Source organism: Protomyctophum parallelum (genome assembly GCF_964188405.1).
Source record: "Protomyctophum parallelum genome assembly, chromosome: 1".
Taxonomy (NCBI): Eukaryota; Metazoa; Chordata; class Actinopteri; order Myctophiformes; family Myctophidae; genus Protomyctophum; species Protomyctophum parallelum.
Window position 1 is genome coordinate 65,385,757 of NC_139697.1, and position 144,179 is coordinate 65,529,935.

The following is a 144,179-nucleotide window of genomic DNA, read 5'->3' on the forward strand; positions in this document are numbered from 1 at the left end:
TGAATACGTTCCATTGTACAGACAAATTTGCCATATCCAGATATAGAACATGCATTCATTCTTACTGACCCCCTTTCCCATTCTCTCTCTCACACACACACACACACACACACACACACACACACACACACACACACACACACACACACACACACACACACACACACACACACACACACACACACACACACACACACACACACACACACACACACACACACACACACACACACACACACACACACACACACACACACGATTCAAACCACCACCAATAAAGACCACAGGGATTACACAAGACTGTTTCTGTAGATAGGTGATGTACAGTAGGTCTGTCTTATGGGACTGGTTTTAACAACATTCGGAACGGTGTGCAGACTTCTTCCTTCTCTTTGGCTTATCTCTTCTGTTCGAGCACCTTTTGGATGTGTATGCACCTCGTGACCACGCTGGTCACGACCTTTGACATGAACATACATTTCAACACACACAAAAACAAAACAAAAACGTCAACAATGGTGTGGCCTCCCTTCCCAACATTTAGCTATCAATACGATAACTAGCTACTAGCTAGGTGAGCAGTTGTGCATAAAGGAAGCCACACAAATCACAATGAGTTCTGTTTGCTAACGAATTGCCACCTTCAGTGTGTTGTGGTGTGTAGGCTACTGTATGTCCGTTCTCTGCTACAGCAAGCCACACCATTCTATTAAGTTTCTGTTTTCATGATGTCGTTCACAAAGCAGTGTTACTGTAGCTGTGATTGGTCTACTTTTATTTGGGCCATATAGACATACAGACAAAACCCTGTTCTAGATGGTTCAGCCATCAGCATCAAAATGACCTCGTTGGCCAATGCTATCCACTGTATCCAGATATGAAATGTGTGTTAATGCCAGGTGTGAACAGGGCCTAATGTAGATGTAGGGGACTCAAGGGAGGGCAGGAGTCTGGAACACAGAGATGAGGAGATAAAAAAGACAAGTGGAAAGAAAGCAGATGAAATTAGAAGATTAGAAGAGCAGGAAGGCATGGAACCGATTCATTTAGTCTAACCTAGTCTGCTGAAATAGAGCACGGGTGTAACAAAGGTATTGTCAGTAATTTGTCATTAATTGACACATTTGACTTACAGTTGAGTGCCAATGATTCCGTCTGAAATCCTCTTTATACGTTTTAGGTTTTGCGAATATTGGAAAATGTAGTACTGAAATCAACCAGCAGGTGGAGCAGTTGAGTATGTTTTTTATAATTGGCCTGAACCCTGCACTGCATGTGCTAATAAAAAGTATTTATGCTCAAATTTTTAAATTATATAGTTATATATGTTATATAGCCTATAAAAGTTTAAGGGGATATGATGGACATATAGTGTGTGCCCTGATATAAAATACCACTGTGAATATGTGAATCAAATCCCTAGGAAGGTGATTAAACAAAGGGGAATCACCCTCCCCTATTAATTAACATCACATTTACCTCATTATTATTTATTCCTAACTTTAATCTGGTCGTGTTTTTAAGTGATGTGAGAAAAACTTTCCCCAAAAATCGCGATAAATCATTGAATGCTCTGAGGTTTGAACTCACGGCCAATGCGTAAAATGGACTTGCAGTCTAACGCCTAAAAGATCAAGCTATTGAAACTTGTGTAAACAACAGCTGATCTCCAGGCTCAAAGGTCTTGTACATCGCATAAAGTATGCATAGCTGGATAATGGACTCGTAGTCTAACATCTAACACAGTAAGCTAATAATCTATCTGACTGCTATTATTTACTGTGCATCGAAATGGAACAACTTCCCTTTCCCAAAACGTAGAAAAGCTTCTCTTCTCTCGCAATCTCTCTCTCTCTCTGCGCAATGTTGCTGCTCAGTTGCGGTGAGAGCGCTGAATATCTACCAAAGAAAATGTTCCTAAATCTGTGACATTTTACCGATTCCGTGTGATCATGATATAAAACAAAAAATCGTTCCTGTGTTGTGTTGTAGAAGAACACAAGAATCTGGTCGCGTTTTTAAGTGATGTGAGAAAAACAAAAATCTAAGCATTCTGTTGCAGTCACTTTGAGAAAAAGGGTCAGTGTCATTATATTTTGAAAATACTTTAAAATGAAATGGATCATGGATGTTTTGTGATAAAAAGACAAGCATTAATTTAAAAGAATTTGCATTTATTTCTGTGTAAAATTTGAAAACAAACGGAAATATAAAATACAAAATGATATACAGTAGACTTGAGCCGTGTCAAGTGTAAAAAGCATAAAAAGTATATATACAGTAGGCCGTGTCAAATGTGCCAAAAAATATAACATCTGATACAATCTGATTCAAGCATTTTGAGAGAAAAAAAATCACCCGTGTGAAGTGAGTGGCGCAGAGCTACATATCATGGTACAAATAAAGTAGCTGCAGTCCATAGCAGTCTGATTACTTCCCACTTGGTCGCCCTCCATTTTTAATAACAATCCGGCAAACACTGTGCAAGTGATTAATGTAGATATTGCATCTCTCTGTGGTCAAAACTGTGTTCCAAAACGTCTCAATCGCGTGGACAAGTTCATCTTTGGTGGTGGGTTTAGCTACGCCTTTCACAAATGCTTTGAGATCTTTCCAGACGAGTTCAATAGGGTTGAAATCTGGTGACTCCGCTGGGGTGCGCTGCCAATTAATTCCAGCGCGTTCAATGGCAAGGCGAGAGGCAGTGTGCTTGGGGTCGTTGTCTTGGAAAAAACGATGTGTTTTCAATTTCCATTCCTTCTTCATAAAGGGCTCAGCAGTGTTTTTAATCACTTCCTCTTCAAAAAACACACGATCCATAATTCCTTCAAAGATATAAAGAGGGCCAGGTCCACAGCGAGAAATGCCTCCCCAGACATGGAGCTTCAAGGGATGTTTTGGCTGGCATTTGGAAACCTCGTGATCTTTGTGGCGGTAGCATTTGTCTGCGAAGGCCTGCATCGCAACTGTAGTTTCGTCTGTAAACAGGACGTCATGCCAATTTTCACCAGAATCCAGCCAGGACTGCGCCTGCTGCACGCGCAAAATCTTATTTTTGTCACGTGTCATTGGCAAAGTTCTGTAAATAAAAGAACAGTAATTTTAGTAAATAGTAAATACATCCTCCAAACAGTGTCACATTACAGAAATGTTTCTTTTCTCTTTTTCTATAATTACCGGGTCTTTCCGTGTCTCCACTGAAGTTTTTTCAGAGCTCTTTTAAGCGTCCGCACTCCCAAGCTGATATTGTGCCTGGATGCCAGCAGTTCCTTTATTTTTGGCGTCGTCAGTTCATCATTCTCCATGAGCAGAGCATGGATAATTTGCAGGACCTCACTGCAAAGAGAAAAACAAATACTGCTTTTAATGTTTGTTTTTTGTTTTGTTTTACACATAGCCTACACACACAAACACAATGAATTTGATCAAATTAATACAGAATGTCGGCTTACCTGGTCAATTTACGTGCAAGCCTGGGTTTGTGTGCGAGTCGCGCTACTTTATATCTCAATAGCGTTCTCTTCGTCACGTCAATCCCAGAGTCTTGTAAGATCTTCTGTATGTATTTGATTTTGTAGCCTCGTTCCCATAAGCTACGGATCTGCTCACCCGTTTGACAATTGATCTTCGTCATGATGTCAGTATGTTGGCTACAGTTAAGAATTGAACCTTATTATACAGTATTTTCTGTGTTGGCCACACCCCCTGGATAGGGTGAATGACAATGAACCATGAATTTATCAATTGGTCTTGAGTGGTCTATCAGAAGCATAGTCATAGTGAGCATAACATTATAATGTTACAATGGAGTCAATGTGTCCAGCCTGGGCGTGGTGCTGATTGATTGCGTTTTGAGAATGTTTCAAATTAGCATTCTATAGAGATGCAGAGAGAGAGCGATGCATGGTCACACACACATGGCCCTGCACATTCCTCCCTCAGACACTAGCCTACAATATTGTTCATATATCACTGTTAACAACATTAAAACTTATCATATGTTGCATTAAATGCAGCGAGCATGCGCCGCTGCATTCTGTCAGAATCTCATGTGTGTGTGTGTGTGTGTGTGTGTGGGGGGGGGGGGGGGGTGTCGCACGCGTGCGTGCGTGCGAACTTCATGACAGTGGTGCAGCAATACATTGTATTTTGATTTGAAATAAATAATGATGAATAAATGTCTATACTGTTGCTTGTGTGTGTGTTTTTTTAGACAATAGACCACTTAATTAACCATAAAAATATATAGACCTACACAGCAAAAATGGGAGAGTTAAAATTCCAGGGTTAAACATTGCAGAGTTGATTTCAACTCCCAAAGTGTCATTTTAACACCTTCAGATTTAAATTGGGTTCAGTGTTGGAGTCATTTGAAAGAGTTGATCACGCCAGTGTTACCAAACTCAGCCTAGAGTTAATTCCACCCCAAAAGTGTAGTTTTAACACTATCTGGTGTAATGGTTAAGTGTTTGGAGTTGTTTTAAATAGTTGATTAAATCCAGAGTTGATTTCCACTCCCAAAGTGTAATTTCAACATTTTCTGATTTAATTTTCTTTTCTTTTTTCTTGTTGGGGGGAGGGGGGTCTCACTTGATGCAGAAGGCCTCAAATCGAAGCCTGCTCTATATTAATTTTTAATATTTGCTTTTTTAAGATCACGCACAAACCGTGCATGCCACCGGTTCGGGCCTGGTACCGACCGATTCGTACTGTTTGACATTGATTTTACAATATAAACAAATACAAAAAAAGAATTTGGGGTCCCAGAGATACAAATTGCTGGGTCCTTAAAATTTAAATGATGATCATTGATAGATCCATAAAAACACAGCTGCTGTATTGGGGCAAATGAGTTTAAAAACCTTTTGGCACGGCTGAAGTCAACTGTATAGTTTTGTTACCTTTTTACACTTTTTTTATATCTTTTTTGGCACGGCTGAAGTCAACTGTATAGTTTTGTATAGTGCAAGTGAACTTTGTATTTTATATTTCCAATATTCACAGAAATAAATGCAATGCAAATTGAATTCATTGAAATGAATGCGTGTCTTTTTTTATTACATAAGAAGCCTTCAAGAACCTTGCCTAGCCTTCAGCCTGCATGCTGTCAGCGAATTAAGCCCAGACCCCCGGCCATCTCACTGATCCCTCGATCTGTCCCCCCACCCCCCCTCTCTCTCTCTCAAGACCAACAACGACCCTTTCCATTTGCAGTGAGCTTGTAGAATGTAGATTGGCTATTCTCTCTCTCTCTCTCTCTCTCTCTCTCTCTCATACTGCAAGACGGTATCATGTCATTATAACGTGCTCAAAAACACTTGTTGCTGCTCACATCAGTTGCGGTGAGAGCGCCGAATATAAAATAGAAATCTGTGACATTTTTCCGATTCCGTCCCGTTATGTTAGAAACGGGGCTGAAACCCCTCCAATGTTTTCACAGAAATAAATGCAATGCAAATTGAATTAATTGAAATTAATGCGTGTCTTTTTTTATTACATAAGAAGCAATTAAAATAGCTTGTGTTTAAGTGTGGGGGCCAGACCTTATAATATACCATATTATATTTATTGGCTACTTCGGTATGCATTTATTTGACAAAACCCCTCCTATTTAAATAAACGGAGAGCGGCGTTTAATCTATATTAATCCATTTCACCACTAATATGACTGTAAAATCCGGGATTCGAACTGGGAGCTACAAAAAGAAGTATGCTTAAATCGAAAGCACTTACCACTAGGCTACGACGACGCCTTAACATAAAGACAGAGCGCATGGTAGATATAAAGCACAATGGTTGTAATCATGTTAAAAAAAAAAATCGTTCCTGTGTTGTAGAAGAACACAAGAACGCTGGTGGAATAAATTTATTTTTCACGTCACATCATTAACAACTATTAGTGTTATCTTACATGTTTCTACATTTGTAGAATATATTATTATTAGTTGTTAATGACGTGACGTGACGTAATAAAAAGACCAAGCACCAAGACCAAGCACCAAGAGAGAGAGAGAGAGAATGACTTTGTCATTCTCTCTCTCTCTCTCTCCGCTTTCAATTTAAAGGGCTTTAATGGCATGAGAAAACATACGTTTACGTTTCAGTGGTCTCAGATTTTTATATAGCTCTCTACTCCCCCTAGTGGACATAATATATACATTGTGAAATGCGCAGATCACGCAGTCCTCGCCAAAATGAATCAGACGGAATCATTGGCACTCAACTGTAGGTACTGTAGATGCAAAGGAGGCTTAAGAGAAAAGAGGGGTGGGGGACAGAGGGATCAGTGGGATTTTGTAAGCTGGTGCACAAGTCAAACAACCAAGGAAGAAGCTTTTAACTACTGTATAACACATATTTCTACAATAAAAGATCATCAATAGAAGGCCCCTCTACAGAGGCAACTAGAAAAAGTGCCCTTCTGGGCACAGGTCTCCACCAGGAGGATAGTGTGTGTGATGTTTGGAAAAATGTTTAGGAGAAATATAAACATGTTTTTTTTTGTTCTTGTGCGCGCGTGCGTGCGTGCGTGTGTGTGTGTGTGTGATGGGACTTGCCCTGTTGTAGCGTCACCATGAGGCTGATTTGAAAACTGTCAAGTGGCATTTCTTCCTCAGCTTAGTGGGAATATGCATGCAGTTTCACCGCAATCGGACGCTGCATTGAGGAGCTGTGGCGATTTGTACCAAACCATATGTCGGCCTCCTGGTGGCACTATTAAGAGCAGCTGTGATAAATTCCAGGCAAAGGTTTTTCCTTGGCCTCAAAGTCATACTCAAACTGAACTGGAGAACACACTATAGGCCAGTTCATTAGCTGGTTCACGTTCTGTTTTTAGTATGCCTTCCTGGAGCCCCCTCTCAGAAAGCATGCCTTCTCTCAACAACATGTGATCAACTCCACCCATCTGGCGCTCCAGGTCAAATAAAAACAACACAATCAACACTATAAGGATCAACAAAGAACTGTGAATGTACTCAGTAACACACTCTGTTCACAGTGTTCAGCCCAGGTGTGTTGTTAAATCTAGTGTGCCCTCGGGACTGAGCTACACTGTACAATTGTCAACTGTTGTGTGTGCGACACCACATCTCCAGCCACATGAGACGCCATAGATCAGCACTGAAAACACAGGGACATGGCTCAAAACAAGACAGAGCCTTCAATAGCTGCCTGTCCTCAGGAGATAGCTCAAGTTGCTTTGCGCTTTCTGTCTCAGAGAAATGGTGTCAGCCTTCATGGCAGAGACAGAGATTTCATCCCCAGAAGAGAAGGAAAACAAGTCAGCAAACAAAATGTCTCTTTGTGTGTGTGTGTGTGTGTGTGTGTGTGTGTGTGTGTGTGTGTGTGTGTGTGTGTGTGTGTGTGTGTGTGTGTGTGTGTGTGTGTGTGTGTGTGTGTGTGTGTGTGTGTGTGTGTGTGTGTGTGTGTGTGTGTGTGTGTGTGTGTGTGTGTGTGTGTGTGTGTGTGTGTGTGTGTGTGCGCGCGTGCGTGCGTGCGTTTGTGCATTTGTGTGTGCGTTGGGAATCTTTTCTTCAACCTGAGAGATAGAAAGTTTCGCAACATGAATGATTGTCTGCTCTTATGAGGCAACTTGACAAGTGAGTGAATGTACTGCACTGGAACTGCTTGGCATTCCAATCAAACGTTCCAGCAGTTGTGAGTGACAGCATGACACACTAGACCCTCAAACTTTATTACTTTATATTATTTAACGATAAAATAATATATAAATCACAATATCACCATTTTTGAGGGCCCGTATCAGTTGGGAGCCGCCAGAATCTGCCTAATGTTTGAGGGGGAAGGGAGCTTTTACAGCTTCACCCAGCTGATGGCTGCTCAAATGGCTCAGATGAGAAAGTGTTCTAAATCTTCTAAACGTCATTAACATATGTGTCCTTAAGGTATTGTTCATGCAAGACACAGTTTGAGCTCAAACTGACCCGCTGATTACCAGACAGACACACTCAGCTACGGCTGCTCCTATTGGTCATACACTGTCAAATCCTGGATGTCTGAGTGTACAATTTACAAATGTAAACAAACTGTAAACAAACTACGAGACATGAATGCAGTGTTATTGTATAAAACGAAATCAATCACTATATGTATTTATATTGGCCACATGACTTCTCGCATTGTCAATGTTTAACTGCTTCTTTAAACAAACAATTAAAGTCCATAGTCTTGGCCATGGCTCAGCGGTCCAGGCACCTTGGCTGGTAATCCAGTCTGGCAGTGTGCCACGGGTTCGACTCCCGATCCCGAAGGCCTTTACTGCATGTCACCCCCCCATCTCTCTCCCCATTTCCTGTCAGCCTACTGTCTGTCCCTCCTAAAATAAAGGCGAAAGCCACAAAAAAAAAGGCCAGTCTTGGTTGCCATTTGATTTTAGTTAACTTAAAAGTGCTCTAAATAAACATTAAAAGTCCATAGACTTGGCTGGCATATGACATAATTTAGGATTTTGAATAGCATTGCGTACTGTACTAGAGAGCCGTGAAGCCCTCCCAAAATTGAGAGAGACCAGACTTAATCTGCCTGGGGCAATATGCATCGCAAAGGCAGATGAAGGCTGGCTATGCGAGGCTAGTTTGGAGGTGCATGCTGGGGGGAGCCCACAGTGGAGGAGGATGAACAGATGTGAACCCAGAGATGCACGCTCCGCTGACCGTAACCATGTGAAGATGCTTCATGTTACCATAGTAACTTAAGCATGCCCCCATGTTGCCATAGTGATTCATACACATTTTTTCCTCACCTCCACGTGATGCAGACATGAGCCAGGAAAGTTGGACGTCTCAAAACAACGCATTCTCACACCTGTTGCGTGAAAGAGGCGATGTTGGTGGGGGGAGAGGATGTGACCACGTCACCCATTTGACACGACGGGACCACCTGCGTCAAATGTCGATGTGACACGGCTGTCTTGTTGCGTTGCATGTTGATTAGGACGAATTATTTACTATTTATCTCCAAGCCTATCGGTATGCAACTTGAATGGCACTGAGTCGGCAGAATGGACATCACACCACCTGGCATGGCCACCTGCTTGCTTGGCTAACACCTCGCTAAGATATGCCTCACAAGGCTCAAGTCCGCTTTCGACGGTGCACCTGAATTATTTTAAATATTTTTACCACACGCAATCAACCCATTACGAGTTGGGCTTGGGAGTGAGAATGACAATTCCGCATGCCATTGATCCGTCAATTCAAAAGGCAACGATCCAATGTATAGGCTAATCGATGCAAAGCAATTCAAATTGTTATTGTGAAACACACTTAGTCAACAAAACAAATTGAATAACTGATCATAACCATTAGGCCCCTGAATCAAATCGCAGCATCATTATCTTGCTGTGGCAAAATTTAAAATATCTGTAAATATTGAGCATGGTGATGATGCTTGTGATTATTACACACCTAGCAACTATGTTCTGCTGTGTTAATGTTAAACAAGAATCATTATGGTAGCCTACATCATCCATAACCAAGCTTTCTGCAGCTGGGCTGACCCCAGAAAACACAGAGACTTGCACACTGACACACATACGACACAGGGCACTTTACACTTCCCCTGATCTGTAACAGGCTACTGTTTTACGAACTTAAGGTACTTAGGATAAACAACCACATGTCAGAAGATAGGGGGGGGGGGGTGAAAAGACAATTAGCGAGGAGATATATAGACTGTGGAGATTTTGAGATCTAATTCTCCACTTTGACCAAAAACTTCCTTGATTCAGAGGATTAACTTGTCCTCATTGTAACTCTGTGGATGTGGGGTGAACTTTTTGTATTTAGGACACCTTTGTGAAATGTATATTTAGGACATCTTAACAGGTGTGTGTAGCTCATGAAGAATCTGATAGAAGCTATTTCAGTTAACCATAACAACCATATATTGTATAGCCAATCTACAAGGTCACGACACCCGTCTGTTATTTTTTGAGTTTTTATACATTTTTGAAAATGTATAGAAATCTTGGCCAGTAATGACATGGGTCACATGGTCAAAGGTTTGAAAGTTTGAAAGTGATTGGGCCTACGGCATATTTATTGTGACTGTCGTCTGTGTCGTGAAACACATTATCTCACATAAAACAGACTTCAATGCATTTTCAATATATGAATGTATGTCTGTCTGTCCCGGGCATAACTCGGGTGCTGTCTGAGACGTGGTCTGAACAAACAACCTCAAACTCAAATCATATGACCTGGTGATGTGCAGTGCTGAGTGGCAATTCGGCTGGACCAATTTTCCAAGAACCCAAAAAACATGAATATCTGCAAGTGTCTGTTCACAGCCTCGCTTCCCTGATTGGCCAATCTGGGTAGTTGGCTTCAATGATTGGCTTTCTATCACATTTGTACTGTTTTGCCACTATAAGTGCTGGCATGTGAGGAAGTGGGAGATAAGTCTTACATGTCAGACAACATGTCAGACAACATGTACGACTACATCAGTTAAAGGCAACAACGCATGTACGGGTAGGCATTTCCGACTTGCATCTTTCTGACTTGCGTGGCTCATCGGCCTACTCGGGCACCGGCCGATGCCATACCGTTCCATTACGTATACAGTATGCAATATGCCCTTAACTGGAATACATATTAAATAATCTCAATGTACACACTACACAGTAAACTCCACCGTTACCTGATTGTAACTCTGTTGGTATACAAATCATCATATCAATTTGGTTGTACACACTCTCATAGTTAAATTAGCACTCTGGATTTTACAGTATAGACTAAATGTTGTAACTGTCACAGATGAGGTGTTGTGTAAGGTGTTAGGCTTGCCTTTAAATAGACAGGTGGCCTGCTGCCTACCTATTAGCTAACAGAGAGAGTTGAGCTGGGTTAAGACATCAGGCAAGGGGTAGATGTATATACTGTAGGCGTTTCTGCTTAGAAGAAGAGCTCTCTCTGGCAGAACAGAATTTAACCACGTATGCCCTATATACTTCATATGAAAAATATGATGAAAATAGAAGTCGTTCTACAAGCTGACATGTCTATGACATGTTGTGAGCTTGTAGATAGTCTATATTACCTATATTCTTGATTTAGTTTTTAAATTGGCTATATCTTGAAGGTTTATAAACATTGAGGATTTGCTCCAATAAGGATGTGGTTAAACATTTACCCTGTGATGAATGGCCACTGAATAAAAATAACAATATCTCAACACTCACTGCCTGTAATTAAATCTAATCTTAGATTATATTCTGTTCAGCTGGTGTCAATAATCAAGACGAGGTACTATTTATCATGATGATCATGTAGTACCTAATGGAGAAATTTGGAATCTCTGGGCTACAAAATCAGTTCTATATTTGACCTATAGCTAAGCCCCTCCCCAAACTTCTATGGTCCAATCACAGCTAAGCATAACATGGGTTAGACAAACATTCTCCACCAATAGTTTTCCTAGCCTATGATAAAACATTGTTTTAAAAAACAGTGCATATGGCAGGCCTTGTTGACGGATTTGGAAGAGATTTTGAAGGTCTGGTTCCAAAAATGAACCAGTATTTATTATTTACTGTGTAAAACCCATGATATTTACATTGGAATGAATGAGCCCGGCTGGAAAGTGTCCAAGTGGGAGAGGGCGGGGCTTAGCTAAAGGTGAATTGAGAAAAGTACAAACAACATAAAATCCTGAAACAATAACAGTGGTTGGTGTCAACAATAACAGTGGTTGGTGACATGTTGTATGTGAGCGTTGATATCTGTATTTGTTGCATTAAAAAACCCTGTAGTCCTATAATAAATCAAAAACAAATTGGACAGGTAGCTGAAATATTAGAGATACTCCTCGAGTTTTGTTATACAGTTGACAAGCTACAGCCTGTCTGAGGGCCTTACAGTTCACATTTTCAAGTGTGACATGACTCAAGTTTAGAATGTTCATATGACCTCAAACTCTGGGTGATACACTCACCACATAACCACTAACTGCTTCACAGCTTAACTATTTAAGTAATTGCAATAACAGCAACAAAGATTTGTGAAATTACTTTGAAAATACATTTTAGAAAGAAGCGGTTTAGTGGAAGACTTAGAAAGAAAAACTCAACCACTGCTGTGCATCAGAATGCCCCATTCTGATGTGAACTCAATCTACACTGCTCCCCTAAAGGCAAGTTAGCAAGATACAAACAACTACCTTTATAGTTGCAAAGAGATTTTAGAAGATAGCTATAGCCTCAAGCCTTTTGTAAAACATAAAAAAAAGAAAAAATGCACCAATAAAATAACCCTAGCTCTGGTCTAACCCTATCTATTTAGCCCATTTATAATAATTATAAGAAGAATTTGCCTACTACTCTGATAACTGAGACTGAGAATCAGTTATTTTTGGTGAGCAACGCGGTCGTACGGCAAAGTACAAATCGGCTTTAAAGCTCACTTCCACAGCAGAAACTAAAGCTATATGGTGAAAATAGCAGATCTACACTGCTCAGTCTCCTCTCCAACACCATACAAAGTAGATAAAGAAACACAAACACAATAGTCCGTAGGACCGTAGGCTATGTGTTGTGTCACTTCCACGCGGGTTAAATGAAATAATAATAGCCTATGATTATGAAAGCACAAAGGGCCATAGCACCTCCTCTGACTCGTTGACAACAATTTGGCTACAGTGAGTATGTAACAAACACGGCCTGACTTGATACAATGATGCATTTTTATGCACTCTTCCGTATAATTATTTTTAATTGACTGAGGGGGCGAGCTAATGCGCGATAAATGGCTCAATCATCATCATCCACGTAAAAACGTTTTATAACAATGACAGTCAGGACAGGAGGACGCTTTATCATCATCATCATTAACAACTTACTCTGTGTGATCTTCTGTAAACCCAGTACATCCTCTGGAGTGATGGTGGTGTTGACGAGCAGCTCTTCCTCCGTGGTCGAGGGGACCTCCACCCCGGCCGAGTTGCAGCCTTTCTTCACTTTCATCTCCAACGTTTGGTTGTTGTGGTTCTTCGAACCCGTCTCGCTGCCTCCTCCGGTGGTGCTGTTGGTCGTCCTGCTGCTGCCTGCTCCGGTATCTCCGCCGCCGCCACCGCAACTGCCTGGATTAATAGCGGCGGGCTTCTTAGCGCTGGATGATGATGGGTCTCTGCTGGTACAAGAATAGCTCATTCTCCGTCCCTCCTCCCCCTCCTAAACCCCGGCCTTAGAGATACAAAATAGCCGCCTCCCTCCCTCCCTCACCGAAAGATGCACTGGCTCAGGCTGTCTATTTATTATGAAGTGTGCTTCATTCAAATCAAATCCCCCCACTCTCTCTCTACGCGCCTGGTTACCGTGTTTCTGTTTCAGGCCGTAGCCTATATTGGAGAGGCAGGGGGCTTTAATACAGTAAAAGGATGTGTGCATGTTTGGTCGGTCGGAAAATTGTATGAAAATAATGTTCTATGTTAGAGGACCGACAGTTGGGGGGGGGGGGGGGGGGGGGGGGCAGCAGATGGTCGTGCTGTTAAGGAGGGGGCGTGTTTGTGTTCACTAGAACACTGGTGCCATCTTCAGGCATGGTCCCATGTCGCCCCTCTCTTTCAATCATGGTATGGTCCGGTTTTGTGTAAGTGGTCGCTGGTTTGTTGCGACATGACTCATTGTCTCATTTGTCTATCTTTGGTTGTTGTGTCGGTTCTCGGTTGTATAGTATTATTATTATGTATTATCAACCCTTTCACACTGGTCCATTAGGCTAACCATTCGACCCGCCTATTCGAATTGAGGTCGGGAATCGATCGGTGACCGGTACGGTCGGGACCCCCTAGAACTGGTGGTCCCTAGCTGGACCGCTGAGTCCGCTGGACCCCACGTTGAGGTCGACCTGATTGATACTAATTCACGTGACTGCAGCAGGTGGTGGTTGATTGACTGGCAAACCATAGGCCTATTATATAGTGGTTCTCAAAGTGGGGTCTGGTGGTGAGTGACCCAAGGGGTCCTTGAGCTGCTTCCAGGCGGTCCCCAGCCACATTTCCAGCACTTGTCTTAATAACGCGGCTATACAATTGGCTATTTGAAAATGGCAATCTACAATTCCACATATTGACATTTACCAGTGTCACTCGTGAATATTCAATAAACACGAATATTCATAAACACGTTCACGTTCAGTATATATTTATATTGTGTTACTGTTAATAAAGTAGAGAGAGTTCAACTAAATCCTGCATGGAATACAATACTTATCAGCTGTTTCTTTTTGTGTGTTAATGTTGCACCCTAGAGGCAATCTAGAGTTACTGCAAATCCATAACAATATTGATTAAGAAGGATTTGAACTGGGCAAGGATTCAAACTGAAAGGGGGGGGGGGGGTCATTAATCGATTGCGTACATTTAATACATTCAGAGAATTGTGCAACACACAAATAGCACAAAAAAGCAATAATGAATGTTATTTTTTATGTTTGTTTGTGGCTTTTGCTTTTATTTTATATTTTTCTATAGAGGGATAGACAGTATAGGCTGCCAGGAAATGGGGAGAGAGATGGGGGGTGACATGCAGTAAAGGCCGTCAGCATCGGGAGTCTGCACACTGCCAGGATGGACTACCAGCCAGGGTGCCTGGACAGCTGAGCCACACACGGCCCAGGCCCATTAATGTTGTCTTAAAGACTGGTCTAGCCAACACCAACTCAAGACTCCTGAATCACTGCCATCCACACTACTTTAGCATCATGATCTTGAGCTCCACAGTGTTGTTAGCTAATAGCTGTCACGCCGCAGTGCATCTACATAGGTGGTGTGCTTCCTGTGACCGTCACAAAACCTTTATTGGATAATGTACAGTAAGTTGACAGGAAATGGGGGGAGAGAGATGGGGAGTGACACAGAGCAAAGGTCGTCGGGATCGGGAGTGGAACCCGCAACATGCTGTAAGATAGCCCTCCAAGCAGAACCCAATGGTACTGAAGTTTCTGACATTTTTGACGACCCAGACCATGGGGTCCTGTTCCAGCAGTACCCTGCCACCTGGTACGCGGACATAAATAAAACATAAACACTGTGGATAACGCCTGTCTGCGCTCTTTGACGACTTTTTTTCGTGTGAGGGCTTCTGAATCTGTGAAGTATAAGTACCTATACATAGCGCTGCGAATATCTCTTGTGGCGCGGAAGCCGTTAAGTATTTTTAATTTGTTTGACCGATTTGGTCGCTTTGATTCTTCTTTTCCTTCCTTGTTTATTGACACCTCATTGTACCGCCTATCTGGCTATCTAGTGGCGCTATAGCTATGACAGAGCAGATCAGAGGCAGGGACGTAGCCGGCACAAGCCAACCGCACATCGGGAGGCGGTACAATTGGATGTCAATAAACAAGAAGAATCAAAGCGACCAAATCGGTCAAACAAAAAATACTTAACGGCTTCCGCGCCACAGGAGATATTCGCAGCGATATGTACTTATAGTTCACGAATTCAGAATAACTCAAACAAAAAAAGGCCGTCAAATGCCGCAGATACGATGTTAGCGAGCATATTTATGTCCGCGTTCCAAAATTCCCATACGAAAATATAGATATGGACAGGGACCCTAGACAAAGCGACATCCAAATTTCAGAAAAGCTTTATGGAGGGTTCCGAGAGGGGCTAGCCGTAAGACTGGATTAGCAGCCTATAGGTGCCTGAACCGCTAGGCCAGCCTGGGCAAGAGGACAAACATTTCTGATATGGTCCGTCCATGTGACACTTGATGCAATTCGTAGTGTAATGGCAATCTTTCACCTTCCAATGTATATTTGCACGTTACTTCACAGGTGCTGGGAGTGATCCTACGCAGAGTACTAACAGAAACATAACAGATGAAAGCAGGTGAAATGAACATACCAGTGATGTTATTGTAGCAAAGTTTGACTGTCTCTGTTCAGCTGCTGGTAAGAAGCGGTGTGCTCACACCATGTCCTGTGTCCTATCTGATCTGATTAGTGCACCTGAGTGACCCTCTAAATACACACCCAGTGCTGTCAAATCTAAAACCCGCCACCAAGTGTTCAAAAACGAATATGCCAACCTAAACAATAATATAGCACCATCATAATGGCTCCTCCCCTAATTGTCTTAAGTGTAACGAGTCCGACACAATTACAAAATAAAAGCCAATATCAAATTCACATTTTTTCAATTAAAAAAAATAAATCAAAATAAGTGTTGGCATTCAATGTTCTTTAAACGTATTTGGAGCCTTTAGTGGTGCATTCAAAGTTCTTTAGTCTTTCAATCTTTTTGTTTTTCTATGACCAGAGGTTCCAGTGCATAGCCATTAGCCTGTGTTGTGTTTGCATGTTGTAATGTTGAAGTCCAGAGTCATCCCTGCATGGGTCTGTGTTTCCATGGTACCTCTATGTCCGAGGTGGTTTGTGTCCGAGGTGGTTTGTGAGCCTTAGCTGGCATCTTGGGTTCCTTGGATGGAGGTGGTTCAGTGTAGGCCGAGGACCTGTAGTTGTCTCTCCTTTTAACTTTCCTGTGTTTGGTTAGCTGGTCATGTTTCAGTTGTTTGTACTGTAGAGTTGGATGGGTCTGAGAATTATTGTTTTTCAGGATGGAGATTTGATTGACGTCAGTAGCAGACTCCATTCAGGGCCCTTTCCTGTTGTGCTGTGAGGGTCCATGCCTGAGCCCATGAAAAGAGAGGAGCGAACCATGTAAAGTCAAGATACTTTGTTATAAAACAGCAACATGTTTCGATCAAACACAGGTCCATATATGCAGTATGTGTGAGATGGTCTTCTCCCATGTCTGATTTGCACACTCCTCATCCCGTGCAGGACATTCCTGAAGTGCCCTTCAGGTCCTAGCTGTTCCGTTGAAGCAAACCAACCCCCAAGATATTTTAAATCCTCGATTGCATCAGTTTATTGTCACATCACAGGTTTAGAAGTGAAAAAAAGTTAACTTTTTTTTCTTTTCTTTTTTTTCAGGAGATATAACAAGGTTAAACAATAGCAGTAGCATCAAATGAAACAGGAATAATTTAGGCTAACATAACAGCTCATAACAACAGATTGCAAGTGGATAAAGGCTCCACTGTTTAACCAAATAGCCTCAATACAGTATTGCAGTATATGATGTCAGGGTCATTACACAGTGTGTGTGTGTGTGTGTGTGTGTGTGTGTGTGTGTGTGTGTTACCTTTACTACAATCAACAAGTGACAGCGACATATATTTTGTGGTGTGTGTGTGTGTGTGGTGTGTGTGTGTTCTCTGTTACGCGCATGCCGTGTGCATACGGTGTGTAGGTTATATGGTGACAGTGGGCTCTTGACATAGACCTGCTGAGTTGGCTGAGCCCTTTGTCACTTCTGAGCTGATGCTGGCATCAGCAGAACACACGCACGCACACACAAACACACACACACACACACACACACACACACACACACACACACACACACACACACACACACACATTAGCTTACCTTTAATCAATGATTGCAACTGGAAACTGGTCAACATTTGCGCAGGAGCATCCTATGTGTATTTCAGATAGTCACAGGGAATCTCTATCTCACACACACAAACACACACACACACACGCGCGCACGCACACACACACACACACACACACACACACACACACACACACACACACACACACACACACACACACACACACACAGACAGACAGACACAGAAACTTTATTTTGATTGGTTGTTTTGCTCATATGCTTTTATGTTGTAAAGCATTGCACTTTGTAAAGCACACAAACAGTCCCACTGTCTCTGTGAGTGTGTGTGTGTGTGTGTGTGTGTGTGTGTGTGTGTGTGTGTGTGTGTGTGAGAGAGAGAGAGCGTGCGTGTATGCGTGCGCGTGCGTGCGTGCGCACTGCACAGAGAGTGTCTAGTCAATGTGCTGACCTCAGTAAGCTGTCCCTACATGTCCATTGTTCATGGAGATGGAGATATGTTGGGTGGATGCTGTAGCTAGTTAGCCAGTTAGCATGCTACCACCATCGATCTGTGGTGTGGAAGAAATGACCAGCAGAGAATCATAACACTTTAAAGTTGTCCCCTCTGTCTTCCCCATACTTCAGTACATAACTAACCATGCAAAAAATAAATTCACAGTGAGTGTGTATAAATGAAACCAAATGGAACCATAAGGGTTAATTTGGTTATGGGTCCATTATATTTGTATACTCTCAGAGTTTATATATACCCTGAGGAAGACTACGTTTTTCCTCATTTTGCCTCATCCTTCTCAACTCTACTCTCGACTTACAAGTGAAAAATAACATATTCAGTGACGATTATACAGTGCAGAATACAAAACAACTGAACGACCGAGGTCGCGTGCACACATCCGCTTGGGTGACGGCAGACGGCAAGCGCTGGCACTTTGGCATGGGGGGTCAGATCAACATATGGAATGAATTCTGTACTGGCCATATAGTGTGTCTTGAGTATACATGGTTTGATGAGGTCAGATCAACATATGGAATGTCAAAACAGGTCGGCTCCATATATGGAGATCTAAGGGTGGCAGCGGGGGCAGTGTCTTGAGTGTACAGGGTTTGATGAGGTCAGATGAGATCAGATCAACATATGGAATGAATTCTGTATAGGCCACATATGGACTGACTGACAGTCTGAATGCATGACAGACAGATTTTGCAGGTTTTCATAGTAAGCTGCGAAATTAAAATACATTCAGAATAAATTACAATTACAATTATTGCCTAGAAGTCATTCACATGTCAATGTGCCGCTATACCAAACCAGTGCCAGTCTAGCAACTGCACCAATTCAACCAATCCCATTAACCTGCACTAATCATTGTTCAATCATTGATTTGTCTACTATATGTTCTAAAAATAGAACACATTTCTAAACATTGATCATACAGTTATTTTCTTTATGGGTCTGTTTCAGTGATTGCGGCCTGTATCTGCATTAATATGTCTGTCTCTGTGTCCTATAAGTCCTAACCTATAGCTTTTAGGTACACAATACAACGCAGTATGGGCGTTTACGCCCCCTGTAACGTGTGCATCTCTCTGTGTGTGTTAACCCCTCAGTGGCTCAGACAACAAAGCAATGGAGTCCAAAGCAAAGTGCTGACACGAGTCCAGGCGTGCCACCCTGCCGGGCCCCTGAACTCCCGGGGGTTGTATATATACCCCCACACACACACATTCTGCACCCTGCGATACACAGCTCACGGTTTTTGGGTAGGTGTTCAAAGTCCTATAGTAGTTAGTTAGTAGTCAATATTATATTATGGTACAGTAGCAGTCCACAGTTTCCCAAGCTGTGGACCATGATGCCGAAAGCGCCACATCGTATATAATTCAACCATTTAACAATTGAATTCAGATTGATGCCAGAATACATTTTGGACTTTCGAATTATACACGCGTATAATTTTAAAGCAATTATTACAACAATAACCAAATTTAAATCGAAGCAAGGGAAGTTTTAACAGGCTCCAGAAGGTAGACCTAGTGACTGGAGCCAAAGATTTTGAACCAAGATTTTAACAAAACCTAAAGGACCTTCAAAGTTTACCTGCCTGCTATTTGAGAGAGAAAATGGTTAGCCTAGTCGCACACAAGACCACTCCATGATATGGCATTTGGTCGGAGTTGTTTGTGGATGTTTTAGTCCATCCCTGTCCTGATTGTCGCTCTCTTTCCCAAACAGGTACTGCTGAAATTAAGATATTAACATGGCTCTGACAAACCCCATCATGCCCATGGGCCCCTGGAAGGTAAGCACAATGGAGATATGCTGCTGAACACTACAATACACATGAGCACAGGCTACACTGCAAAGCTAGGATGTGTACGCATAAAGTAACTGATGATCGTACCAAGAATCCTGGTATGTGATCCTGCACATACCTGACGGCCAATCACTGCTCACCTCTAGTGTCACGCTATAGTGTCAAAACCATTCCAATGGTTCTTTTGTATTCTTCCCAGATCACTGTGTACGATCAGGAGTGCTTCCAAGGAAGACGCATGGAGTTCACCGCCTGTTGCCAGAACATCATGGAGTGTGGAATGGAGAACATCCGCTCCCTGAAGGTCGAGTGTGGCGCGTAAGTACACAGAAAGACTGCCTTTCCAGTTTAGTTTAAGGGAGTGGATGGACCTATATGTACACTGACTCTTGTTTTCGCAATTCTTTGATCAATTTCTCTCTCTCTCTCTTCGCATCTCCATCCCCCTTTCTCTCTCTCTGTGCGTAGTTGGGTGGGCTATGAGCACTCCAGCTTCTGTGGCCAGCAGTTTGTCCTGGAGAAGGGAGACTATCCTCGTTTCGAGGCCTACAGCGGCAGCAACTCCTATCACATTGAGAGAATGATCTCCTTCAGACCTATCTGCTGTGCCGTACGTCCCAAAACACGACCTGCCCACAACACGCAACATGACACAATACAAGTCACATCTACTGTAGTACAACACCACATCACCTGACATAACCGTAGGATATAGTTTACTTGATTGGTCTTATTCTCCATATAACATGACACATAAAGTGATATTTCATGATTGCAGAGCCACAAGGAGTCCCGCATGACCATCTTCGAGAAGGAGAACATGATGGGCCGTCAGTTTGAGCTGTGTGACGACTACCCTTCCCTGCAGGCCATGGGCTGGATGGACAATGAGGTCGGATCCATGCAGGTTCAGTGTGGAGCGTAAGTTTGTCTTCTTTTTTTTATAATCTAGATTCTCTCAAACATTTGAATGTCAAGGACCCCCAAATGTTTTATTATTTCTTTATTATTACAGTATTCTTTTTCATGTTTCACAATTTCAAGATCTTTCAAAAGTAGCCAAACTATGAAATAGGGTTAAAGTGGTTAAGTTGCTTTAAAGTTGCATGAAATGTTTAGTCAATCTAAGAATCATGTAAGGGAGTCAGCAATAATTACAATATTGTACAGTTACCGCAATGTATGAGCTTCAGTCAGTGGTCTCTGGTAGACTAGTGGCTTGAGTATCAAAACAGTTAACTGTCACTACCACTTGAGGATGCCAAGTTAGGCTACATTACGCAAAGATTAAAACTATTCCAGATCAGCTTCAAATGCATTTCTGTGCCTTAATGTATGAAATGTAATGCTGTACAAATAAACTTGCCCTGGTCTAACTGGCCTGCGTTTTCCTCTATACCTGTAGCTGGGTGTGCTACCAGTTCCCCGGATATCGTGGTTACCAGTACATCATGGAGTGTGACTGTCACGCCGGCGAGTACAAGTGCTACCGCGAGTATGGATCCCACTCCCAGACTCCCCAGATCCAGTCCATCAGGAGGATTCAGCACTGAGATGGAGACATCTTCTTCGCACCTCCTCTTCTCCTCCTCCTCCTCTTCCTTCTCTCCCTCTAACTCCTATACCCTCTTCTCCTTCTATTCTATCCTTCCTCCTCTTCCCAAATCACCCCGGCTCCGCTGGCGCGGTTAGCCCAAGCAGGAGCCCCGGTCGGGTTTCAGGTGCTTTACCAGTGTCATGTGTTGTTCATGGCCTTTTTTATTTTCTAAAAAAATCAAATAAACATAAACAACAACAAGAATGAGAGAGAAACCATCTATACAATCAAAGGAAAGACGAATTGTAAGAAAGACATAACATGGGATTGACACAGAACCTAGAGAAAGAGTGAACCGGTAATGAGAGAAAGCCCTCGACTTCAGAGACTTCCTGCCTGGCCGCACAGCGGTGAAACACCTTGCGACGTTTTGCGCCTCTTCATCGATGCCATCGATGTCATGATCATTGTTTTCTTCATCAGCAGCAGCATCACCACCAGTCTCTCTGTTACTGTGGTTCTAATGATAACTTTTGTATAAGCCTGATGAATAAAGATGAATGAGCAATGAATGGGAGATTCATAACACAGTGGATGGCATGTGTCTCAATCTTGTCTCTCCTATAGTCAAACTGCCAGATCTGACATATTCCCTGCTGGCTCGCTCACTCAACTAGGCTACTCTTGGAGATGGGTTCAACAGCCAGTATAAATTCAGACATGTTAAATTACATCTTTACATTTGGAAATTATGGTATTGCATTTGGCAACTACATTTTAATTAGCATAATTAGATATTGAACCGTGAAGCAGTTGTTGAAGACATGGGCCATATCTTAGGCATGCATTACCCTTTATCCCTAAACTTCTTTGCCATATTTGACTATCTTGAAAAACATTTTAAAATCAACTACGCGATCTATGACATATTGTGAGCTAAAAAATTTTTTCAATATAGTAAAAGTTTGCAAATAAGTTTAGGGATAAGGGGTAAGGCAGGGGTGGCACAGAATATAGCACATGGTTTTCATGAAAACACAATAGGCCAAGCCTACCTACATTCCAATTTCCTTTTGATATACCCCATTAATCAGCACATTAACATATATGTATTGTACATGGTCACGGCAGTGTCTATCATGGTTTCATTTGTTTATTTGGGAGAGAGCATGTATCAATGAACAATACATTCTAGCAACAGATGGTTTTCATCCGTAGTCGGTAGTCCTCAACATAGAAACAAAACATCAATACAATCAGAAAACATAAATAATACATTACACACAATATTTGGTGAAAACATCTCTCCCTATATAGCCACCCGAGTTATTGATTGATTGATTGAAAATTGTATTCACAGTATAGAATGGGTACATTTCAAACAAACGCACAAGTCAATTAACTGACTACGAGGATAAAACCAGAAAAAGCACTATTAAGTCTAGTGGTTTGAGCATAGGCCTTTCATGCGGAAGGTTGTGGGTTCAAACCATAGTCGGAGACGGCAGCAAGGGCATGCAGTCGCGATAGGTCCCTAATGCCAAATCAAATGGGTTCAGATCTGAGCAAAGTCTCCTGCAGGAGGTGCGTCTGAAGCCTGTCCTGAAAGGGAGTTTCCAGACATAAAAACAGATGATGATTGATCTCTTCCTAATGCCTAATTTATTTTATTTCCATTTCTGTTTTTGTGTACCTGTTGTAGTGGGTCAGCTTGCAACTTGTTCCTGTTCGCAGTTGACTCAGCACTGCTGGTCTCGGACAGGAACAAACTGCAGGTTGAAAAGGCTCGGTAGAATCTGCACCTAGCTGGCTCGCTGATAACACTTAGGCCCCTTTTCCACTATGGGGTGGAACCAGAACCAGAACCAGAACTTTCCAGGACCCAGAACTACCAAGAACCATGTGTAGTTCCAGAACCAAGTTCTGCTTCCGTTTCCATATAACCAGAACCCAGAACCTGTTAAGTCTGCCCCCCCCCCCCCCCTATTCCCCCACTGCTGAGTAGCTCGGCCGGCAGGGCCCCCTCCCCCTTGGCACGGCCGGGGGGGTCCCGGAATACAGAGATATTCATGTTTAAATAATGACTGGTTATTATTCAACAGTGGTGGAAAGTAGCTGTATATAGTATTCTACTTAAATACATTTCGGCCATTTGAAAATAGACAAACTACAAGCTCAATGAGACACGTGAGCTTGTAGATTGTCTATTTTCAAATTTATTTGCTTTATTGTACTTTTTTAAACCAATAATATGAACATATTTTTATATGCCACATGTGCCACAGCTGTGGCAGCCACATGCCACAGCTGTCACATATATTTCCTATACATAATAGATATACTGTATATGCACATACTGTAGTTTATATGAACATGGATATATGCAGCATACATTATATATAGGCTATATTTGCTGATATGGATTTCCTTTCCATGTGGGGAGTGGGACAACAGTAAAACACCCGTTTTAAATGCATTAGACCAGTTGTTCTCCAACCTTTACCTGTCTACAATATTTTGCTTAAACTGCAAGAGAAAAATATATCTCATATAGGCTATAGCTCATATGATAAATGATAACCCACCTTTTGAATATAGCATGGAAACAAACCCAGAACTAAAAAAAATAGGTTCAGGTTCTGGATAGTTCTGGTTCCACCCCATAGTGGAAAAGGGGCCTTACACTTACACCTGTGAAAAACTGAATCCATTCTCTTTGGATCAAATAGTAATCTCAGCAAGGCAGATGGCTTCATAGTTAGAGTGGGTGACAATATTATAACACGAAAAGATGAAATTACCTACCTAAGTTCAGGTTCCATCCTGGAGGCAAATCTTTCCTATTCAGGATCTCCTCACGGGTCAACAAAAACACCTTGAAGCAGGGCGTGCACACAAAAGGGGCTTCAGCCCCTGCCCTTTACCCGTCTGTAAAACAACTGCCCTCTCCAGACCATGAATGCAGCATTTACTACATGGTGAAAATGCATGCTGGAAATGCCATGCTGGAAAGCAGCTTTCAGTCTCCTGAACTTGAACACAGCATTGTACACCACATCTCCAGGAGTGCATGCCTTTCATCCGACGGAGCATTGGTCCGAACGACAACCTACCTCCTCCCTCACCCTAACCCTAACCTCCCCCGGGGCAGACACCTAAACCTAACCGCAACCCTCTCCCGACCCGCAGCGCACCTCGGAGCATTGCTCCTTCGGAGCAATGCTCTGTCGGATGATAGTACGCCTCCCCATCTCCAGTAGATAAAGAGTGCAGCCAGGGTTGTGCCCCGAAAATAGCTGATCTATGCAAGCTCTCAACGCGCACTGTGGGCTTGTAGATCTGCTATTTTGGGCCAAAAGTTCCCTCTTATGGGATTTCAGCCGCTGCCTCTCTAACACGTGCCTGCCATGAAGACTCTAACAGGAGCCCTCGTACAAGGTTTCTTCGACTATGCATATATGGCAAGCCGTTTTAACATTTAATCAAACCACCCTCCTATCTGTAATAATATGTTTTAGATATCCAAAACCATGTTTCTCCTAGTCAAAACGGCATGCACCTCTTGGTACCACAGCACCTCAAAGGCCCTTAAAACAAGGCTCCAGACTTCCCAAAACAAACTGGTCAGACTACTACTTGGCCTCACTCCCCAAATCCACCTCACCACTGCTCACTTTTACAGGCTGGAATGACGACAGAGTACAGCATCTGCAATGGGTCTGGTCTACAAGATTCGCTACACCACCAAGATACCCTGCATGTACCTGTCTAAATACTTCCTTAATGTCAACGAAGTCCACACCCACAACACCACAGGGAGTTCATCTGCAGTTCATCAGAGGGTGCAGTATGGGGGACATGCTGTAGGGGGAGTCAGCAAGCAAATGTGTGTGTCTAAAAGGTACTAAACTAATTTTGGACCAAAAGTGAGGACCTTTCAGAAAATCAGTGGATAGCATCTATATCTTAGGAGGCAATTTCAGTGAACATAAAGTGAGGGCGAGCAAAATGTCTTCACTTCCCAAAAATGTCCTCACGCTGTTGTTTAAAAACTCTCTCCGGTGTAGCAACACACACTTACTTGCTTATTGCTGTCCATCGATTTCGATGATGATATTGCTCCAAGCATGGGTTATTGAGGGGGGTTGCGACGGTATCATTGCATGTGGCTGTGCAGGCCAATGCGTGAGCCGTATGGATTGCCACATGTGGGGCAGATGAAGTCCTCAGATGAGGGGAGGTCCCCTGCAGCACCCTGGTGTTGCTGTACGCGCTGCTGTTTTCTCCTCTCCGTGGTCTGCTCCTGGAGGTGTGCGATGCCCTCGTGGCTGATGGTGCCCCAGATTTGGCGATCAGCAGCCAGGTCTTCCAGTGCAGAGGGTTAGATAGCACAGTGCTTCAGGAGGGTCTTATGTGGTCCTTGTAGCGTTTCTGCTGTCCCCCGGGAGACCTACGGCCTTTCTGGAGTTGACCGTAGAGAATCTGCCAGGGGAGCCTCTGGGCGGGCATGCGGATTACATGCCCCACCCAGTGTAGATGTTTTTGTGCAAGGAACACTTGGATGCTGGGTGTTTGTGTCCGGTCATAAATGTCCACAAATATGGGATCCTGTCCTCCCAGGTCAAACCCAGGTTCCGTTGTAGGCAGCGAATGTGGAATCTCTCCAGGATTCTAGCGTGCCTTTGGTAGGGGATCCAGGCTTCCGAGCCATATAGCAGTGTGGACAAACAGACTGCTTTGTATACAGCTGCTTCTGTAGAAACTGTCAGGTTTCTATTCAAGAAGACCCTGGTTTTGAGCCTACCAAAAGGCAGAAGAGGCTAACCCAACACGGACCTGCATGTCATGGTCGATGTTACAGGTGGGGCCCCGGGACAGGACGCTTCCGAGGTAGGTGAAGTGTGGTACGATGGTGAGCTGCTGGCCATCAATGGTGAAGACAGATACTTCTGTGTTGCACAATGACCTGGGTTTTTGCAATGTGGTCTCATATGTGGATGAGACCAACCTACCTCCTCCCTCACCCTAACCCTAACCTCCCCCGGGGCAGACACCTAAACCTAACCGCAACCCTCTCCCGACCCGCAGCGCACCTCGGACGATAGTATGCCTCCCGTAGTGAATCTGGCGTGTGGGCAAGGAGAGCACAGTCGTCAGCATACTGAAGTTCTAGGATGTGTTGTTGTGAGATTTTGGTGAAGGCCTGGAGGTGCTGGATGTTAAAAAGACTGCCGTCCAGCCGGAACTGTATGTGGATGCCATCTGTGGGTTCCAGTGCTTGGTGTGAGAGGAGAGTGACTGCTGAGAGGAAGAGGTTGAATATGACTGGGTATAGGACACAGCCTGACCCCCACTTTCACATTGAAACACACACACACACACACACACACACACACACACACACACACACACACACACACACACACACACACACACACGTGGCAAACTGTGGCAGTAGACAGTGTGCACAAACTAGTACACAACATAAATACGTCATTCAGACAAGACAGAGCTCAATAATTTTAGGTCTACTCTGATGAAAACGAGTCTGTTCTGAGGGAAATATCAAAAGTAAAATACAATTTGCATTAATATTACATGAAAATAATTCATGTAATATTAATGCAAATTGTGTTTTGATATTTGAACTTAGAATTTTAATTCAAAATTCCATGTTCATGTTTTGCATCACGCTAGACGTTGTGAACGGAGCTGACTACATATCAACGTTTTATCACGTTTGTATCGCTCTTTGCGTCACACACGATACAAATTACGATTTACGACAGTTGTTTCTTCTTGACGGCTGATGACATGTCAACAACAGACAGACATGGCGGCGGCCGACAGCAACAACTACTGGGAAGGTAAATTGTCGTTGTTTAGGAAAACAGTTAGCTGCACGCATAGGCACGAACCTTTCCTTTTTTACCGGCACATTATGCAATAATTCCGTCATTTCCGTGAATTAAACGTCATAATAATATGTGTCTTAAGGAGGGTGTCCCCACCCCACTGTCCAGGCTGATGCTCCGCTTCGCTTCGCAGCCTACTTTACTTTACTTCAAGTTCATATTGTTCATCCAGTTCAATAGTTTTGCATTGGCAGATTGATCAGCAGCCGTGGTCTTGTTGTTCTGTATGGACGTCTGTGTAGAAAGTTAGCTCAGTCACCTATAGCTCGGTGTCAGCCTGGGGTTCTCTGTCTGTCTGTGTCGAAGTATTTCTCACTGATATATTGTCCTGGTGTGTCTAGTTCTACACTATTTCTGATGTATTTGTCCTTTTACGTCTCCAGATCTGCTGTTTCTGATTGAAGTATTTATTAAGAGTTTGGATTTTGGAGAATGACAGTACATTTCAAGTACAACTCAATACAAGACTGTTAACTGTGGACATAAAGCATTACACTTGTTACAATAGTGTCCACCATTTTCAATTAGTCGTAACATTTATAGACGTACAAATATATACACTTCTATATAGCCAAAAACAGGAAATCATCATAGAGGAGGTAAAAAGGGAAAAAGGACATACAGTGAGGGGGAAAAAGGGGTAGGTGGGTGATTCAGATTTTACGGGGGCCAGTTTCGAATTGCAGTCATCCAGAATGGTGGTCGCTTATTGGCCAAGGGTGGCCACGGACATACCCAACATTACCCAATTTAATGTTTTTATGTTGTTCAGACAGAATCTACACTATAGCTGTTCATAGGAGGGGCTAGCGCTCCTCAGAAATAGCATCTAGAGTTGCTTGTGGCTAGTTTCCCACCAATATACGCATTGTCCCCTTGTGTCTACAGATCTGCGTAAGCAGGCCAGACAGCTGGAGACTGAACTGGACCTGAAGCTGATCTCTTTCAGTAAGCTCTGTACTAGCAGCAGCAGCCGTGACCAGCGGCAAAGGTACTGCAGCTCTAGCTGGCTGCACATTTTTGATAATGCTGAATAATAATAATAATGCGTTTTGTTTTAAAGCACTCAATGACACCTTACAAGACACAATTAAAAACAAGCTGCAAAATATCATAGAATACGGTCAATTAATTGGTATAATTTTATACCAAGTATAAACTAATAATCAGTGCAAAGCCCAATGTGAGTGTAACCATTAGTCAGGATCACACTGAATATGCCAGTTTGAAAAGGTGTGTTTTGATAATATTGCAAAATGTCTTCTTGAGAGAGAGTTCCAGGGCAGACTCAGCAGAGAACTGAGAGTAGGCCAGTCAATCTAAGGTTTGACCATCCAAATAACATAAAAAATTGAGTATTATATAATACTCAATTTTGAATGTGTTAATTGGATGATTGAACGATTACTATTGCAATTTCTTTTGGGTCAGGCCCTTTTTTAGCTTAGATTGACTGGCCTAGAGTGGCCGAAGCCTCATTCTACTAGACCCTATGGTAGTCAGGCCGTCAGATGGTGTAGTGAATTGAATGGCAAAAGGGGGTCTGAGAGTATGGGAGGATGCTAGGTTATGAAGTACCTTAAAGGTGAAATGCAGAATTTTGAAATAAGTACGATATTTAGGAGCCAATGAAGTTGCTGAAGCGCAGGAGTGATATGATTTATGGAAGGAGATCTGGGCAGCTGAATTCTGGACCAATTGAAGTTAATGATGATACGTGAGAAGAAGACCAAAGAGGATAGCGTTGCAGTAGTCAATACCATATGTAATCAGTGTGAATGTGAATGGCAGTGCAAGCGACGGGCAAAGATGAATACTAGTCCATAGCCAAAAGTAGAACGTAACTTAACTAATTTTACTTTAACGCTGTTATAACACATACCATATTAAGTTTGTATCAAAGCACGCATTCATTCCCAGAGATGCTTTTTTGGTTCTGTGTCTAATTGTGAACAAGGGACAAAAAGATGTGTAAATCTGGAAAAGACTGCTCCCCTTCCAGATTTACACATGTTTTTGTGTCTTTGAAGGCTCATGTTCTCACACCGTTACAAACAGGTCTGGGTCTGTGGGCTCCTCTCAGGACAACATGCTTGAGGCTTTGACTGCTGAACTGGAGCAGCTGCTGGCCAGTGTGAGTTCAACGGCTCACGTGCATACACGTCGTCCTCTCTCAGTTTCAGTCAGGTTTTCTTCCGGAGACATTTTAATGTGAACATGATGCAAAGGCCAGATGAAATGAGTAAAGTTAATTCAGACTTTTGTTTTGTAAATAGAATATTTTATACATAGGATTAGGGAAACTTGGTGTGTTTCATGCAGAAAAACAGAACCCCAGAACAAGCATTAGGTCTTGGTAGTGACAGGGACTCATGTCATTGGGGAATTGGCAATAACTAAACTTATTATTGTTATTATTAGCTTCATTCAAGGCTAACTATTAAATTATTTCTGTCTTTCTCTCTATCTCAGTTAACTGTTGTGAACGACAAGATGGCAGAATACACACAGAGCCCTGGAGTGACATCACACAACTCAGCACTTATGCACACCTTACAGAGACACAGAGACATTTTACAGGTAAATGCATTAAGTTAATTTCAACCCACTTTCCCCTCAACCCTCCTATACTTAACCACGACTTTTGATTACGTTTTTGAACCGGAATATTTTCACAGTTTTGATTGAGAAATATGCGATGATATTCTGGACAAAAGTAAATTAGTAGTGCGCCTCCAATCTCTCCGTAATGCGATTTGACTTGATATTTTGTTCAGAATTGCCAGAAAACATCATTAGGCTAATACTGTCCAATACTAGGGAGGGGGGTGAAATTATGACAGGCAGTTGCTACTGCCAAAATATGTCTATTTGTGTCAAAAAACACTTTGTGTTTGAAATATACATTAGTTCTTTCTAAGATGTTATTTGGGGCCCTAAGGATGAATACAAAATTAATATCAACATCCAAATACTGTCCAGAGGTGGGTGAAATTATGACAGGGAGTTACTGCTGTCAAAATATGACCCCCACAGTCAAAAAACACTTGAAATTGACACATACAAAATTAATATCAACATCCTTAGCATTGTTGGAAATGCGTTGCAGTTCAAGCAATTTAACAAGGAAAGACAAAGGATACCAACAAACCCATATGCAAGCAAAGTAATGATGATGGCATGGCAGAACAATACTGTACTTTCCTTCAGTGAATAAATTCCCATCTGTCACAAATCACTCATTTCACTCTCCAGGGTTCCTACAGGCATGAAATTCCTGGAAGTATTTTGAAAAAAGCAAACGACCTTTTATCAGGGGTCCTGGAAAATAGTTGACTTACTTGACTATTTATTGTGTTTGGCTATTGATTTTCCAAAACTTGTATAACATTACACGGAATATGTAACATAATTTTATTTTCAGTATTTTGCCATGATGGATAATGTCTCATCTTTGTTGTGAATGAGTGTGATGTGAGGAGTTGGTATATCAGAATCCACTTTATTGTCACATCAGTTTACAAGTAAAAAAGTGTCTGAAATTCGTTTTTGTGCATAGTCCCCCATAGTCATTTTTCCAAGAAATACAAGAAAGTGGCTGTAAGGAGATCAAGGCAGGAAAGAAGAAAGTTTGAGCACTTTTGACACAGAAAGTACAAGTAAAGGGTTTCAGATCATTTAGAAGCTTGTTCACGACCAGCGCAGCTGTTGGGTTTCTCGTATCTTATTTACAGGCTGTACAGCCGTACAACAAAATAAATAGATTTACACATAGTACCTGAGATTATATTATATATATATAGCAGCCGCTGTATACTGTACAATATTCAAGGTGCAGGACATTTTTCAAGGTGAAATGTTATTCACGGTGCAACATTATTCAAGGTGCGTAACTGCGTATAGTCTGCGGTTGGTTCAAGGAAGAGCTAAAATCCAAGTCAACTAGTCCTGCCATAATCCACAGTAGGTTCAGGAAGAGCAAAAAAAGGTCTGACTAACGTCATTGTCATCGGCATTGCCTGCCGCTGAGCAGGACATGGCTTTTCATCAGGTTGCTGGGCAAGGCTCATGCCTTTCTCAGCGTCCTGTTGACAGAGTAAGGCCATGCCTCAGCAACCTGACCTGTTGGTGTTTTCTTTAATTATTAAAGAAAAAGAATAACACGCATTCTGTGGTGCTAAGCCAAACTGCAAAACAGCTGAATTCATGCAAAACCACACAGCAGCAACAGGCTTTTGCTGCTGTGAAGACAATTGGAACATTTTTAAATTGAGTTGCGAGCTCCCTTTGTTTTCTAGGAGTTAGATTATATCGTTGACCTGTTGATGTTTTCACGTCTCTTTGATCCTGCATATTTGTTCATTGTTACGGTACTTGTGTCTCCTTTAGGATTACACTCATGAGTTCCACAAAACCAAAGGCAACTTCCTCAGCCTACGAGCGAGAGAGGACTTGCTTGGATCAGTACACAGGGACATAGAGTGAGTGCTGTCATTGGGCTTGGAAACCGGCAGATATCGCCATTTATCACTTTTACTAAATACTTTATATCTTAGAGTACGATTGAAAAAGGAGTGCTCGTTTTCTTTGAGTTCACCTTCCGAGCTCCCCTGTGGCAGGGCGGGGCGGGGCCCTTTTGTCAAACTAAGAAATGGCGTCTCGGAGGTACCAAGACTCGGGAGGGAGCGACGACGACACATCCAAGACACACAGACCCTCTTATAGATGGCTGCAGAGCAGTTTATTGACATATGTTTGAGCATTTGTCTCTGCTATATTGTTCTTCAACAGCAGGAGGCAGGCACGTCCTGTTTGTTGCTTTACATCTCCACCCTATCTTTATTATTAATTATCCTTGCCTCTCCTCATCCTACAACCTCTCTCGCTCTGTCTCTCTCGGGATATTTTTCCTAAGTGCCTCCTACAGTAAATCAAACCGGAGGGAGGGGGAGGGGGAGAGAGGGGGGGAGAGAGAGGGAGAGAGAGAGAGGATAAGCACATCAAGGGTGTGGGATAGTGAAGAGAATAAGCCCATATATTTTATTTACTGTTGGACAGGGGGTGGACAGCAGAACACCCCCCCCCCCCCCTCCACAGAAAAGGACTCGATCTGACACAAGGAAGAGAAGACGCCTCCGTGCTGCATAGAGTGGCTGGAGATTGTTAGACCGTCCTAATGATTTAACAGCCTTTAATGCAGGAAGCCCCGTAATCACTGCCCAACCGCCTGCTTAAATGGAGGGAGAGCGAACAAACGATTAACAGAAAAGTGTTTGTCATGATCATGCTGTTTATGAAGGTAGAAAGTTTCATTCATTCATGCCCAGTTAACACAGAGAGCTCTGCACTTATACTGTATAGAAATACGCATAAATCCCCCCACCCATTCTTGACTGAACACACACATTAACAATTTATTTACACAAGGAAAGCATACAGGAACACAAATATTTTAGGTGCAGTAAAGGTTACATTCATAAACTCATGGATATGCCCTCATGATACAACACACATGTCACTCAGCACAGTTTTTCTTCAGCTTGTACATAATGCAGTGCTGTGCTACACAGTAAAATCCATAATGTTAACTTAACTCTGAGCATGTGTATAAATGGAACCAAATGGACGTACACACACTTGAGTTAAATTACCACAATGAACTTTACTGTGTATCCTGCAATCATGAAATTGATTGACTCTCCTTTTTTCTTGATCCATCTATAACAGACCTGGGCATTGTACGGGCCAGATACGGCCCGCTGGCTGATTCTGACCGGCCCGCGAAAGATTACTTGATAATTAGAAAATAAAACATACTTTCAATACCATATGGGTGGACTAAAACCGCATTGCTTTTATTTTGAAGCCCATGTATTCTCACACTGCACGCAATCTGCACGTCAACTGTGCACGTGAATTGCGTGTGATTGAGAACCTGTCTTCCTTCCTTCACCCCCCTTATATGCGAAAATGTCGGCTTTTTGGATTTATTGTTGACAACAGCGTCTGTGAATGCAAATAGCCATGAAGCCCAGCTAAGCATGCAGCTCCACAACACGGTATGGCAGGCGCATGATCACCAAATGCCCCGATTGTGGCATGCTTCTGAAGTTCAGAACGGTTGGGCGATGCGCCGTGAGCTTGTGGATCGTCTGTTTTCGGCACGCGAGTCGACACCGTTGTACCACGAAGTAAATCTGGCAGAACGTGCACACATCAATGCCTGCCAGGGTGCCAAGTCTCACCAATAGCATCACTGGTTGGCTTGTTATTGTGTTTTCAGAACGTTGTTGTTTAATGGTTGTGAGTGACTCAACAGTGCTCATCTCACACTGATAGTAAGCAGTGCGCCATGTGGGTTGTGAAGGTGGCACCACCAGGGTCCTCCATGGAAGAACAACTATTAAAAGAGCTACCTCTAATGTTCTCATTGTTAAAATAAAATGCTAGTATAACTTGTAACTTAAACAAAAACATAGTTTTTAACTGGGAAAGGAAACGTCTCAAGCATGCAAGTACAAAGTAAAAAGAATCACACCCATGTGAAATAAGGGGCGCTCTTATTGTACATCATCATAAATGGCCATTTACTGCTTTTTATATAGAAATAAAATTGATATTATGCATAATTAAGTTCAGCCTTTTGGCCCGGCCCTCCAAAATATTTGGAAGGCTAATTGTGTGTGTGTGTGTGTGTGTGTGTGTGTGTGTGTGTGTGTGTTTGTTTTCAGGTCCTATAAGAGTGGTTCAGCAGTAAATAACAGGAGGATGGAGCTCTTCCTGAAGGAACATGAACATCTGAGGAAGTAAGAAATCCAGTTACACATCACACATAGTGGAAATACAGTGGAAATACAACGCCTCCTGCCTGCCTGTAATTGTGTTTTAACACATAGCCATTAAGCTTCCACGTAGACTACACTGCGTGGGTATTTTGTTTTATTCCATTCCAATCTGTTCCAATCCAACCGCTTCCATTACATATTATATTATATTATTTTCTTGTCAGATGGAGTTGAGGCTCAGTCTCCACAGGGACGAGCATTGAAAATATTATCCCACATTTAACTAACTAATGATCTCATTAATGGCCAGACGTATGCAAAGAAACTGTTTGGAACTGTGACTAATGATCTCATTAATGGCCAGACGTATGCAAAGAAACTGGTTGGAACTATCAATTTTTAGAGGGGCGCTAGCTCCTCCTATGCCCAGCTTTGTGTGTCTGTGTGTACCATGGAAATTATTTCATTGGCTGAGCACAGAATGTGATGTATGATGATAAGAGCGCCCGCACGTAACTTTGGGAAAGTGTCATAGTAGCTTGTTTACAACTGAAACTGACTTCCTTTGCATAACTTCCTCTTCAAAATAAGAGCCACATGTAATGATTAGTCAACACTAGTTTTATTTCTGAGTCTACTTACAGGACATTAACATCACATTTGAGTTTCTCTACATAACTGTCTAAGCTGTTGGTGCGCAAATGCGCCTTGCATGCCTTTGATCTACACGCAGAAAACATTTTGACGACGTATGCGCACTGGCGCATTGGTTGTGTGCCCCCCTGATTATTAATAACATCTAAACATGTAACATGTAAACACAACATGAACATAGTATTCTTATTATATAGTACTCTATATTGCATTCTCGCGAGAAATATTTTTGAGTTAAAAGAAGGGAAGAAAACTAACGAATGATTCAAGCCCATTAATTAAGATTCGAGTGCCAACCCTAACGAGCGAAGACATTGGTTGGCCGACCAAGTGTCATCACTTCCTGTATCTGTTTCAATTGAAGAGCCCCCAGTTTTTCATAAAGTGTGTGTGGCTGTGTGTGTGTGTGGGGGGGGGGGGGCTCCCAAGAACACACACGGAATCCACTTACATTTATTACAGTAGGGGTGGGTGTATGTGTGTGCACGTGTGATTTAATGGACATCTCATTAATCACCTCAGCTTGTGGCTACTGGCTAGTGATGTCTGCATGATGCCTGTAACTCTGCTGCTGAACGAAAATCAAATGAAAGCACAGAGGAGAAAGGGAACCGGGTAGAGGATAAAATGAGGTGGAGAGGACAAGAAGCAGTGTGGATGATCGGGTAGGCTGGGCTCAGGGAAAGCAAAGCAGAGAGATGGTGTCATGGAGAGAGATGGTGTGATGGATGAAGGTAGTAGAGAGACCAGTATTGATTTCTGGTCTCCGGTGGAGTCTTGTCAGGAAGTAGTGCTCAGCTCCCTGGACTGAAGGCACTGTCCGTCTGTCTATCTTTTATCTCAACAGCTAATGGCAGCCACTGGAAATCTCATCCACATAATGTTTAGTGTATATGGCATGATGTCACACCGCACCCACCCTGCATTCATTGGCATTCAAGACTGAATGGGAATTGAGTTGTGCTACCGGCTTTTGCCGCTCTGTTCCTAATCAAAGCGAAATAGGTTTGCGCATAGTTTATACAAAATATGCAAATTGGCATAACAATGCTGAAGTGAAATATAGAATAATGAATGGACTTGGAAATAGTCTGCACTTGATGGAAACTATGTATGAGGTGCCTGAATGTAATTGAAATAGGAGGGGGGGGGGGGTATGGAAAATATAATATCACTATTTTTTATTTTTTATTTATATAGTATCACGATACATTTTCATATCATGTGGTTTTTAGGGTTATTGTTCACAGTACAACCATCTACAAGGTAACAAACTAAAAGAAAACTGAGTAACAGAGCATTTAGACCAAAATGGTTATTATTTTGGCTAACGAAACCGTCATTCTACAAAAGTATTAATTAAGGTATAGAAATGCACATTTACTGTATCACGATATTGTGAAGGCTCTGTGGTCATCAACAGGCGGGACAAGGTATTGCAGCACTTTCAAAACGCTTGCTTTATTCAAGAGCAGTAAATTATAAGGAGAATTACAGACAGGAGAAACCTCACATAGGTTTCTCTCGGCAATTTATATTCCAGACAGTATTATTGATTTCCTTCACAGGTATCCTCCACAACCTGGAGATGGAGTAGAACAGAATATTAGCTTCAATTCAGTTTATACAGTCTTTCATAGCTCTTCTCCTCACTGGAGGGCTTTGGTTATTAATAAATGATATACAGTCTCTGATAGCTCTTCTCCTCCCTGGAGGGCTTTGGTTGTTAATAAACGATACAGTCTCTGATAGCTCTTCTCCTCACTGGAGGGCTTTGGGTTAACAGATAAGCGATATACAGGTGACGTCGATGCCTTGCTTCGTGATGTCATCAGTATTTATCTTTAACTGTAGCGGGTTTAGCTCCAAGAGAGCGCAAGACTTCAAGCCGCTCCGGCGTATAGAATGAGCGCCTGTTTGCTAGACAGGCCTCAATGCAATGTCTCAGAATTATATAAAGAATTAATAGATTTCTTTTCCGACCTGATTATCTGTAGTTTCCTCGTCCTCGTCGCTGTGGCGGGTTAGCCTCCTTCCCGCAGCGCGGTCCGTGGAAACTGGGATTCCTGTCCTGTATGCCAGGCAGGACTCAATGTTGTAGAAAGAATTCTGGGTTTCTTCCCGACCTCACTATCTGTAGTTCTCACGTCGCCGTCGCTGGCGGGGCTGGCTTCCTCCCGGAGCCCGATACGTGAGAACTCGATCCTCTGTCCTGTATGCCTGACAGAACTCAATGTTATCTAAAGAATTAATAGGCTTCTTTCCGACCTTATTCGTTTGTTCTCACGTCGCCGTCGCTGGCGGGGCTGCCTTCGTCCAGCAGCCCGCTACGTGGAACTGTGATTCCTGTTCCTATATTTCCTTTATCCAGTCCGGTGGATTCTGCCCCTCGGACATAATCCTGGACTGTATTTCCTTCATACAGTCCCGTGGATTCTGTCCCTCTGACATAATCCTGGACGGATCCTAAAGGCCTGTGACGAGAGGAGAGTGACAGTTTAAGACATGCAGAGCCATACACATGAGTGTGTGTGTTTGGTGGAAGTGTGTGTGTCTGCTTACCCCCCGACGGCGTGCTTGTGCGTGCCTCCTTGAGCGTGTGTGTGAACCAGCCGCTGCCAGACGCAGACTGATTCTGCCTTTTATATGACGGGTGTAGCCGCTAGCTGATTTGGGTGCGGTCCGTCAATCAGCTCAATCTGGCGGAGGAGGGCGTTCCTAACGGCCCGAGGCGTCTTCTGTCTGACAGCGTGTCTGGTTGCCCTGGCAACGCACTTACCATCGCGGGGGGTCGCTCACCAGACCCCACAATATATACAATATCTGTGAAAAGGCATGTCGTGGAGACGTTTTATCACGATACGATATTTATCACCATATCGCCCCCCCCCCCCCCCCCCTAAATTGTTTGTTTTTGAAGCTCAGACACAAAAACACAAATCCAATTATCCATTACTACAGTGTGTTTTCACGTACAAACTTATCTTTGTACGCTTTCAGTGCTATTTGGCATGACCCTCTACCATACTGTACAGTTGCAAAAGCATATGACGCTACATGTATTAGGGACAAAAGATTTTTTTTCACAAACCAGCAATTTTCATTGGTTCATAAAAACTTAATTTTTTGACTTAAAATAAATGTACTACGTTTATTTGTCAGTATATGTCCAAAGTTCACGTGTAGACGTTTTTGTGCATTTTGATCAAAGATCCTGTTTTTCATATAGATAGATAGATAGATAGATAGATAGATCTTTATTTGTCATTGCAACGTGTACAACGAAATTAAAAGTGCCAACCAATCAGTGCATCATATCACAAAACATACTGTACAAGATAAAACAAAAACACATGACTTCTTGTTATTGCACAACCCCAGCAGCCCTAATGCACAAGCATGTCATTTTCAGCTGTGTAGCTTTGTACAACAAACCCTTATTGTACTTAAGATAATAAATAGTAATAGAAGGTAATAGATAATAGATAATAGAAACTAAAAAGTGTCGCAGCAACAGATCATTTTTTAGCAGCATTTAGTGCAACTACCGCTGTGGGATAGAAACTGTTACTGAATCTGTTGGTCTTGGACTTGATCACTCTATACCGTCTGCCTGATGGCAACAGTTCAAACAGTGAGTGAGCGGGGTGGGAAGTGTCTTTTATAATGTTCAGAGTTTTTTTATGACAGCGGTCTCTGTGTAGTTCTTCCAGTGTGGGGAGAGGGCAGCCAACGATCTTCTGTGCCGTATTTATGACCCCCTGGAGCTTTTTCCTCTGCGCCACTGTACAGCTGGTGTACCACACACATATGCAGTACGTTAGTATGCTCTCTATGGAGCACCGATAGAAGGACACCAGCAGTCTCTGTGTGATGTTGTTCCCCCTGAGCACCCTCAGGAAGTAGAGCCTCTGCTGGGCTTTCTTCAGCAGCTCAGAGGTGTTCGTGCTCCAGGTCAAGCCCTCCTCCATGTGGACTCCCAGAAACCGGCAAGAGGACACCCTCTCCACACAGTCCCCATTAATGAACAGGGGTGGAATGACTGTTTTCTTCCTCCTGTAGTCTATGACCAGCTCCTGGGTCTTGGATGTGTTCAAGAGCAGGTTGTTCTCTCTGCACCAGTCCGTCAGCTGCACCACCTCATCCCTGTAGGCTGACTCATCTCCCTTGGAGATGAGCCCTACTACTGTGGTGTCATCCGCGAACTTCACCATGGTGTTGCTGCGGTGGGCAGGGGTGCATTGGTGTGTGTAGAGGGTGTAGAGCAGCGGACTCAGCACACAGCCCTGTGGGGAGCCGGTACTGAGGCTGAGGGACGTAGACATGTGCTGTCCCACTCTCACCCTCTGACTGCGACCAGACAGGAAGCTTTTAATCCACATGCAGGTGTTGTGTGGAAAACCCAGTTCCCCCAGAACATCCACCAGTCTGTGGGGGAGGATGGTGTTGAAAGCAGAGCTAAAGTCCACAAAGAGCATCCGCGCGTAGCTCCCCTGCTGCTCCAGGTGGGACAGTGCAGAATGGAGGGCTGTGGCCACGGCGTCCTCTGTGGATCTATTTGCCCTGTAAGCGAACTGGTGGGGGTCAAAGCCACGGGGCAGGAGTGATGTGATGTGACCCCGGACCAGCTTCTCAAAGCACTTCATCACCACTGGTGTGAGTGCGACTGGCCGGTAGTCATTTAGACTGGAGATGTTGCGCTTCTTGGGCAGGGGGACTATGGTGGAGGATTTCAGACAGAGTGGGACAGTGGACTGGGCGAGGGACTGGTTGAAGATCTTGGTGAAGACCCCAGCCAGCTGGTCCGCGCAGTCCTTCAGTACACGTCCAGTGACGCCGTCAGGACCTGCAGCCTTCCTCGGGTTGATGGCCCGCAGCGTGCGCCTCACCTCGTGCTCCTCCACTGTGAAGGTGAAGCTGCTGTGGACCGTGGGGTGTGACGTTGCTGCCTCCGGTGGCTCTGCCTCGAAGCGGGCAAAGAAGGTGTTTAGCTCCTCTGCCAACGAGACGTCACCCTCGACAGCTCCGACGGTAGTCCTGTAGTTGGTAAGCTGCTGGACTCCCTGCCACACCTGCCTGCTGTTGTTGCTGTCCAGATGGTCCTCGATCTTCCTCCTGTAGTCAGCCTTGGCCTCTCTGATGCCTCTCCTCAGGTTCGTTCGGGCTGCGCTGTAGTTAGCCCTACCCTCAGACCTGAAGGCGGTGTTCCTCTCCTTCAGCAGCCGCTGGACCTCCCGGGTCATCCAGGGCTTCTGGTTGGGGTAGACCCGGATGCGTTTGTCCACTGTGACATTGTCTGTGCAATTTTTTATATAGCACAGAACACTGTCTGTGAACACATTCAGGTCCTGGTGTTCAAAAACCTCCCAGTTGGTCCTGTCGAAGCAGTCCTGCAGCTGCTCAGAGGCATCCTCAGGCCAAGTTTTGACAGTTTTTGTGATGGTGGGGGCAGTTTTCCTTAGGGGGGCATATGCAGGAATTAAAAGCAGGGACATATGGTCAGACTTGCCCAGGTGCGGTAGTTGTTTTGCCCTGTAGCCAAGTTTGATGTTAGAGTAGACCTTGTCCAGAGTGTTAGCTCCTCTCGTAGCACATTTAACATGCTGGTGGAATTTGGGGAGTGCTGCTTTCAAATCCGCCTGGTTAAAGTCCCCCGCTACGATGTGTACAGCGTCAGGATGTCTGCTCATCTGGCTGCTAATGCTGCCATGTAACTGTCCGATAGCCAAGCTAGCATTAGCATCCGGTGGAATGTAAACAGCCGTCGTCATGACAACGGTAAACTCTCTCGGCAAGTAAAAGGGTCTGCATTTCACAGTCACATACTCCAGGTTCGGGCAGCAGTGACTATCTACAATCACTGTATTTGTACACCAGTTGTTATTGACGTACATACAGAGCCCCCCTCCTTTGCTCTTACCCGAGTTCTCCGTCCTGTCATGACGCTGTGCGGTGTAGCCTGTCAGCTCGATATAATTATGAGTGATCTAAAGGTCAGAGGTCAAAAGTCAGAACACGAAAGTTGTTCAGAGACACATATGTGTATCAAAGTGTCATTGCTAACGGTCAAACGGTTCATGAGATATTCACGTTAAAAGTTTGCATTTTCAATTGAGTGCTATAGCAATCATCATGGGCTTCGCATAGTCACCGTTTGGCATGGACCAGATTACCGCGTTTCGCGAAAGCCGACTGCACCGTTAAGTCAGAACTGCAATTTTTGGCGGGAGGAGGAGGAGAAGGAGAAGGAGAAGACGAAGAAGAAGAAAACACAAAAACAATAAGTGACCAAAGTCACTTCTTGGTCCCTTAATAATTTCTCCCCCATGGTACACAAACCTCATTGTACTATAAAGATGAATTAGCTGCGGTGGGAGCATGGACCAATCAGAGCCCGACTTTCCCCAAAAAATGTCCATTAGCCCTCTTGAGTGCCGTGTCGCTGGAATCACAGGAAGTGCTCGTTTTATGATAAGAGCTGTGTGGTTTGAAATCCAGACTCTGCTGTTCTTCTTGTTCTTTTTTTTTATTAAAAAGAATGACATTCCCTTGAATTATCTTTGTATAGTATGAAAACCTTGTGTTTTGTTTAGAGTTTAGACTGTATGAATTTTGACATTTTCACTTTCACAAATTTTACAAAAAGTACTTAACTCGACTAAAATGGCCACATCCTCAATGAATGACTGGATTATTTTTAATATAAACGTGTCAAGCATTTTGGTAGTGAAGGAAACATTCGTATATGTGGCTCCTTAAAGGGATAACTTTTATTTTTCTTATCACAGTTCAGATCGGTTAATCGACAGTGCCATAAGGTAAGCTTTTTAATATTTAGTTGTGTTCAACTACACACACACACACACACACACACACACACACACACACCTCAACTACCTGGCAAACAGACTCAGGTCTTTGTTGACTGAGCCATCCAGGTTCTCAAGTCTGCACTCTGCACCTCAAAGGTGGTGTTGTATTTGAAAGTATGATGCAGTAATGCAGTATTGTATAATATTGTATTATCAAGTGGCTACGTAGTAATAGATGCCTGCCATTACTAATTGTAAATGGATTGACATGCCATTCTTTGGTCTGAACAGCTGAATATACATAAAGGTCCTGCTATCTTGGTGATGAATCATTTCAGTGAATTTGTCTACGCTTTCTCATTTATTTTGCCTTCAAAAAGCACTTGTGATTTCCTGCAGGGAAATACTTGACTTGATTCAGTGAGTCCAATGTTATTTTCTTAAACTAATAACAGGTGTGTTCTGTTCCGTCCACAGTATTGCCATGGCTACCAAAGAGGGCATGACATTTCAGAGAGGGATGCTGAAGTCCATTCAGACGAGAGTTACCACCCTGGCCAGTATCCTACTATTTTCAGTCTACGACACCTATTATCAGGATTTAGTCCAGTGTTGCCAGATTTTGTATAACAAGCGGCTTGTATGCTTGCTGCTTGTTATCGGTCAGTGTTGGAGTGGTGACAACAGAACCTTTCATATTGTACTGTGCCGTAAGCCGGTAGATAACTCAACATCCCTTCTCGCACATTGTCTGTCTTCCATTGTTTTCAATCAAGACTTTTCCTTCACCATGTGCCTCAGATCGTTTCCCTGCCATCAACGGTCTAATCCAGCGAATCAATTTGCGAAAGAGGCGCGACTCTCTCATACTGGGAGGTGTGATTGGAGTGTGCACCATCCTCTTGCTACTATACACTTTCCACTGATGACATGCCATGGAAATGATCACAGCTCCAGTTTCCACCAAACTTTATAACTTTTGCCAAACTTTCCATTTTGAATTCCCCTCCCCCTTTATTTTTTGCCCCTTATTATTTATTTGAATTTTCAAAGAAAGCTTTGTTTGGACCAAAAGCAATCACATTCTGGGTCCAATTACAAGTTATCTGAATTAATCTTATAGTATCTTATTAGGCAAGTTTACTGTATACCACCACCCCCCCCCTTCCCAAAAAGCTTAGCCACCCTACAAGGGTCAGGTTTAGAATATTAGTAAAATTGCCAATATACTTCTCACTAAGCAATTTTAACTTAATATACATTTCCTCATATAAAGAAAATCTGTTTTCTCTCACAAGCCTAATGTGCACTAAGCAGTTCCTAGCTTTATTTTGCTTCAAATGGTATTAAGTCAGCCATTAAGACTGTTTCTTTTTGCTATTACTGTACCCATTTTATTGCATGTCTGCAAATCAATCTCAAATTATCCACTTAAATGTCCATTTTATGCATTAGCTGTGAAGTAGGAAAAAATCCTGTCCTTCATGCAACTGGCCCCAAGTGTGTCAAGAAATCTCGTAAAATAGAAAGGATTATTTATTCAGTGAATTATAATAATACTTTAGATTTCTAGTCTGCTGCAGTGCATATTGTTCAATTGTATTTTTTTTACTCTTTCAGGATGTATGAAGAAACCATTTTAATATGTATGTTTAATGATGATATTATACTTTTATATAAGACTAAGAAAAAGATTAATAAAATAATGGTGGACTCTTGCTCAAATTCCTCATGCTAGTTCATGTTTATTTCACACATGCAAAACTATGGCACAGGAAACCAGTCATACAGTATAAATGTAGAAACAACACATGTGCCGACAACAATCGGTGCATAAAACGGACACTTCATAAATTAAATAAAGTGTAAACTAATTGTGATTGGACATCCAGGTAGTTCAGAGTATAGAACAGATCTAGTACATCTGTTCTATACATACATACTGTTGTTAACCCATTGATACCTCAGGCCGATTCTAATAACGCCTTCTGAAAACCTTCAAATTCTTATTCAAAAAAATTATAAAAATGATGTTAATACATGTATAGCAATAACTAATGAGACACAGAGGTAGCATCTGGCTTCAAAGCTATAACAACGTATAGGTTGCACCAGGTATCAACTATCAATGGGTATACAACAAATGTAGAAGTCATTTACCGCAAAAAGATAAAATGTCCAAAACAAATAAAACTGCCATGATAATTGCATACAATTTTGAAGTTACATGTAAACCTTATGTCCATTTTGACAGCCTCCCACATATAACCTACTGTAGTTCTTTAACATTATTTACCATTACTTACTAACCAGGGAAGAATGTAAACTTTTGTAGCATGAGAACTGCTGCAAATGACACAAAACAGCATGGAAGTGCATGTTAATAGCTGTATGTATTTATTTGTTCTTAGAGAAGCATTGATGATTTTTTCCCCCTTTTTTTCTTCTTTTTTTGCAGGGCATGCATGTGCGCAGACTTCATTCTGTGTGTGCATGGATACAAAATAAGGATCCTAGGTTTTTGGCCATGCGTGTTTCTGTAGACATAAATAGTCAATCTAATCAAAAGGAAGCTTGTTTTCTGTAATATGATCGTACACTGCACTGTGTCGCTGATGGCGCCCACCCAGGGACTACAGATGTAAATGAGCTCTTAGCTGTCGCTGGTGCAATACATAGGCTATTGTACATTGTCCCTTTTCAAATAAATAAATAAACATGAAGTACTTATGCTCAAATTTAGTTCTTCATCAGGCCCTGGTATCAGACCCATGCTAACAACATTGTACCACTATTTGGGACTGGGGATAATTGTCTCCAACCAACTCTCTTTGATGATCCACTCAGTCCCTAAGCAGAGCCTTTGTTTATCGTGGTCCACTTGTTCACTTGGTCCTGAGAAACCGCAAAAGCGACTTTTTCTCCTCTGTTCAGAACAGAAATGGGAAGAGTAATTTATATGCATAATTTATGTAGTCTCATGACTGTAGTCATTTTTTCATTATTGGTTTTCTCTTTGGTTTTGTGCCTTTTTTTTTTTCTTCACGTTGCGATCTTCAGACGTCTTCTGTGAACATTTGAGACCATTGAAGTTTATAGTACTAACTCACTCTTTCGTGTCCTCTGCATCCATTCACTGCATCTCTGCAAAAAGGGATAGACAAGAACAGATGCTAAACTTTGCATAGAGGAAATTGAAGAGTCTGGCGAGAGTAGCAGTACCACAATGTAAAAATAAGTAAAACAGTATTCAATATTTTACTTGAGTTAAAATACAAAAGTATTGGTAAAATTTGTCTTTGAGCAGAATGGCTCATTTCACATTATTGGATTGTAGCCTATAAAAAAATAATGCAATTGTTTATCACTTTAAGGTAGCAGGTTTGGATTTAATATGTAAATACTTAAGGTAACTATATAGCTAGACTGAAATAATTGTAGTGGAGTAGGCTAAAAAGTACTATATTAGTCTGTGAGATAGTGAGTACAAGTATCCAAAAAATATAAATACCAATACAGTAGGTGTGTGTGTGTGTGTGTGGGGGGGGGGGGGGGGGGGGCATATAGGTGCATACCTATTGTGAGCACGATGAAGACTATGACGGCCACGCCAACCATTATGGCAACACAACTCAACAGCATAGATCTACGGCCGTACTTGGTTGCTGCATGCACGTCTCCGGTGAGCAGGATTGACCTCGACTGCGCAGACACAAGAATAATAGGCCTATTTGATGGAGATGTAGAGGATGCACAGAATCCATATGCACATGATGATATAGCCTACTTCTGCATGCATTTGTAGAAATTATTATAAACATAATTTAACTGACACTTATATAAATGTATACATTAAACTTAACCATCAGATAACTATAGTAGCCTACATTTAAAAAGAAAATACATATATTTTTAAACTTTTTGCTACAAATTAATCTGTGTTTGGCCATGGAACTCACCACGTGCGCGTACCACAGCGCACATATGTTGAACGGCATGCCGCCGAGACAGAAACAAGACAGCACCGCCAGCCAAAGGTAGCTGGGAGGGGGCTCCGTCCCGGGGGGCACCGGGGAGAGCGGCGGACCCAAGCTGAGCCGCGAGCCGGACCTGGGTGTGGCCGCGAGGTGACCCACGGAGCCCGACTTGAGCGGCGACCTGTGTCCTATCTGCTCCGCGTCCAGAGAACGGACGCTGCCTCTTATGTTGAGGGTGAGGGTGTCGGAGGGATTCATGTTACTCTCCCCTCCGGTGGGCTCGGTCATGGTGGTCAATAGTTTCTCCGTATCGTGGAAGTCGCTGTGATGGGACACCTCCCGCTCCCCCAGGCCACTTTTCCCATAGGCGGTGTCGGTGTTGATCGCCATTGCTTTAGAAGATCTGATTTCTTCCTGCACTTGACTCTTCTCAAATCCGGAGAATTTCTAATGAACTAATTTCTCTCCTTGGCTCAAGGTTCTTCCTTTAGATTATCTCCATCGAGTGGGCATCAGATTAAGTCTAATAAATGTACCGAGTCTAATCCCTTTAAGGCACAACTATTTAATTAAAGCAAAGTCCTTATTGATGAGCGCGGTGTTATCGACGTCTCGGTCCCACTCTCTCCCGGGTTTCGTTGGGACTGAGCGCTCGAAAGCACGCCTTCCCCTTACACCCCCACCCTCCGTTGTGTTGTGTTATTGTGTAGTAAGCTATATTAGCGCATCATCTCTTACATCTCCACGGAATATGATATATGCCCGTTTATACGAGTCTGTGGCAATATGAGAAAGAAAAACACGACAGTTAAACCTCTTTTTGAGTCAACACGCGCCGTGCGTAAAAGCTCTCCATTTACGCGCGGAGCGCGGTTATCAGCTGGATCTGAACGGTAACAGGAAAATTATACAAACACCTGTCACAGAGTCCGAGTGTATGTGAGAGTAGTATGAGTGAGAGTGAGAGACTCAGGTAGGCTATAGTGTGTAATATGAACCATGAGTCCTGGAGCGGAGCCAGAGCCTGTATACACTGTACACACCCTGCGGATCTAATGACCATGCAGACAGAAGCATATATTTGCCAATGCATTATGGGATTACAGTAGCCCATGCATGCTGTTGCACGCATGTTTTCTGCCAAGTCATTAGGTATAGCCTATGCTACTCGAGCCAACCCACATTGCGCTTATAGCTATTCATATTAACCAATACAAATAACAATGTATTTGAGTACACTATATGCTCTCCCCATAACACCCCCTTTTCCACATTGAAATGGTGTAGCTTCCATTAAGGCCCATTGCAAAAGTAACCATGCCCATACGGGACATGCTGTCCAGTCGTCATCATCTTCTAGCGGCCAGGGTTCTCTTGCGCATTTACAATGGAGAGAAAAGCAAGATGGCCGCCAGATTCCGAGACAGAGTTGATTAAAATACCTTTTTTATTGAAAAATAAGCATGTGCGGTATTTAATATGGGTGCGCACAGATCACAAACAAGTGGGGCAACATTTAAAGCAGCTTAGATTTTGCATTTGTACAAGGTAAGAGTGATTTTGAGGCACGAACGTTCCTTTTCGACGTCAGGGGCGGGGTTAACTTTTAGACTCTCGTAGAGAGATTCGTCAGAATCGAAAAAAACCTCTACGAGAATCTAAATGTTTGGGCTATCATCCATCCATCACAGTGCAGACAATCTGTGTAAACTGTGTGAATGAACCAACAGAGAGCACCGCATTGACAATTCAGAACTTTTTGTATTGTTACGACCTTCAGTTAATTATGGAATCGTGCATTTCCCGTCAGTGTATCGCTCAAAATCCCCATACATGGGGAAAGCCCCATGGTGCCCAGCACGTTTTGTGACATCACATGACATCATCAGGGATGGAGATCCCTAATGTCATAGTAAATGCGACTTGCTGTCGCAATTAATCCCATATATGGAGATCCCTGATGTCATCAATATAAGTATATGGATATATGTCAGAACCTGTTCATTTTGACTGATCACAGAGAAGATTGTGTGCACATCTCAATGCCTATATTCAGGACTGATACCTGCATTTAAAATCTAGACGTGCCCCAAAGTTATTTGTGCAGCCGCACCTGGCAGCCGGTTCTCAACAGGCCCGAAAATTAAGGCCTGGCCCTACCTGGGCCCTCATCAAACCCTGTACAGTCAAGACACTGCCCCTCTGCCACCCTTAGATCTCCATATGGAGCTGACCTGTTCTGACATTCCATATACTGTATGTTGATCTGACCTCATCAAACCCTGTACACTCAAGACACGCTCTATATATGGCCAGTGCACTCGCCCTCAGGTGTCTTACTGGTAATATCCTAATCTGACTGATAATAGGCTCCTGCCTAGTCAAATATGGCATTAGACAGTAAATGCTTTGTGTGTTTGTTTGTGAGTGTGACTGTTTATTACTGTTTATTACTCAAATAACTGTGTAGGTACTACCTACTATAGGTAGGCAGGCAGCAGAGTAGGAACACAATGCATGACTGTCAGTTAGCGTTTTACTTTTGTACCCTAGCGTATTGTGCCATCTATTGGTGGTGTTGAGGAAATGCATGTCACTGTAGTCCATGTAATAATTCTGAATGGTATTTATCAGCATGATCTCAAGTTCATATACTGTCTGCTGTCTCATCTCAGGTGTCGTCTGGGTCATGGGTAGACAGATGTACCAACTGTGAAGTGATCAACACTTGATAAGCCCAACAACATGCATGTTCTCAGTTTATATACCTGGATCTCAACTTATGTTTCTCTGTACAGTAGGTGTTCAGTGCTAAAGAGACCAATTGCATTACCAATATGGGTTTTGCACAAACCCTCTAGTTTTTCTCTTAACTCAGCCAAGATCTGCAAGGAAGGGTGATATGATGAATGCACACAATGGAAAATAAGGATGAGAATTGTTCAATTTTATTTCATGTTTGAGAATTGTTACATTTTATGTTTGAAGATTGTATTTAAAGCATTGCTGCATTAACAAAAGTCAAAGTAGAGGAGGTCAGGTCACCAAAGAACCATGGAGTGCATTTTAAATAAAATATATCAAATACATTTTAGTCGTTGTATTGGTAATCTTTTTAAAACCCAACCCAAGCCAAATAACAGCATATATATCACATAAAGAAAAAGACGTGAATTATTTATTTTATAGTCTACTATTAGATTGTTTCCCTTTAGTCACTGATAGTGAGACAGATAAGAGTGTAGTCAGTGTGCTAAGATTCAACATATTATTAGGGATGAAACTATCATGACCTTATGAATATTTACAATTGCATAACTGATTACTCTTTTGATTAATTGAATAATTAAAGTTCTTTATATATATATATATATATATATATGAAAAAAGAGAAAAGATAATAATTCTAACTGAACCACAACCTCAATGCATTATGAGCTTGTATATCTGCTATTGTTGTGATGATAATAATATAATTGACTAGTGCAATTAACTGTTGCACCCCTAAACATTATTGCATTCCTGCAAAACACTGTGTGTGTGTGTGTGTGTGTGTGTGTGTGTGTGTGTGTGTGTGTGTGTGTGTGTGTGTGTGTGTGTGTGTGTGTGTGTGTGTGTGTGTGTGTGTGTGTGTGTGTGTGTGTGTGTGTGTGTGTGTTTGTTCAATGCACTTTCCTTCTAAGCATGCTGATCAAAACATTTGATGATAATAATAATAAATCATTCATTTAGTATCATACTTTAAGAAAAAGTGCATCGCAATATAGGACTAACAATATCATATCAAAAGAAGACAACATGTTTTCTTTTCTATTTTAATTCACAAAAAAGAAGACAACATGTTTTCTTTTCTATTCTAATTCACAAATAAAACATGCAATGACCAAAATCCAGCATAACCACAATAATAAGATACCGGTACATCTATATTGGTTTAGTGACTCTGGAATGTGATGGGGTTAACTTGGACAGAAAGAGTCAAATTGGCCAGAAAAATCCAACACACACAATTTGCCATTTTTGCTTTCCCAAACTCGATGTAGCTGTTGCTAAAGGTGCACTGCACTCATTTAATCCAAACCATAACCCCAGCAAATTAATTCATTCATTGTTCATTCATTCTTTGGTAAGAAAATAAAAGGCGTCCTATTAGCTCTGCCATAGGGGGCGCAAAAAGGCCCTGATTGCCAGTTTCTATACATTTTTTAATTTAATTTTAATTTAATTTATTTATTATTATTTTTTGCCCAACGTTATACACGTTTTAAAAAGGCGTTAATGGCGTTGTTGGCGCTGTGGGAGTTGATAAAAAAGAAGTTAATTAAGTCCTTGGCAGACATTGAGCTAATAGACTACATTTCTCAGCGTTAGAAGCAAACAACTACATCTCGGCGCCACCAGTACACAGTAAGCAACACAACGTGTTGCATTTAATTTTGTCTTTCTATTGATTTTGTCTATCTATAGGAGAGTAGCATTGTCAGTTCTCAGTTGTTTCTTCAAACAAACTAAATATTAACATGTTTTTGTTTTTGACAGAGCATGACGTGCTTCAGTGGGTACAGTGATTTCCTCTTGGGTACTGGTGGTCCTGTTGGCGTGGTTTTGATGTCAGAGTTTGGTACCGTATGTACTAAAAGTTACTCATTGTTAGTAGATCGGCTATTATCACTGAAGGTTCGCTTCAGAATAAGGACACTCGGGTTCATGTGGCTAAGTTGAATCCAGTAATAATTCCAAGCACATTCCAAACCTTTCCTTCAGTGAACATTCTCTTCATCACCTCTCCTACCAGCTACTTCTCATCTATGACAGCCAGGGCTGGCCATAGCAGTTCTTCTGCTGGCAGCTTTAGCGTGCGTACGGTAACATAAAGCTCGCCAGTGAAGAACTACCATGTGTCAGCCGTTTGGACAGACAGGGCCGGGGCGGTCTGACCGGGCAAGTCAAACCCTCAACACCATCTGAGAAGATTTGGAAAGAATGGGCAGCGTCGCTCGGATGTCCTCTGGTAGAAGTCTGGAGAAAACTGAAAAGGAGATGATGAGAAGAGAGTGAGTCAAAAAAGGTTGTTAGGTTAGCCTTAATTTACTGTATATGTTGCATGCTGAAAATAGCCGTTCTAAGCCTATGGTGCATCAAGCACTTAGATGGGGTGTTTTCAGTGCTCAACATATTCATATGACAAAGCAAATCAGGCTTAAAGAAAGAGGGCGACAGAACATTTCCCCTCTGGTAGTGTGGATATGAGAAGTACTATAGATTAGAAGTGAGACAGCGTGTGTGAGATCAGCTGTGAATAAATAGGTGAAATGCATTGGAGTGGCCACGAGCTGCATCGTGCATTTGATTACTCGGGGCGGGGGCGGGGGGGATATTGCCGGAGTAGAGGGCTATTCTCACCAAGTGTGTTTCTCTGCTCTCCTGCATATCACAGCACAGTGTGTTATAATATGCATTACAGTGCATTACATTGTTAAAGGTAGTGGCTCAGGAAATAGATTGGCCGCTTGGGAATCGGACGGTTCCTGGTTTGATCCCCGGCTCTTCCTAGCTTAGCGGCAATGTGTCTTTGAGCAAGCTAGCCCCTACCTAACCTCTCCCAATGAGCAGGTTGGTGGCACCTTGCAATGTTGCCTCTACCATCAGTGAGTGAATGTGTGTGAATGTTAAGCTAATAAGCACATTGTAAAGCGCTTTGGATAATGTTACTATATTTATCATTTACAACAACTACTATAAAACAAAACCGGTACTATTGATAATGTGTACTGCATTAAGTAGTCTGACAAGTTAAGGGGTACATACATACAACAGGTGAGCCATAACCGGAGGGGCAGGCTAATTGCCGTGAGATTTTAGACAGATGGGGTGAACATGTCCTATAGACCTATACTGTATCTCGACATGTGGGTTGTGCAACATTACTCGTTGAGTACTAATTTATTCTTGGTCAACAACGATGAAAGTGATTCATTGACATAGATATAGGATGGAACATAATCCACTCAATGAATTTTGGTGGACCATTTTGTTTTTAAAACTACTCTGTCTCAATGTCACAGCAGTGATTAAACAAAATAGAATGAGACGGCAATACTAACTAAGAGAGGAACTGACCTCTCCCAGGACAACTGTAGCCACTACTGTGCGTCTCCTTTTCCTTCCAAGAACACACACTATTATTACACCCTAATTTATACTTAGTTGCGTGCTAGTGTTGTGCACCAAACATAGCAGATTTCCAACTCACGACACTACTATTTTGGGATGCACGAAACAATGTGCAACCAAGTGTAAATCAGGCATTAATGCCAACAGCAGACTTGGACATTGCAGCACACTCATGTGGCTGACTTTGTGTATGACATTCCAATGCCATATACACACTACACGGATATAATCTTGAGTATCCCTGTGTCCTGTCATCTGCACTACAGAGTGCCAGAGAGGTCATGGCGTGTCATCATTGAATAAAATTGGTATCCCGACCTGAAAATGCATTTTCTGTATACTCAAGATCAAGAGCTGGAAGACACCATTTAACACTAAAGGAACCAAAGGAAAATCACTTACTGCACCTTAAAACTAAAATTATTTCTTCTACTTGTCTACACACAAACTTGTCTCGACACATGAAACAATTTGTCAGCAGTGGCTGAACCAGTTATTGCGACCAAGAGGCAAAATCTTGAATTGTGAATGCAATATATCAGCAATTAGGCAGAGCATTTCCTGCTTAGAGGAATGTTTGGCATTGGTACCCCCAAGAAGGTTTTAGTTGACAAGACCATATACCAAGGAGATGGTTGTGGACTATCGCAAGAGGGTTCCTCTGGTCCCTAGTGTTATTCATTGAGAGGTGATCTGTATCTTAATACTGCCGACTGAATTTCCCTTTTACAGGATCAATAAAGGTCTTCTCTTATCCAATGGAGCCAATCACCTGCGCCTTCAAGTGGCGTTGCATTCCAATCCCCTCTCAATTCAGTTAATTTACTCAAGCATGCATGTACATTTCCGTTTATCAAATGGCCAGAAATAACAGGACAATGCATAGATAAGGTACCACAGACTCATCGAGGGACAGCAGAGGCTCAAGAAGTAGAATGGCTACTTGGGAATTGAAAGGTTCCCAGTTTGTGCACCGGCTCCCCTGTATTAGTGTGAGTGTAAGCTTGCTCAAGTGTCCTTAAGCACGATACTGAACCCCTAACTACTCCTGATGAGCAAATTGCTGCCTTTCATGGTTTCCTTTGCCGTCTGTGTGTGATTGTGTGTATGAATATGTAAAGCACATTGTAAAGCACTTTGGATAGAGGCATTGTATAAATGCACCATTTACCTTTGCCTTTTCTTGTTGTGCCTAGTTGCAATGTGGACCCGATCCTGCTTACTTTGTGCAGTCAATGCCCAAAGGCCCACTTTGAGCCAGGAAAAACTTAATTTACTTTCTGAGTAATATGTACAAAATCAAATATCACAAACATTTTGACCAAATACCTTGATATCCATCCAGCTCTGTGGCCTACTGGCCTTGTGGTTAGCATTTCTGCCTGAGATACCAAAGACATTACAAATGATACCCAATGTCTCTCTACTTAGCACCAAGGGTCGGATTTGGGAAAGTCCGTGCGACATTCTAGCATCATGACTGGGGGATGTACTTGAGCGTCAAGCTGCTTCCAGCTACAGATTTTGTTTTTGTTTTTTACTTTTCTAAACTTTTCTAAAATAGCAAATATAGCAGATGCAACATGTTGTGAGCTTGTAGATCAGCAATTTTTGCCATTTTTAAAAGAACTTTAATTGGCAAAAATTGCCGATCTACAAGCTACAATTTTGTGATTAGAACCGGAAGAAACACTTATGCCATATCATGATATTACAGTAGCCCAAATCGCAGATGATATCTATAGTCTCATATGCCATGCCATCAACATTACATAATTAAAGAAAATACATATTGCCCAGTCCTACGTTCTGTAATCTGAATCTCCTCTCTCTAATAAGCAATAAAATGCAGGTAAAAACAGCAGTCATACAAACGTCATATCTCTCTCCTTAGCGCGACATGGCTGCGTGGCAAAGAGGTTAGGGCGGTGACGTCGAATGACCTCCGGGTGGAGCTGCAAGCAAGAGAATGCCATCATGTGTGTGTCAGGAAGAGCTATCTCATGGAGAACCAGCTGATGTCGCCCCGGGGCGCCTGCGTGCAGCCACACCCAGGCGCACACTATGCGCTGGCAGGCCCGCACAAGCACTCGCTCCAGGCACTACCTTCATACCTCTCTAGATTCATTCGCTCAGGGACGACGTGTGGGCCAGCGAGGCTAGAACTATTAGCTGTGACTGGTGTGACCTCCATCTGAAAGTGAATTAGTTATTTGTTCCAAAGCCGGCCGCTCCCTCCATAAACACTGACTCTGTATCGTTATCTTAACAATGACCAGCAGTGTTGAGTCCATGACTCCTTCACATTCTTTCTTTCTCTCTCTCTCTCTCTCTTCTCTTGTCTTTTATCACGTGTCTATCCTCTCTTTCTCTCTCTTTTCCTGCACATTGTCTTCACTTCTTTCACATCTTTCTGTATCTCACACACGTCTTCTCTTCTGTCTTTTCAAATCTGTCTGTATCTAACTCTATACCCTCTCTATCTATTCCATTATCTCTACTCTTTTGTCACAGAACTTTATGTCTGTCTGTCTGTCTGTCTCTCTCTCTCTCTCCCTCCCTCTCTCTCTGATCAGACTGTCCTGCATTCCTGACATTCCAGCAGCGTATGTGAGAAATTCCATCCGGCCACCGCGAGCTCTAGCAGCCTGTGTCTCTCACTCCTTCTTTTCCATCTCTCTATCCACTCTGTCCATCTCAACTTAAACTTCTGCCTCCATTGGGCTGTGCAATTTGGGAGATGAAAAGTGTGTGTGTGTGTGTGTGTGTGTGTGTGTGTGTGTGTGTGTGTGTTAACTCTATCTCTCTATCTGTCTTCCACCTTGTGTTTGACACTCATTCCTTAGCCTTGTTCCTTTTCCCCATTTCAGTCCTTCATTTTCCCCCTCTCCTGTCATTCTCACCTTCACTCTCTCTCCTTCTCCCTCTCCCTCTCTCTCCCTCTCTACCTCGTCCAAATAAGGGAATCCGACAACGTGAGGCCACAGGACAGCCAACGAAGGAAACCTTGAGACAGGCCTTGATTCATGGTTCAACAATATAAGATAAATTATATCCAACACACACACACACACACACACACACACACACACACACACACACACACACACACACACACACACACACACACACACACACACACACACACACACACACACACACACACACACACACACACACACACACACACACACACACACACACACACATTAAACTGGGACGGACGTTGTGTGCAGTTTAGCATGGCCCAGTGCATTCTCTGCTGCAGCATGGAGTAAAGGGAAAGACGCACTACAGCAAGGTGTGGGCTGGCTGGGTGTGCATGTCAGAGAGAACCGAGACAAATAGATGCAAGACACGTAGATGCAAGGGATGAAAGTGAATATATATATTTACCGTATTAAACTCAAGGGTGGGTGTATTTTAAACATTGTAGGCATTTAAGAGCTCTGCTTACTGACCGGGTCTAACAACAAGGGTGGTGGTACTAAAATGAGCTTCGATTCATGCATCAGCAACATCAAAAGTGGTTGAGATGCAAAGAAAGGGAGGGAGAAAAGAAACAGAAACACAAGTAGAAAGTAAAAAAGAGAGCTCCAATTTGCTAGGTTGCTTAACCTCTTTTAATATAGGATGTGATACCCAATGCGATGATCATAAAAAAAGACTGATGGGATTAGGTGGTAAAAATGTATCAGTCCATTTGGACTTTCAGTTTGTATAACAAGAAAAGAAACTGACAAAGAAATGTCACCAACAACAGCTCAGAATAAAATATATTTTAAACACTACATCATACAGAGGAATGGACAAGGGCAGGAGTTTACTACTAGGCAGTGTGCATCTCTTGCACATTATATATTCAGGTACAGTTCATTCCTCTGCCTTGGGTGTGGTCCGAATGGAATGCATCCACTGACCTCAGATTGTAGACTACAACGTAGAATGATCATTTTAAACAACGGCACAGACGGGCTGAGGGCGGTGGCTCTGGCAATATACAGTACAGAGAGTGTCTGCTGCCTGACTTATACTACACGTTGTGAGCTTGTAGAGCTGATATATCCGGTGCTTGACACCCGCATGCAACTAAGTATAACTCACGTTTTAGGCTTCTCATTCTCATTTGCTGTTAGTCGGGACTCGGCTATCGTACTACTTAAGCCCCAAGAACACCTTGAACACCAATAAGAGAAGAGAGAACGATGTATGACATACAAGTTAACAACAATGCACGGCACATGAAGAAGGCCTGTCCATGAGTCAGCGGGTGCCATTTTGAGTTCAACACACACTTTTAAGGACTCCACTATGAACAGGGGTTGACACAGCCCCGTCTTCCCTCGACAAGACATGCGATAGGAATGAAGGGTGTAACCCAGTTGAGCAAGATGGCTGCACTTCTGCAAATATGGGCAATACAATTGCAGGACTTTGCCAAATGTTTGGTGGATGCGGGGACAGCATAGACTAAATGTAGGATGAGGGCGGCAAGGGCCAGTCACAAAAAAGTTACACACACACACACACACACACACACACACTGTGTCAGTGTCACAAGTCCTCTGTGGACTGGGCAGCCTACATCAAATTCTGGTTGCAGTGCATGGCACAAAAGGCGCTCATGACATAGCCTATGGCGCATTCTTGATGGCTGACTGTACGCCAGATGTACAATTATGTAAGACACGATCCATCGAGGTAAATCGGCAGTATAAGCTTACACTACAGTAACCCCCCCCCCCCCCCCCACCCCACCCGTTTCTACCATCCCCCCACACAAAGCTTATGCATTATAACTTAACAGATGCTACTGATGCTTCATATCCTTGCTAGAAGATAGTAAGCGTGTGCATTGAGAGGGGTCGTGTTTGGAGGTAACCCCATAAAATAGATAGAATAGATAGGGAAGGGGACTAATGCAGTAACATGCATAATGTATTTGGTATCAAGAAAGAGATCAAGTCCTGAACTTTCATGTGTGTCGCTGTCAGATACAACCTGAAGGTCTGGCCCAGTTCTCTCTAGAAACCACCAGGTTATATGCTCATTTTGGCCACAGTAACATCCTCATGTTTTGTAATAAATAAATAAATTAATTAATAATAAAATAATAATACATAATTTAATTTAATTAACCACTTAAGCCCTATTTTATACTTCAAATATTCAGAAATGTTTGAACATTTTCCAAAATACACTAGGGTGAAAGTGTTAAATGGGATTATACTGTGTGCTGAGTCATGGACAAAGCAAATCCACATTTCAAGGATCATATTTGATTTCTGAAGCAGTAGGCATGTATTTATATCCACTTTAGGGGGCTGTTTAACCTTTATGTTTATGATTATTTATTCTACATAAACTAAACATGTATAATTAGAATTTTAAATGGCTTAACAATTGGCTTTGACAAATGATAGGTTTTGTATGTTGGTCTTGAGAGGGCCTTGTAGGCCTACATATATTGATGTAAAGTAACAAATAAAAAATTGTGTAAGCTATTGGAGACTATACAGTCTAAAATGTAAGTGACTTCTCATTATTATGTTGTGTAACTATACTATTCAGAGACAGTCCAGACAAAACCTGTCTAATGGTAGTTTTACACCAGTCATGTAACACAGAAATGTCAGATTATGTAAGCCCTTTAATGTCAAACGTATGCTAGCTATTCAGTAACTTTCCACCTCATTTTTCCAAGCGTATTCTATCATAAATGTCAAGAATAGCCTACATACAGTAGCTTGCGCAACTCATCAGCTGCCCTATTGATAGACTGTACATGAAATAAATAGCATTTTAATGCCAATAGACTTTATTGAGCATGTTTAATGGCCTACAAGGCAGTCGTCACCAGATCGCATTAACCTTTGTACCCACTGAATACTGTAGGCCTACATACCGGTAGGCTACCACATTATTTTAATTGAATCAAAGATATTTCTTGGAGGGTTTGCAGAGACGAGGGAGTAGTAGCCTATCGTATGGGTGGGATACGACTGGGACTTCCTATGGTGGTGGACTGGTGGTGACAACCCCGCCAGGCCTACACGCAAAAGCCTAGACCCTACATGGGTCTTCGCGCAAATGTATCACAATGTCCTAGCCCTGAAAAGGTTCCGATTTAAGTTATATCGCCTTGATATGCGGATTGACTTGAACCGGTTGAACCGCCCTATGGTAACGTTTCGCACTTGCCGTTTCCAGTAAAAGTGGGTCATGAAAAAGGCATAGGCCGAATAGTCAGATAGCACTGCGATAAGGAAACCATCAGCGCTAAAATATAGACATAAGACAGTAATAGACTGTAATAGAACGTTAGAAGTGGACAGCCCCACCTTGACCACCAGTCCGCTGGGTCAGTCAGTCGATCCGAACAGTCCAGCGGAGTTCTGGCTGCCTCGCCCACTCCTGTCGGAGTCGTCAACCTTCATGCTACTGTACGCCGTTGACTATTCATACACACACAGCGCATACGCACACACACACACACACACACACACACACACACACACACACACACACACACACACACACACACACACACACACACACACACACACACACACACACACACACACACACACACACACACACACACACACACACACACATATATATATCTATATTATACAACAAATAGTAACACACCCATCAACTATAATTGATACATTGTGTATTTTACAGCGAGTCTTACTTTTCTGCGCGGTCGCCTGCTAGGACTTCAGTCTCCCTTTTCAGAACTCTCGTCGAGTGCGCTCTCTCTCTCTCTCTCTCTCTCTCTCTCTCTCTCTCTCACACACACACACACACACACACACACACACACACACACACACACACACACACACACACACACACTCACACACACCCGGCTTCCCACTCCGATCAGCTGGCAGCGCAGTGACGTAGAGAACTGCGGCCGGCCAATGGGAGGCGAGTGTCAGAGAAGGAACGCATGACTCTGACGTTTGCACGTTTTTACATTAGTACAGTCATCACCACCTCCTCCATTCATTATCAGACGAGAAATGTCACTTGGATTTCCAGATAGGAGATATCTGGATTTAAATTTAAATTTCCACCTCTGCTTTATTTTAGTCTATACTCTATAGTCTATATCACTCAATGTTGGGGTCCTTGATGGGGTTCCTGGGGGTCCCCAGCAACATTTGTTGAAAGAAAGAAAGAAAGAAAGAACACCTATAAATCATCTACATTTTCAAATTTGGGCCCGGTGATCAAATTCATATCAATTTTGGCGTCCTTGACATGAAAACATTTGAGAACCACTGTTTATGAGTTATGACCCCCTAGAGCATCTCTTAATGGAACTGTGAGATAAATCAATTCCACAGTGCTCCAGATACCTTTGAAAACATGCTTTGGGAACATGGGACAATGGCAATTATGTCGCACTGAGTAAATTGGACCAAAGTAAAACAGAGAATGGTTAAGGGTTGAAAATGTTAATGGTCTTGGGGGATCAGTCATCAGTGAGATTCACACAGATTTATATATATATATATATATATATATATATATATATATAACTTTGATGTTGCAATGACCGTGTTAAACACCACCAATATCAGAATGCCACTATCTCATTATTTTCCAAGACTAAACTTCATTTGTGATAAGGAGTAGGGCAGCTAGTATTTCAAGCCAGTGAAAGCTGTATTTTTTTTAAATTCATTAACCAAAATAGGATAAGGAAGATTTTAGAGAAATGTTTCTCAACCAGTGAAAGTGGGTGATGCCAAAAAGAGCAACTTGAATATGATTTAAGTAACACTAGGTCCTGTCCTGACTTCATAGTCAATGTCAAATTCAGGTCTGAGATCCAAGAGAGTCAAAAGAAACGTACAGACCAAAGTAAAAACTAAAGGACAAAGACACTGACTTGTTGGAGTCAAAGGAAGAAACAGTCTCATTCATGATTTCATGATCATGTAACAGTTTTCCAATACTGTATGTATGTGTGAATCTGTGTGAAAAATGCCAGTCTGTGAGAGGCCCCCTGGAGACAGCAACAGGTCACGATTAACTTGTTAGTCTATACGTTCCATGAAAAAAACTGGGGTCTGATATCAATACTGGAGACTCATAGACTATAGCTTACCGATTACCAATGTTTTTATTGATAAATAAAATTTTAATCGAAAAGTGAAAAATCCTGAAATACATTTGAAAGACTGCATATTTCTTAACCATTTAACCCTGATTCAAAAAATGTCAAATGGGATACTGTATATTGGCCAAACCAATACATAGTCAGGCTCTACATGCCACTACACACACAGAGCCAGGAAATGGAGACCAGGCCGTAAAGCTAAGCCTTGACATTCTTTCTGTGTACACAGTGACTTGGGTCTTTCCGTCTTTACTCTTTACTCTTGGGTCCTTTGACAGAAGCCGCATGCAGCTGATGCACTCGTTGCACTCACCAGCAACTAGAATGCTGCGTCTTTAAGTGCTGCTGCGTCATGAGAGCTCTGCATAGTTTGCTTCCTCACTGTCACCTGACAGAGACAACACATGCAGAAAATTACCACGAGACCAGATCAGCTGTCTTCAGCTCCATGGCCAGTTATTTCCCCTTCCCTTTATTGTGTCGCAGTGGATTCCCTGAACCACCTGATCACACGCGGAACAGAACAGTATTTTGTGTATGTTTGCTGTAGCCTATACTGTGTGTGTGTGTGTGTGTGTGTGTGTGTGTGTGTGTGTGTGTGTGTGTGTGTGTGTGTGCTTGTATGCTTGTATAACTGTATGGTCCAAGGGATAGATAGTAATAGATAGATAGTAATAGTAATATAGATAGTAATGTATATTCCCAGATGGGGTTTTGTCAAATGACCTGGTAAGAATTGCCTAATATTATTTTCAAGTCAAAAGGAAACATGGTATAGTGAAAAGAACACGAACATCGTTTATGTTATGCAAGGGATTTGATATTGCATAACTCTCTCTGCCATGTTACGTGATCTGATTACGTTGTGTGGCTGCTTGTGAATGTTGAGCTTCATGTAGTGTACTGTACAGTATGTGTTGGCTGTGTGTGTTTGTAGAGGATGGAACGTGTAGCTGGCATTGAGTAGGGAGAAGTCATGAAGATTCCAAGGGCCTTTACAGAACCTCAAAGACCCATATAGATTATAGCACTTAATACACACACCGAAAATGCAAATGTGCAAATATACATTGCACATTTGCCTGAAGAAGACATAAAGGGTCAAAACGCTGCATTTTTTGGGGCCAATTTAATAAAGTAAGTCTACTGTGGAAGTCCAGCACCTGGCCTAAATGCAGGCAAAAGATGTGCACACAATCCTCTCTGTGGCCACTGGCCACTGTGACATGTTGTCATGGGGTCTACCATTCCCACTGAGTGGCTCTACTGGTGGTTGTTGTGATCCAGGATAAGTTTTGTCCATGGCCAGGGATCAATGTCCAGATTGTTTTCTTACCGTGTTACTGTTACTGTGTCTACCCTTCCTACTGTCACATCTACGTCAAGTCCATTGGTTCCAATCAGCATTTCAACCTTGGGGGCAAATTTCATGCATCATTTGTCACTCATTGTCACTCATTGCCTCCTACAGTTATCACAGTATTGTTACTGGAATGCTGAACAAGTGTGGAGGAAGTAATTAAGTACTGGGGCAGGAAGGACTTTGTTCTGGCTCTGACATTTGGCCTATTCTTAGCGCAGGTACTGTGTGTGGTAACTCAGTAATGATGATTACTGATGTGTACAAGAAAAATATGCCTTGTGTTAATATGAGCCATGAGGGTCCATTTTGTTAATTAAACATGTGATTTTCTGTGCATGAGTACAGGTGTGTGTGTGTGTGTGTGTGTGTGTGTGTGTGTGTGTGTGTGTGTGTGTGTGTGTGTGTGTGTGTGTGTGTGAGACAGACAGACAGACAGACAGACAGACAGACAGACAGACAGACAGAGAGCATGTGGTAGTAGTTCTGTGGGACAAGAATAAGACGGACACTCCCATGGAAAATGTTAGCGGAGGAGGATGTGACATATAGTACAGTACAACAGTATAACAGTATGACAATATAATGTGAATTCCTTGCAGCAGTGGATATAATCCCCCTTCCATGTAGCTACCGGAAGAGCACAACACCTTTTTATTTATTTTTATTTTTATTTATTTTAACTAATTTTATTCAAAGGGAAAACAAAGACATTATATGCAGTGATGATACAAACCCCTTGTTTTTATGTTTTCTCCCAAAATTATTTTTCCACCCCTCCCCACAGCCCTCTTGCCCAGTTGCCCACAAGGCCAGACAAACAACAGTATACGTCATGTATAAAAACAATGAGTTGGGAATATAATTTAAAGAAACAAAACACGCAGAATTATATTCAAAAGAAGAATTAAAAGGAAAACAAAAGAGAAGGGAAAAGGGCATAATAAAGAATATAAGACCTTAGTTAGCTCATTTAAGACCCTCACATGTGCAATGACTTCCTGTTATTGATTAGGCTATACATCCTGAACCAAATAGAAATCTGTAGGCTACCGCCAAAGCACACATGCACCACGTGTCTTCAATCAGGCGACAATGATTGTAATCTGCTCACATATGTTATTAACGGTTGCCAATAGTAATTTATCGGAGGATCCTCGAATTGTGAATTAGATTTTTTAGCAGTTTCAGAAAGGACATAATGTCTATCAACCATGATTTACCTGAGGGAGGGGACTCTGCTTTCCATTGTAAAAGTATCCTCCTGCGAGCAATTAGCGAGGCGAACGCAATAACATGAAGTTGTTTTTTGGTTAGCACTACATCCTCCTCAGGGATTCCAAAAATTGCGATTTGGGGACATGGCAGAATGGTTGTCTCCAACACCTCAGAAATAATATCAAAGAAGGACTTCCAAAATGGTAACAATTTCAGGCAAGACCAGAACATAATTATGTGGGACAGGTTTCCTGGTGATTGTGAACATCTATCACAGCTGTTCGCCACATCTGAATATATTTGAGATAATCTGGCTTCACTGTAGTGAGTTCTGTGGAGAACTTTGAACTGAATGAGGCTAAGCCTAGCACAGGTGGAGGAGGAATTAACCCTCTCTGTTGCCTGCTCCCACCACTGATCCGAAAATGTGATACCCAATTCGGCCTCCCAACCGGTTCTAATCTTTTCCAAACCCGGGTCTCTGTGAGGGATAGTCTCAGTCATGAAACAACACCTCTAGCTACATAAACTTGCTGCAGGCATAAAGAAAAGACCTCAACACCCGACCGAGTAGGTAACTGCTGGAATATTGGAGAATGAGTCTTCAAAAAGTGTCGAACCTGAAAATATCTGAACCGGTCAGATTGTGGTAGGTTAGGTTTCACACAAATCACCAAATTCTGCAAATTGGCCCTCACAAGTCTATAAATTAGTCCAATAAATTAAACCTTCTCTCCCCCAGAATCCATTTTAGCAGGTAAGAAAAGATGGTTATTGCAGATGGGTGCTGACATGGTGAGCAGTGACCAACCAAACTCCTTTCTAATCTGACCCCAGACCTTAAGTGTTGAGACTTGAGACAACAATCGGGTTAGTGCTGTATTTTGACGACACAAGAGGGATAGGACTGCACACCAACACTTCAAGTGAGGACGAAGTGCAGGAGCTAGCCTCAAGTCTACACCAGCAGCTCTCAGGGTCACTCAACCAGATAATTATTTTGTGAATGTTAGCAGCCCAGTAATAAATTAATAATACATGAAATTTGGAAGGCCCAATCCACCTTCAGCCCTCATTCTCTGCAGTAAAGACAGTCAGATTTTTGGAGTTTTACCTTAATTCCCAAATAAAGGATGAAACAATAGAGTCTATCCCTAAAGAATCTTGATCAGAATTAAGGAACTGTGGAATCATTTATTGTATTCACCGTTAGGTACAGTAAGGCCCTAGTAGTGCCTTGACTCTTGATATTATGTTGTTCTCCCCTGCATGGCCATATGCTGTTCTGATAATCTGAATAGTATGAATTGTTTTAAGTACAGCTCTGTCCTATGAATGATATAAACTCACCTCTAATCTTAGTGTACAGTATATGAGTATACTGTTCTGATCCCTGCTTTCTACCACCAACCTGTGTGTTTAACTACTTTCAACCAGGCGTCTATAATTCAGGCATGTCCTTATTGGCAAACATTTTCAGAAATGTTCAAAAATATTGATAAATATTTAGTTTGTCGCAAACGTGGGAGCTATAACATTGTGCAGACTATGTTTATGTGTTTTACTTTGGCCTCATCGTGATCAGGAAATTATCTTTAAATGTTTGCCAACATTAGAATGATTAGCAGCTACAGGCAGCAACAGCACATCACAGAGCTTATGTGGAGACAATAGAGACCATAATAATAGATGTGTTCCTCAAATGTTGGAAATTGGGAAACTAAATTAGAACCAAATGTGCATCATCATCAGCACACTCTATTGTTATGTGTTTCCGTATGTATGTGTACGTGTATGTGTACGTACGTGTCCGAGCACGGAAAGCTGCAACACGGTAACGTTTCGGACGTGGGAAGGCTCACCGGAAGCGCGTTCCTGGGCGTCTGGATGTTGTGGAGACCCCCACACGGTAACTCTGTCATTTTTCGAATGTGGGGTGGCTCGCCGGAACCGGGCCGGGCCCCTGGGCGTGTTCCTGGAGGTCTTTGACTCAAATCTCTGTTGTCCAAAGGGGTGCCCAAAACTACCAGTAGATCACAAAGAGTGTGCAGATAGACAAAGTTATACAATAAATAAACACAATTTTCAACAATGAGATAATAATTCTTTGGTGGGTGATTTGGTGAAAGTAGCTCTCAAGTCAAAATATGTGGGCACACCTGAAGCTGGTCTATTGGTCCCAAGTCCCAACCAGAAGTCCATTGCCAAGATTGTATCTGGGAACCAGAAATAGTTCACAGTGCAGGTCTCACGCTGCTCTCATTTCATCTGAAGATCATATGTACTTGCTGGTGTTAGCGTTTCATTTGGCTCTGACGACTGGAAGAATCCCTAGTGACGTTTATCAGCAGACGGATCAGCAGTATGGAAGTGGTGCTGACCTGCAGCTATGTGTTCATGCCGTGATCGTGAGCGTGTAAGCTGAGAGGTCATGACACAGATGACAGCATTGAGGACAGGTGATGACAGTGGAAATGTATGTGATGATGGTGTGTGTGTGTGTGTGTGTGTGTGTGTGTGTGTGTGTGTGTGTGTGTGTGTGTGCGTGCGTGTGTGTGTGTGTGCGTGTGTGTGGGCCTGTGGGGCGTGCCCTAACAGTACCTACAGGTCGGAACCGTCGGACCACAATGGAAACAAGTCGCCGGGACTTATCCTTTTAGCCCTAATGTCCAACTGTGTGCCACGTACTGTACATTTCGGACTAATAATCAATCAATCAATCAATTACTTGCAACGTCCACGTATACGTCCGTCCGTACCATAGTTATATGGACTTTAACACGGTTAAATCAGGACTTCGTGGCGCAACGGTAGCGCGTCTGACTCCAGATCAGAAGGTTGCGTGTTCAAATCACGTCGGGGTCATTCTTTATTTCGTACAGTATCCGACTTTCTGCTGATTCATCGTATTTACTGACTGTAGGTAGAAGTCGGTCATGCGGCACGGAATACCTACAAAATAACCACCAAGTGTGCACGAATGTAAACGTGTAAAGGGATAGGTAGAGATAATTAATCCAATGCTTGCTACTAGTCTCTAGATTGTAACAACTAACAACTGTCTCTGTCTGTCTCTCTAATATCTCAGTCAGTCAGATACATCGATCTTTTAAAAACACCCATTATCTAAGAAGTCGGCTGTGTGTGGGCGGAGTTCAGATCTTCCGTTGCTACGGAGACGCGTCACTTGCCATAAAACACGCCTCGGGTCCACGACCACAACATCCATCTCTAACACCATTTTTGTCCCGATTTAAACATCTGTGTATAACTGTATATTTCTTTGTTTTCTTTCAGAAGAAGAAAACTCAAATGTAGTTGTCAAATTAACCAGCTCAGTTAGTTGACTCGATATCAGAATCATCATCAAGATTAATTGCAATAAGCCTGTGCGAGAAGATATTTCCTCCATTGACAAAGATTACAAAGTAAACTACTTCTAGTGGCACGCGGAGATGAAAGAGAAGACGAAAAGAAAACTAACCGGTGTTTCCAAGAAGAGGGGACACTCTATTCATCAAGACATCGTGGATACAGGTTTGGTTTGAAATTGAACCTATAACTAAAATGTATTATCAATGTAGCTTGTAGCTTATAGCCTAAAGCCTACTACTTATGATTAACTTTACAATAGTGCATGGTGTCTCCTCATTATCTTTTGATTTATGTCAGGTGTGTCAGACTGTCAGTGACAGTGTGTGAGTGTTAGCCTATTTAGACTCGTAGAGATTTACGTCAGAACCGAAAAATACCTCTACGAGAGAGTCTAAATCTTAGTGAGTGTAGGCTCGTTAGACCGCTTGCATTTTGTTTTGCCGTTTGTTAACATTTCAGGTTTAAGTTTAATTCAGATTGACAAGACATAACGTGATTGTAATTATTGTATCACATGCTGCTGGCAGATGGCTTCCTCAGGTTTACTGGCAGGTGTGGGTTTACCTTCTGTGCCAACAGAAGTCTTCATCACATGTCAAGTTTCACAAAAGTTCACATTTAACTCCTCTTTACCTCTATGATCTATCTTTAATCATTTCCATGTATACTTTACGTTATTCTCACATAAAGCAACCCCATGCAATTAACAGTGTTTGATTGACAAGACAGCAATAACACACTGTTGTCACTTTACACAAAAGCAAGTATGCAAGAAAGATGTGCCACAAAACATCAACAACACTGTAGGCTACTATACAATACTTTACATTGTAACTTTGTAAGCCCTTAGGGCTTTTAGAGTTGTCCTTTTAGCATCATAATAATCATACTGTCACTGTACTATTTGCAAGCCATTAAAGTATTACTATTAAATCAGGATAGTGCAGGGTTCTCTCATAAGTTGCCTACTGTTGTGTTTCCGGAAACCAAATGATTAGGCCTTGGAGTGCCAAGGCCTAATCATTGTGAAGACTAATGTTGGGATCGATGTGTTTGCTCTGTGAGTGCATGGGAGTGCAAAATCTGTAAATTGTACATTTGTTAGACATTTTCCCTAAATTGTCTTATATAGTCAATAGTATGATAGAATAGAAATGAATAGAAATGATAAAAGGTAAAAATTGAATATGATTGTAATATGTTGATTATTTACCTTTTTGATACATTATTTCCATATGGTCTTGTTAACTCACACCTGATGCCAATCAAATGGACCTACAGGTTTTAAACGCATTCCGCAGATAAACCGGACAGGTGGGGCAGCAGGGTAAGACCTTAGATTTTGCATTTGTACATCATGTTCAGAGTAGCTACGGAGGCAGGGGATTTCGGGCTCCTGACCATGGGGCATGAGACCTTAGAGGCTTAGAATCGATAAATACATCTACAAGAGTCTAAATCTTAGGCTAGCTCAGGGGTAGAGTGACCGGATTTTCCCAGTTTGAACCTGGGCTCCCCCAGAGTTAGTGTCGAAGTGTTCTTGAGCAAGACTCTGAAGTGAACCCGTAATTGCTCCCGATGTGCAGGTTGGTGCCTTGCATGGTTTCCTCCGGCATCGGTGTGTGAATGTAATGCACAATCTATGTAAAGTGCCTTGGATAAAGGCGCTATATAAATGAACCATTTACCATTTACTATCTTGATTAAACTAAAAAGTCAACCTGAACACTGTGGATTGGAATACTTTGATCTTAATATATAATGCAGGTCAAACAAGAGGCCTTTCCTCATTGGTGAGCTTAATAACACAAATGTAAGGCATATACTGTATGAGCTGGTGACAGCATTGCATATGGGGCTTAACCATAGAGTATTAAAAGGATAGAGACTGAACTGGCGCGAAGCTCCGCCCCCTCCGCTATTCATGTCAGTGGAAGTTGCTCAGTGGCGTTTTGAAGCCGCCGGAGGGACCGTCTATTTCCGCCTTTTTGGGCGCATTTCCGCATTTGACCTCCAAAATTTGGAGGTCAAATGCGGAAGTGCAACCGAGCGCTCAATGTTAAAGCTCAGCTGCACGGGGTTTCCTCGTCATTAATCCACGGGTCCGCCTGCAGTCCTTCCTCTTACCACTAGGGCCCAGCGCTTCAACATTGGAGTGCCTAGCTGGCCCCTTGGGCTTAACAGGTCACCTGAGAAGTGTTGGTTCACCTTACTGATCTGTTACAGCTCATTAGTTACTGTAAACTAAGCCATTACACAAACTATTTTATGACATGAACTGTAGGGAGTCGTTAGTAATATATACCCTGTGTGTGTGTGTGTGTGTGTGTGTGTGTGTGTGTGTGTGTGTGTGTGTGTGTGTGTGTGTGTGTGTGTGTGTGTGTGTGTGTGTGTGTGTGTGTGTGTGTGTGTGTGTGTGTGTGTGTGTGTGTGTGTGTGTGTGCGTGCGTGCGTGCGTGTTGATAGAGAGAGGGGAGAAGCGTGAATTGAATTGATCAGAATGGATTTGAACGTGTTTGTGTTCTCTTATCGTCCATACAGAGAAACCTCAAACAGGTGCTTTTCCCCCCGACACCTCTCCTGCACTCCCGCAGCCTTCCCCCCACCGCAGTTTACCTAAAACGCAGCTGCCCAAGGTCAAAGCCTGCAGCGGGGCAGATGGACAGAGGGCCAGCGCTGGTGGCAGGAAGAGCAAAAAGCAGCAAGTCAAACGTTCAACAGCACCGTCAGCGGGGACAGGCAGTAAGACTGACAGGAAGAAGAGCACCAGCGGATCCTTACCAGAGGGGGGCAAACCAGAGCTGCTGAGCCCTCAGTCTAGGGAGACCATAAGGTGGGAGGGTGTGCTGGAGGACCCCCTTGCAGAGGAGGAGAGGCTGGAGTTGTACAGGGCTAACAGACGGCAACGCTACCTTGCCCACAGGCAGGCCATGATGGCGGAAGCCCACGAGACAGCCACAAGACAAGATGTTCCTAAAAAGGACAAAGACCATACGACCATGACTAATCTCAACCAGTAGTGTTATCTGTTTGTCTAATGGTCCTGAGACTGTGACTCTATTGGTTGTAGGTTTTGATCCTCTGGGATTTATCACGATATAGGAAACTTCGCTGGAAGGAAAATGTATCACAGATCAATTAGGAGAGGCTGCCTCTAACACCCTTTATTCTAAAATATTATATTATTGCACTGTATGTTGAGATTATAAGTGGGGTTGTGTATATAGACCGCAGCACTGATTGCCTACAGCTGGCCTACAGGGCACCACTCCATGGATTTGTCTATAGCTCCATACCTATAGCTAGGTATGTTTTAAACTGAATCAATGTACTGTTACAATGAAGTTACTGTAGATTACAATGTGCATTATACTGCAGTGCATACAATATAAATTAGAGCAGGGGTCCTCAACTAGAAATGCTGAAGGTCCACAAATAATCTTTGAATAAGACCATGGTCCAGTCTCATGCACACGCAAATAAAATTGCGGGTTGCGGGCCACGTGGGCCCCACGGGGTGGGGCTGCCCCCCTCGCCCCCACCCGGTACAGTCAAAACAAGCTTATACAAACCGGGTCCCATCCCAACCAACGAATACTGGGGTGGCAGAGTTGACAAATATTCATTATTCCAAAAAAAATCCAATTTTGTTCATTCGAATGAATGTGTGAATGTGTCACAGCTAGTGAGCCAGTCAGCGCAACATTGTCACCATGACATTACTCGGCATTGAGCGAATACAACGGATAATTCAACTTCTATTAGACACCCTAGCCCCCTTCCTCTTTGTCATAGTCCTGTCATAGTCTTCTCTTTATTATTTTTTTCCCCCTTTTTTTTTTTTGGCTTTCGCCTTTTTATTTTATATGGAGGGACAGACAGTAGGCTGACAGGAAATGGGGAGAGAGATGGGGGAGTGACATGCAGTAAAGGCCATCATGATCGGGAGTCGAACCCGTGGTCGTGGACCGCGGTCCGCCTGTTGAGGACCACTGAATTAGAGGGTGCTATGTGACAGTGTGGCTGACTATGCTATAAGTGCTAGGGAAATCTAGCAGCTTTCTGCATTGTTAATTCAATTTAAAGCAGTTTATCCTTGAATGAATAATGCTTGCTCTGTCAGGAGAATAGTACACACCCAGGCCGCCAGGAGAGTCCACTAAATCGTCCCCTAATTGTTGTCATGGTCTGTAGTCAATGGGTGAAGCAGTAGACTGCTTTGGTTACCCTGCCTGAATGGGCTTGTTTAAAAGTTAATGGAGTAGTGCTTCTTAAATATTTAGCATTTAATCTCCAAGATTAATCATTGACGAGTCCAATCAGTCTTTGTCGGTAGCTCCTGTAGGTCGATAGTGTACTGATCACATAGCCATAGGTTTAATCCAGTTCATGCTGTGGGTTGCGTGTTATCTAGGACTAGATTCTAGAATATCATTCCTCTTTCTCAGTTCTTCCATCCGGTGAAGCTGAAAATGCAACTTAAACAATTAAGTTGGAAACACAAGTAGACTTTGAAGATGTCCAACTTCCTGAAAATCAGAGGTTAGTGGACTGTAGAAGATCACTTACTGTATATCACATCGATTCTACAAATGACTGTGAATATGCAGAGCCGTGTTGAAAATGTACTTTATTCTGCATACACAGTAAAGCAATTATTTTTAGAATGGTATGACCTTACCAGGACCAGCCAGCCTTGTCATGCAAGAAAGAAGCAGTAGGCCTATGGAATAAATTAATTCCCTACTTTTATAATATCATCAATTATTCAATTTACCATTTGTATATTATGAAACACAAAGCAGTGATGGAAAAATGGGATAAAGTGTGTTTTATTCATGACATTTCCTTAAACAATGTACTGTATCATTTTCTTAATTCTATGACAAATTTGTAAAATACAATTCTAGACATACTGTATGCCTTTGTTTTGAATAATTGAAGGAATTTAACGTTTTGTGAGATCACAGGGCGACCTTGACCTTTGACCACCTACTTCTAATCAGTTCATCCTTGATGTGCCGAATGTCATAAATTCCCTCAAAGCATTCCTGAAATATCACATCCACCTGGCTGGGATGGATGGCTGGACTGATTGACAACCGAAAAACAATGCCTTTGGCCACTATAGCGGTCTACCGGCGGAGGTCTAACAAAGATAATCTTATATATCTTTTAAATAAAATAAAATAAATTATATAGTATCATGAAGTCTGGTTGTATGTGATAGAACAGATGTTAAAATAAGGTAAAAGTGGTGATCCATGAGTAGAAGTGAAGACGCTTTTGTGGGTGCGATCTATATAATGCTTTTTTAATGGACCAAGCCCCCAACCTTTTGCAGGATATTGCAGGCAAACATGATGGATCGTCATTCAATGTCATCATGACTCACGAGACCATCTACCTAATTTGGATTAAAAAACAATCATGTTTCTACAACAATCAGTGACATTTGTAGTATCTGTGGCACGCTCTATGGGTGGCAGGGAAATAGATTTTGGCGTTGCGTTGTTTTAGGCCCCTCAATGTGTGATTCAAATTCTGGATAGATTGGACATGATTGTTTTGTGGGAGGCGCCTCCCACAATCTTTGGAAGGCAATCTGCCAATCCGATTAAAATATGGAAAATCTGAATGATACAGGTAGATCACGTCACAGGGATAATGTTCTCAAATCTCGCACAAATTGAGAATTGGATAACATCTGTTCTGTTAAAACGTGTGTTTTAAAGAAAGCGTGAAATGACCTACCGGTATATGGTGTCATGATCCAAGGAATCCAGGGAAATTTGTTTTTATTGTATCACCTATGCCCTACGGTCCAAAGAGTTAAAAGCCAAAAGCGGCATCACCATGAAGCCAAATTGAATTTGGAGTGGAGGTTCTTCCTTGGCCTACTGGAAGTATGCATGCAACGTTTTATGCTAATTGGTCCAGCAGTGTCCGAGATTAGCTGTACAGAGTCAAGCAGAAGGACAGACAAAATGGACAGACTGACGGGCAAAACTACCTCTGAGATAACTAACTAACTAGCCAAGCCAACTCTACCAACAGATACAATACATGTAGCAGAGACACATAGGCCTACATACAAACTAAATACATTGCTCTCCCAACTGGACAAACAATGAATGACAGGAAAGAGATGGTGTGCCTGAGAACTTTATGGGTGAAAGAAATTTAAGAAAGAAAGAAAGAAAAACAGAAACACAGAACTATAAGCTTTCACATCGACATGGTACATGGCACATATTATTACTCTGTTGACGTCACGGTTTCCTTTGTTTCACTTTGTGGTGTTACAAGAAAAACCTATGGCAAGTCCACAAAATTATTTCATAGAGTAGTTTCCTGGTGTCACCATAAGATTGAACTCATAGGCCTCCAATTACTTCGCATATCGTAGTACAGTATGTTTAAGGGAGGTGGGAGCTTACAGAGAGACAAGCAGAGCTTGTGAATAATACAGTACATAATAAATTGAGACATAATTAAGGGAGACGTCACAGGGAGAAGAAGATGGAAATGAATGGTGGGGTGGAAAGATATCTGTCAGATAAGGATGGTACAGGGGGAGAGGAGGAAAACAGCATTTATTTTGTGAATGTTTTGTTCTAGTCTGTTTGTGTGCTGTTTTTGTCCCAGGCCTATTTTCTACACACGTCGACGTGCTTTGTTCCCGTTGCCTGTTTCATCATCTCTGCCTCAAAGAGCTCAACACTCCCCCTGTGTTCTACTAATCCGACTCCCAACCCTCTGTTTGAGTAAAGGACAGTGCCACAAGGATCACTTAGGACACTATTTTTTCAACAGACTTCCAGCCCAAATCCAAGTAAAGTCTCCTTCGATCACTGTTTTACATTGACATTCAACACCTTTTGAGTAAGTGTTTCTTCCAGTGGTTCACAACGTATTTGTCACATACCCGTACAAAATACTTTTAACAGGTAAATGTTGTCTTATTTAATATACTGGGATCTTGGTCGAGGCAAAATTGAGTGGAGAACAAATAGTGGGGTACTTGTTATCAAAAACTTCAGTGTGAAGACACAGATCCATAGATTAAAGATAAATGTAATTCAAATCAAATGAAAAAGAAAACTAACAAAAAACATGGATGGGCCAAAAAGCTCTGCTTAGCTGAGGTATCTGTTGTTTGAGGTCCCGACATGGACATCCAATCCCCCCACCCTAAAACCTACCCAGCCCAAGCCACTTGCAGTGAACGTGGTTCCCTCTCTTACACACTTGTGGCATACAGTAATAACCGTGGTATATCCTCCATAGCATAGTCCAGTACTGTAAACCTGAGCCTCACGACAAAACGTGTGGCGTTGTATACGTCGCTTGCCATGTATACATGAAACCCATCTTTCCCAGGTCCAGGAACCATTTTGGTGACAGAGCTTAATGAGGTGGCAAGAATGAGGGACAGACAGAGGACATTCTTAGAGTATGTCGACGATGTTGTACAGTACTGCACTGATGATCCAGCACAGTGGATGGAGGGATGGTTCAAGACATCTTCAGCCAGCTAAGGTCATCAGATCTGGGAGCAAGGAGAAGAACAGTGAATATTGCGGTTAGCCAAGCTCTCATTCTGTCTAAAATACTGTTAGCTAGCCTGCCTTGTAGGCTGCATATCTTTTACCCTGTCTGCGGCGTTATGTGGTAGGGTATCGTAATATGTAGGTAATATGTATAGTGGGAATATGCATGCACAGTTTCACCGCAATCGGACGCTGCGTTGAGGAGTTGTGGCGATTTGTACAAAATGGGTACAAAGCGGGCTACTCCTGAAAACTTTAGAAGCCAATCGTAGCCAATCAGGATGGATTATGAGAAATCAAACAAACCCATCTTGATCACATGACTATGGAGAGCATAAAATCTTTAGGAGTAATATTAGAAAATGTGTTTTACATATGTCTTCATCCTGGTGGTGCTATAAAGAGCAGATGTGAAAATTTCCAGGCAAAGGTTTGTCCTTGGCCTCTAGGGAGTGTGCATACAAAGTTTTACAGGTACAGTTAGAGGTAAAAACACTAATCGGCCAGTTATAGCGCCACCATGAGGCTGAGTTGAAAATGTTCCAGTGGCATTTCTTCCTCGGCCTAGTGGGAATGTGCGTGCACAATTTCATGGAAATCACACGATGTGTTCATGATTTGCAGCATTTTGTTTCAAACTGAGCACTCCTGCGAACTTTGGAAGCCAATATTAGCCAATCAGGATGGAGTCTGAAAAATCTGAAAGACCTGTTTCGTTGAATGGCTCTAGTCTAGAGAGACTGTGTACCAATGTGCGTGATGTTTGGACAACATCTGTAGGTGTACTGTCTAAAAAATTGTTTTGCACAAAGCGGCCTCCTAGTGGCGCTATAAGAGGCCAATGTGAAAACATTGGGGCAGAGGTTCAGCTGTGGCATTCAGGGAGTGTGTGTACAGAGTATAGAGAGATTAGCTGAGAGATTAGCTGTCCACAGACGGACGGACAAAATAATTGCATAATAATTTAAGCAATTATTATTGAGCTTCTAGATCTGATATTTGTGGCACTAAAGATTAGAAATTCAGCATAAGGAGTGCAAAGTCTATAGAGAGCCATGTGAGGTTATGATGAAAAGACAAAGGAAGGTCAGAAGCAGAAGGAGACAACCTACTCAGCTTCTTTCTTTGTGATGGTCTTCCCTGCTGAAAACCTCTCTGCTACGGCTGCTGTAGCAGGGTCAAAGTTCAGGCTTGCTGCTGCAGTCACCTCATCATCCCTATGGGTCAAACAAGAATTACTGACTTCACGTCCCTTCCTCCCAAAACTCCCAAAAGTAGAACAAAATCTAATAAATCAACAGAAACCAAAAAAGTTATTATGCAAAATGTTTAAGTCCATACTGTGAAAGGTGCTGTGTGACTTAGTTACACAGAGTTTATGTTGAAAATAGCAGCTGCTTGTCCTATAACTCACTTGATATAGAGAGCGAGGAACTTCATATCGTCGACATTGCCTTTCATCACAACCTCAGTGTATCCGCTCGAAGAGCCTAGAAGAGAAACACCAGATCTTTACATATTGCAAAAAAGAATAATCTAATAGTCTCTTGTATCTGTAATCGTTTGTTCTCCTCCTCCTTTTGTGCATTGATCCCAATTTAGTATTATGCCAATTCCCAGATTTCTATTCAGGATCTCCTCGGTGGTCAGTAGAAACACACTGAGGACACTATTTGGAGCACTCATCCAATGTAATTTCGACCATGGTACTTTAGCACCACAAAGGCATTAAAAACAAAGCTTCAGAGATCAGACCTGTCAAAACAAACTGGTCAGGCTTACTACTACCACTTGGCCTCACAACAATAACTCACCTAACCCCTGCTCATTATGCTCAGGTGGGATGGCTCAGGGTAGAGGGCAGAGTAAAGCAACTTGCAATGGGCCTGGTCTTCAAGATACGCAAAGAATCAGGGATACTGTACCTGCCAGACTAACTTCAATAGCGTAAAAGACACACACAGAAACACCACCAGAGGGAGCTCAACTGATCTCACTCAACCCAGATTCGGCACAAACATGGGTCCAAATTCGTTCTACTGCTATGCCACCAAAATGTGGAATGCCCGTCTTCCAACAAAAGAGTGACTTCTTACCCTCCTTCAAAACTGCCATAAAAGAGCAATTTGTAGTCCTAGAAAAGCCCTCTAAGCTTAGCACCTAAAAAGACTCACTCCCCGCACCCTCAAATGTTTACTGTACATACAGGGTTTCACATCCACAAGGAGGCAAACGTGACTAATTGTGTTCATTCCGGATGTGCTCAATTTGTTCAAACCCATAGTATTTGTGGTGGTGGTGGGCAGGAACTTAATCCTGCATGCACCATTCAGACGCCTCCCATCTTATCATACCTACTTTATCCTATCTTATCTTTTTGTGTGTACTGGGAGGTTACCCACCTGCGTATCGGATGGTGTTTCCCAGTAGGATGGTCCAGTAGAAAGGAATAGAGTTGAGTTCAGTTGCTTTATCCAGCATGTTCAGTGCTGCTATCCTCCCTTACCAACAGTAAGAATGGAAAGAAGGGAAAAGGATGTTTTCTTGGGCTTTATGTTGTATAAAACCAACAAATGTGTATGATAGTAGGGAAAACTGCAGTTGCTTGTAATGACAGAGATCAGGAGGAGTTCATAGTTACCGTGTGCTTGGGCCATCTGCCAATGTCCAACAGAGACCCTCTGGTCCTTAGCCATAGCCAGGGGGAAGGTAGCTACGTCGCCCCCACAGAACACCCCAGGAACATTGGTACGCATGAACTGTAGGAGTGTAGTTCAGATAAAACCATAGAAAGTCTGTGATAAACTTATAGTTAGTTTGTTTTTCCTTTCCTGTTAGAATGCACATAATGGAGAGTGTAATAGTAAAACGTGATTCAAAGACGGGGGCATACATACCTTATCAACTATAACTGAATTCTTTGCGTCCATTTTTATTTTACTATTCCGCAGAAACTCTGAGTTAGGGATGACACCTGGGGAGGGAGACAATGGGAAGATGGGGGATTAAGAGAAATAAATCCAAAGAATTGTTACTTTTTCTGCTCCTCTCCATAATTTGTCATCTACTCTATATTTCATTCATATATTCATCCCTACTCTAATTATTCTTCTTAGTAACAGTAGGCTAATAAATATAATAATCTAAAATTTGTAACAAGCCTAGTCCTTATCCATTTTGTTGTCTTTTATGTTAAATGTTTTATGTTGTCAGTTTGTAAATGTACAGTATGTCAGTGGTTAATTGTTAGCTTGAACTAGTGATTCCTTGTATGTTCCTATTGTATTAGTAATACGATAGTGTAATATCTTTACTCTTATTTCATAATTAATTGCTAGTCTTCTTGTGCTCCATTGTATGATCCCTTTCTTTAGTTAATACATGCCGTGTGTTTGATCTTCCCTGTCTCTGTCCTGCGCTTTTAACACCTCTGGACTCACCTCTGTAACATATAAAGGGTTTAAGTGGGATAAGCGCTTAAGCCACCCCCTATTTTTCCGACCCGCGGTCCGCAGTGAGCTGTTCTCACATTTCTTTTATAACAAGAATATACAGTATCGTCCATCGGCGATTTTGGGCCAGACGATGGGCTATAGGGAAAAAATGGCATATCGCCCAACCTTAATGCTGAGGCCATGGAGGGCGGCCCCAGCTGCTACTGTGTGACTGTTTTGTGAAGAATTAATCCATTTCAACTCACTGTAATAGTAGTGTAATATGTTATTTGGTGTCATGTATTTTTGTGATTTTGTTTAAACCGAATTTGTGTTATTTGTGATGTTATGTCTGTTTGTATTATTCTGTTTATGTCAAGACAGTCCAGTTAGTCTTTTGTCAGTCAACAAGGAAGCCAATCCATCTTGTATTGTAAATGATGATGCAGGATTTTTAATTTAAAGTTTTTAATCTTGTGTTAAACGTCCAGTAGAACGCCCAGTAAAATGAACAAATCAAACCACACTGATATGGCCTCACTCAGTCATTCATTGAAGTGTGTAACAAAATAAATAATTACATTTTCCTATATAAATATTCCAACCAAATCATCAGTACCATGGAGTTTCTGAAATAGAGTTGCAACTAAGGCAATGAGACAAAAATGGAATATGTATTTTTTACAGGTGCTGTGTTACTTGCACTTACCAATTCCGACAATCAAAACATCAGCCGGAACAACTGCCCCGCTTTTTAGCTCAATCTCTTTTACCTTCAGAGAGGGAGAACAGAGAATATTCAAAAGTTCCATCATTTTACATGGCTCCTCAGAGGCAACCATGATCTAGAAGTCTGTGTGTGTTTGTCTATGTATCTTTCTGTGTGCAAATCTAATCTAACAAACCACTGGGCCGATCTATGTAATATGCATTTTACACTTCCACTCGGCCACAGAAGGACCTATACTAATTTCATTCACGTTTTATACTTTTTGAACCATTTAATTTATAATGGAAGTCAAAGGGGCTAGGATCGTGCTGAAACCTTGCTCAAATTTGGAGTCATACAAGATGTGTCATAGACGACTGATGTCAAAGGCTGGCCACATCAAGTCAAGTCTGAGATCCACGTTGGAGTCACACGCATGTCGATTCAGAGAACCACGAGATCACAAATAGCACTTTCACAGTCTGCATGTTTGAACAGTTTACCGTGCCATATTCTTCTCTAATCTCTTTCACGCTGTCGTTCATGTAGAATTTTACGCCTTTCTTTTCCAGTGCCTGGAGAAACAATGCAGTGGCGGTTAAAAAGGCTCACCAGCAAACAACAACAAGCCAGAAACCAAAACTGAGGTAAAGTTAAAGCAAGAGTCTAAAAGCCCTGCTAGGCAGTGCTACTAGCAGTAGCAGCCATAGAGGCCATGCTGCCACCCTGTTTGCCAAAGGGTGGCACCTTATGAAAGGCCAAGGGGTCACCAAAATCAGTAGGGTTCATCCTTTGGGGTTCATTAAGCTGCACAGAAATACACAGCAATCTAGCCAGTAGTTTTTTATATGTGTTGTTTAGGATATACAGTATGGACGGACGGACGCACGGATGGGTGGACTGGACTGACCGACACGGCCATCATTAGAGGCTGTCCACTAGCAAGGTTAGAATACAGAATCTTTTTACATACTATCGTCTGTTATTTCACCTCCAGAGTGGAATGGAATAGTAGAAGAAGGAACATTTAGTTACAGAGTTACAAAAGAAAGTGCAGATTGTCTCTCACCCTTACGATGAACCTGCCAATTTCGGGGCCCAGGGTCTTCTGGTAGGGCGCTTCACTGCTGTTTATCACTGTGATGCTGCTGGCTTTGTCTATCATATAAGATGTCACCTCCATGCCTGAAACAACAAGACAAATGTGCTGTCTAGGACGGACGGGATGCTGCTGCATGTAAAGGATTGACCGTAATAAACTATTCATTTATGGAGTGGAGTTTCCCAGTTTGAGTGCTTTGTATTAGCTTGTATTCCCAAGGTTCTTCTTTTTCCTAGCTTGTTTGTTCATAAACCTGATTATCCGGTCGCTATTTATCAATGCAGTGCCATGGTTCTGTGGCTACGAAGCCAGAAAATGCAGTGTCCAGCCGCACAGACTGGGGTCGAGTCCTAGGTTTCTGAGCTTGGTGTCAAGTCTGGAGAGGGCAGTGTGTAGTGTTGTGGCTATGGCGTGGTGGAGTGGTCTATGGATCTGTTTTGTCAGTAGGGAAATTGGTGGGGGTCTACTAGGGTGGGTTACAACTTGCTGTTGATGAGCTCTTTGATATGCTTCTCAAAGCATTTGCTCACTATGGGGATGAGTTCTACGGGTCACCACTCACCAATCAATTAGACCAGTTACCTTGCTTTTTTGCCATTGGAATTATTGTTGCTGATTTGAAACATGAAGGTACTTTACCTTCAACGTATTGGAAAATGTTGACGTGATAAAGGTTTGTACAATGTATGAATCAGGCAAGAGTTTTCTTTTCTGCAGCTACAGCAGTGTGCTCGCTTCACACTGAGACCCTTTTACTTGGCATCAGAGTTGCTTATGTCTGGCACCTTTTTGTAGCGTCTTGAAAATGTTTCTACAGGTTCTACTGTGCAGAACCGACTCAATGCATAGAGTACCACACAGGCACACACTTATGCCTAGCCCTTGTTCATAGTTCTACTCCCTCATACAAAGTGTCACACGCCAAAAACTCTACAAGCTAACTTGCGATGTTACTAACTTGTACATTGGCTATTTTTGACATGTGACTCTATATCATGCCTATATCGTGACACCGGTCGAACCATGAAATCAAAACTTCTAATCTCCTAACCTTCTAAGTTTCTCTCACCCACTCGCTCTAATTCCCCATATACAATCTAAAAATGCAGAGATGATTTGGAAAATAAAATGCAGAATGCAGGAATTACATTACCAATAAAAGAGCCACCCACAACAACAATGTGACGCCCCATGCAGCTTGCATGGATCTGCCTGGCGTTCTGTGGCGTCTCCAGCATCATAACGTTCTCCAGCTCCATTCCAGGGATGTCCAGAGGCTTGGCTCTATAACCAACAAAAACAGAATGAGGCACTGTCCCAACAAGCCGTGCCATGTTCAATGCACTGTGCTAATGCAAACATTGCCAAATTTGTTACTCGTGTAAGTAGAGTGCTCAACGACTATTTTAGCAACATTTTAATTGAACCGTCTTAATTGAACAGTCTAATTGAACAGTCTTATGTTAAACAAATTATCAATATGTATCTCCATGTAACTGGCATAAGTGCTGTTGGCTGTGGTACTGCACTTGGGTATGTGCATCTGTGTGTATGATGCGAACATGTTTAACGCATGTACTATTGTGGCAAACCAGGGGAAACAGCCAGGCCTATTCCCCACAGAAGGAGGCTGGGGGAGGTGATAGAGGGAGTATATCACCCTGTACAGGTATTGCAGCCAATGGGAGCCTGGACATGGACGCACCTGCAGCCAGTAAGGCAATCAACAGAAGCTTTTAAATAGCCGACGCCCAAGCTACCTGGTGAGTCACTAATGGAGGAGTGAGGAAGCAGGAATCACTCTGTTCATGAGGAGGCTGGTATGAGGGATATCTCATAAGTGAGTACAAGATTTAACTCAAACCTTTGAACCCACTTGGATGTGCTGTGCGTGTAATTGTGGCTCACCTGGTCTCGTTCTCTCTCCCTCCCTCCTAGGCCGACTGAACTCCACAAGGGAGAGCATACAGCACTGTCCCCCACCTGAATACATTAGTTACTAGCTCTCTCTCTGCTCTGCCCACAGGACTGTGCATAAACGCCCAAGCCCCTGACAGGAGGAACCCTAAATTGACGTTTTGCCATGTTTTCCCCTAACAAGTTAATAAAAGACAATTTAAGTTACATGTTGAATCTGACTCTGAGCCTCTTATTTTATTGTGAATCTTGCCTATTCTCCCCTGGGTTGCCACACTATACAGTAACGGTACATGTTGTTTTCCCTCGACTTAAATCCAATGCAATCCAGAACTAATTTGAATGAATAAAAGGTTATTTGAACCAATCTGTATGGTAGAGAATGTTCATACAATATAATGACAGAACACATCTGCAGTGGTTGTTAGAGGTCTCCCTACTCTACTAAATGTAGACCCACTGACTAGACTGTCAAGTAGAACACCTACTGGTTGACAAGCAGTACTGCCTGAAGATCATAAACTCTTATCTCCCCTGGCCAAGTGGGGGTTGTCTCTTAGATCAGCAGCACACATCTGTATTATTTTTGCTTTGAAAGCAGGTTATGGATTGCAGATTTATACTTTTTTTGTACAAGCAACATATTTCTACATGAATGAAAGTGTATACAAGTAGTTTACCTGGAACCAGTGGAGACGAGGAGTTGGTCATAGTTCTGTACTGTACTGTCATCAAATGTTACCGTCTTCTTGTCTGTGTCCAATGACATGGCCTGCCGTCATGGAAAATAATTGTCACACTGTTTTGGACTTTTTATGTTATTTATATTCTGTACAATGAATGTGCTAATGTCATGTGTGCTATTTATATTGTGGAGTACATATGGTATAACCTTGTCTATTTTTGTTACATACTGGTACTGTGCCTACATGTAAATTCATATATCCAGTCGTGGTCCAAGTTTTATGTAATGCCAATAAGTCAAATGATCAATACTATTTAGTCAGATGATCAAATCCGTAGAAGGTTCAACAACTGGATATTACTTGTTGTGAGCTTAAAGGGAAAGATTTACGATACGATAATTACCCGATATTACAACATCTAAAATCCCATCCTAGTATATCGCAGTATCAATATGATATTGATAATATAGTCCTAATATGAATGTATGCTCTCAATGTGTTGATTTGACATTGCCTTGATAAGTCTCTTCAAGGCTGTGTGGAGAATCACTCACCTCTTTCCTGAGCCACACCTCAATGTCATACTGGTGGAAGAACTCCCTGTTTCTGAGAAGAATAGTGTCATTCTCCACATTCATTACCTGGAGGCAAAAATAAATTAGATCGTTTTTTGTGTTTTCTGATGTGACCAATACTTTTGTCTTCTCCTTAGATCCATATTCCATCCACAATCCATTTTACTAGATACAGTAAACGCACAGTCTGCACCATGGCTATAAGAATGACGCCCTGACCCGCCAGTTGCTAAATACTAGCTCACAGTACCTTGCTGAGTCGAGTCTTGTCATAAGGCAGCAGGTCGTCTCTGGTGACCATGATAATTCTGCCACCATAGCGTTCCTGTCGCAAGGTCTCAGCACACACCAAAGATGCAGCCCCTACGCTTACAGAGAGAACACACAGCATCACTCACATACACGCTGGAAGAGTGTCAGCTGTATGAAAACAACACATCTGCGCGCACATAGGAGGCCTTTGTTATGTTTCACCAAACAGGCCTCAACCCTCAGGGGGGCCTCCAAGCTCTGATTGACCGTCAACTGTCAGTCAACCCCCTGCCATCCTTGGCCCTCTCTCTCTCGCTGCCTTGCTCTCTCCCACGATGTTAAGTTACGCCTATTTCCTGTTAATAACCTGGGTAAAATGTGCAGCATTGGGAGGTAAAGGGGAGGCACTTTATTGTGAAGGGACGACAGGATGAGCATATATGTTGTTGCTGCGTAATTGTCGAGTGTAATGGCTGCGCGGGATATTGAACAGTCAAAACAATTCGTATCAATACACCTGTATCAACAGAATAAGTGTCATATGGGTGTCTCATATTTGGTCTTGAAACGGGCCTCCAGATTCCTAAGGCTGCTGCAGTGCACATACTGTATACATGCATGCTGAAGTGATGTGATGTGTGGGTACTGTATGTGTATGCAGGTGCCAACAAAACACTCACATGCGCACACAAACAGTAACACATGTCCATGCTCACCTCCACCAAGTAGCAGAATGGTGTGAATAAGTCCTGGTACTCGGGCTCCCATGCTCTTTGTTCTTTTAGCTTGTCTTATTGTCTGAATGAGGTACAGAAGAAAATATAGTGGCATTATTTCCTTAATTTATAAGCTGTAGTAGACAGGCTTTAGGCCTCTGTTTAATCCGTACCTTTTATGTCCTAGTCCTACCCTCTCCTGCATGAGAGATTTCTACCTAAGCCAGAGACAGTCACCACTTGTGCAGGGGAAATATTTCACTTATGATCTTCTGGCAGCCCTACCCTACGTGACACCAGGGTGTCAGGTAGGGCTTTTTATTTTTTTATGGAGGGACAGACAGTAGGCTGACGGGAAATGGGGAGGGAGATGGGGTAAGGGCTGTCGGGATCGGGAGTCGAACCCGTGGCACACTGCCAGACTGGGTTACCAGCCAAGGTACCTGGACCATTGAGCCACGGCCCAGGCCGTCTCTCTGCTCTTCTATTGAGACATTTAGATTGTGTCAAAAGTCATGTCTCACCTAGACACTGGATCTGTCACGAAATGTCAAGATTCAATTTGTCCCCTGAGCGCAGGCAGGCTCTATTAGCTCAATGGTAAACATGTCAGCACTTGCACAGGAAATGGTCTACCATAAGAAGACATTTCATTCATTAAAATAAGTTCTGGATTGCATCACACAGTATTTAAGAACATTTGTCGTTCATCGTTCAATTCATAGAGTGCAATGCAATATAGCAGAGATGAACACCAATATGCCTTTGGAAACTAACAACTCTATATAAATCACTCCCAATATTTAAAACAGTTTGAAATAACATCATTAGTTCATGCTATGATCATGATTTAGCAATAAAAATTATGACTTATAAATAAATAAATAAATACACTGACCTTTTTGTTTATGGACACATAGACTTTGTTGTTTTCAACTTTGACCTAGAAAAGATAAGTAAAGTGTCTGTAAGTTGAATACATTTTATCTGTCTGCTTGTCAAATGGTATACCTCCTGGGTCTATTTCTTATACCCTGTCGGAGTTAAATTAACAACTTTCAACAAAATTAGCAAATAGAAATTAGAAGAGAACAGTGATTAGAATAGAATAGATCAAATAGCCGATCTACAGGCTTGTAGATTGTCTAGTTTTGTTGCGTGACACCGTTGTACAACAAAGTATACAGTAAGTGGTTTCATACATTGAGGATTTAACTGTTTCTGTCAGTCCGTCTGTGTCTGTTACTGCCTATCTTGTCTTTTGCCGTCCTCTGTCCAACCAGTATCAGTAAGTGCAGCCTACCTTATGACAGGGTAGACAGGGTACCTTATGACAGGGTAGACAGGGTACCTTATGACAGGGTAGACAGGGTACCTTATGACAGGGTAGACAGGGTACCTTATGACAGGGTAGACAGGGTACCTTATGACAGGGTAGACAGTGTACCTTATGACAGGGTAGACAGTCCATTCCAGGGAACTCTTCCAGATCTCCAGTGTGAACGTTGAAGCAGGCACCATGCCATGGACAACGTACTCTATGCCCAGTAAGGACCCCTGCACGCACGCACACACACACACACACACACACACACACACACACACACACACACACACACATAGAAGTTCTACAAGCATCGCAGATCTACAAAAATATCATTTGGCAAAATGCTGTAAAATGGCCAATTTTGGAATGGCCGTTTTTGGCATGGGACACCATCGCACAACTATGTCAGGCTTTAAACTCTCATTTATCCCTTTTAGTTTCGATATTTTACCTTTGCTGAGTGGAGCGCCATAGTGTGTACACAGGTTGCCGAGGGCGCTGTATTTGCCTTCACTTCGCGTTAGCAGTATATTATGACGTCCTACCTCAACCTCCATCATCCTTTGAAAAACACATGCACGCACGCATACACACACACACACACACACACACACACACACACACACACACACACACACACACACACACACACACCACTTTTAGTTCTGGGAACTCTTAAACAAGGCCCAAGGACGGTCATAAAACTGTGCACATTTTCTGTCCATGTAACTGGCTGTGAGTCATAGTAACTGCTGTTGGGTGTGGTGTACTCTGTACTGCACTTGATGCATTTTGATGCCCATAAAGACATCGACTGTACAGGCGCACACAGAGTGCTTGATGTGTAATATATCATCTATGTTTTAGGGAGTTTTTACCGCTATTCATCTTCTTATTTCTTCTCCTATTACAATTCTATCTACATCCCAATCTATCCCTAGCCTTCCTTCCTCCCTCCCTCATCCTTACTGTCCATCCAGTAGATCAGATTCCAGACACACCAGTCCTGTCACTTCCTCTGATGGCTCCTCTGGGTCACTGTCTGGTCCTTCTCCATGGTCTGTTGGTAGAATAACAAAACAAAAATGATATCTGAAAACAGAAATGCATGTTTACACTAGGCCTGGGTATTGCCAACAACCTCACGATCCATACATATCACGATACAGAGGCCACGCTACGATATACTATGCGTTGACTTGAATAATCACCGTGTGTGTCCTACTAAATTTACTTTTGCAGAGTCCCAGACCACAGATTGTTTTGACAAATAAATGTATAATGTCAATTTGTCAGAAATATTAAAGTCCACTGCTGCAATGCAAACACATGTAATCATATATATCATCGTATATTGTAACTGTCAGAAAAAGTGAATCGTCAGATTGTATTGTTTAAACTAGTTTATGACAGTAAACGTTTCAATAAACAGGGGTTAAAGAAATACTTTAAGACTAAGTTGGGTACAATAAGGCATTTTCACTACTTTGTTTTTCATAATAAGAAATATGTATACTCACGTGGTTTATCACCAGACATTCTGCCAAACAAAAATAAAACAAATATATTCAGAAATTCTCTAAAAACATGAAGTAGTAGAGTAGTTCAGTTATATACTACTTTGGAATATTTTATCCTTTGAGCTGGACAACAGTCAGTCTTGATTCTATTCCAGTAATCAGATAACTGTGCCTATCGCAATGGCACAGGAGTCCCTTTCCCTGACAACCAAGTTAAGTCCAGTCTCCATCCCTCTGCGTCCAGAAAAACTTTAATCCACCACAATAAACATATCTACTCCACAGACAAGTATAAATGAAATAATTCTGTGATGGCTAAACTAAGTGACCTTTTTGGTCTGATTCCGGTGTTTGTGGTCCATGTAGTCCCTGTCATTGTTCTAGAAAAAGCAATGTTTTTTGTGTTTCACAACGGCCTGTAGTCTATAGAGAAAGGCTGACGATGCAACGGTCTTCAACAATGAATGGACGCAGTGTGGAAGTCTGACAATGCACAAGTGACATGAAACTGGAATATTAGGCCCAGATCATTCATTCAAAGAATCAAAAACTGTCCAAATTATAATAAACTGACAGTTAAGTGTATTGTTTTCCTATTTAACCTGAGTGACACATACAGTATATGGCCTTGCTCAATCACAACCATATGGTACCCCTTATATAACCTTATGTATAATACTAAACACACAATCACCAAATGTTGCACAATGGGTTATTTATATAGACCATAACCCACTTTTGCCTACTCAAATTGTGGCAGTGGGATTTAAAACAAATATATTTTCTGTTATGGTGACCACTCTGCTGACACAGTGACACTTTGCGAGCAAGCCAGTGACTTTTAAGAAAGTCCTGCATTACAGATTTTACATGAGTAAAAGTACAAAAGTATTGGCATCAAAACATACTTAGTATGAAAACTAAAAGTACTCATTGTGCAGAATGTTCCATTTTATATGTTTTTATTTTCATACAATTTGTCAAAATCTTTCAAAAATAGATTTTATTTTAATCATTGTAACCATTGCAGACCCTCCATGGAGCAATAGCTGTAATATCTGTCTGCGGATAGACAATACATAATGGGGAATACATAGGGGAAGAGGGGGGAGAGAGGTAAAAGAGAGGGAAAACGCAAGGCTCGTGAGTTCAAATCCCGGCTGGGACAGATTGACCAAACTGAATCTGGTGGCGTTTGGGTTGAAATCAACAGGCAATCAAGGAAAACCCAATGTTGGCCAGATCAGGAATAAGGAAGACAAAATGTCCAAGCTTCCTTGGTACTCTATGTGTATGCACTTTACCGGAATTGTACATGACATGCAATTTAGGCATTTTATAGGAAAATATGCCCAAATTTGCATATCTTTCCAGAATGAAAATCTGAAAAAGCCAGAGTCAACATTCTTATTTCATTGTGTTTACACGTTGGATTCAAAGGTTTTAAACGAGGCAATATTCAATATCACTCCATAAATATGACAATACTGTGAGCAGGCATAAAAGTAATTATTTTCTTTGTTTTACCTTTTATACACCTCAAGTAAAAGTTAAGTAGCCTAATGAGTTGGAGGAGGCTGTTTAATTGGTGAACATATCAGTTTTACTCTTCAAAACAATATACAGACAGATACAAAGGATGGGTGAATTACAAGGCCAAGGGAGAGGTGTCGCAGGGAGATCTATTAAGTAATCATTAATAGTTGATTACTAGAACAGAAATTACTGATCAAACAAATTCACACTCATACCTGGATCTTCCACCCATGCTACTTTCCACCACGTGAGTTATGTTTTGTTGTCTTTTTTTTCCCCCACATCAGAATTCAGTTTGTAAATACATCAAAGATGTGAATATAATCCATTTCTAATGGATGAAGTCTTGGCCTGGAAGAGACTTCATCAGGTGGTCTCCAACCTTCTTAGAGTGTTTAAACCCTCAACCACTACACTCTCCAGTTGGCAGGTCAGCAGTAATTGGCCAAGTCACTGCCACTCTCCTCCAGGCTTCCAGCTATAGACAAGTCCACAAAATCAGACCATGATCTGATGGTCTGAGGTTGACACTAATGGGTTTGATGGGTGTACTTAATCCCCTCAAAGGTAAACACTTTAAGCATTGACCTCCAGGAACCTTACCTCAGAGGTGACTAGTTTAAGCCAGACTAAATCTAAATATAAGATTTAGAAGCTTTTAGTGTTTCTAGTAAGACTAAGGTCACATTCTCACCTAATACTTCGGTAGACTCGATGTGAATGGGCGGAGAAGTTGCGATTCTTGCATATTTAATTTGCTGCGGTTTGCCTTCACACTGGCTGTGTCAAGCGCAGCAAGGAAACGAAGCAGGGAATTTTATCAATGTGTTCAATTCATAAAATACACAGTGGAGCTAGTGTTAAAAAATACTTCGAGTAATAGTTAGGACTTTTCACTTCCGATCACCATATAGCCTACAATTGTTATGCATATGCCATGTTAGCTATGCCTACAGTTTATAAATCATGCTGAGCTAAACATGTGTTTTAATTTTGAAGTATTTATATTTAAACAAGATGAAGAAAGTCTCCACTCGGATCCCCACACACAGTGACAGCATATCCACTGTAAGTCAATGTAGGCTACATGAAACATGATGCATCTTTGAGAAAACTGGACCATATGATATATAGGCCCTACTTTACAAGAGTATACATGTGCAAGCAGCCCACCCCCCAAAAATATTGATTGATTGGTCATGCCTAGCTGAGCCTGATGCCTGACACTGCTTGTGTTGTTTTTGAGAGGTGGGCACACCGTCTCCAAACTCTCAATCATGAAGCTTTGTGTGTCCCTATGTCTGTCTATTTCGAGGTGCGAGTTTGCGACACCTGTCAATCTCAAAGACACGTGACCAGACTTCATATTTTGAGGAAATTGAAGGGAAAAATAAGTATTTATTAGGCCTAATTAAAATGTCATGACTTTTCAAGTTTTCAGCAAGTTCACTGAAGATTAACTATTATACAGGATCTCCTCACTGGTCAACAAAAACACCTTGAAGACCCTAACAGGAGCCCTCGTACAAGGTTTCTTCGACTACGCTTGCACCTCCTGGTACCACAGCACCTCAAAGGCCCTTAAAACAAGGCTCCAGTCCAGACTTACAAAAACAAACTAGGCTACTACTTGGCCTCACACCCCGAACCCGCCTCACCCCTGCCCACTTTGACAGGCTGGAATGGCTTAGGGTTAGAGTACAGCACCTTGCAATGGGTCTGGTCCACAAGATTCACTACACCAACAAGATACCTGTCTAAATACTAACTTAATGTCAACGAAGTCCACACCCACAACACCAGAGGGAGTTCAACAAACCATGTGCAACCCAGATTCTGCATTCCCCCTCACTGTATATATTTATTTTCCCTTTTTACCTCCTATGATGATTTCCTTTTGACTATATAGTTGTGTATATTCTCTGTATATTCGTACGTCTCTAAATGTTTTGATTAATTGAAAATGGTTTGTCCTATTGTAAACAAGTGTAATGCTTTATGGTGTCGTCCACTCACTGTTAACAGTTTTTGTATTGAGTTGTATGTACTGTAATTCTGCAAACTGTTAATACATCAATCAATCAATCAATCAATCAAAACACATATCACAAAAAAAGTAAAATCGTTCTACTGTTATTGTTGTTCCACGAATATGCTTCTTTTGACATAACGGTGTACTATACAACATCGAAAACTTGCACCATGGCATAGCAAGAAGTGACCAATGAATTAAATCCACCTGCGATTACTGCGCAGTACTACACACGAACCGCTAGGAGGCGCACTTGACCATATTCTTGAAGACAATAGAGGGCCATGGTTTTTGCATCCAGTTCAAACAGTTTGTAGCCAGGTCTATTATTGGAACCACTGCAGAATGGAGTGTTTAACACACTCCATTAAATGTTAAATTACATAAAATGTTGATTAAATGTTTTGTAGTCCCCCCCCCCCATTTTTAAACAAAATCTTAAAAAATAAATAAAAACAATTATTAATATTAATTAATAATAATAATAATAATAAAATGAATGCTTAGGAACATTTACAGATATATCTTCATATAATTGGTCCTCTAATGCTCATTATAAGAGTTGTTCATTATAAGATTATAGTACATTTTCTGTCTGCTCTCTCGTGCTTATAGGGCTGTGGAAAGAACCTAGAACCTAGCCTTGGATCAAGACTATTGTAGATGCATTCTGATTTCTGTCTTTTGATTGCGTATATCATAGATAGATACGAAAGCAAAAGTCAGACTTGATCAAATATAAAAAAGACATACATCTGATCCAAGGCTGTTCAGAATCCTGCCAGTGACATCCAGTGACATCACCGGTAAGCAGGTTTGGTCATTTATTTCAAACAATTTTCAACCTTTTTCTTTTTCAGCTTGCTAACTTTCCAGGAAGAGAGAGGCTGTAGTTTCTATTAGCCGAATCACCATCGATGATGTCACTGGTAGGCATGGTTTATGAACTGTCCAGAGCTCTCAGACCAAGTAAACAGAAATGGTGCATTAATAAAATAAACAATGTCAATTTGACTGACATAAGTAGTTTTCAATAACTTTTCTATAACTTGGCACCTTGAACAGTTCGCCACATTTTTGCCTTGCCTATTGGTTATTTGTCTGCTGTTAGATCAACTGTCTATTACTATAATGCTGTGACTGGATGTGATCAAGTTCAAATACACCATGGAATAGGCAAGGGGACAATCTGGAAGTGGAAAACTGTTCAAGGTGCCAAGTGCAACCTAAGTTTGCTTGGGGATCTAACAGACATACAGAAACTGTCATGTCACATTTTAGGTTCACATATTTGTTCTCATATTTGGTTCACATTTTTGGTTCACATTTTAGGTTCGCACTTTTGGTTCACATTTTTGGTTCACATTTTGGTTCACATTTTTGGTTCACATTTTTGGTTCACATTTTAGGTTCCTACACTTCCCACTCCCACCTCCAGCTCCATTCCAAGATGGCCGAAATGTTTGCCAGCATGGCAGGAGCTTCTGATTCCTCTTGGTGATTCTTCTCCCCTGTGCTAGCCCTTTGTTACTCATCGGTGAGTGATTGTAGGCTTGGTGTCTTCATCACTGGATCAACTGGTTAACTGTTTTTGACTTTGTATTGAAAGTATTTGAGTTCTCACTTGAAAGCATTTGATTTATGATTGAATTTATAACACTTTTGTTTGAATAAGACTGATATGAAATACACTTACTTTCTTATTTTCTAAGACAATTAATGTTGTATAAGCCTACAACAGTGATTTTGAAACAAAGACTGATTTGGACACCTGGCCTTTCAGGTCAGGTTTTTTTTCTTCAGTTAACCTTCAAGAACCCTGCCCCCACTATAAAAAACCGACCCTGTCACAATTCCATGGTCTTCTTTTTCTCAAGTCTTATTGTGCATATTATTCATATTGCTTATTGCCTTCCTGCTTGGTCCTGCCTTATCGCTGCTTGCAGCGATTTCTTTTTCTAGTATTTTATTATTAATATTATTTTTAACTTTAACCACTAGAACCCTATAGCATCACTATTCTGAGGGGAATTTTTGCAAATGTTTTCTTTATTTAATTTTTTTAAGCCATAGCTTTTTTCTTAAAATATAACACAATGTGTATAATTGTGTATGTCCAATAGCAGCATTGAGTCATTATGTCAACGTCCCATACCTGCATACCACACGACATCTCAACATCTAAAAATATATTGTCCAAAGATCCAAGCTCCTCACCTTCCCAGAGGAATGTGCTGAGGTGTTGAGGTTCTCTGAGGTCACACGTCAGTCAAGCCATCTGTCACGGTTTGATCTTGAAGATCCAGGCGGGAATAAAGCAGAAAGGACAGCATTAATCTGGTGCAACATGTCTGTGAAATGATGATGTAATGCTGTTGAAAGGCAGCATCACATCAGCAGCTTCTGATTTAAAAACAAATTATATATGCCTTATTATGCCATTTTTGCATGTGACGATAAGTCCATAAGTAAGTAAAGAAAGATAAGAAAGTAAAGAAAGATCCTATAGGGGAGGGAGGGAAGGTGCATAATAAAACACCTTTATTAATGCATGGCATGTCAAAATTGAAGGCATTATAAAAAAGAATGTCCACAACTGGCACAACAAACAGGTCTATAGGCATCTGCTATCTCTCTGTATGTTTTTGCATAAGTTGAAAGACTACCAGTGTTCAGGTCGTGTATACAGCCTACTTGTGGTGCACATACTGTATAAGAAGTTACTTAAAGTCCCTATAGATGGCATATAGTGCCAGTCACGTGTTTGTAACGTGTGGAATGAATCCACACACATGAGGCTCTCTTAAGGCACTCTATGTATATGGATTCATGTCTCGCCTGGATGAGTCCTTATTATTGAGGATATATATAGTCGGCTCTCTGCCGGTACTCGTTCAGGCTGCGCAAACACTGGAGAGTCAGCCTCTATTTATGATGTTCTGTTTTTGTTTTCTTTAAATCAACAGTTTAAATATAATAATAATAATAATAATAAAACTTTATTTGTATAGCACCTTTCATGACATCAAATGCAGCTCAAAGTGCTTTACAGAACAATGGAGAATAAAATAAAAGCAAAGCATAAAAGAAAAGCAAGGCAACGACATTAAAAAAACAAGCAGTAATGCAATACAGTGAGGACATGAATAACACAAAATATAAGATCACTTAAAGGCAATGTTGTAGAAGTGGGTCTTGAGCTGAGCTTTAAAAATGTCTACAGAGGCTGCCTGACGAAGGTACAGAGGGAGCTTGTTCCATGCCGATGGCCCGTAGAAGCAAAAAGCTGCTTCCCCGTATTTTTTAGTTGCCATTTTTTTAGGCAAAGCGAGCAGGCCAGCAGTGGAAGACCTTAGCGAGCGGTTTGGGACATATTTAGGCAAGCAGTCATGTAGGTAGGAAGGTGCGAGACCATATATGATTATTTTGGGAGGGTCCCGGCCTGAAAAGGTTGTGAACCACTGAGTTAAGGGGTCCTAGTAGAAAGTCGTTGAAGACCCCTGCTCAAAGTACAGTAGCTATAGAGCCTTCACTAAAGCCCATGAGATCATCTATTTTCACATAAACATAGTATAGTATAAAATAGGTCTTAATGGTTGTTTTGATGTATGTTTTGTAATAATAACATAAATCTACAAAAGTTCAATCAACAAAACTAAAGTTTTAAAATAATTGCCTGTGAGATGTAGTGGAGTAGAAGTAATAGTAGAATATTGAAAAACGGACAAACTCCAGTACCTCAAAATTGTACTTACTGTATGTACTGTACAGTACTTGAGCAAATGTTGCTTTCCACCACTACTTGTTACCTAGGATGTGAAAAACAAAGTGTTTTTTCCCCCCCTCAGAGAGGACATATAGGGCCTTCGGAGTCTTCGGAGTTCTGAGCACTGACTGAGTTCTGAGTTCTGACTGAGACTGAGTTCAGCTGTATGGCTGTCAAATAAGATGTATAATAATAACAAGCAATAACAAACAACTCATTGAATGCTGCAATGCTTCGTCATTTTTTTTTCTTCTTTTTTTTATCTTTCAAATGCAATAATTCGCTAGCAAATGGAAACAAAATACACTTGGGTATTTGATTGATGCTCTAAGCCATATTTCTAAATGGATTGGAATATATTCAACAGCATAACATGATGCATATGAACACACACACACACACACACACACACACACACACACACACACACAGACACACACACACACACACACACACACACACACACACACACACACACACACACACACACACACACACACACACACACACACACACATTTTGTTATTATGGAAAATAATAATATGCTATCGTAAATTATGCAAACAACACACACATTTATTATAGGTTGACCATACCACCAGGGGACTATACTGTCCAATACAAGCAGCAAGTAAATGCACAGAATAACAATTGGATGTGCCAGATTTACTGTCTACATTTATTATGGAATTCACCATATCCTGCTGCCTTTTATTGAGCTTTTTCATTCATTTATTGTGCCAACCCCGCCTCAGGTATGGGCACTGATGGAAAGAGGAAAGAACACGCCCCCAGACTTTCAGACTAGTTTTGAAATGATGAAATGTGCTGTGCATACTGTATATATTCAAAATCTTAGTTGACCCGACCAGGGTCCCCCGGGGGCCAGGGCTTTATACTAGGTACGCTACTATTTCCTAAACACCATCTCTTCACTGAATGTCTGGTTCAAGTTCAAGTGGTTAAACTTTAAAGTTCAAGTTCAAGTGGTTAAACTTGCCTTGTATGTCTGGCAAGGAAGCACAGCATTATTATTATGCATAGAAGTGACTGTTCTATACACTTATTTGCATATGGATGTATCTTACAACTGGGAAAAAAGCCTGGGTTTCGACTCCCGAGGCTACCATGAATGCAGCAGAGTCTGCAAGGAACTGATAACGTGCTCAATAGTGGTGGACACTGGACAGGCAACAGCCATGGTTCTTAAAAGTAAATAAAGTTCTGTACTTGCCAGAGTACCAACAAATGAGAGACAAATAGCTACAAGGAAATTATTTCTGCGCACACGCGAGCCCCGTATACGCGCACTTAAAAATAGGACTGGACCTGTCCGCGTGTGCACGTGTGTGCGTATACGCGTAAACGTGTGCTGAAAAGGCTGGTGTAGCTCGGCCGTAAGGGGATGGGGACTGTCCATAAGTCAGACGGGGATGGCTGATGTATCCTGTGTGCAGCTCGACTATCCCTGAGTCCAAATTGTTTGGCTCGGGCCAGGTGTGACCGCCGTCGCCCACCCGTACAGAAATCATAACAGGAAGAGGAAACAAGCAAGGTTATTAAATTAAAGAGATAAAGAAAAATGAAAGCTACAATATGCATGAAGACCTTAGGAAAATACAGTATTGTATGAACTATTTATCAGACTATTGTCAGTTGTACATCTCCCAGGGGTCAAAATGAGATTGTTGTGTTACAAGAATAATCCATAGCAATAAACAGACAGTTCTGGGATTGGATTGAAGTAATGTGCTGATAAAAAAGAAAAACTGAGTTTATTGTCCAGAGTGCAATACAATATATAATGTGAAACTGTCAACCTGCCTTTTTCAGAGGATGGAGGGGGGGGGGTGGGATTGTTTGTTTGTTGTTTACATATTAAAAATGTATCACGTGCTCATGTTGCCTATAGTCGCCTCTTTTCGGATTGTTTTCATAGACCTGGTTGCCCTAGATCTCTCTTGCAGAATCTGAAATCAGAAACAGTGGACTCATGATCCATCCAGGGCATCTTTCTGTGGATCTCCAGGAAGGATGCCGCTGACGGTATGAATGAGCTCGTCAATCTGCTCCTCGCACAGCCTCTCTCCACACTCCTGCACTATCAGGTGGATCTCCACGGCCGTCCGTGGGCTGAGGTTCAGCAGCTGTAGTGTCTCAGCCTTGGTGAGTTTGTGGGGCGTCGTGGCGATGAGGAACTCTTTGACCGTGTCCGGACCCTGCCTGCCGCAGGGCGTCTGCGAAAGGTACTGCAACGTCTCGGACGTGACGGCGTCGAGGTTCTGCTGTCCGGCTGCTGTGCGTTTGTTGTTCTTCCCGCTGTCGTTGTCCTCCTTCCTCTGGTCCTTCAGATCCGTGAGGAGTTTGAAGACCTCGTAGTTGCTGAGCATAGCAGCGTTGTTGTCCTTCACTTCCATGTCGACAGACGTGTCAGATGAAACACAATCTGTCTTTTGAATGAATGTTATATTGATGGCATGTGATGTTATGCCCATATACAGTATCCTTATATTCAAATTGGCTGTATATATACTATGACACTATGACTCACACATAACCATATATAGAGTACACTATGACTCACACATAACCATATATAGAGTACACTATGACTCACACATAACCATATATAGAGTTCACTATGACTCACACATAACCATATATAGAGTTCACTATGACTCACACATAACCATATATATAGTTCACTATGACTCACACATAACCATATATAGAGTACACTATGACTCACACATAACCATATATAGAGTTCACTATGACTCACACATAACCATATATAGAGTTCACTATGACTCACACATAACCATATATATAGTTCACTATGACTCACACATAACCATATATATAGTTCACTATGACTCACACATAACCATATATATAGTTCACTATGACTCACACATAACCATATATAGAGTTCACTATGACTCACCCATAACCATAATATATAGTTCACTATGACTCACACATAACCATATATAGAGTACACTATGACTCACTCATAACCATATATAGAGTTCACTATGACTCACACATAACCATATATACTGTATAGTTCACTATGACTCACACATAACCATATATAGAGTTCACTATGACTCACACATAACCATATATAGAGTTCAACTCTTAACGAGCTTACACTTAAGACGGAGGGTGGAGGTTGGAGGTGAGATTTATTGCAGATGAATTGATTACAGTATGGAGCTGGGATTGAGTGAATGGACAGAGAAGTGACTGACAGTATGATAACAGAATGATAACAGAATGATGACGGTACGAGGAGGAGACAGTGGAGGAGCTTTGGCGTGGGCCCCCTGGGGACGGACCAGAGCCTCGGTTCGGATCCTGCCTGGCGGAGGCAGGGGGGGCTCTTGAGCCTGCCCCCCTGGGGCCGACCTGGTGGAGCCTGCTGCTGGGCGGTCGTCGGGGAGGTGGCGGGTACCTGAACGGAAGCACAGATGAGCGAAGGGAAGTGAGGACCGTTTATAAAGGGGTGCGGACAAGGTAACGCAGATCTGATTGGAGCAGACGGATGATGGAGCATTACAGCTCTAAGTTGAACTAACGTTAACAACTAAAACTTCAACTCTTAACGAGCTTACACTTAAGACGGAGGGTGGAGGTTGGAGGTGAGATTTATTGCAGATGAATTGATTACAGTATGGAGCTGGGATTGAGTGAATGGACAGAGAAGTGACTGACAGTATGATAACAGAATGATAACAGAATGATGACGGTACGAGGAGGAGACAGTGGAGGAGCTTTGGCGTGGGCCCCCTGGGGACGGACCAGAGCCTCGGTTCGGATCCTGCCTGGCGGAGGCAGGGGGGGCTCTTGAGCCTGCCCCCCAAAAGGAATTAAATAGTGCGCGCCTGGAGGAATGGTGCAAACGTCTGGAGGAAGGAGTAAATTAAGGTTTACCTGGAAGGGACTATACAAACGATGTTGGAGAGATTCCCTCGACGAGCCGGGGCCTTTAGCGAGAAGGGATCCGTGGGAGAGTCAGGAAGGCCCCGCGCCATTGGAGCCTCACGACGCTGGTGCCGCCGACATGGGAGCCTTTGCGGAAGGGGCTTGTGGGAGAATGGTTAGTAGGTATGGTTGGTAGGCGAACAGCCCGATGGTTAGCGAGCCTCTGGATGGTTGGCCGGAAATCGTTTGCCGGCGGAGTCTGTTTGGGATGAGAGTAAGGTTGGTTAGCATGGCATGAATGAAACGTGAATGGAATGATTGTTTAGCAGGCGTCCTCTCGACAGAGGGCAGTGAGTGAGAATTTGATTAGCAGGCGTCCTCTCGACAGAGGGCAGTGAGTGAGAATTTGATTCGCCTGGCGGGACAGGGAGACTCCCGACGGAGGAGGCCTGCGTGGCCGGAGGACGGGTCGACCGTCGTTTTGGAGGAAGTGAGTGGGCGTCCTGGAGAGGGAGAACATGTTTAGAAGTGGGCAGAGGAGGAGGTACCCGCCACCCGACACATCCACCAGTCAATGTAGGTACCGCGCTGGAAGACACCATGGACTTCTGGGCATCGAGCACGGAGGCGGAGGAAGGTCTGACGTAGGAGGAGAAGGCGGAGGACGACCAGTGGCCCGAGGCTTGCAGGATCAGGACGGAGACGCCGCTGGCAGCAGCGGTGGTGGCGGCTCCGATTCTCAGGGAGTGGCTGGAGTATAGCGGTCAGGAGGGAGACCACATCTTAGGAGCAGCGAGCGGAGATGGGAGGCGAACTCTCTACGACGACCTCAGACGAGCCCTCCAACGACGACTCCGGTCATCTCGGTCCTTCGTACATCTGGCCAGCTCCTTGGCTTCCGCACCGGTATCTTTCTTTAGTGCGTCTGCCTAGGAAGGTGTGGGACGTCCTCTCGATCGACGCCCAGCGTTGGTTCCCGCGGTGCGGCCTTGGCCGGGAGTTCTCGATGGCGGTGGCAGTGACCAGCTAGTCTCCTCACTGCTATCTTCTCTGTTATACTTGGTAATGGCCCGTACGGATGCTCGTTGGTGATGTGCTCATCCTGGTTGATGTCAAGTACCACGGAGACATCCTGGTGCAGCACCCGTCCAGGGATTTCCGTGGGGCGGAAGTGTCCGGCATTCACGGCCGAGGAGGAGGACGGTCTCCGCAGTAGCAGGGAAGAAACTGGTCTTAACGTGGAGGGGTAGGAGCACGGAGGAGAGGTACCTGACCACGGTGCCGGACTAGTAGACGCCATGGATCTCTGGGCATCGAGCGAAAACTGGGCGTCGTGATGTTTGACGAACGCGGCAGACCCGAGGGGAAAGGTTTGACGAACATAGGTTCTTGGGCTATGGCTGACGCAGTGGACGTGGAACCGAAATTATTAATAGTGATATGGCCGACTGCGGGAAACTATTCCGCTTGGAATTCCCCCCCAAAACTGAAGTGGGAGCGTAGCACGGTGGCCTGAGCTCTCCGAGCAACGGAGGCTGTGAATAGGTTATGGCTTAATCCATTTAGGCCTAAGGCGGATTCTAAAAACGCCTCTGAATCCTGACCTAAGGTTTCTGAAAAACTTCAAATATTTATAAAGCAGCATCGAAATTTTACATTTGAATACTGTACGTACTGTATGGGTTCCCGGCCTGAGGGGGTAAGATACCGATAGGGGTTCCCGCCCGGAAATGGGTTGAGGTGAGTGGTTTGAGACGTTGAGTGGGTGGTTACCTATGAGTTTAGACATTACGGCGCAGTTGAGACGTTGCGGTGCGTGGCTGTCGAGCTTAGCTGGTGCAGTGCATGGCTGCCAGAGAGTTTAGCTGTTGCAGTGCGTGGCTGCCGACTGAGTTTAGCTGTTGCAGTGCATGGCTGCCGACTGAGTTTAGCTGTCGCGGTGCGTGGCTGCTGGCTGGGTTTGGCTGCTGCAGTGCGTGGCTGCTGATGGGATTAGGCTGCGGTGGATGGCTGACGAGTTCAGCTCGGTGGGGGTCCGTGTTGAGGCCTAGCCGGGAACCTGGCCTTCCAGGCATGCGTGAACAGTGCTCGTTTCCCTGATGATCGCCGAGCAGGTAGCTGGACAGGAGGGGCACAAGCATGGAGTTAGTATGGTCGGACCGACGTGGCAGTTGGAGTGAGAGTAGAATATTAAGACTTAATTGACGGGAGAAACAATGCAGTTGACGGGTGAGTAACAGAGAAAATCTTAGTTAGGTACGGCTCGGTGAGCACGGTCTCGCCATCGAGAAGGTCGACATAGGCGGACCTGAATCCGGAGAGAAGACAGACTATGCGCCCACTGCGCGTGAATGAAGTGGAAAGCGAGCTACGCTTTCTAACCGTGTGACGAGTCCTAAATGAACGATTTAGGGGGACAGCGGGAAGCCGATCCGCGCACTTGAGCCGATTCCTGAGCGAACGCAATGTGATAATCACACCCGTGAGAATGAGGGGCGCTGGTGAAAAGGGGGCTAGCTCAAGTTAACTAGGTGGTGAAAGGTCAAGTGAACGAGCGGTGCCGGCATGAACATTAAATGCCGTGAATGATAGGAACAGAGTGGCGTAAAGAGGGACAATATGGCAAGCATTTTCCCTTCATTGACAATGTAATAATGGAGCGTTCTTGAGGGTCTAACGTCGATCAGGGGGTTAGACATGGAATGAAAACCCGGGAATAAACCACAGCAAAATGTGACTTATTGAGCTGATAGTGGGAGCTCCGACCTGTGAAGCTCACGGCTTGTAGATCAGCTATTTGGACGTGTTCACACTGACACACGCACGCCTCTCTTTTCTCTCTTCTTCTCCTCTTTTTACTTTGTTTCTTTTCCTCCTCCTTCTCTTTTTTCTCTTTCTCCCTTTCTCTCTTCTCTTTTTCTTTTTCCTACGATTACGCTCAACATCTCATCACAATCCACATGATTGAAGCATGAATCTGGAGCACTAGTAGATTGCCAGGGCATGAATGAATGGGGCACCGAGTTGCCATGTTGGAGGAGACAAGCGCCAGGTCCGCGAAAACAAGTCACGAAAACTAACTTGAATCATTATGAAAACGATCCGACAGCGTCAGATAATTTACCAACATGTAACACTGAGGGTGCTTCGAATGAACCGTGGGTTTAAACGACGGCGTCCACCCGGCAAGTGATTAAATAAAACAAGCCTGAGACGCTTATAATGAGCGGACGTGGCAACCTGACGGCACCGGACATGCTCAGAGTAGTCTAGGAGTCTAAGATACGATAGTGGTGACGCTAGTGTAGCGCCGGCCGCAGCTAGAAGAAAATGCAGGCTTTAGACTCTCTTTATAAGGATAGATGACGAGGAGTTTATCATTGGAACGCCACCGGTCGCTCCGTTTATTATTATTCCATCCAACAGCTCATCACAGCCAACACTGGCGCATCACAACACTGCGTCATCAAAGCACGCCAGCCTTCAGGCAAAAGCAAACGATCCTCGAGCCTACACTAGTGTTGACTCCCGTGGCAAAAATGGAATGCGGAAGTGCTCGTTCTATCTCGGGGGAAAGTTCCGCCAAGGAACAAAGTTTGGAACTAGACAAAGCGTGTCGCCACTCTACACTGTGGACGAACTAAAACGCCGTGTATGATTTTAGACCTGCAGCCTGATCTATGCTACGTTCACGGGATGACCAGTAGCTTACTGCCGTGAAAGCAACGTTTAATGCATGATCGCCCAGACGCCACCTTAAGCAGTAGCGAGACTCGTGGCATGAGGCATTAGCAGCAGTATACACTATACAGCATAAGCAGCCTTGTAACGGCAACGCACGACATACAAAGCACTGAGCAGCAGCAAGCAAGCAGGGTAAAAAGTGGCTAGTGCGGAGGCAGCATCGGAACGGAATCGAAATTAGGCTGTTAGCAGTTACGTTTGTTTTGAAGGTTGAACCATTCAGGTGGATAAATAGCAGTGGCGAGCAATTAGAATGATACTGTATCTGATGGAGGCATGCAGGGCCTGGGACGCTGGCGAAACACCCGACGGTGTGTCCTGGGATGAAAGCTGCGGCCGTGGAGGAGTTTGTTGACTCTTGAACTTGGATGGAAATGACGAATGAAGAAGGTGAGCTGTGAGCTCTCGAACGTGTCTGTGTGCTACCTGAACGGAAGCACAGATGAGCGAAGGGAAGTGAGGACCGTTTATAAAGGGGTGCGGACAAGGTAACGCAGATCTGATTGGAGCAGACGGATGATGGAGCATTACAGCTCTAAGTTGAACTAACGTTAACAACTAAAACTTCACTATGACTCACACATAACCATATATAGAGTTCACTATGACTCACACATAACCATATATAGAGTTCACTATGACTCACACATAACCATACAGTTCCCACTGCTGCCATGTCATCATGACATATATCAGTATATTATACTGATGACATCAGATCTCCATATATGGGCATATGTCAGGCTCTGTGTGCTGCAGAATGTTTGCACGGTGAGTCATGTGGTCCAGATGGCTGTCACACACCTCGCTGTCTTCTGGAAGCTAAATCAATATCAGTTCACGCTCCGCCGAGCTGGGAAGACAGAGGCTCCACACGGCTATGCATGCATGTGTATACAGACAGTACACACACACACACACACACACACACACACACACACACACACACACACACACACACACACACACACACACACACACACACACACACACACACACACACACACACACACACACACACACACACAGTGCAAGCAAACTCACTCTGTCTGTCTGTCTGTCTGTCTGTCTGTCTGTCTGTCTGTCTGTCTGTCTGTCTGTCTGTCTGTCTGTCTGTCTGTCTGTCTGTCTGTCTGTCTACAGTAGCTCTCTCTCTCTCTACAGTAGCTCTCTCTCTCTCTCTACAGTAGCTCTCTCTCTCTCTACAGTAGCTGTTTCTCTCCGTCTCATCCCTCTCTCGTCCTCCCATGGTCCCTCTAAACAGATAGTGTATGGCAGACAGCTAACCTGGTCCCTCTAAACAGATAGTGTATGGCAGACAGCTAACCTGGTCCCTCTAAACAGATAGTGTATGGCAGACAGCTAACCTGGTCCCTCTAAACAGATAGTGTATGGCAGACAGCTAACCTGGTCCCTCTAAACAGATAGTGTATGGCAGACAGCTAACCTGGGCCGCTGCCATCCCATTAGCATGATGTATTGCTGTTGACAGGCGGCGGGGACCAGACGGATCCCAGGCTTTTAAATCCTCAACCTTAATCCTATGAGAACTTTGTGTCTCAGGGAGACGACATCACGTCCCCATCACTCAAGAGCACCTTTGTTAGATTGGAATGATCTCTGTATTACCAAGGGCACACCAATCAAAAACACAGTCATTCTAGGCAACCACAATCAAAACAGACCCCCCCCCCCCCAACACCACATGCACCCTCAGCCCCCAAAGGGAGCCCAGAAGGAGATTCTGTTCTTGAACAAACTGTTATGTTTCAGGTACTGTCTGTCTGTCTGTCTGTCTGTCTGTCTGTCTGTCTGTGTGTGGGGAAGCATTTTAGATGGAGAAGGTTAGACACCTGTTGTTAAGGAACCAAAATGTTGTAACACTTTCTACACATTTATAATACATTATGAGGGCATTCTTGCATTATAATGCACTATGAATGCCCTCATAATGCATTATACATGTGGGCTTCATAGAAAGTGTTACAACTTACCAATATATTCAAAGATTTGCAGAAATGTTCAAGAATAGCAGATCTATTTGTGCCACGCTACGAGCTTGTATATCTGCTATTTTTGAATAGCCAAAATATAAAATAATGCTCTTTTAGCTCAAATCTAAAAAGACACAGATGCTTTGCCGGTTTTAAAGATGGGGTGTAATGGCTTTTTGGACATTTTATTTTGAAGTTTCAGTCTAAAATGAAAGGCTATGTGTTTTTGAACCAATCAAAGTGTCGCATCCGTTCAGGCTGTAGCTCTGTGACGCGGAGTTTGTTTACAAACTTTACAAGTCAGACATGGGCAGCAAAGTATGCAGCTATTTACGTGGCTTATTTCTAACCTATAATGTTTTCAGATACATATTTTAGCGTGTAATTAAGTTTAAAATGAGAGTAGTTCTGTAATCAACACCAGCTGTGTTTGGAGGAGCGTGCAGCAATGGGAATCAAACAGGTGAATGAAAATGTTATTCATGCACATAATCACGCATCACATTTTCGTTCAAAGGAAGTAATTCAAATTAGATTTGTATGGACTTTTGATAAAAATACACACAATTGGAAATGTTCCCATTGTTTTGGCATCTATTGTTAGGTATGCCCATATGATGACCACGGATATGGTCTAACAGTGTCAAAAACATATATTTCATTTCACTACGTCTGTAAAATGGGCAATCTACTCAAGTCTATAATTCCACAGCCCTACGCCTGCTACTACTATCTATTAAAGAACCGATCATTATCCACCCAGGGTTCACAGTACATCCTCTGGCAACACAGAGCTTCATTAGAGGCCCGTAGCGCTTCACACCAGATCAATATTTTCCAATTGATCAGCTGCAGATACTGCAGGTCTGCAGCACTGTACAACACGTTGTGAAACATTCTCATAGACTATGAGAATGTTTCACAACGTTTCTGCCTTTTCTCTGTCCACAGGACTATGAGTCATAGTCCTGTGGACATGCTCCTTATTGCAGATATTTCATAAGAATGTGGCCATTTCCCCAGAGAAAGATGACACTAGTAGTAGTCATTTTAATGCAATACAAACTATTACAGATAAGTCAGTGGTTCTCAGCCTGTGTGTCGGGACCCCCACATGATTTGGGGGTGGTCCCCAGATGACAGTGCTTGTCAGGGTGGGGGGGGTCCCCAGTTTGAGAACTTTGAAAAGGTTCACGGCATGTGTTGGTGACAGCTATATGGGTCACGTGGTGTTGTGTGCTACTAGCCTACGTCACTCATAGAAAGTCAGCTGTTCGCAAAGCGGCATTTTCATGAATGGAAGGAGAGAGGGGGTGAACGGGGAAGGTCCAACTTTGTTGACCGCAAAACGCTTTTTACTATGATGTGATTCACTGTACCAGGATGTATCAGGAGGTCAACTGCACATTTACCCCTGGTTGTCTTTGACAACCAGGCAGTGGAACCTGTGACTAGTATTAAAGCTATAGACTCCAGACACAGGGTGCTGAATTAGCTGGGACTGACAAGGCTTATAAGACTTACTTATTTAACCTTTCTGATGCTCAGCAGGGTCTTAAGCAAGAATCAGGTAAGATGTGCGTAAGATGTGCGTAAGTGTGCGTGCATGGTTAGTATACAGGATTCTATGGACATTCATTCAGGTGCGAGAAGTTGTACAATGGGATTGAGGAGCAAAATGTGCAATGGATAATCAATGGGGAGCAGGTCGTTATAAACTAGAAAAATCACACCCGTGTGAAGTGAGTGGTGCAACTCCGTGTGGGGGTTCCCGGGGGGATCCAGGCCCACAGGAATGCACCCAGGGGGTCGGGCCGGTTCCGGAGTGCCGCCCCGCGTCCGAAACGGTTGAGAAATGACAGAGTTACCATGTGACGGTCCCTCTACTGTACCCTCTACTGTACTGTACTGTACTGTCACTGTACTGTACTGGCACTCCCAAAAGCATCATATATACAGTAGCCTGAGCTAACGTGTTAGGTTTCTGGTCTAGAGGGGCGGGTCGCGGCTGAGATTTGCGCACGCCCTGATTGGATCTCATCGATCTGTCCGTCACCCCCGGCCCCTCCTCTCCCCCCTAGTGCAGCGCTACGTCACATCATTTGGAGCGACGCCCACCCGGAAGGGTTGACTCCCACTTTTAGACCAGAGCGGCCAATGCGTTCCTCCAGGCTTTCAATTTTTGCACCAACAAAAATGAAAGCCTGGTACCGAGGCTATATATACAGTTAATACGTGCGTGTGTGTTTGTGTGTGCATTAGGTTGCGCACAGGAGGTGAAAAACAACCATGCTGTTTTCGTGCTCATACCCAGCCATCCAGCCACCCACCCACACACACACAGCTCCGTAAGGGAGTGGTTGCACCACTCAAAAAGTGCCCCTTGGGGCACAGGTCTCACAGGATGATAGCGTTTAAGTTCTGCCTCATGGCCTCATTGGCCTCATGGTGGCGCAACAACGGGCAGATGTGGAAAATGCAGGGAAAAGGTTTTGTCTTGACTTCTAGGGAGTGCGCGTGCACGTACAAAGTTGTACACAGATTGGTGCAATTATAGGTAAGAACATGAATTGGCCTGTTATAGCGCCACCATGAGTCCGCTTTTCTTAAGTTTCATTTCTTCATCTGCCTAGTGGTGCATAATTTCACGGAAATCGCACGCTGTGTTCATGATTTGAGGAATTTTGTTAAAAACGGACGGAGTGGTCCGTGTTGATCACATGACTATAGAGATAGTGTATATCCCGGGTTGCATGATGTAGGATACAATGTGTACGAGTAATATAGAAATGTGTTTTGCAAAAGTCGGCCTCATGGTGGCGCTATAACAGGCCATTGTGGAAAAATTGGGGCAGAGGTTCGTTGTTGGCATCCAGGGAGTGTGTGTGCAAAGTTTGGCATCGGCCGCGCCAATGGTGCCAGAGATTAGCTGTACGCAGACGGACAGACGGATGCACGCACACATGAACGGATGCACGGAGTGCAAAACATACTCTCTCCCCATGCCTTCGGCCTGGTGGAGACAATAACCCTTTAACCTCTACTGTCTCGTTGTTGGGGTCTAATCACCCTGTCTGGGTCTATTTCTCTTCAAGAGAGAAAGAGAGAGAGAGAGAGAGAGAGAGAGAGAGAGAGAGAGAGAGAGAGAGAGAGAGAGAGAGACACAGAGACTCTACAGGCTCACAATCTAATACTGTACGTAGGAATCAATTCAAAATTTCAAATACCATGGCACAATTTCACAAAGTCGAAGTCTTGGAAGACATTATGTAGAATAGATAACAGCATCTAAAATCCTGCTGCCATGATATCTAGCAAACAGGCATTTAAAAAAAAAGCTTCATATTTCAGAACTTATTAAATAAAAAAAGATAAATTGTCTCTTCTATCAGGTTTCTCCCCAACGGCCCTGAAAACTGCCATTATATCAAGTAATTAAAAAAAGAATAATCTATTCTAGACACCTCACTAATGAACAATTATAGACAGACAATAAACTAAAATAATTGACAAAGCAGTTTTTCAATCGAACAAATCAATAACTACATGTGCCAGAATCTTCTTTTTCTTCTTCCAATTAAAGACAAAACTGAAGTAATTGTTTTTTGAAGACAAGGAAGAACGATTAAAAGTCAAAGCTCTGTTTCAATCGGTAACGTTAAGAAAACACAACCCAAGGCAGAAAAGGATTTGTTTTGATCTGTGTTATTGGATTGTTTTCTTGTTGTATGTTGTGCTCTGAGGACCCCTTCGGAAACTATAGTTGCTGCAACTCAATTTGTGGGTTTTCCTCTTGAGAAATTTCAAAAATGAATACTAGTTCCAATATTTCCCCCCTAGATTTCTCCACTGGAATAACTGAGTCACACACAATCAGGCAAAGAATAACTCTGGGAATACCCTTGATGGGAAAAGAAAAGTAAGAGAGAGAGAGAGAGAGAGAGAGAGAGAGAGAGAGAGCACACAGAGAGAGCACAGAGAGAGAGAGAGGACACATGAGTCGGATTCAAACTCAGGTCCTCATTACTGGCTGAGCCACCAGACCAGACACAAGTTATGTGTTATGAATAATTATGTAAAATGATGATGTAACTTAGTCATATTGTTCCTGCTGTTCTACATACTGCCAACCAGATGAAGAAATCACAGATTGAGGCTTTACCCTTTGCTTTTATATGAACTGTCCGAGACCATTAGGGATTTATGTAAGATGCTTCTGAACATAATTGCTAGTTTGACCACTTCAAATGCTCTAATTTTTTAATAATAATCAAAAATAGCCAATCTACAAGCTCTCAATGTGACAGACAAGTTGCATTGAGAGCTTGTAGGCTATGCAACATGCTTCCATAGACTGTAAACTTTAACCCATGCACTACTACAAAAAAATTAAAAGAAATGGGGAGACAGACATCAGAGTGAGAGAGAGACAGAGACGGAAAGAGAGAGAGTCAAAAGGTCTTAAGATGTGAGCTTTTCTTGTCTTTGCATCCCTAAACCCCCACAAACCCCTTCATCTCACTTCCATGGGATTTATGAATTATGAATTATTTGAAGAGTAAGGGATTTTTTCCCCTTTTTTTCTTTTAATTTGCAATTTAAGGGCCCCCGAATCTCTGCAATGCTAAATTATTCATATATTCAAATTAATCTGACTTTAAGGACCTTTCCCCCCCCCCCCTTTCTTCTCATTCTTTCATGAATTTAAAGTATATGTGTACATTATAGAGTATCCTTCCGGTGGCTAGAGCAGGCAGTCCTGACTATTATTACTGCTGCAGGCATTTAAGTTAGTTCAAGAGCGTTATGCTCAAAGTGGTCTCTGTGTTTGCTAATCGTTGGTATGCCGTTCATAATAATGTGTGTGTGTGTGTGTGTGTGTGTGTGTGTGTGTGTGTGTTCACATCTGTGTGATCAGGGGCACACTCTGGGTTTGAATATATTGTCTATAAAAATGTTTCTCTCATTGGTATTCTGGACAAAATACAAGGCTTGCAGACGTGTGTGTGTGCGCGTGTGTGTGTGTGTGTGTGTGTGTGTGTGTGTGTGTGTGTGTGTGTGCCAATGTCAAGCGTTCTCCAGTGTGTGCCCCAGGGTCTGTGGAGATCTTTTTGTTTTGCATAACGCATGTGGTGTGAAGAAGACAAGCTGGGGGCACGGGGCATGTTTGTGTCTGAAATCTGAACTCTGGGTGCAAGACTTTTGTTAATATTTCACTGAGACCTTGGCTGTGACCAGTGTTGATTTTTGACAGCAGATTTTGACAAAAAAGTCAGGCCCTGATGAAGTGTGGTTGAAACATGTTGGTATAATAAAGGCTGTTCCCAGTGCCCGGATCTCACAATTGTTTTATCTTAGTTTTAGCTATCATAGCTTAGTTTTATATTTAGTTTTTAGTTGGTTTTCGTCAGAGAAAAAAGTTACTTGAACATTTTTCATCATAGTTTTAGTCGACAAAATGTGTTTCTTCCAAGGAAGTGTTTCTTCCTTGGGTTAGGTGGTGTAAAGTAACATTCACTCAAGTACTGTACTTAAGTAAAGTCAAATTTTTAGGTATTTTCAATTTTCAGTACTTTTTACTTACTGTTACATTCTGCATAATTAGTACTTTCTACTTTTGGTACATTTTGATATCAATACATTGATATCAATACATTGATATACATTGCAGTAATGGTACTTTGTAAAACATTTGTGTCCTTTTTCCACCACCACCACTGCTCGGACAATAGACCTATGCATTTGGCTTCCCACAGGTTCTGAGTTGCTGATCAGGTGCATTGGGAGCACCTGGCCAGTGTTCCCAAGGTGCACTATAAATGGCTGGGCGTTGGCCACGCTCAGTCTCTCTCTCCTTCCATGAGAGCAGCAGCATCTTTGCATCATCAACTCTCACTACCCACACACTACACCTTAGTACTCTAGTATTGTTTGATTCATATGTTTGTTTATATTGTAAATAAATATTGGTTTGTGCACTTTTAAACAGCCGTGTGTCTTCCTCCTTTGTTATGACCCAAGAGCCAGGTCATAACATTTGTGAGCTTGTAGATCTGCTAGTTTAGCTATTTTTGATATTTATTTTACATGCGATGACAAATGATTGATTGAATACTTTATTAGCCAATAACCAGAAATGCAAACAGCACGTGGCACAGTAAGACATCAAACCTAAAAGGTCCTGGGGACTTTCCATTGTGATCCTATGTATTCAATTCATCAACATTGCAACAACAAATATACACATTGTTTATTGTTTAACATGATTATATTATTTTACCCTTACATTTTTTACATATTCCATGAAATGAAAAGCAAAGGAGCAGGAAGAAGATAAATCTTCCTTAAATGGATGGTGGCAGAGCAGTAGAATGAAAGCTTTTGTGTTTACAGACAAGGTTTGAGGCATATGGTCAACTGCTAGCCCTGGAACATGACTGCCATGATGATTATCATGACAGTCATGCAGAAATTTTGCCCTGTTTTTTGCGCTCGCTGCATTTACAAGATTTCCGTATATATAAACATTCAGATTTAAAATATAAAGTACCCACAAAGTGTCCCACGGGTGTTAGTTAGTAGCAGCGCCAGTGATTAGAATTGCTGCGTCCCGCGTTGTTTAATTAAAAGCATTTTTGTCCGAGCTCCCCGGCTACTTTTTTCAAACGGGGTTCGTTTGGGAAATCCACAGTTGCACACCGGGAGCGCACTCGCCTATTAGTGCCACCCTCCTCCCGACCGATAGGGGCGCGTAGTTGAAAGCCAATGGCAAAATAACACCTCGGATAAAAATGCTTTTTATTAAACAACGCGGGATGCAGAAATTCTAATCGCTGGAGCTGCTACTAACTAACACCTGTGGGACAAATTGTGAGTACTTCTGAGTAAATCTGAATGTTTATACGGAAATCTTGTAAATGCAGCGAGCGCAAAAAACAGGGTGAAGTTTCTTCATGACTCTCGTGAATACGAGAGTCATGAACCATGGCTAGGTCAACTGCCAAAATCCAAGGCCAAATAAAAAATGGATGAATCAGAGTTCTATGCTCGTGGAAGGGTGCGGATCTGTGAAGTATAACATCTATTCTGTGTGGACCCAAGATTAACGTTTCTCAACCTGGGCTTTACAGTTGACTTGATAAAGACCTTCAGAACACTATCGTCGCAGTCCCGCCCCCTTTCATGACGACGCCAGGCCCAGGAAATAATTCCCAATGCATTTTCCCCATAGACATTTCAAAAAGTATTTATTTAAAGACATTTTAAGCGTCGTACGAAGCCAACTCGAGTCGTGACAAAAATATGACAAACAAACACAATATTTCTAATTATTTGTTTGGGCCAAAACATTGTGTTTATTGTCATGATTTGTCACGACAAGAGTTGTCCAGACACGGCTGAAGCAGTGAATCCCTAAATGGAGATGCGTTGCACACCCTCGGATTATTAGCATGCGTAGCTCTTGCCTCACTGGGGCAGCAGTGGAATGGCACGCGATCACAACACACAACCAAACCCAGCCCGGCATGGTCCTCGTCTGCCAGGATTAGTGACAAAAGCCAGCAGAGACCAGCGCTCTCTTATCTCTATCCTTCAGTCCCTCATCCGGGCAGATTGAACTAAGCACACAGGCGTGCGCACACGCACGCACACACACACACACACACACACACACACACACACACACACACACACACACAAGTGTGCACAGACTGAGAAAAATTCCAAACAGACGCACAAAATATGCATGCACACAGTACTTTCCACCCTTGACATACTAGGCTACATTGATAATTAGCATTTCTGCACACGCCACAGCACAGGCCAGTCCAGTGTTTGTAAGGAATCTTGGGAATAGACTCTCACTGACTGACTGACTGACTGACTGTAATGTATGCATACAGCATGCGGAGGACGAACGGGGAGCTGAATCTTAAGTGGTGCTGATCAGTAAATTAATGAAATTACGTGCCGCGATCTTGATCCTACAGACAGCACTGACTGCTGTCTCTGGTAGTCTGCCCTCCTCCCTCTGTGCTAACAGTCGCCTCGTTAAAACATTCCTCCACGAGCTTATTAAAGTCAAATCCAAAGAAAATATATTCCCAGTTTGCCACACATTCATCCACACGACCTTCAGTTGGGATTCCAGCCAGGCCCGGTCTGAAGCAGTTCAGACTCTTGTTACTTCAAAGTGCTACAGGGAGATCAGTTAAATGGCTACTGTGCAGCTGCAGCATGGATCTATTCTAGGACAGAAGGCTCTCCTCTTCTCTTTCTCCCTCCAAATGTCTGCCTGTCTCTTTTATTTAGCTATTTATTTTATCATTTGTTTTAGTTTTTTATCACCACCATGTTTTTAATGGTCATTCTGACAGAGATGATGTTTCAGTGGGAGAGGCCTATCTGACAGATGTTTCCAGAAATCACGAAAGCATCATCCAATCTAGGCTATTCCCAATTTGAATCACATATTGAAGCGTTCGCCTGTGCTGCTGTGCACATCGGAGATAATGCACAACTCCAGGTACGAACTAAAAAAATTGAAGCTGATCATTCACAACTGTAACTATTGATTATTAGGATGAGATATCTGATGCTGTTGGTATGCTTGTTAATAACAAAGCCTGTGGCCTGGACCATATCACTGCTGAGCATCTCAAGTATGCCAGCAATAGACATAGGGCCGATTCATACTCCTATTTTAGAGCCGAATAAAAGTCGGTTCGGCGCTGTAGAGCCTACAATTTGACGTCATTTGAGGTTCGGGGGGGCGGGTACCGTGCTAAAGTCGGCTCTTCTGTGCTACTGAAAATTTCTGACGAGCCGAAATCATTTCGGCACTACAGCGCCGAAACAGCGAGTATGAATATTAGTCCACTGCTATCCATGTGCTTCACTGGTTTCATGGTGCATGGTGTCCTTCCTAATTTAATCCTGTCTGTTTTACTGGTCCCGGTCCTTAAAGATAAGGCTGGGAAGTTAAACAGCATGGACAATTACAGGCCCATTGCCCTTGCCAGTATTCTATCAAAGGTGCTAGAAAGAATATATATATATTTTTTTTAAGATATTTTTTTTGCGGCTTACGCCTTTATTGATTTTTTAAGGGATAGAAAGTAGGCTGACAGGAAACGGGAGAGAGATGGGGGGATGACATGCGGTAAAGGCCGTGTCGGGTCCGGGAGTCGAACCCGCAGCACACCGCGACTGGATCACCAGTCCGGTGCCCAGACCGTTACGCTACGGCCTGGGCCGAAAGAATAATTTTAACCAGGATTGAAATGTATGTTTTAACTACTGACAATCAGTTTGGTTTTAAGAAAAAACACAGTACAGACCTCTGTATCTATGCTCTAAAGGAGTTGATTGCTAAGTATGAAAGTAATAAATCCTCTGTATTTTTATGTTTTATAGACCTCTCAATTTTTTTTTTTTGATAAAATCAATCATGAGAAACTATTCAGGAAACTTATTGCAAGAAGTGTCCCCAACTACATAGTAAGGATTCTTATTTATTGGTATGCCAAGCAAACGTTCCAAGTAAAATGGGATAATGCTGTCTCCACCCCATTTCACATGGGCAATGGGGTCCGTCAAGGTGGGATTTTATCCCCATTCCTATTTAATGTGTATATGGATGACCTGTCTAGGCAGCTAAATGACTGTAAAACAGGTTGTGTTGTTGGGGAAGGTGTCATCAATCATCTTATGTACGCCGATGATCTGGTCATACTTAGCCCATATACTGCAGGGCTACAACAATTGCTGAAAATATGCTCACAGTATGGCAAAGAGCATGATATAACCTTTAATGCCAAAAAAAGTTGTATCATGATCGTTCGATCTAGAGAGGACAGGAAATCCACCTTTCCAGCATTTTGTCTCGCAGATGCCACTCTAGCTGTGTCCAAGGAATTAAAATACCTTGGACATATCCTCTCTGAGGATCTCAGTGATGACAGTGACATCCAGCGACAGTGTCGCAAAATATATGCTCAGGCCAACATGCTTTTAAGGAAGTTTTCTATGTGCTCAGCTGATGTTAAATGTGCACTGTTCAGTTCTTCACCCCTCTGTATACAGCCCATCTATGGTCCTCGTACAGAGTAAAGAGCATGCAACGGTTCAGAGTGGCATATAACGATGCCTTGAGGTTACTCCTACGTGTTCCTAGGTGGCACAGTGCCAGTCAGTTGTTTACCTCTGTTGGTGTGCCCACATGTGATGCCTTATTACGAAAACTGATGTACAAATTTATGCAACGCCTGGAGGTGTCTAGTAACAGCATCATAGAGGCACTAACGAACCCTGTGAAGAGCTGTTACCGGGTCACGTCCAGGCTGCGCAAACACTGGCTCAGCCGCCTACTGCTGATTAGATAGGTCAGTGCTTGTTTATGCACTACTGTGACTACTGTACTTTGTATTGTATTAACTGCTTGCTTTTATCCTTTTTCCATGTTGTTTGTCTTTATGGTTTTTTGTACGTTGATCTTATGTGATATGGACTATTGTCTGAAATAAAGATTATATATATATATATATATATATATATATATATATCACCAGAGTCCTGCAGTCTCGCAATAAAGGAAAGACAATCTAATCTCTCACTAGTCCACTTCTACAATGCCATTCTAGCCTTAAAACCTACATTTATATGTATATTACTGTATATTACTTTAGCGCAAAGCTTTTATAAACCAAGCCCTGTTTCAAAAATGGTTACCATGTGCTATGTTATTGTATTTTCTAATTAACTATAGTCTACATCTACACTCTAGACGTTTAACCCATTGATTCTCAGCCATTTTCATTTCAAGGACCCCCAAATTAAATTGATAGAAATTAGCCTAGGCCATTTCATTGATGTGTAAACATACATGTTACTAAAATAATAATATACTACCCAATAATAATATGGGGGAAAACAAAGACAAAGGGGACAACGGAGGCAGCGCCTTTCACCTGACACATTATGACTATGTCATAATTTCTTTAATATTTGATTTATTTATTTTTAGGGGCCTGTCATGTGGTACACTTGCACAGCCTTTGTGATCTACTGGTAAATCACAATCTACCTTTTGGGCACCCCTGGTGTAGAGAGACAGGAAGCCAAGGGGCAGAGAGAAATGAGGGACATGCTCGACAACACGTTCAGAGTTCAGACTCGACCGGGTGGGTTGTGCTGCTTAGAAGGAGCATATGGCCTGCTGTGTTGAGAGCTGCCAGGCACGCCTGTCTCTCTCAGTCTGTCAATCTCTTTCTTCCCTTTAGAGCACACTCTCAGCTTTCCCTGCTTTATGTCCATTTATCCATCCCTGTCGGATCCCTCTGGCCACCTCTCTCTCTCTCTCTCTCTCTCTCCTTTCTATGTCTCTACATTCTCCCTCACCCTCTCATCCTTCTGTCTTTCTCTGGTCCCTCTCTGCATCTTTCATCCCTCTCTCTCTCTCTCTCCATCCCTCTTTCTGTCTCTACATTCCTCTCACCTCTCTCTCTGTTCTTTGTTGCTATCCCCATCCGGTGTGTGTGTGTGTGTGTGTGTGTGTGTGTGTGTGGGTGGGTGGGTATGTGTGTGGGTGTATTGGTGTTCAGATGGTGGATCACACACATAATCTGTGCAGGATGAGGCTCCTGGCTACTCTTCACAGAGCAAGCAGGTGTCATGTCATCTGTCCAAAGTGTCCATGTAGCCCAACACCTCCATGAATACCATTAGGGTTGCTAACCAGACCGGTGTTGCCATGCATGCTTATTATAAGCTACTTTGGGCTTCTTTAAAGTCGCTTGCAAATATTGGTAGTTTGTTGTGGTTTGTAGTTGTGTAGTTGTGTTTATGTGAGTGCTATAGCCGGGGAGCCACCGGCCCAAAAGATCAACGGTTAAGGATTTACCTGTGATGTCATACTTTTTATTTGTGTTTTTTTTTAAGGTCCACAGAATGAGAGGTCTGCTCTGCCGGAAATATCGGGAAAAAAAAGTTATGGCCATTTTTGTATACCCCACCATAGACAACCAACATAAGGCAAAATTTCAACATACTTTAAGTAGCATGTGACATGTCAAACTAGGGGGTTTTCACAGGTCCTCTCAATGTTTTGGTGCTGGCTCTCCGGCTAATAGCACTTCCATTCATTCATACATTTATATCCACACAATGTCTCCACATGTTTCATAACAGAAGGGAATGGCAGGTGGTCGGGACGGATGATGGAATGATACGTTATGTACGCACGGTACACGTCATTGATGACTGGCGTCAGATGGCTGGTCATAATGAACAGTGATGGAAACAAACGACTCACATTGTTGAGGGGCTCCTATATACAGCTTTAATGTTTGTGTTGTCTGAATAAACATAAAAAATGCCATTGACAATGAATGGAGAATTTACGTGAATTTATGTGTCTTGATGATGATGTACGATGATGTACGGTTTAGAGCATCCCTCACTTCACACGGGTGTGATTATTTTACTTAAAAGTATCAATACTGCAATATAGAAATACTACTTGAAGTACCAAAAGTAGAAAGTACTCATTGCGCAGAATGTCCCATTTCAAGTAATCAAATGTATAAAAATATTTTGAAAATAGCAGATCTACAAGCTCACAATCTTCGCCTAATTTGACAAATAGCCTGCTGTAGGGACACTAGTCCATAGATGGCTAAATCTTAGTGTTTAAATCTGTCTGTAGGTTGTATAAATATTTAACAATGAAAAGTATTAAAGAGATCTTGTGACTAAATAATAAATTATTTTTCTGGGAGGTTGGTTATAGATTTACGTATACTCTCACGTATATCTCCCGGCTCTTAAATGGGCTGAGCAGAGAGTAATAGAGCAAAGCCCTGAATATTTATGAATAAAATAATTTCAATCTATTTTTGAGTTATCTGACTGAACGACATTGGATCCGTTGTGAGCATAGGTTATTGTCTCCACCAGGCCGAAGGGATGGGGAGAGAGTATGTTTTGCACTCTGTCCGTGTGTGTGTGTGTGTCCGTCCGTTTTCACACACACTCCCTGGATGCCAACAATGAACCTCTGCCCCAAATATTCCTCAACAGCCTGTTATAGCGCCACCATGAGGCTGATTTAGGCAAAACACATTTCTGTAGATTACTCGTACACATTTTATCCATACATCACACAATTCGGTATTCACTATCTCCATAGTCATGTGATCAACACGGATCTGCATCATTTCCCATCTTCCATCCTGATTGGCTAAGATTGGCTTCCAAAGCTCACATGATTGGTCCGTTTCGAACAAAATGCCACAAATCACAAACACAGTATGCAATTTCCGTGAAATTATACACACAGATTTGCACTAGGCCGAGGACGACATGTCACTAATTGTTTATCAAAATCAGCCTCACGGTGGCGCTATAACAGGGCAATTCCTGTTTTTACCTATAACTGCATCATCTGTATTAGAGTTCTCATCGGGCCCAAAGATTAAGGCCCGGCCCTAATTGGGCCCTAACTGATCAGGCCCTAGGCCCGGCCCGACTAATTAACATAGATTTTAGGCCCGACCCGGCCCTAAAATGTCGGGTCGGGCCTGGTCGGGTTTGTGCAGAATTTGAGAACTCTACACAGAGTAAAAGTGAAACGCCAGTCAGCACCATCTTCATAATAGATAAATACACAAATAGACAGAACAGAACTATTATTTTTATTATTCTAAACATATTCAATATATATTTTTTTTTTCATGGAGCCCCCGGCCCGGCCCGGCCCTACTGATTAGCATACATTTTAGGCCCGGCCTGGCCCTAAAATGTCGGGTCGGGTCGGGCCTGGTCCGGTTCGGGCAGAGTTTGAGAACTCTAATCTGTATACAATTTATGTATGTGCACCCCCTAGAGGCCATGGAGAAACATTTTCCCTGCATCCCTCCACATCTGCCAGTTATAGCGCCACCATGAGGCCGATTTCTGCTAAACACATTGTTTATGTTAGTTGCACAGATTTCATCCAAATCTCATGCAAATCGGTACACATGATCTCTGTAGTCATGTGATCAAGACGAGCCCGAGATTTCTCAGATTCTACACTGATTGGCTAAGATTGCCTTCCAAAGTTTTCAGGAGTGGCCCGTTTTGTACAAAATGCTGCACATGTCTTGCTCATCCAGAATTCTATCCTCAGAGATGCTATGAGTGATCTGGCTCTGCATTTCCTCAACAAAATGAAGAAAATTGTTGCAAAAAACAAACGAACAAAAAAACATGTTTCTATTACTCCTAAACATCACACACACTCCTGTCCTCCTGGTGGAGACCTGTGCCCAGAAGGGAACTTTTTCTAGTTTATTATTTTTTTCCTGAAATGATGACACCATCCATTAACGGATGTAAATCACTGGTTTCTTTCTAAATTGGCCTGAAAAACCATCTATCAGGACTGGAGTAGTGCTGCACAAGACATTGCGATCTAGATTCAGACACCTATGCGATCTCATTTCAAATTTTGAGCAGGAATTGTGCAGCACTAGCTGGCTGTCCAATTAATTTTAGTTACTCTTTTTTACTTTTTACTTGTTTTTTTTTTCATGGAAAGAATGAGAATCGTGTGATAATTGTGATCTCAATTCTTGTGGAGAAAAATTTAGATTCACACCCCCCCCCCCCCCCACACACACACACACACACACACACACACACACACACACACACACACACACACACACACACACACACACACACACACACACACACACACACACACACACACACACACACACACACACACACACACACACACACACACACACACACACACACACACGAACAATACACACACTCTTGTCTGTTCCATTATCTGGAACTTGTTCTAGACTGAATCTCATTGTCATCTGAAGCTGTTTGTAGTCATGGCTGTCAGTTCCCAGCTGATGTGTGGGAGTTCTATTATCTGCCCCACAGTGTCGTGCAAAATTATATTTGGTGAAGAAAATATGTTTGTCCAACAAATCGCAACATCTGTAATATTTTTATAGCATTCCCCTATGGAGCCTTTGGCTCTGTGTTATGGAAGCATGATTAATCAGGTCATCATATCCACTGAAATCGACCGTAGAAATGCAATATAAGTTGAGAAAATGTTAAGTAAAAGTACTACATTTAAGTTGATGTACTAAATCAGATAACAAGAATGCACTGTTGTTTTGAAGACACAGGTTTAAGGTAAACCCTACAGAGAGCTTGTATTGCAATATCGGTAATGGTATCCGTATCGGTCGATTGGAGCATGCTGTTAATTGGTTATGCGTTTTGCAATGCGTCGTCAGGTTTATTTCTAAATGGAAGTTCAAGATAAATATCGAAATTGTAGGCTACACAGTATAATACAAAAATATTAATGGGATACAAAAAAAGCGAACATGAGGGATTTTCATTAAGTAGCTTGCAGTCCAAAAATAACTGTAAGGAAAGGGCAACAATAAAGAAGAACATAATTCCAGTTTAAGATAATCAATCAAACCATTTGCTTTTTCATTTAAACCCTACGTTTCCACTTACTTCAATACATACAGTAATCCCAATAGGTCAAGCCTTACAGTGACAGTATTGTAATGATTTCCCCTTAGGCCAGACAAGGCAATATAGAACACACAGAGTATAAATCCGTCAAATTATCAAAAACACAATCTATCAAAACATTTTTGATGTATACAATATTATACAATATATCGTCGCTGTCGGGTGGAAAACTGTTACCTTTCAGGATTCAAATAAAAAAATAGCAAAAGTAGCAGATCTACGAGCTCGAAACGCGGCACAAAGCTTGTGGATGTCCTGCCTTTGAGGCTTTTGTGTGACGCTGTAGTATGATCAAGTAGAGATCACTGTGTTGACTCCGGGGACCAACAGTGGTCCTTGAAGGGGTTCCAGGTGGTCCCCAGCTAAGTGATGGAGAGTTGTTGATGGCTCAAGTGCTGAATAAATAATGGACCTTGACATGAACAGGGTTGAAAACCACTGCTCCTACACGTACAAACAATACAGGGCAGACAAAAGACCCAGTCTGTCCTGGAGTCCAGTGGGTCACAAACAGTGTGCCGAGGAACACTGGAGCCCCGTGAGACAGTTAGTTAGTTAGATATTTAGTAAATAAGAATAAGAATTAACGTGTTACGTGTTAACACATGAAAAATGTGTTAACACATTTACTGCGTTTGTGTTTGAATCTGGGATTCCACCACCGTGGCATAACATAAGGGACAGATCAAGCAGGAAGCAGCTGACACGCGCTGTAGGCAATGCATTGGGCCTCAGTTTCCCAGAGGCCCTTGCAAGCCAGTGATGGGTCGATTTCCAGTTATGTCATCCTCTTCATGATGTCAGAGGGAAAAGTGATCAAAAACGTGTTATTTAGTGTGATAATATGTATTATAGTGGGGAGGCTATTTTTGCACGGATATGAATACAGATGCCTTGAGACATTTCTGCCTTGCCGTTTGGTGTGCCTTCAACTTGCATGGAAAAGCTACGACTACAGAACTCGAATAAATTCACTCTGTAGAATAGGGCTATCAGCCAAAAAAAGGAAAGCAATTCCAGCTTTTAATTCTAAACATGTTTGAAGTAGTTCTAATGTCCCCCCCCCCCCCCTCTAGATGGTAGAACGACCTTCTCAGTTACAACAAATTGAAGTGTGCATTCTGTACCAAGTGCTCCCTGATTCTTAAACAGTTACCATCAGAAACACACTCTCACACACACACACACACACACACACACACACACACACACACACACACACACACACACACACACACACACACACACACACACACATACAATCAAGAGACACATGGATTTGCTGTCATGAGCAACCTTCCAAGGACACAGTGAAGCCGGAAATGGCCCCTAATGGGGCAGTAGCCCAAGCCCACTAGAGCGGAGCAAACTATGGAAACTGGAAAACTATTTACCCCCACCCTCAAATGTCTCCACCACTGGCTTCCGGTTAAGTTCCACAGCACCTACAAAGCTCTCCATGCCAGGACCACGGTACCAGACATCGAGGATTACACCCCTGAGCAGAACCTGAGGTCTTCAAACTCCTTACCATCTGTCACGGGCATGGCAAAAAGAGCCCTTGGTCATGATAGAGCTTTCAGTGTGGCAGCCCCTACCCTTTGGAACTCTCTCCCCATAGGACTCTTTCTGCACTGTTTTGTTTGTTTATTTATTTTTTGTATTGTATCCTTGGGTTTTTGAAAGGTGCTATATGTAATTATTATTATTAATATTATGATGGAGCACATAATTGAAGTTTGTCCTCTCCTTAGAGTGAAAAGAGCATTAGTCACCCTCCATAAAGCAGCAGATAATAATAATAAGCAGCAGATGTACTTGAAGGACCTTTCATTCACTAAATAGATGGTGCTACTGTGTACTGTACTGTGTACTGTATAGTGGCTACGTGACTACGTCCATCATGCAACGTACCAGTGTTCATTTTGGCTACTAAAACGATGACGATGATCACTGACAAAAACCAAATAAAAACTAAGCTGATGACTGTCACTGAAACTATGGCTACATTTACATGAAGGGTGATCATTCCGAATAAATACTTCCGAATAAAATACATCCGATGTAATGTTTTTTGCAGCGAGTTTACATGGGAAATGGTCATTCCGAATGAGTGTTTATATGGAGAAGTGATAGAAGACATGATACATGTTAATTCACGTGAAACTACGCCATCTGTTGGACACATAAAATATAGGCAGTTCATTCATTGTGACTTTCAGACGAAAGACGACACTTTGAAATCCCATCATTTCATTCCGCAGTAGTTTTGAGGCTGCTGCTTGGATAGGGACGGACATATTATGTTTACCGTCTTTTTTTCCCCACCTGCTGCCTCCCCTTCTCCGCTGGGAAGGTGATCATCTCGTTTTTATGTGTAGCCTACTTTATTATCTACAGCACGGCCAGGGCACGCAACACACTGATTATTATTGTATCGGGTCGCTCGTTATTTTTGAGAGAGAGAGAGAGAGAGTGTGAGAGAGAGACCGTTGAACACACACACACACACACACACACACACACACACACACACACACACAAAATGCACGGAATAACGCGCTCTATGTGCACACTCCTCGGCGCGCCTTGGATATGAGGCTTATGAGCGCCTTGGCGTTGGAGCGCAATGGAAATGAGCATGCTCAGAAAGACCAGAATGAATTTACATCCGAAGCAGTGTATACATGAGTCCAATTTTCTTTCAATCACATTGAACATCGGAGTAATCCGGCCAGTGACATCGGAATGGTTTTTAGATCGCATCGAGCGTTTTCATTCGGATGTAAGTTTTTGTAGGTGTTTACATAACAACGTTTAATAGGATTGAACTTATATTCGGAATGAAAAGGGGATTTAACTGCTCATGTAAACGTAGCCTATGTCTAAATATGTTGACAACTTTTTCAACCAATCAAAACTAGACTAAAATGTCAGGGATGGACTAGTGGAGAAGAGATGCAGTAGGGGTGCCCAAAAAGGTAGATGGACTAGTGGAGAAGAGATGCAGTAGGGGTGCCCAAAAGGTAGATCGCGATCTGCCAGTAGATCACAAAGGGTGTGCATGTAGACCACATTTAAATAAAATAATATTTCATTTTATGCTTGGTTGTGGGGAGGTGTCACTCACATTGGGGGCTTGTATAGGTTGACTATTTACAGCACACAGCTGAGTATAAATCAGGCCTTTCAGCGCCATCATGGCCCGCCAATTCCGCCAAAATACATTTTAGTCGACTAAATCAACTGTAGATTTAATCGACTGAAATCTTATGGTATTTAGTCAACTTAAAGTACGTACAGTATGACTAATATATGTCTAAAACTAAATGGAATTCATTCAAAAGACTATAACTGAAACTACGTCATCCTATTCTTATCAGTAGTTGTTTATTTGTTTAATAAAGGGCAGTGTAGAGGCACTTATAAAGACATATTTATAAATAATCATTCATAAATGTATGATCCATTTTAAATGAATCTGGGGTCAGCTAGCCTAGCCAGAATCAACCCAGCTGCGGATCCCATTTGCTTCCATTAGAAGTTCTCCAAAATGCAAATCTGTGCTAAATGCTAAATGTATCCCAGTGGACATTTCAGAGTAACCGTAGTGAGACATTAGATTATGAGCGGTACGCGTGTGGGGTGTGAACGAAAGAAGAAAGAAGAGGAATGGGGTGTCTGGGGAGGCCAGGATATGTGTGTGTGTGTGTGTGTGTGTGTGTGTGTGTGTGTGTGTGTGTGTGTGTGTGTGTGTGACTGCGAATAAGCAGTACAATCCCTCTCCTCTCCGTCACTCGGTCCATAAAAAAGACAGCCGGTTCATTCATTATCTAGCCTCTTGTGTGTGTGTGAGAGAGAGAGAGAGAGAGAGAGAGAGAGAGAGAGAGAGAGAGAGAGAGAGAGAGAGAGAGGAGTGTCCGAGCAGAGAGAGAGAGAGAGAGAGAGAGAGAGAGAGAGAGAGAGAGAGAGAGAGAGAGAGAGAGAGTACACAGTATTACAGAAGGGATGGTAGGGAGCAGTTCATCATTGTTGAGCTGAGGGTCCAAACGGGATGGATTTGTGGAAGATGTGAGAGAGAGAGAGAGAGAGAGAGAGAGAGAGAGAGAGAGAGAGAGAGAGAGAGAGAGAGAAAGGGAGAAAAGGGCACGGGAAGAGCTGCTTCGTCGCTAACAAACAGGTGAGGAACTGTCTATTATTTTCTAATAACATATAAGTAGATCGACTGATCCACATGCGATCATGCCAAGATTATTATACAGAGTGGGATGTCTAGTATTAATTTCTTACATTGGAGGTAAGTGAGGAATAGAGGTGAACAGATACATGAATGAATTAAGCTTCTTCTTATTGTTTATTTTATTATTATTGTTGTTTTTTAACACATGAATACTAATAGTGTTCCTAATTCTTCCATAATATGAGAAGAAGGTTAAAGCCGTGTTCATGTTACTGTAATCATTTGGAGTTGGGACTGTCATTATCCATTGTCACAGGCTCACAAACAACTTGCAAAGGAACTTTATCACTTCATCGGTGCACACCGATATTTGGCAAATAACTATATGTATCTGCCAAAGACCCCCATCTGAAAGGATTTTGTGCCACATACAACATTTGTGTCGTTAAAATGTTTCAGAAACAATTTTTTCCAATATGTTTTGAAAACGGCGAACTACAAGCTCACAAAGAGAGGACAAAGAGAGTTAAACCTAATTGGAACAGGAAGAGCGAGAGAGAGGCAGAAAAGAGGAGAACACTAAAGTGAAAGAAACAGAAGAAAGGAAGAGAGATTGTGAAGCGGACACTTAATAAGGTTAAACACAGGCCAGTGGATTCATGTATTAATGTCATTCAACAGAGAGAGAGAGAGAGAGAGAGAGAGAGAGAGAGAGAGATGAAAGAAGTAATTGTACCCTGGGAATCCACACTGGCCTCCCTCCACACAGATGGAGGAGAACAGTCAGACGCTGTTGCGTTGTCCGGTCGACCATGCTGTGCTGTGAGAGCCCACGGTAAATATTATATGGTAAATATGAGAATATGTACAGTACAGAATGAACCCGTGAACACAGTGTATGCGGGGAGATAGAACACCATAGTAGTACATCACAGGACAGGAGAGATGCAGGTAAACACACGCACGCACTAGAGCTTTAAGCAACTAGTCGACTATTCAACTAGCCGACTAGTAAATCCATTAGTTGACCTTGTTGGTACTAGTTGACTAGTTGATAAGAAAACAATTCATTTATCCCCCCCCCCCCCGTTTGTGTAGGCCCCAAGATCAACTAGATTATAGTTATAGTCACCAATGTACAGAGTTTTAAATGTACAAAGATTATGTTTTTTTTTGTTTTTTTTCACATAGCCTAATAAGTAGTTAAACAACTAGTTGACTAGTCAACTAGAAAACTAGGCAAATAGTAAAAAATCACTAGAAGTGAAAGCCCTAGCACGCACGCACGCACGCACACACACACACACACACACACACACACACACACACACACACACACACACACACAGCAAAGAACAATAGCTCATTATCTACAGTAGATTGTGACCTCAAAATGACCGATATTCAAAGAACCGGGGTTACCTTTCACAACCTACCATGTTGTTGTGATGGCGTGATAAAATGTAATTATGTATTTTGCCATTATCTCTACAACGAGGGTACGGCCATGACGGCAATGGTACAAAAACTGTTTCAAAAAAGAAATAAATTGTAATATTAATCACATTCGGCTATTTGGTTTTCAACCAACCATTTCCTATATTCGGTATTCGGCCAAGAATGTCCCATTCGGTGCACCTCTATTGTCCCCACTCCCCAGCAAAAACGAGTTAATATCGTTTTACCACTTGAGCTCCATTTTATGCTTCAGCTATTATGTGAACGGCGAGGGGGTCCATGGCCATTACATCCATTATGTGAACGGCGAGGGGGTCCATGGCCATTACATCCATTATGTGAATGGCGAGGGGGTCCACGGCCATTACATCCATTGTGTGAACGGTGAGGGGGTCCATGGCCATTACATCCATTGTGTGAACGGTGAGGGGGTCCATGGCCATTACATCCATTGTGTGAACAGCGAGGGGGTCCATGGCCATTACATCCATTGACATGTGAATGTTTGAGAATGTGTGAGAACCAGATACCAGTGGACCGATAGAGAATAGACGACAGCTCAAAGACAGAATCAAACTATTTGTCTATTATAGTGTTGGGATCTTTTAGGATTCTAATGATTCCTTCTTAAAGTTCCGATTCCTTAACGGTTCCAAATGGACCCTTACAGGGTCTGTAATTAATAATTAATTTTTAATGCGTGGCCCCCAGACCCCGACCAAATGACCTGAACTACTTAATATTCACCAAAACCATGCAGACCAGAACCCTCACCACTCAGGCAATCGATTAACACCTTTGCAACCACTATATTATATCACTGGAAGAAACTACAATCACTCAATGTTAATCTAATGTCTAATGTTAAATTAAGCATATTTTTTTAATTGCACCCTAATTAAAAGAAAAATAAGGAAGTCTGTGTGTTTGACTAGGGTTTGACTGGATTGCTGAATTCCTACAATGACCATAATGCTTTGGTGCACTGCTCTTCCTTGTAGAGAGGGGGAGGAGCTGCGTGGAGGTGTGACTTGTAGTCCAGGGACTGAGACCACATTTTCATAACAAATTTTGGTCGTGAACATGGCGCCATGACTAACATAATTATCTAAAAACACATATTACACATACCCCCAGGAAAGTGTTTCTTGTGTCCTATACAGCATTGAAGTAAGATCTGGTTGCTAAAGGGGTGAAGTGGCCCTTTAATGCCAAGTATTTCCTAAGTTTCATAAGACGTGAACTCTTCATACGTACCAGCTCTCACAGTGCTCTCCAGGTAAAGCTACATGTGAGGCCAAAGTCCTAATGGAACTACATGTTACTGTGTGTGTGTGTGTGTGTGTCTGCATGCATACGTGTGTGCATGTGCGACGTGCGTGCTTGTGTAAATGATAGCTGTTATTTGCACACAGATTCTTCACATTAATACGGCATAAGCACATTTGCACAGTGACAAACACACATGCACATGCACATGCACGTGCACGCACGCACGCAGCGCGCGCGCGCAGCGCGCACACACACACACACACACACACACACACACACACAGATTATAAAAATGTGTAAAATGTCATGACATTTTACCTCATACGGATCCCAATTCATTATTCATAACTTGAACACCAGATTGGATTTTTTTTAAAGAGAAAATGTCTCAATTATTTATGTGTGTGTGTGTGTGTGTGTGTGCGTGTGTGTGTTTGCACGCGCATGTGCATGTCTTCTGTCTCAAAGTAGATTGTGTGTGTGTGTGTGTGTGTGCACGTCTTCTGTGTCTCTTAAAGTAGATTGGATTGAAAGTGTGAAAGTGAAAATATCCTGTTGCCTGGATACAAAAAGCATAATTAACCACAATTATGAGCCATTTCACCCTCTCAATTAGCAGGCTACATTACACAGCTGTATCAACAACAATAACAACCCATCAGGAAGGAGTAGGAGTGAGAGATCTGTGGAGAGGAGAGGTAGAGAGAGAGATCTGTGGGAAGCATGGAGAGCGAAAGTGAAAATGATGAAAAGGGGTCGAGGAAACCTGACAATTTGTTTGCAGGTAGTGGGCCTACAACACGATGCAGACCAAAAAAACTGAACAATTACATTTACATAACTAGAAAAAGTGCCCTTCTGGGCACAGGTCTCCACCAGGAGGATATGTGTGTGTGTGTGTGTGTGTGTGTGATGTTTGGCAAAATGGAGTAATATAAACATGTTCTTTTGTTTGTTTGTGGCATTTCTTCCTCAGCCTAGTGGAAATATGCATGCACAGTTTCACCGCAATCGGACGCTGAGTAGTTGTGGCAATTTGTACAAAACTGGTAAAAAAAAATTAAATTAGTCTTGAAAAGTTACCTGACCCGTTTCCACCCGACCATCCAGAGATCAACACGATTACATGTCATTTATTTTATCCATCAGTGTATTGTTATTTATTCATCTGCTTATAAGCTAAATGTTATACAGTTTGCAGTTATTGAAAAGAAATTGGTATTCAGTGAGCTAGGACTAAAAAGAATCTGGCATCAGTTACACTCTAATGTTGAATAATCAGCGTCCAAATCAATAATACCCGCTCTACCAAGCAGCAAAGTAAGAACAGGTATATATTTCTCTGTCTGTAATCAACTTCAAAATGTATGTGAATGCCTCGTTGTGTTGGCATATGTTCTCCGTGCCTGCATGCGACTGGACGGATCCTCACCCACCACCCCTTGGGTTTGATGGAGACTTCTAGAGCCCTTTGTAGTAACTAGGGCCGTGGAGTCAACAACAAACCTAAATCACATATTATTTTACAGAGAAAGGGGGGTAGGGAAGAGGTTTCTGCTATCAAGGGGTTCAAGGAGGAAATTAAATTGGAACTGAATTGCTGAAAAATGGAAATGAAGATGGATAGATAGTACACATAGTACATGCATAAACTGTCCTTAAGGCATAGAGAACCTTACCATACCTTACTGCAGGGGTTCTCAACCCTTGTGTCACGACCCCTATAGGGGTCGCCAAATTATATATTGTGACTTTGTGTGTCCTTTGCTGCTTGGTAGAGCGGGTATTATTGATTTGGACGCTGATTATTCAACATTAGAGTGTAACTGATGCCAGATTATTTTTAGTCCTAGCTCACTGAATACCAATTTTTTATCAATATTTTTTATCAACAACTGCAACCTGTATAACATTTAGCTTATAAGCAGATGAATAAATAACAATACACTGATGGATAAAATAAATGACATGTAATCGTGTTGATCTCTGGATCTGGAATGGAGTGGTACTGTATACACTACAGTATACATATATCGTCTGTCGGGTGGAAACGGGTCGGGTAACTGACTGCTGAGTACTAGCCTACTTGAAACTCTAAGCAGAGTTGAGGTCAAGATTATCATCTTTCTTACTTTAAACACTGTTGTACCGCGATGTCGATAACGAAGAATTGCAGACTTATTTGTACTTCGCCTGAAGATATAATAGCAGACTGTGTCATTTAGACAAGAGCACAAAGCTCTTGCCCCATGTCTCCAGAGATAGATAGTGGACTTCTCAGAGACTCAGACAGAAGGACGGAGAGAGACAGACAGACACAGAATGAAAAGGAGAAAATTGTTGTTGGTTGAATGACACAGGCAAATGCCAGTGGAAATGAGAACTCTAAATAAACCATAAATGTTGGTCTAGAGATGAGGATAGGAGAAACACAGAGGTTGTTGTGGGTGGTGCCCTGTGCTTCTGCTGGGTGCTGACCTCTGCTCCATCCCTGCCATGGTGAATGAATTCCATCTCCCTTTGAAGTGTGCTGCATGGGGGTTTGTTGCACAGATCCACGCCTGCATGGATCTTCATCATGGCCCAAATACACCTCACAGACTGAGAGCTCTCTCATCGCTCACACAGCTATCTCTCTCTGCACAGTGCACATCCATATCTCTCTCTATCCATCCATCTGTTACTCTCCCTCTTTTTATCCCTCTCGCCATCTCTCTCCCTCCAGCCTTCTCCTCACATGTGCTCCTTCCTGCCCCACCTCTCCCGTCTCTCAGCCAGATACACGTTCTTTCTCACATGCACGCAGGCACGCACACAAGCAACGCACGCACGCACGGACACAGAGAGAGGAATTGACCTTGTACTGCAGTCAGGTCCTAAATTAACATTCTCTCACATTCTCTGGCACATTCATTAATCTCAGTCCAGTCCTCAGTCATTATACCAGCAGGTATCATCATCAGCAGAAGCAATACAAGCTGTGCGTCAGCGGAGCGCTAGGTTTACACATTTGTCCATTTGACTCCATTGTCTTAGTCAAAGCGGCGCAAAGGAAAGTGATGAAGAGGCTTTTAATGTCATCAGATTAAACAAAGCCTTTCATATTCATGGATTCCCAGACATCACAGCCTGAGGGGGAACCGTTCTAAAAGACAAGCACTCCCCCTGCTGTCATGGTCATTTAATAACCACTTTCAACCTGACATACCTATTTTGGGCATGTTGTGGGTGCAGGTCTTTTTTCCACACACACACACACACACACACACACACACACACATACACACACACACACGCGCGCGTGCGCCTCTCCCTCTCCCCCTCTCTCGCATGCACGCACACACACTTGCGTTGCGCGCTAGGTCTCCCGTGTCGGACTATTGCCTCGTCTAAACTACGCCTCGTCTAAACTACGGATTTCGGACTATTAGTCCAGGCAATCTAGCCCATTTAAAAAAATCAAAAACATGTATGACAAATGCATAAATCCGTCAAATCTTCCTCCAACCATCCTACTGCTAATGGTTGATGGCAATGCTGCTTTTGGACTGGCCTCTAACCTGAAACCTGCCGGGCTTGGTTGTACCTACCGGGGGCATAACCCCCACCGGTATAGTCCTCAGGGTCACAGAGGCACACAAGCCTCCCCACCACGACAAGGTAGCAACAACAGGGGAGGTTCCCCTGCTAACGTGGCCCAGGAAAGAGAAGTCTGGAACTCTATGCAACCCGACTTCGGATGAGCGGATGAAGATGGATGAATTTGCAAAACATTAAAGGGATTGTGTCATTGTGACATTAAAAATATATGAATTGCCCAGGCCGTAGCGTAACGGTCTGGGCACCGGACTGGTGATCCAGTCGCGGTGTGCCGCGGGTTCGACTCCCGGACCCGACACGGCCTTTACCGCATGTCATCCCCCCATCTCTCTCCCGTTTCCTGTCAGCCTACTTTCTATCCATTAAAAAATCAATAAAGGCGTAAGCCGCAAAAAAATATCTTAAAAAAAAAAAAAATAATAATATATGAATTAATGTCACATGTGAAACCTTTAAGGAGTAGGAAAGACACAACATAATTGTAGCGACAGCTGTGTGATGGAGTCTACCTGGAGGAGACAGAGCTGTGTGATGGAGTCTACCTGGAGGAGACAGAGCTGTGTGATGGAGTCTACCTGGAGGTGACAGAGCTGTGTGATGGAGTCTACCTGGAGGAGACAGAGCTGTGTGATGGAGTCTACCTGGAGGAGACAGAGCTGTGTGATGGAGTCTACCTGGAGGAGACAGAGCTGTGTGATGGAGTCTACCTGGAGGAGACAGAGCTGTGTGATGGAGTCTACCTGGAGGTGACAGAGCTGTGTGATGGAGTCTACCTGGAGGTGACAGAGATGTGTGATGGAGTCTACCTGGAGGTGGGAGAGCTGTGTGATGGAGTCTACCTGGAGGTGACAGAGCTGTGTGATCGAGTCTACCTGGAGGTGACAGAGCTGTGTGATGGAGTCTACCTGGAGGTGGGAGAGCTGTGTGATGGAGTCTACCTGGAGGTGACAGAGCTGTGTGATGGAGTCTACCTGGAGGTGGGAGAGCTGTGTGATTGAGTCTACCTGGAGGTGACAGAGCTGTGTGATGGAGTCTACCTGGAGGTGGGAGAGCTGTGTGATGGAGTCTACCTGGAGGTGACAGAGCTGTGTGATTGAGTCTACCTGGAGGTGGGAGAGCTGTGTGATTGAGTCTACCTGGAGGTGACAGAGCTGTGTGATGGAGTCTACCTGGAGGTGACAGAGCTGTGTGATGGAGTCTACCTGGAGGTGGGAGAGCTGTGTGATGGAGTCTACCTGGAGGTGGGAGAGCTGTGTGATCGAGTCTACCTGGAGGTGACAGAGCTGTGTGATGGAGTCTACCTGGAGGTGGGAGAGCTGTGTGATGGAGTCTACCTGCAGGTGACAGAGATGTGTGATGGAGTCTACCTGGAGGTGGGAGAGCTGTGTGATGGAGTCTACCTGGAGGTGACAGAGCTGTGTGATGGAGTCTACCTGGAGGTGGGAGAGCTGTGTGATGGAGTCTACCTGGAGGAGACAGAGCTGTGTGATGGAGTCTACCTGGAGGTGACAGAGCTGTGTGATGGAGTCTACCTGGAGGTGGGAGAGCTGTGTGATGGAGTCTACCTGGAGGTGACAGAGCTGTGTGATGGAGTCTACCTGGAGGTGGGAGAGCTGTGTGATCGAGTCTACCTGGAGGTGACAGAGCTGTGTGATGGAGTCTACCTGGAGGTGGGAGAGCTGTGTGATGGAGTCTACCTGGAGGTGACAGAGCTGTGTGATGGAGTCTACCTGGAGGTGGGAGAGCTGTGTGATGGAGTCTACCTGGAGGTGGGAGAGCTGTGTGATGGAGTCTACCTGGAGGTGACAGAGCTGTGTGATGGAGTCTACCTGGAGGTGGGAGAGCTGTGTGATGGAGTCTACCTGGAGGAGACAGAGCTGTGTGATGGAGTCTACCTGGAGGTGACAGAGCTGTGTGATGGAGTCTACCTGGAGGTGGGAGAGCTGTGTGATGGAGTATACCTGGAGGTGACAGAGCTGTGTGATGGAGTCTACCTGGAGGTGGGAGAGCTGTGTGATGGAGTCTACCTGGAGGTGGGAGAGCTGTGTGATGGAGTCTACCTGGAGGTGACAGAGCTGTGTAATGGAGTCTACCTGGAGGTGATAGAGCTGTGTGATGGAGTCTACCTGGAGGTGGGAGATGTGTGATGGAGTCTACCTGGAGGTGGGAGATGGCCTGCAACAGCTTCAGGTGCGTCTGCAGAGTACAGGAACAAAAAGACTGGGATGGACTGAGACACTGCTGCAGCCAGGGGATGTCCTCCCAGAGGTAGGTCACCTGGCCTCTGTGACCCTGAGGACTATACCGGTGGGGGTTATGCCCCCAGTAGGTACAACCAAGCCCGGCAGGTTTCAGGTTAGAGGCCAGTCCAAAAGCAGCATTGCCATCAACCATTAGCAGTAGGATGGTTGGAGGAAGATTTGACGGATTTATACATTTGTCATACATATGAATGGTGTTTTTGATGTTATTCTATGAAGTCACAATATTTTGATGAAATGGTTCATGAAAGTCTGATCAGTGTGTTTGATATCATTACAATGTACAATTACAATGTAAATATTATACATTTTGGGGAAAAGTAATTTCCGTGATATGCAAATGTGGGCATATTCAATATATATTAAGCTAATTTGCATATTCAAATTAAGTTTCAGAGAAACTTGTAATACAAAAAAGTTTAGTTTTCATGTTAAGATTCATTGTGGAAAGTTTCATTGTGATAGGACAAAAGAAAAAAAAAAGCCCATTAGGGTGTTTAGTTTTCTCGAGGTATTAGCACACATCTTGAATTGATGAGAATTAAACATATTTCCGCATCTAGGATTTCTTAGGACTTTTAGTATGTTGTTCTAGACACCTCATAGAGATGATCTATGGTGAAAAAAATTCTATTTTAATTAGTCTGTCTGGAAATGCTACTTTGCCTGGACTATATTGCAGGAACTTCTGTCTGTCTAATATCATGTCGGACTGTTGGAGTAAAAAGACGGTATTTTGGACAATGGTCCGACACTGTCGGACCATTGCCCCGTCGGCTATTTGGGTGTCGTGTGGGTGAGAGGCGGCTTTTCTTTTTTACTTTAACACCTAAACATCACCATTGATGTTCATTGTTTAGTCTTACAATGCCATTGCTGGTCATATTTACATATAAATACCCCCCACAGAGGCAGAACTTCAAAATCACTGGACTTTTTAACAAATGTTATGCATTAACATAAAATAATTTTGTCCAATCTGTATGGTAGAGTATGTACTGTAAATGTATACATGTCTCCCTGCTCTTCTATTGAGACGTTTAGATCGTCATGTCTCACCTAGACACATGGATCAATTCAATTTATCCCCTGAGCTCAATGGTAAAGATTTCAGCACTTGCTCAGGAAGCCAGGTTCAAATCGAGGGAAGAAGAGGAATTTCATACTGTGGTACAGCTTAACTTAAGATTCCTCTGTGCTGTTCAATTATTGTGAATATTAAATAATATCACAAAGTTTGATACATCCAATTACGATCATTTGATTTTGAGTATCTGCCAATACAGATTTTTCCCGATATTCATATTTTTATAGAACATTTATGCCACATTTAGTACAATATCCAAAATCTCAGACAATATCCAGTCTAATATCATGATATGGATATAATATTGATATTAGGGATGTCCAGATTACATTATTTTGCTCCCGATCCGATCATTTGAAAATGACGTGATTGACACCAATTTCCGATGACGTAATCAGATCGGAACCACCCGACTACTAAATACTTTTAATTACCAAACAGTAATTGTTCAAAAGTATTTGGTAATTAAAAGTTGATACAGCTCTGCTTGTCAATGGCTGTCTGACTCAACCTGTTCCTTCTCTCTCTCTCCAGGCCAGTACCTGAAACGCCCAGCGGAGGGCAGCAGCATGTCGGGCATGATGGACAGCTTGCTGGCGGCGGACCTCCTCAATGGAACGGGAACCTCTCCTCCGGTGGCGGCGGCAGATAACGGGACCTTCCTCCGCTTCTCCCCGACCTCCTCCTCCGAAGCGGCCGCCGCCTCGTGGCCGGGCGGGGGCGGCGGCGGCCGGGAACCGATGATGACGATGGGGAACGTCTACGTGTACGTGTGGGTCTTCCTGGGCATGCTGCTCTTCCTGCTGACGCTGCTCGTCATCTCCCTCCACCGGCTGAAGAACATCATCACGTCGTCCTCGTCCGTCCCGGACTGCAGCGTCAGCGAGGGTGGCGGCAGCTCGTCCTTCACCAACATGGAGATCTGCAGCATCTCCTCTCAGAGGTCCTCCATCTCGACTCTATCCACCTGAGGGAGGGCGGCAGAATACCAGATGGCACGCGTGGACATATTGGATATGGACGTTCCAAGGACCCACAACAATGATATGTATTTGGCCGGCGGACCCCCATTGTAAAATGTTTTGTGCCAGCAGGGAAGAGCCTACAGAAGGGTTAGATTTGTCCCTTTCAAGAGTTTCCCGAAAAAAAGTTCGAAAATAGCAGTTGTACAAGCTCGCAGCGTGGCACGAAGTGACACGCTGTGCTATATCTGCTATTCTAAACCACCATGTTAATAGAGATGCATGCATGGATATTGGATTATGGTCTTGCAGGTTTTTGAGGGGCCTCCATGGAATCTTGGGCACCATCATGGCCACGTATCACAATGGACCACAAGTATTTATTTATATAAACACTAAACAGTGATTCTCAAACTTTTTTCCATTTCAAGGACCTCCAGTTTCCCAGTACTATGCATTAGGCCATAGACCCCCATAACTCTGATTGTGTATGAATGGAATGGAACCAAATGGACCCGTAAACCGATCATTTAACCAGACTGAGGAGGACCCCTGAAACCCCCTCAAGGAGTCCTGGCCCCTGGGGATTCCTGCTGGAGCCCACTTTAAGAACCACCGTATTAAACAATAATAATAATAAACAATTTGAATTACTACTGGTGTATTTACAGCCCAAATCCAGCCTAAATCTGATTCTCATTCCACAATGGGAATCAGATTGGTTTAATGCCCCAAATCTTCCAGAACGGTATGTTATAGCGCCACCATGAGGCAGCTTTTCACCATTTTACTTATAACTGCACCGATCTGCGAAACATTGCATGCACACTGCACACTCCCTAGAGGCCAAGGACAAACCTTTGACCTGCACTTTTCCACATCTGCCTTTTATAGCACCACCAGGAGGCCGACTTTTGTAAAACATTTTCTTTTATATTACTCCTCCAGATTTTGTCCAAAAATCCCGCAAATCGTTACACAGTATCTTTATAGTCATGTGCTCAAGAAAGACGGATCTGTCAGATATTTCATATTCCATCCTAATTGGCTAACATTGGTTTTCAAAGTTTACAGGATTGGCCTCAAATCATGAACGCAACGTGCAATTTACGTGAAATACTTCACGCACTACTAGGCTGAGGAATATATCCCACCCTTTTCACATTGGCCTGTTATAGCGCCACCAACAGGTGGATTTTTGCAAAACACAATTTTGGAACAAAATGCCTCAAATCATCCAATTGCCATAAAAGACATAAGAACAAATGGCATCCTTTTCACATTGGCCTATTATAGCGCCACCAGGTGGCCACAACCTGACCTGGCCTGGTGGAGACTGTGCCCGAAGGACACTTTTTCTAGTTCAGATCTGAAATCATTGGCAATTTTTATTTTGGAAAATGATCAGTTTCCATGTAGCCTCCCATGTTCAGCCTCTCCACAGCTCTGCTCAGTTTCCATGTAGCTTGGGACACATTTGTGACACCATACAAATTTACATCATGTTAGTCACTGGTTTGTAATCTAGTCATCAAGCCGGAACCACCAAACCAGAATCAGAATTACCCAACAGGAGGGGGGACCAAAACAAAGCGACACTGAAAAAAACAGAACCACCTTACCGGAATAAGAGTTTTTTTTTAAAGTTTTTAAATGTATCATCCGGTCTAGACCACACCTAGACCAGGTCATACAGGCGATTTTGGAACACAGACGTTCACAAAAAAACAAAAAACAAACACAAAACAAAAAAACATTTATCCTAACTAACTGGAAGTATCCGCTCTACATGTTTGTGAATCATGTGATGATCCATTTTGGTTGTCGCCACTCTCTCTTTACATCCTCGTCCGGATGCAACACTGATTTAACACACAAAGTTTATGTTATTACCTTCAGCTGTGCAGTGAAAAGGGCCCATTGAGTGTGTGTGTGTGTGTGTGTGTGTGTGTGTGTGTGTGTGTGTGTGTGTGTGTGTGTGTGTGTGTCAGTGTGTGTGTGTGTGTGTGTGTGTGTGGGAGGGGGCATTGAGGGCACTTTCAGTACATACTGTACAGTATGGTATTACAGAAAAGACAAGACACATGCACAGTTGCACACACACACACACACACACACACACACACACACACACACACACACACACACACACACATACACACACACACACACACACACACACACACACACACACACACACACACACACACACACACACACACACACACATAATACAGCATCCACCAACACATCATTTGAAGTGACTTTCCTATGATGCAAATGGAAGAGGCCAGTGTGAAGAGGAGGGATGGACATTTGACAATATCATTGAGCAGACACTGAACAAATATGTTGAGATTCGTCTTAATGAATTAATACATAATGGGACCTCAGAACTTCTCCAACCCAGGAGGAGTGTACACCGAACAATGGATTATATCATCTTTTTCTTTTTTTTTTGTAAATAGATGACCAGAACTCTGAACTCTGCCATCTGTTTCATGTGACACTTCATACGGTGATTTCATATTACTGTGCATCTGTGGAATGGACTGAAGTTCAAAATCTAAATGCCCAATTATTGATTGATTAATTGATTGATTGATTATTAAAGACCAATGCTTTGTACAAAAGGGCTCTCAGTTGTTCAGTTCAGTTCAGCATCTGGGAAATCATTACTATTTTTATTTATTGTTAACGAACAGTAACACACTGACAAGCATACAGTAGAGTAGCATACCGATCATGTTTTTTTGCTCTCGATCTGATTACGATTTATTTTGAGACATACCGATACTGATCTTTCCCGATCCGATCTTTATATTTTTATATAACACTTATGCCATATCACAATAGCAAATATCCTATGTCACTCTAGTGTAGTCTGTTGTGTTGCCTTTCAATTATTGACTCTTAAAAAACTCTTAAAGAGTATATCTCTCCCATTCAGAGAGTACTATAGGTGTTTTTCCACGCCTCTGAGTGTGACTAGTCATTGTTTGATGATCTCTGACTGGGACCAGAAGGAAAACAACTAGCTTTTTACATGGATGCCATGCAGTCTGTACTACTGCACTCACATACATGTAACCACTCTGTCCTACTGACTCCACAGCTACAGACATGTCATAGGGTAGAAATGGCACCGACTACACAATGCATATCTCCTTTTGATTGATGGGTCAACCAGCGTATCGGATTGCCCTTCCTTGCTGCCTGTCAGCTTATACTCTACATCAGACTAGTCTCCATAGCGACCCAACCGTGACCGAGCCCCACACGGCAGGCAGCCCGGCCCGGCACGCTCCAATCTCTGCACTCTCATGAGCTTCAGCCAACTGTTACTGTCTTCTGCTCAAAAATACTGAGGCTCTATATTATTTATTTATTTATTTTAGTCTCAGACAAAAAAAAAATCACTCCTTTGATAACGTAACTTTATCGTTATACTTTTTCTTCTAGGGAGTGTATTGTTCCTAGACTTATGGTTAGTTTTCTTGTCCGGCTGTACTGTTGGTTTCAGTTGTATGGCTGCTGCAGCAATTAATTAGACAACGCCACTGTAGGGCAACTTCCACAAACCAAAAACCACCAAAAGAAAACTCTCTGGAGGCTGATTTTAGCCTTTAACCTTTGGAGTTACTTTTCTTGGTATGGTTAAGAAACACTGTCCCCATGTGGGCTTAATTGTTATTGTTGTGCATAATGTGTCTAGCCTAGCCATTGGGTCTTATTTATTTTTGGAACACAGTTCATATTATGACGTGATCTAGAGATTTGTTAAAGTATAATAATAAGAATTTCCATTCTGAAAAATACATGTAAAAGGGACAGGGTATCTGCACTGCAGGCTTATATTTAATATAGTGAGCTTGTAGATCTGTTCAAGCTGTTACTTTGGGCTTGTTTATCTGTAATTACAATCGGACCGATTAATTACTTTAATTTTTATCCCACGATTTTGCAACCCATTTCTTTCACCCAGTGTCAATTATCTAATGTAATCCTGGGCGCTACACTTCCTCTGCCAACCATAGGGGGGCAGCGGACTGACCTCATGCTTCTTTCTATGCATGAGCTGCTTCTTTTCACCTGACAGGGGGAGTTTCCCCGTCCGGACGTAGCGCGTGCCGTGTGGAAGGAACACGTTATTCCGACCAGTTCCTTTCCCCTCCATCAGGCACCCCGGCTGGTCAGGGGGAGGTAATTTAGAGACCAGGTTTACTGCATGTTACCCGTACCTAACCTACAGTAGGGGACACGGGGAGAACATGCAAACTCCACACAGAAAGGCCCTTTCGCCAACCCTGCCTCGGGTATGGGCACGGATGACACGGAGGAGAGAACAAGCCCACAGCGTCCCCAGCAGGAATCAAACATAGGACCTTCTGTGAGGCGACAGCACTACCGACTGTGCCACCGTGCCCCTCGGACCGAGTAATTAATCAGTCCGATTGATTAATCGATTAATCCGATTGATTAATCGGACCCATGCCGATTAATCAAAAAACAACTAGAATCGGCCGATACCAATGTGTTTGTCGATTAATCTCCCATCACTAATTTAAAGTGATTTAATTGATTTTGATGCTATATTAACACATTTTGATGGGAACCCCCTGGAACCCCCTCAATGACCCTTGGGGGTCCCTGGACCCCACTTTGAGAACCACATGAAAAACCTTTCTCACTCACCTGATTAAAGCATCATCTGCTGGCAACTTCAGTGTCTTTCTTTTGCTTTCTGCACCTGCTGCAGCGATGCCTCATGTCAGAGTATTTCTCTCTCTGTTGGAGTAACCTCGCCCACCAGGCTTTCCTGTTGGAGTGGTTGGAGTGGAGATCAGGCCTGAAATAAAGAATGTATAGCATCTCTTTTTCAAGGGGGTCCTAACGATGATACAACATAGGCCATTTAGAAAAGAAAGAAGAAAAAAGAAATACATTCATAAAACAAATTAAAACAACTAGGCCTGCCGCCTATATGACAAAACAACTAACTAGAGAAACAAAAAATCACTAAAATAACTAGAAAACAAAACAAAACAATACACTGTCAGTATTAAACTCACTCAACATTAGTGCTGGAGTTCATCCTCAAATCAATCAACTGGTGTATTACCTGGAGAAATTACCAGCAAGCATAAGCCAACAGTACCTTGCCTGCTGTCGAAGTCTACGTATTGTAGAAGTGAACGGAGTTGTCGTAACTCTGTCTACTCTGGCTCTGGTCTCAACAAAGTGCCAACAATTAAGTGTGAACGTTACAGGTCTCGTCCAATCACAGAATCTGTTACAAGCCGTCTGTTTCAAAGTAAGCGTGCGGTTGGACAGCTGTCAATTTAAAACTGATTTGGAACAGCTTATAAGGAAGGCAGAGCAAAAGTTGATCACAAACACATGCAGCTCAACCAGGAGGACGTTTAAATCATTTAATTCACTGGCTGCAAACGGAGGTTCTCATCGATCGATAATCCGGTGGTTTCAGAAGCTGCAAGAACGGTTATGGTGAACTGATAAATTTAAGACATTATTTTGGGCACGTAACGTTCATAAACGAAAAGAGAATCAACAACGTGGACTTACGAACCCACATTGTTGCAGGATCTGGTGAGTTTGCATCATCTAAACATGTTTTGCAGTAACGGTGTTTTTCTCCAGCCTTCAGTTTACTGTTTGCCGATAGGAACAGAACTTCAACTATCTATCCAAAAACTTTACAGATCTTCATGAACTTCTCGTCCAGTGATGTCAAGTTGTGAGCTTGTAGATTGGATTGGCCATTTTCGGGAAGCGGCACTGCATGATGTTGTTGGCTTGTAACTAAGATCTGTTGGCAAGTGACAGGTTTCAGACATTCTGGGCGGCAGGGCACCTCGAATCCTCGATCCATATAAAATTGTCTATTTTGTCCAGTGTATAAAAATATTTGGAAAGTTAAATAGTATAGCCTCCTACATGTGAAAATTACACTTTAACTTGTTCATGCCCCAAATGACTGGATATTACAGTGGATAAACTGTTCAATTGTAGAAACAATATTGGACTAACTATCATTTTGGAGAAAAATGCCATTTGAATTGCAAAGTAGCTGTAATGCTCATATTAGATTATTATGCCCGAATCCAAAACTATTAAAGGGACATTTCACTTAAAAAAAAAACTTGGCATTTTATTGTCTACTCAGGCTTATGTGAACACCCCGAGACAGTTTAAGTTGCTCGATTCAGTATTTGTGAATGTTTAGCTGCCTCGCCCTTCCTATACAAACTCATTGTAACTTCAACCTCAATATTAACTTTTAATTTCTGATTGTTGCTTGCTGGTCATTTCTCCAGGTAATTACTGTTTGAAGATGAACTCCCTCAGAACTAATGTCCGGCTCGGCCTCCGCTCCGACAACTTTGTCTCCAAACATGAAGTAACCTCGCAGGTGCAGAAACCCCAACAAAGGAGAGTGCTTGGTGTCTTGCAAGAGACTGTGCAGAACATCAAATGTGTTGATGAGGTGAGTGAGTTAAAAGGACAACATTAAATGTTCTTCTCTTGGTGCCTAAAGGCCTATTCATAGTCTGGATTTTCGGTGGTGAGGTGACCACCGCTCCGGTGGTGAGCTGAAATAACATTGAGCGGTGCTGAGTAAAAACAGAGAAGGGCTGGAGCGGTGGTGGTTTGCTCTTCACCGCGGCTCGTGAAGTCAGGTTGTAGTTCGGTGGTCACCTAACCACCGTAAATCCAGACTATGTATGAGCCTTAACACTCTGGTTTGTTCCTCTAAGGGAGGGCGGCTTCCTGATCATGGCTCTTGCTCAGACAGCTCTACATCCACCCTCCTGGCTTATCCGATCTCCACCTCTGCCTGTGATAATCAAACTGATGACCGGGGTATACTTTTGCACCTTTCTATGTAGCCACTTTTTTGTGTGTATATGCACATGGCACAACATTTTTTAAATCTACAAGCAATGAGAGTTAAAGATGAAATGGAAGCTGCTCCAGGCCAATAGATTAGCATGGTATTACTGTGCTGTTCTGTATCTTCTGAACAACTATGTTCCTGGCAGCTTTGCATTGGTTATCATGCTCAACATAAATTTATCCAACTAAATCTGTCTTCCAGTTTTTCATGACATGGATGCCAGTGAGACTCATGAAGATTATTCTATGCAGCAACACAACGATTTCAGACTCTTCCTTGATCTGACCACAGGTGAGACTAAAATTGAAGCTTTAAAAAAAACAAAAAAAAACGTTTAAGGCTTTTCATCTGGTTAACTTTTGCACTTGTAACTTGTACATGCAGATGAAACTATGGATTCCACCCTACCAGATGACTCCCTGAATTCACATGATGTGTTTTGTGCGGTTGAGTACAGGGAGGACATTCACCACTACTTGCAGCAGAGAGAAGTACAAAATGGAACCATCCTCGCATGTTCATGTTGTCTATGTCTATCCTGTTGCGCAAATCATGCATTCATAAACTCTACTGTGGCTTGGGGTACGTCTGTCAACAGACGTAGTGAATTAAAGTTTATCAGTCGACATGACTGATTTCAGTCATCTGGTGAAAATGGCACTGACGTATTTACAAGCTCCCAATGTGTCTACATTGAGAGCTTGTAGATGGGCTATTCAGTGAAATTTGAGCCTTTTGGTGGTCAGAAGCATCTTCCTGAGCACCCTAATCGTCTTAGATTGTTCATAAAAGCCTCATATTTCTTCAACTGGTTGGTGGTAGAACTGCATGAACAATATTATCTAAAACATAATTTTACATCTTGTCTTTAGGAAATGTTTACGGCACAGTTTTCTAAATTGCACAGAAGACACTGTTTTACAAATTGCACATGATAATAAGACTATTTTAATTGGCTTTAATCCATGCTACTGTTTTTGTCTTTCAGCTGAAGTTCAGGCCCAGGGTAGACTTGCTGCAACATCATCCAGAACTCACCAGCAACATGCGGTTGGTTCTGGTAGACTGGCTGGTGGAGGTCAGCATTGAGTACAAGCTGTGTAACGAGACCCTGCATCTGGCTGTTGGCTACCTGGACCGCTTCCTCTCCCTCACAAAGTGTGTGAAGCGGAGCGAGCTGCAGCTAGTGGGCACTGCTGCCTTAATGATAGCTTCGTAAGTCTCTGAATTTAACCACTTGAAACCATACCTTTTGATGCCAATGGAAACATGCTGATATTTGCTAATATTGTAGGAAATATGAGGAGATCTACCCACCTGAGCTGAAGGAGTTTGTGTACATCACAGACGACACTTACACCAGGGCTAAACTGATTAAGATAGAGATCATCTTCCTCAAGGTGTTGGCCTTTCAGTTGTCCACGCCCACCATAGACTATTTCCTGAAGGAGTACCTGACCATTCAGTCTGTCTGCTCCCAGACTGAGAGCCTTGCCTTGGTAAGCAAAGCTATTTCATTTTTGTATATATATATAATTTAAGTATTCGAGTGGGTCAAACTATCCCTAATTCACAAAAGTAAAGGTTAAAGCCTCAACCTTCAATTTAAACTATATGATTCTTTCTACATACTGACCAATTGTTGAGGAAACTGCTAGTGTGGGGACTCAATCCTGTTTAGCTAATCAGATTGGGATGGTGTAAATGATGGGTCTAAAGCTCACTTTGTTGCGAGCATGTATGGGCTATTTCCGAAGCCTAGAAGCCAAACGGACATCTAATTTAGTTTACCAATGCAATTGGTTATCATTTGACAATGGTAAGGTAAATTGTCATTGTGACAGGCCTAAATGTGACCTTTTGCTGCTTTCCGTTTCAGTATGTGTCGGACCTGAGCCTGTTGGCACTATCCAGTAGGCAGTCTGTCCCCTCTGTAGTGGCGGCTGCAGCCTACTGCCTGGCCAACTACACAATCAATGGAAATCTATGGGTATGTATTCTCTGCACCATTGTGAACCCAGCGAGGTCACAACCATGTGCCATGTTGAGCAGTGGTTTCTGTTCCTAACTTTAGCTTGAGGCCCAAAATATGCATTTGATGTCTCCCTGGGACACAAACTAGTAAATGGCCATGCATGCTCGTGGGCTTGTATAGCTGCTATTTTCACTAGGTTTGATTTTGTTGAAATGTAGTAGTTTCTTTTTAGAATAAACTATCGTTTGAAAGTCTTGTAACTGGATAAAATTGGTCCTCGATCTACAAGCTGGGCGCGCTATGAGCTTGTAGGTCTGCCATTTTTGAAAAATCGAAGAGCGACTGACATAGAAACATAGCTTTTTCAGAAAAGTCTGGATGTAGAACATTTTTAGGATCTGATCTCGGGTCAAAATGCGTATTGAATAAAATATGCTGGCTTCTTGTATGATGGTCCTTGACGGAACATCACAGCATATACTTAAAATGGCTGATTTACAAGCTCTTTTGTACAAACTCTTTTCCTACATTTCTGAATGTTTTCACAAATTACATTCTCAAAATGGGTTCACTAAGGTTGAAAGTAATTGCTGCATGAAGCAGGAGACATGAATGATGGTACTATTTTAATTTTTAGCCTGTCTCATTGGAATCCTTCACTGGTTACACCTTGGCTGAGTTGGCGCCCTGCCTGAAAGACCTCCACAAACTTTACACGACTGCAAAGACGCTCCCTCAGAAGGCAATCCGGGAAAGGTACAACTGTTCAAAGTGAGTCACTTTCCAGCACTACATATCAAGTTGACACAAGCTGCTCTAGGAAAACTGAGTTAATTTTAACAATTTATGCTTTTAATGCATACAATCCTTAAATTCAATGTCTTGCTCTCCCAATGGAGAGGCAATTGCAACATTGTCCGAAATGCTATTAAGGCCCAAATACATTTAACATGGGACCACATGGAAAATAGTTGTTTTTGGCCAAATCTTTACTGACTGTTAATTGAATACGTAAAAGGTACAACCTTGTGTCCTACCCAACACTAGGGTTGAAATTTCTCAATGGAAGAGTAAGGAGACCACCTCTACAGATTTACTAGAACAAAACTTATGGTGTTCAGCTTTTCTGCTCTAAAGGCCAGCTCACCAGACTGAATCATTCCAAGGCTTCCATTATTGAGCTTTGTCACATTTTGAACTACCTTAATAAATCATCCATGGTCTGGATCATTGCTTGAAATCATGCTCTCCACTGTAATGAGTCCATTCTCTGCATGCATGTGTCAGAATTGTATCCTCCACTAAACTATTATTCTCTACTCTAGGTATGACTACGTGTCGCAGATGAGTGTACCTGCTGTCATCCCCTTGCCATGAACAGCCCCTCATGCTGGAAGTTTTTTTTTTTTTCTTGTTTTCCTTTACTCAATGGGACCATGACAAGTCTCCTAGACTAGTGGTAGACGATTTTAACGATTTGTGTTTACATATTTTGGTAGATGCCATTTTAGTCAATGTGCAGGAGTTTTATAAATGTATTTTAAGTAGACTAGTAAGTGACATACAGTACTTGTTCCTTGATTATGGACCCCATTAAGCTCTGTTTACTGTGCACCACATCACATGCACTAATATCCCACACTGTTTGTCTTAGTCTCTTTTAAAAGTGGGTAGTTTTATATCTAAATTTTTATCAGTCTGTTTGGTTCTGAGGATCCCATAGAATCATTGACTGCATATGTATGTTATACATAATAAAACAAACAAAACTATATTTTGGTGTTTCTTTACTGTTTCCAGTTTGAGTTTAACAGTTTGTAAAATTATACAGCCCTGGGGGCTTGTTATTCCATTGTGTCTTGATCTATTTACTTGTTGGATTAACCAAGCCAACACTAATCACTGACCCCAGAAATGTATGTCTTTACTATATCAATCAACTTTATTTGTTCAGGGTCCAATAAACAACAGACCACACAAAACGCTACATACAGAGAAGAAACACCCCTAATCCATAAAAACATCATTTTTACGATAAACATTCATACCAGTGCTTCCAAAAAGCAGACCGGTAACTAGTGCTACTGAAGCTGGAGTTACATAGCAGCATAATGCAGTTTTGAGACTCATTGAGCCGACTCATAAATGTATACATTAAGTTTCTCAGTAAGGCATAAAGTGTAATAGTGTATACTCCCACACTACAGAATAACTCACTTGCACTGCTCCACCTTGGTTTGTTCAATAATATACGCATGCAATCATTATAGGCAACCTGCAGTTGAGTTTATACATACTTGCTTTCTTAAATGTAACCCACAAGGGGGCGGTATTGAGGGGGGTGCAGTATGCTCTGAAGAGATTTACTTTAACCTCAGGTGAACATGAGTGG

General features: G+C 42.6%; 9 protein-coding genes and 1 long non-coding RNA gene across 11 annotated transcripts in view; 5 read left to right on the forward strand and 5 right to left on the reverse strand.

The window, feature by feature from the left end:
* unc119a2 (unc-119 lipid binding chaperone a2) overlaps positions 1–13,171 on the reverse strand; it is a gene marked incomplete at its 5' end in the record, with an annotated part of 36,556 nt that extends 23,385 nt beyond the window's left edge. The window contains one exon of the mRNA XM_083762746.1: positions 12,862–13,171. Coding sequence (XP_083618872.1) covers positions 12,862–13,171 — 310 coding nt within the window. The remainder of the gene's footprint in view (positions 1–12,861) is intronic.
* Positions 13,172–19,712: 6,541 nt separating this feature from the next.
* On the forward strand, positions 19,713–21,322 carry LOC310875219 (beta-crystallin A1-like; the record flags this gene model as incomplete). Its single annotated transcript, XM_083788382.1, has 5 exons — positions 19,713–19,754; positions 19,969–20,087; positions 20,238–20,379; positions 20,548–20,690; positions 21,175–21,322. 5 exons carry the CDS (start codon positions 19,713–19,715, stop codon positions 21,320–21,322), a joined length of 594 nt encoding a protein of 197 aa, XP_083644508.1.
* Positions 21,323–27,113: 5,791 nt separating this feature from the next.
* LOC310869327 (Golgi SNAP receptor complex member 1-like) lies at positions 27,114–43,197 on the forward strand. 2 transcript variants are annotated; one of them, XM_083780000.1, is made up of 9 exons: positions 27,114–27,173; positions 28,110–28,169; positions 29,280–29,355; positions 29,694–29,801; positions 31,611–31,702; positions 33,953–34,027; positions 41,449–41,478; positions 41,950–42,032; positions 42,274–43,197. In XM_083780000.1, exons 3-9 carry the CDS (start codon positions 29,311–29,313, stop codon positions 42,396–42,398), a joined length of 558 nt encoding a protein of 185 aa, XP_083636126.1. In that variant the 5' UTR covers positions 27,114–27,173; positions 28,110–28,169; positions 29,280–29,310; the 3' UTR covers positions 42,399–43,197. The 2 variants fall into 2 exon arrangements, with proteins under 2 accessions (XP_083636126.1, XP_083636125.1); XM_083779999.1 differs by having other exon boundaries at positions 27,117–27,173; positions 28,110–28,212.
* A 1,288-nt stretch (positions 43,198–44,485) lies between these two features.
* On the reverse strand, positions 44,486–45,839 carry LOC310857592 (trafficking regulator of GLUT4 1-like; the record flags this gene model as incomplete). Its single annotated transcript, XM_083763319.1, has 3 exons — positions 44,486–44,616; positions 45,048–45,174; positions 45,432–45,839. The coding sequence occupies 3 exons, from the start codon at positions 45,837–45,839 to the stop codon at positions 44,606–44,608; spliced, it is 546 nt and encodes a 181-aa protein (XP_083619445.1). The 3' UTR covers positions 44,486–44,605.
* A 9,199-nt stretch (positions 45,840–55,038) lies between these two features.
* On the reverse strand, positions 55,039–58,411 carry LOC310865024. Its single transcript, XR_014569788.1, has 4 exons — positions 58,324–58,411; positions 57,965–58,078; positions 55,728–55,799; positions 55,039–55,120 (listed from the first exon to the last, which is right to left on the reverse strand). It is a non-coding gene; the product is annotated as an uncharacterized lncRNA (long non-coding RNA).
* A 7,163-nt stretch (positions 58,412–65,574) lies between these two features.
* liat1 (ligand of ATE1) lies at positions 65,575–69,430 on the forward strand. The gene is made up of 2 exons (XM_083779435.1): positions 65,575–65,878; positions 68,258–69,430. Exons 1-2 carry the CDS (start codon positions 65,797–65,799, stop codon positions 68,734–68,736), a joined length of 561 nt encoding a protein of 186 aa, XP_083635561.1. The 5' UTR covers positions 65,575–65,796; the 3' UTR covers positions 68,737–69,430.
* Positions 69,431–73,234: 3,804 nt separating this feature from the next.
* On the reverse strand, positions 73,235–85,526 carry aifm5 (apoptosis inducing factor mitochondria associated 5; the record flags this gene model as incomplete). Its single annotated transcript, XM_083759111.1, has 19 exons — positions 73,235–73,268; positions 74,382–74,486; positions 74,684–74,759; positions 75,672–75,770; positions 75,911–76,028; positions 76,167–76,243; positions 77,413–77,476; positions 77,916–77,987; positions 78,482–78,597; positions 79,668–79,798; positions 81,112–81,203; positions 81,672–81,758; positions 81,943–82,055; positions 82,661–82,742; positions 83,559–83,603; positions 84,108–84,217; positions 84,439–84,548; positions 84,957–85,047; positions 85,508–85,526. 19 exons carry the CDS (start codon positions 85,524–85,526, stop codon positions 73,235–73,237), a joined length of 1,641 nt encoding a protein of 546 aa, XP_083615237.1.
* Positions 85,527–94,832: 9,306 nt separating this feature from the next.
* On the reverse strand, positions 94,833–95,258 carry LOC310854462 (DNA-directed RNA polymerase III subunit RPC9-like; the record flags this gene model as incomplete). The annotated part of the gene is made up of 1 exon (XM_083759123.1): positions 94,833–95,258. One exon carries the CDS (start codon positions 95,256–95,258, stop codon positions 94,833–94,835), a length of 426 nt encoding a protein of 141 aa, XP_083615249.1.
* Positions 95,259–122,152: 26,894 nt separating this feature from the next.
* sertm1 (serine rich and transmembrane domain containing 1) lies at positions 122,153–134,673 on the forward strand. The gene is made up of 2 exons (XM_083776446.1): positions 122,153–122,253; positions 132,466–134,673. The coding sequence occupies exon 2, from the start codon at positions 132,501–132,503 to the stop codon at positions 132,900–132,902; it is 402 nt and encodes a 133-aa protein (XP_083632572.1). The 5' UTR covers positions 122,153–122,253; positions 132,466–132,500; the 3' UTR covers positions 132,903–134,673.
* A 4,575-nt stretch (positions 134,674–139,248) lies between these two features.
* ccna1 (cyclin A1) lies at positions 139,249–143,164 on the forward strand (the record flags this gene model as incomplete). Its single annotated transcript, XM_083759135.1, has 6 exons — positions 139,249–139,401; positions 140,801–141,027; positions 141,107–141,311; positions 141,692–141,802; positions 142,425–142,543; positions 143,113–143,164. 6 exons carry the CDS (start codon positions 139,249–139,251, stop codon positions 143,162–143,164), a joined length of 867 nt encoding a protein of 288 aa, XP_083615261.1.
* Positions 143,165–144,179: the final 1,015 nt, after the last annotated feature.

Excerpts from the sequence above, each read along its gene's own strand:
- LOC310869327 (XM_083779999.1), top strand. The coding sequence starts at position 27,140 with ATGGCGGCGGCCGACAGCAACAACTACTGGGAAG. Across the intron at positions 29,356-29,693 it reads TGGAGCAGCTGCTGGCCAGT|TTAACTGTTGTGAACGACAA; the intron begins GTGAGTTCAACG and ends TCTCTATCTCAG. Across the intron at positions 41,479-41,949 it reads TTAATCGACAGTGCCATAAG|TATTGCCATGGCTACCAAAG; the intron begins GTAAGCTTTTTA and ends TTCCGTCCACAG.
- liat1 (XM_083779435.1), top strand. The coding sequence starts at position 65,797 with ATGAAAGAGAAGACGAAAAGAAAACTAACCGGTGTTTCCAAGAAGAGG. Across the intron at positions 65,879-68,257 it reads TCAAGACATCGTGGATACAG|AGAAACCTCAAACAGGTGCT; the intron begins GTTTGGTTTGAA and ends TCGTCCATACAG.
- sertm1 (XM_083776446.1), top strand. The coding sequence starts at position 132,501 with ATGTCGGGCATGATGGACAGCTTGCTGGCGGCGGACCTCCTCAATGGA.